This window comes from Antechinus flavipes, chromosome 6, assembly GCF_016432865.1.
Source record: "Antechinus flavipes isolate AdamAnt ecotype Samford, QLD, Australia chromosome 6, AdamAnt_v2, whole genome shotgun sequence".
In the NCBI taxonomy this organism is placed as follows: Eukaryota; Metazoa; Chordata; class Mammalia; order Dasyuromorphia; family Dasyuridae; genus Antechinus; species Antechinus flavipes.
This window is the reverse complement of record NC_067403.1, coordinates 79,646,702-79,790,880: the sequence shown is the minus strand read 5'-3', so window position 1 is coordinate 79,790,880 and position 144,179 is coordinate 79,646,702. Positions and strand designations below refer to the sequence as shown.

General features: G+C 34.8%; 1 protein-coding gene and 1 long non-coding RNA gene across 2 annotated transcripts; one reads left to right on the top strand and one right to left on the bottom strand.

Annotated features, from left to right (window-relative positions):
* Positions 1-67,774: 67,774 nt before the first annotated feature.
* Positions 67,775-71,640, bottom strand: LOC127539965 (uncharacterized). Its single transcript, XR_007948065.1, has 2 exons — positions 71,260-71,640; positions 67,775-70,201 (listed from the first exon to the last, which is right to left on the bottom strand). It is a non-coding gene; the product is annotated as an uncharacterized LOC127539965 (long non-coding RNA).
* A 620-nt stretch (positions 71,641-72,260) lies between these two features.
* On the top strand, positions 72,261-143,756 carry LOC127541399 (translation initiation factor IF-2-like). Its single transcript, XM_051966682.1, has 4 exons — positions 72,261-72,330; positions 72,373-72,916; positions 139,822-139,872; positions 142,771-143,756. Exons 1-3 carry the CDS (start codon positions 72,261-72,263, stop codon positions 139,850-139,852), a joined length of 645 nt encoding a protein of 214 aa, XP_051822642.1. The 3' UTR covers positions 139,853-139,872; positions 142,771-143,756.
* The last annotated feature ends 423 nt before the right edge of the window (positions 143,757-144,179 follow it).

Genomic DNA, 144,179 nt, shown 5'->3' with positions numbered 1-144,179 from the left:
TTACTTCATTTGAAGGTGAATCTGAAAGGAATAGATTTGCTGGAATTGCGTCTTTAATTCTGCTGGGAGAATCGGATGAATTTTCTGGCTAAGCAGAGCAGAAGGTGATAAATACCTTTATGGGAGGCCTTGGCAGGGAAATGAGATGCCCATAAAGCTAATTGGTGAATGTGAGGGTGGAAAGAATTGAGCAAAAGGTGACTATGACTGCATGAACATGCCCTCCTTCTGCTGCCCTGATTTATGGTGATTAATTAATTAAGGATTCTGGAAGGCCATTGTTGGGTGGCAGAATGGTCTTTCTTCATTGCCTAAACAGGGATGATGTCAGTTGAGAGGATGACAAGAGTTGGAACTCTGCAGCCCTCAGGAGGATTCCAAGAGCCTTTTTAGCTGTCTGGAGGCTACGGGCCAATATTATGAGAATTGAATCCCATTTGAATCATATGGATTCCAGGATGACATCCTCGGCCATCAATATTCTTTTCATTCACTATAAAAGTGCTCTTCTATAAAGGGGATGTAGAGAGGACGGGTGGGCAGAGGATTACAAAATGAGTTTTAAACAGCTCTCTTTACTTCTCTATCTCTCTCTGTGTCTCTGTCTAGCTCTCTGTCTCTCTGTCTCTCTAGGGTGGGAGAGGACTACAACATGATTTTTAAAGAGTTCTCTCTACCTCTCTGTCTCTCTCTGTGTCTCTGTCTAGCTCTCTGTCTGTCTCTTTCTCTCTCTGTCTCTATCTCTGTCTCTCTCTTCTCTCTCTGTCTCTTCTCTGTCTCTTTATTTCTCTATCTCTCTCCTTTTATCTCTGTCTCTATTTGTCTAGCTCTCTGTCTCTCTGTCTCTCTAGGGTGGGCAGAGGACTACAAAATGATTTTTAAACAGTTCTCTCTACCTCTCTGTCTCTCTCTGTGTCTCTGTCTATCTCTCTGTGTCTCTTTCTCTCTCTGTCTCTATCTCTGTCTCTCTCTCTTCTCTCTCTGTCTCTTCTCTGTCTCTTTATCTCTCTATCTCTCTCCTTTTATCTCTGTCTCTGTTTGTCTAGCTCTCTGTCTCTCTGTCTCTCTAGGGTGGGCAGAGGACTACAAAATGATTTTTAAACAGTTCTCTCTACCTCTCTGTCTCTCTGTCTGTCTCTCTGTCTCTTTTTATCTCTGTCTCTGTTTGTCTCTCTTCTATCTCTCTCTCTCTCTGTCTCTGTCTCTTCTCTCTCTGTCTCTGTCTCTCTGTTTCTGTCTCTGTTGCTCTATGTGTGTCTCTTCTCTTTATGTCCATCTCTCTTACCTCTCTTCTCTTTGTCTCTCTGTCTCTGTGTGTGTCTCTTCTTTCTCTGTCTCTCTGTCTCTGTGTGTGTCTCTTCTTTCTCTGTCTCTCTGTCTCTATCTCTGTGTCTCTCTTCTTTCTCTGACTCCCTCTCTCTGGGTGTGTCTCTCCTCTCTCTCCCCACTCCCTTCCTATTTCCTTTCCCCTCCCCTCCTTCCCTCCTTCACTCACTTAATTTTTCTCTTCTCTTGACTACTCAGAAAAAAAGGGCAGTGAGATACACCCCAAGCCCCAGGGTGACAGCTGGGATTTCTTTTCCCCTGCTGTCTCTTCCCTTCACCAGAAAGCAGATGGCATCCTTGTCCCCTCTGTGCCTTTGTTTGCGCTGGCTGTGCAGGGGATATCCTCCCTCTTCATTTCTGCCTCTTGAAATCCTTGATTACTTCAAGGTTTAACTCAAACCCCAACTTCTACATGAGGCTCTTTCTGATCTGCCAGCTGGTGGTGTCTTCCCTTCAAATAATCTCACATCTATTTGTGTATAGATAGATAATTTAAAAACATATGTATTATGTGTGCAAATTATATATATACTCACACAAATATATACATGTATATATACATACATGCATACATCTACACAAACACAAACAAATTGCCTATAATCTCTATACTAGACTGTAAGCTCCTTGAAGGGCAGGAATTGTTTTCACTTTTGTTTTTTTATCCCCAGTGCCTGGACTGGAACATAGTAAGTGCTTGATAAATGCTTGTTGATGGATTAGTTGATTGATTGATTAATTAAAGAGTTACTAGGAAAAAATGGGACCTCATCCCTTTGGCCAGAAGTGGGGTACTGTCAATCACTCACATTTGGAAGACATTCTGGGTATATTTGAAAGTGCATAGGATACTTCTTAAAATATAGTAGCAAGTCTCCACTGTGGTATAAATTGCCGGGTAGCAAAAAACAATCCATCAATTAACAAATACATCTCAGATGCTTTTTCTGCCTCAGTCAGTGTGCTAGGCAATACAATACAATGAATGAACCGATATCCAATCACAGAGACAAATTACTGCCAGCAATACAGACCCTAGCATTCATTACATAGTCATTCTTTGGGGTTAAGGCACTCTTCCTGTTATAATGAAAATACCCTGAATGGGTCACTCAGGAATTTCTCTCCCTGTATTCCCCACCATGATGAAGGGCTTTCACACATCACTATGAGCTTGTGTTAGAGATTTATTAAATTGACTAAACCTTTTTTCCCCATCTGAACATTTCAAGAACCTTCTTACATCAATATTTCAACTATCTTTGATTTCATACATAATCTCTCTCCCTCTCTCTCTCCTCTCTCTCTCTCTCTCTCTCTCTCTTTCTCTCTCTCTCTCTCTCTCTCTCTTTCTCTCTCTGTCTGTCTCTTCTCTGTCTCTCTCTTCGCTCTCTTTCATCTATCTCTTTTCTCTGTCTGTCTCCTTTCTCTCTCTGTTTCTCTGTCTGTCTCTTTCCTCTGAATATATTCTCATTCTCTCTCTCTCTCTCTCTCTCTCTCTCTCTCTCTCTCTCTCTCTCTCTCTCTCTCTCTCTCTCTCTCCCCGCCCCTGTTTCTTTCTCTGTCTCTGTCTCTCGCTCTCACACACACACAAAATCTCCTATAGTCACACTCTCACACTCTCCAGTGATGAGCCTTTCTGAACTTACCTAGGTTAATCCTTAAAACACAAATTCTATGAATCACAAAATCAAGATATAATGTTGGGAGATAGAGAGGCCAGTGCTGTAACCCGGAAGGAGTTACTCATCCCAAAATAGTCAAAATGTCGATGATAAGCTTCCTTTCCTTGGATAGGATCTCCTCATCTTGGCTTTCTTTGCCAGACCTGTACAGGTTGTATAGTAATCTGCCCCTTTTTCTTCACCTGGCCCCTGGCTGCATCTCTCATTGTTTCAGCACCATTTTCCTAGGGCCTTCTTTCTCCCAGTTCTATGGTGTAAGGTCATTTCTGTAGGAAGGAAAGAAGGTAATAAGGATTTCTTAAGCTCCTACTATGTGTCTGGCACTGTGCTGAGCATATTTATAAATATTATCTCATTTGATCCTCACAAAAACCCTGGGCAATAAATGCTATTATTACCTCCATTTTGCAATGGAGGAAACGGAGTCAGACAAAGGTTAAGTGATTTTTTTGTCCAGGATCACACAGCTTACATATATCAGCACCAGAACACAAAGCCAGGTCTTCCTGATCCTGAGGTCAAAGCTTTATCCATCATGCTACATTTCTCTTAGGGATATAGTTGTACCATAAAATAGAATTCTAAAATACAGGGACATTAGAGTGATTTAAGATGAATTACATGAAATGATGCAAAGTGATGAAAAGAGAACCATGAGAAAAAATATACAAAATGACAGATTACTCTTAAAGTAAATGAAAGCAATACTAATGATCATTTTAGAAATTATGCAGTAGTAAAGGGCCAGCTGTGGAGACAAGATGACCCAGATTTTGTGCTTCCACTAATACAGATTAGCTGGGTGAGTAACTTGATTAACCCTTCAGTGCCCCAAGGCAATTTTCTAAAACTATACATTTTATAAAAGTGTGTATCTGTATCAGCAGAGGGATTTTTCACACTGGGATGTCCTCTAATGGCACTTTCTATGCAACTTAAAAGTCTTGTCAACTTACCTAAAGTAATATTCATTATAACATATCACCTCTTTCTATTTTCCATTACACACCAATATTTCTAGTGAAATTTTTAATGGCAAAGGAATACAACTTCTCACCTTCCCATGGGATTTTGAATCCTTCTTCCTAACTTTCTTCTCCTCAGTCATTATGTGGGATCCAGTCACAAACTCATAGCTAAGATGGATGCATGATCCTGCCACCAGGAAAGTCTTCATCTTATTTACATCTTCTCATCCTGTCTGGATTTTATCCATGTCCTCCCGTTAGTTCCCAGTACTGAGTCTATCCAATATGCTAGATGTTTTGATGATCTTTTGATATAAGCATGATAGACTATTCATCCAAATGGTTTTGAAATACATCTAAGTAGGGATTAGTTGGAGCTTTCTCAGGCTTACACATGTTATTCAGGAGTAGGAATATTTCCAGTACCTGACCCCAGAATAGAGAAAATATTCTGTGGAGTAAGCATAGGTTTAACTTCAGTCAAGTCCCCTTTACATGTGATCCTTTCTGAGAGATCCTATTTAAGACAAAAATCCTCTACCTTACAGGATGGGTCCCACAACTCTAACAGAAACCAAATCTATCTGGAATAGATTCCTAGTCCTGGTTAATACAACCTTGGTTTGGGACAATTCCAGGGCAGAAGACTGTATAGAGCAATCATAACCATGTTGGGGGCACATAGGGCTCTAATTCCTTTGTATTTCTGGATATCATTTTTAAAAACCTACGCAAACAAGTCAACTATGAATATAATCCTTATGTTGGACCATGGGAATTCTTTGAAATCAAGTAGTTCAGATAAGGGTCCTGCTTCTTACTAAATGATTCTCTCTCCTTTTTCAGCAAGACACTGATGATCTGTTTTATATCATTTCTAATATGGGAGCCATTGTAGGCAATATGCTACAAGTGACTGCTTTCATAATGTATCCCTTTGGATCACATGCAATTTTAATTACTCAAAAACTGGGGTATTCTATGATTTGCAGTTCTATAACATTACTAGAAGTATTTTGTCACTAAAAAGACATGCATATGTGTCTACAAATATATTGGTATCATTGAAATGGCTATACCGGTGTGACCTTTGATACCACTAATCAATTAGATAATTAGAAATTACTCCCCCATCGCTGGCCCTGTGTTTACTGCCTATGTAGCCAATCTAGATTTTTGTAATACTGACTGGTACCTTCTACATCCAACACCAAACCACCTTCACCATATTATATTGACATGGGGTATCTCTGTAAGAATTGGACCCTTTTCATTTCTTAATCTTGGATTTAAAAAATCCAAAAAAAAAATACTTGGATGGTATTTTCCATTTTAAAAAACCATTTTCCTCTTTCCTAAACTTTAATTTAATAATTTATCTAACACTTAACAAGCTAAAAACCAAATTAATGTATGTTTATACTTTTTATACTTAAAATTAGTTTATTAATGTCCATTAGCATATTCCTTCACAATCTATTCTATTTTCAATTTATTCACACGTTTTTAATTAATTTTTTTCAAATGAAGAGCTACCTTTTCTACTTCTAGCCTCCCTTTATACCCGTCTCTATCTTTCAATGAGAAAGTAAGAAAGAAAAATCTTCCATTACAAAGATGTACAGTTAATTAATATAGATTCCTGAATTGGCTACATTCTGCTCTCCACTCCCCAGATATCTCAGTCTTTACTCTGAATCTATCACCTCTCTATCAAGAGGTGGATAGTCTATTTCATTGAGTCCTCTAGAATTGTGGTTTGTCATTATGTTGCTCTGAGTACTTAAGACTTTCTAAGTTGATTATATTTACCAAGTTGCTATTGTATAAAATATTCTCCTATTTCTTCTTACTTCAGTCTGCATCAGTTCACACAAGCCTTCTTAAGTTTCTCTGAAATCATCCCTTTCATCATGCTTTTAGCACAATAATATTTCATCACACTGGAATTTCTTACTTGATGGGCATCCCATTAATTTTCAACTCTTTGCCATTGCAAATGTTATAAAAATGTTGTGTCTATTGGTTCTTTTCCTTTCAAAAAATTTTCTTGGGGATAGAGACTTATTAATGTTTTCATTGGGCCAAAGAGCAATATATAAATTAACAACTTCTGGAATATATTTTCAAATTGCTTTCCAGACTGGCTGGACTAGTTCATAGTTCCATCAACAACGCATTAATATGCCCGTTTTCCCACAGATCCTCCTGCCTTTGTCATTTTCCATTTTTGGTCAGCTTTGCTAATCTGATGGGTGACAAAAGGAATCAATAAGACATATTTTCACAAGTCCTATTTAAATTTTTGCCAAGGATGGTTAAAGTTTTTCCAAAATGACATCTCACAAGTGCTTAATAAACTCAGTGAATCATTCAGTACGGTGAGATAAGAAAACAATGTTAGTTGAGAGACTGGGTTGTATGTCTAACCTTACTATTTTATGGATTTCTGATAAGTTTCTTAGTGTTTCTCTGTTTCCTTATTTTAAAACGAAATGATTAGAAAATGATGATGATGATGATCATCATCATCATGAGAATAGAAGCTAGCATTTATATAGAGCTTTAAAGTTTGGAAAATGCTTTTCAAATGTTATTTTATTTTATCCTCCCAACTCTGGCAGATAAATGCTATTATATTATCTTATTATTCTCATTTTTTTTTTTTTTTACAAATGAGAAAACTGAATTAGGATCACACAACTAATAGCTGAAATCTTCCCAGCTCTAGGCTGGATACCCTATGCACTGAAAACTGAGGAAGCTATTGAGAAACTCTTCAATCAGAGTAGGTATCATCTCTACCTCCTCTGCTTCAGAAACCATGATTTCTGTCCATTGAATCTCTGAATATAATAAATGAGGTTTTACCTTGTTTGCTGGGGTCCAGGTCTCTAACACACTTCCTGGTTATCTTCACACTATGCTGATCTACAAACTTTCTCCCTTTCCCTTTCCAGCTCCCTATTATGTGTTGCTTTCCCCAGTTAGAATATAAGCTTTTTCAGGACAAAGACCAGATCTTATCACAGTACCTGGTACCTAGCAAGCACTTTATAAGTGACCTATGTATCTTATCACAAAAAAGAAATGAACCCAGTTTTCTGTACCCAGCATATGGCTGGTGTTCTTTTTTGTCCTAGACTTGTGATTTCAGCAGTGTAAAAAACTTTAAAGTTCCCTTGCTCTGAGCAGATTAGCTACTTATCTGTATGTAATTTGGTTTTGTAGAGTGTACACCAGAATTCTCCTGGAAACTTCTGGGGTCTCTGAAGTCAAGGTGACTCATCACTTGGTCTTTCATGATGACAAACTTCCTGGCAGCTTCTGGCCATCTGGTGGCTCAATGCTTGAAAGGACTTGTCAATCTAGGATGACTTGAAGGGGCTTGAGTGGGTTCCTTTCTCATTTCCACCTCACCCACCTTCTGTGAGAGGAGCAAGTGGGAAGAGAGACACAGAGAGATAGACAGCAAAAGAAAGACACAGAGAGACAGAGAGAGACAGAGAGACAGAGGCAGACAGAGAGACAAAGAGAGACAGAGAGAGAGAAAGAGACACAGAGAGAGAGAGAGAGACATAGAGAGAGAGGGGAAAAAGAGAGATACACACAGAGAGAGACAGAGACAGAGAGACAAAGAGAGACAGAGACAGACAGAGAGACAGAGAGAGACAGAGAGACAGAGAGACAGAGAAACAGAGAGAGACACACACAGAGAGAGACAGAGACAAAGACAGAGAGAGAGAGAGAGAGAGAGAGAGAGAGAGAGAGAGAGAGAGAGAGAGAGAGAGAAAGAGAGAGAGAGTTTCCACTTGGCTTTTTTGGGAGTTATAGCTTTCCAAGCGATGTTATTTTAGCTAGGAAGAGTAGAATACTGCAATAAAATATTGACTCCACTACACCCCAACTAATGGTCTTATCCCAGTTGCCCCCGGCTGTGATTGCTTGTTTCCTATCCTTAGCACATGACCTCATGAGTTTCAAAAGCTTCTCCCGGGGTGGCAGGACCAGTTGTGGTTATAGCAGCTGGAGAAGTTGAGGAGGTATTTGCATCAGAAAGAGTGGCCACTTTCAGTCTAGGGGCCAAGCCCAGCATCAGGCTTCTAGAGAAATTGATTAGTCATCTCACAAAAACTTTTTCTGTCCCTTAACAATCAGCTACCCAGAAGAGTGGTAGAGAAGTTATGTTAGTTATTGAATTCTGTTCTAATCATTCTATTGAGGGGTTTTAGGAAGGCTTAGTGTTGTTTTCTGTGTATGTTAATAATATAGCCCCTCCCTGGATCATAGCGTAACCTGAATTCTCTTTGTACATTTTCCCCCACCCGTGGGGGAAACAGCAGCATTTTACTTGGGTTGACAGAGTTGGGGGCAGGGTCGATGGTCCGATGAGTGAGAGCATTGGATAGCTGATTTCTCCTAATGAGGGGTCAGGCTTCCCAGAGAATGAACTTGGAGCAAACAGGAATGCTTGGATGTAGGACTGAAAGTGACAGTCTTAATGAGTCCCAGCCCAGCCCTTTGATGCAACTGTTTTTTAAAATAGAAAATCAGCAACTGTTTTTTATGGTCCCCTCAATGTTAGATTCAATTTAGAGGTGGTTGCCTAAGGGCACTAAGGGTTAAATTGACTTGACCCAGTGTCATTTAGTTAGTGTGTGTCAAGAGGCAGACAGTGAACCCAGGTGTCTCTGATTCAGACCAATTTTCCATTTCTATTCACTTGCCTTTGTAAAATATGTTCACGAAGACTTCCCATAGTTTCCTATGATATTTTATGCTTCTAAGGCTTTCCCTTAAACTTCTGCAAAAGCTGGCAAAAAAAATTTAATGTTGGCATTTCCATTCTCTTGAATGCTCTTTTCCTAGAGTCTTAATCCATATCTTTCTCCTCCTGTTCCTTTGTTTGCCTTCCTCCTTGATATTTCTTTTACATGGCTCCTGGTCCCTTCATAATAGTAATTCTCATTCATGCACTCTGTGCTTTTCCACTTTCCCTCAATGAACTCCTTGATGTCTTTACACGTGGCTTTAAAAAGAAAAAAAAAAAAAAAACTTTCTTCCCTTTTCCCCTAAACTCTTTTAGCAAAAAAATAAAATTTCCTGCAACCTTCTGACTTTTTGCTCTTAAAGATTGCCAATCCTGCTAAGAGTCAACCCATAGTCACAATAAGGCAATGCTGACAAAAAACAATAGTCAATGTTGGAGGGCAAGTGTGGCATGTTAGGCACACTAATGCATTGTTGCTGGGAATTGATGCAACCATTGTGGAAAGCAATTTGGCATTATGCAAACAAAGTGGACTAGATGTCCACACTCTTTGACCCAGAAATTCTATTGCCAGGCAGAAATCCCAAGGAGGTGGTTGATAAAAAGAAAATCCCCCCAAACCCCAAAATATTAACAGCAGCACTTGGGAATAGCCACAAATTTTGTGCCTTTTGATTGGGGAATGGCAAAACAAATTGTGATCTATGAGTGAAATGAAATTTTACTGTAGCATAAGAAATTATGAATGTAGAGAATAAGTAAAGATTTATTTGAAAAGATACAAAATAAAAAAGTAAAACCAAGAACAGAAAAATATATATAAGGTGTGTATTGTTCATATAAGATGTGTATGTCTTTGTGGATTTTAAAAATATGAACAAAAGGTGGCAAGGATGGATATCTCTGGAATTTTGCCTATTCTTCACCAAGAGAAACTTTGATTCCTGCCCTGAGATGAGCAAGAGTTGCAATACTTTTGGCTCTGTTTTTCTCTGACAGAGGGGTACTTCACTAGAACTAGAGGTATACACATACATAAATTTATATATAATTATATGTATATTGTATAAGTAAATACATATGCATATGTAAAATATTAAAAGGCATAAATCTACGCCTTTAAATATTGCCGGTCCAGGGATATGATTATTTTCAGGTTGAAGTGCTTTCTCACTCTCTTTTAACGGGGAAAGTTATACCTGCAGATTTGACTCCATGCCAAATGGAGACAAAATACTATCACAAATAGTAAATTGATCATAAATACATTTATCCAAGCATATGGAAAACAGAAACCAGAAAAATTATACATGTAGAATATATCAGATAATGTACAGAGATAATAAGCTGGTCTGCTAGAGTGATATATCTTAGATCAACTCCCCACTGAAGCCCCATTTCCTCCAGAAAGAAATTTTCCAAAATCTCTAAGAAGGGAAACTGAGGATCAGGGACATGTTGAGACACTAGTTTCTCTCCATGTCTCCTACTTTCCTGTCTTTTCTCTCTCTTCATAGTTATCTTTCTGAAGAGATTCCGAAACTGCACATTTGTCTCTTGAAACAAGAAAAAAAAAAAACTTTCTTCTTTAAAGTTCTCATACCAGATCCACCCCCTCAAGCACAGGGTCAGCATTCTCTGCACCAATTCAAATCAAGATTCATAGGCAGCAAGCAGGAAGCAGCATAGGATTGCCCTCCTCCACCCCATTTGGTTGTCCATTGGGTTATATACACAATGACTGGAACAATGTAATTGGAAAGAAGTTCAACCACAAAACAATCAAAAATTAATATTGCAAAATTACAATGAACAAACTTGGCCACAATGAAGAGATATGGGAAGATATCCCTGCCCCCGCCCCCCATTTCTTTGCAGAGGTGGGAGGTCCATGGGTACATAACATGATATGTATTGTTAGATTGTTATTATTTAATATATTAATCAGTTTTGCTGATTTTTCCTATTCTTTTTTAAAAATTCTTTGTTATACATGGTGTCTCATTGGGAGGGGGAGGGACATAGTTTTTTTTTAAAAAATAAACTAGTATATTAAGCAAACTTTCACTTCATTTATCACCCACCAGTTTCCTCCTCCCCCCCCCCAATACCTGACAGTCATTTAGGAAGATGTTTCATAAGCAGTTACTTCTGATATTTAGTAGGATAATATTTTCTCTGACTGATTTCTGGCATCCCACTATGAAACTAGAATTCCCCTTAGACTACAATATTAGCAGTAGCTGAGTCTCTGAAGGTTTGGTCAAGATCCATGGTGTTCTCCTAGATTCAGAGATCTTAACATCTGAAAAAGACCTTGGATGTCATCTGACACAAATCGATTTTTACTGATAAGGAAACTGAGGTACAGAAAAATTAGAGTGATAAACCCAAAGTCAAGCACAGTTATTAGGGGAAATATTGAACTTGTACTGCAAAATCATAAATTTGGAGCTCCATGCCATTTTTCTTTGATAAGCTTCCCAGCTCCCAGGAATTCAATGATCACCTTTAGCCAAATGCCTTTTGGATCGATTTATCCATTCCTAACCTCTTTCCTGGGCAGCTAAGTAGTGCAGTAGATGGAGAGCCAGGACCCTGGGCAGCTAAGTGGTGCTGGAGGTAGAGGGCCAGGTGTGAAGTCAGGAAGATTTGAGTTTAATCTCAGAAATCTGATCACTCTGTGACCAGAGCACATCACTTAACCCTGTTAAGTTACTCATCTGTAAAATGAGCTAGAGAAGGAAATGGCAAACCTCTCCAGTATCTTTGCCAAGAAAGTCCCAAATAGGGTCAAGAAGAGTTGGACATGATTGAAATGACTAATCAACAACAGCAATCGCTTTTCTCCTGACAGTCTCTCTAATTGCCTATTGGATATCTCAACTGGTCATACCACAGATTCAGTGTGCTCAGAACTGAACTGATTAACTTCTCCTACTCTACTTCCCACATTTCCCAATTAATGGAGCGAGCACCACCATTCTCAGTCACTTAGACTACAAAGGGAGTCATCCTTAACTCCTCACTCTCTCTCCACAGCCCCTAGACAATCTGGTGCATTTTATGGTGCAATCTTTTCTCTGATCCCACCTCACCTGGTGTAGACCTTGTCATCTTATCCCTGGACAGCTTGCTGGTGGAACTTCCTGCCTTAAGTCTCTCCCTATTACAAGTCCTCCTTTACTCAACCATTAATCTTCCTAAATTGAAAATCTGACCATGTCACTCCCCAGGCCTACTCAAGAAACTCTAGCATTCACTTATTGACTCCAATATAAGGAACTATCAGGCAAATTGTAGTTCATTGCTAATGCCATGAAGCTCTAATATTTTAAATAAATGACATATCAATATAGTCTAAAAGATGAACATATTTTCTTGCCCCCCCTTTTTTTTAACATAAAAGTGAATGCCCAGTCAGAAGTTTTTTTTCCTTTTGTTTCTGCTTACGTCAAAGACTTTTCAGGTCCTAACACTCTTTACTTGAGGTTTTTTTGAACCAACTTTTTTCAGTTGCTATGACACCCACCAATGAGTAAAAGATGGAATGCTAAAGATCAGAAAATAGTGAAAGCCCATGAGAGTTAAGACAAGTTATAAAGTATTCATTCCAACCAAAGGTTTATTTTTTTCCCTCAGAATTATGTTCTTGTCCAGAAATGTCTTTAAGGATCCTGCTCATTAGCTCTTCTCATTGCATCTCTTACAGATGTGTTAGATTAAGACGATAAGGCAAATGCTTATTCAGATCATTTATTTTTTGCTTAATAGTATTTTATTTTTTCCAAATACATGTAGATAGTTTTCAACATTTATTTTTGTAAAACTTTGTGTTCTAATTTTTTTCTACCTTCCTTCTTTACCTCTCCCCTCCCCAAGATTACAAGCAAGCTGATATAGTTTATACATGTACAATTCTTTTCAAACATATTACCATGTTTATCATCTTGTACAATAAAAATCACAGTAAAAGGGAAAAAGCCACAAGAAGGAAAAAGCAATCAATCAAAAAACTAAGATGAAAATACTATGTTTTGTTTCATATTTAGTCTCCACAGTTCTCTCTCTGGATGGCATTTTGCATCTTAAGTCATTGATATTATTTTGGATTAGCATATTGCTGAGAAGAACTAAATTTATCATAGTTGATCAGGTCATTTCTTAAAGCTTTTCAATGCGCCTCTATACAAGGCAGTAACAGATTTCTTTTTTTATTGAAGTTTTTTATTTTCAAAACATATATGCAAGGATAATTTTTCAATATTGACCCTTGCGAAACCTTGTTTTCCAATCCCCCCCTTTCCCCTACCCCATCCCCTAGGTGGCAAGTAATCCAATATATGTTAAACATGGTAAAATATATATAATAATAGATTTCTTAACACAGAAACACAGGCTGTGATATCCATGAGTTGCCTCAAATCACCCCAAGAATACTAATCCTTCTTGAATTCTGTTCTCGAGTGGTGTAATCTTAGAGAAGGCAGAGGTCTTCCCTTTTTAGGGGTTAGCTGTGTATGGATTTGAGGGACTGATATGATTCATTCTCACTGAACCCAACCTATCAGAAGAAATGAGATCAATTCTTGGAGATTATATAAGAACAGATTGTTAATAATACCTTATTATTATTAATAAAAAGAATTAATGCTCACTATGTGCTAGGCACTGTAATAAATTTTACAATTATTATCTAATTTGAGCTTCATAATAACTCTGGGAGGTAGGTGTTTTTATTGTCCCCATTTTACAGATGTGGAAACTGAAACTAATATGCCCAGGGTCATCCTAGTAAGTAAATAGCTGAATTTGAACTGAGGTTTTTCTAACTCCAGATCTAGTACTCTAACCACTGTACTACCTAGCTTTTAGTAATAAGAATAACAGTAATAGTATTTATTTGTATTTTAAGAGTTTCAAAGTGCTATACATATTATTTCATTGAATCCCTACCACAATTCTGAGAGGTAGATGCTATTATTATCATCCTTATTTTACAGATGCAGAAACTGAGGGAGAAAGATGTTAATTAAGTAATTTTCCCAGGAGAGCATAGCTGGTACATATACGAGGCAAGATTTAAATTCAGGTTTTTGGTAACCCAGGGAAATGAATCTTGATCAAGAAACTTATATTTTGTTCTGGGAGGGAATGAAGGAAATGAAAAACAGCATAATCAATGAAGAAAATGTTTGCCAATGATCAGTTTCCATTTCCTTTCATAATTAATTCCAGATATCACCTTTAGTACATGTTGTACTTCCCCAGGGGCAAGTGAAGTTTTAAACTGAATCTTTGTACATGGGTATTGCATCAGAGGTGATATTATTTTCAACATGGGGGGAGAGGAGGGGGAAAGTTTGCCAATGGCTGGATTTTGTAGAATGGATTATAAAGAGAAGAAAGTATGGTTTATTAAAAGCTACACTAAAATCTACAACAAATAAATGATAAGAGGCAGCATGACAAAATCATTAGGTAAGACTGGGTTTGCACTCTTATTCTGCCTTTGATACAGGCTACCTCTGTATAGATAAAACACTTAACCTCCCAGTGTCCCAAGCAATTCTATAAAACAAAAGTCAATTAGCATTTATTAAGGGCCTACTATGTGTCACCCATTGTGCCAGACACTGAGAATATAGCACAAAAATGAAATGATCCCGGCTCTCAAGAAACTTACATTCTATTGGAGGGACAAACCACTCCAGCATGTTTGCCAAGAAAACTCTAAATGGGGTCATGAAGAGTTGGCGCAATTGAAATGATTCAACAACAACATGTGCATATGTAAGTGTAGCACAGTTTTTAGAGCTATTTTTCCAATTCACACTGGCAGGCTGGGGGTTTAGTTGGCCATTACTACAGCCCCTCAGGGTTCCATAGTTACTCTGAGGGAGCTAGGACATGTATTTCAAATGCTATAGCTCTCTAGTCTCCACCAGTCTACTATAATCTTCAATTAAATCCATAACCATCAATTGAATTTCCCTTTAGTCAGCCAGACATTGCCAAAAGCTATTGCTATCATGAGACAGATGCTAGCTAGTACTAGGAAGTTAATGGGAAGCTCAAAATTCATCAGCTCTTCTGAATTTCAAATATGCAGCGCTGGTCAGTAAAAGGGAGAGGAATAGACCCTTTTCTCTGTCCAAGTGATTCTTCCTCAAGGGCTTGGCGGACCAGCTTCTACCATCAAATTGTCAGAAACTCAAATGCATTGTTCCAAACTAGAACAATGATTTTATACAATCTCCACAAAACAAAACAAGGACCTCAATAAAGCTGAACAAACTTCCTGTTAAATCCAGTTTAAATTCTTGAGGTTGAATTTTCATTTATTCATGGGAAATATTTAGGCCTCAATTTACATGTGAATTCTACCAAACATTTAAAGAACAATTAATTCCAATACTATGCAAACTATTTGAAAAAATAGGGAAAGAAGGAGTCGTACCAAATTCCTTTTATGACATAGATATGGTGCTGATACCTAAACCAGATAGGGTGAAAACAGAGGAAGAAAATTATATACCAATTTCCCTAATGAATATTGATGTACAAATATTAAATAAAATATTAGCAAAGAGAATACAGAAAGTCATTCCCAGGATAATGCACCACAACCAAGTAGGATTTATACCAGGAATGCAGGAGTAGTTCAATATTAGGAAAACTATTAGCATAATTGACTATATCAATAACCAAACTAACAAAACCCATACGATTATCTCAATAGATGCAGAAAAAGAATTTGATAAACTGCAACACCCATTCCTATTAAAAACACTAGAGAGTATAAGAATAAATAGACTTTTCCTTCAAATGATCAGTGGCATTTATTTAAAACCATCAGCAAGCATCATGAAATGGGGACAAACTAGAACCATTCCAAATAAGATCAGGAGTGCAACAAGATTGCCTACTATCACCATTATTATTCTGTATTATGTTAGAATGCTAACCTTGGCAATAAGAGAAGAAAAGGAGATTAAAGGAATTAGAGTAGGTAATGAGAAAACCAAATTATCACTCTCTGCAGATGATATGATGGTATACTTAGAGAACCCCAGAGATTCTACTAAAAAGCTATTAGAAATAATCCACAGCCTTAGCAAAGTTGCAGGATACAAAATAAATCCACACAAATCATCAGCATTTTTATACATCATTAACAAAATCCAACAGCAAGAGATACAAAGAGAAATTCCATTCAAAATAACTGTCGATAATATAAAATATTTGAGAATCTATCTGTCAACGAAAAGTCAGGAACTATGTGAACACACCTACAAAACATTTTCCACACAAAGTCAAATCTAATTAATTAGAAAAACATCAAGTGCTCATGGGTAGGCTGAGCAAACATAATAAAAATGACAATACTACCTAAATTAATCTGCTTATTTAGTGCCATACCAAACTCCCAAGCAATTATTTTACAGATCTAGAAAAAATAATAACAAAGTTCATATGGAAGAACAAAAGGTCAAGAATTTCAAGGGAATTAATGGAAAAAATGCTAATGAAGGTGGACTAACTGTTTATAATATAAAACATATTATAAAGCAGTGGTCATCAAAACCATTTGGTACTGGCTAAGAAATTGAGTAGTTGATCAGTGGAATAGGTTAGGTTCATAGGACAAAATAGTCAATGACTATAGGAATTTAGTGTTTGACAAATCCAAAGACCCCAGCTTTTGGAATAAAAAAATCACTATTTGACATAAACTGCTGGGGAAATTGGAAACTAATATGGCAGAAACTAGGCACTGACCCACATCTAACACTATATACCAAGATAAGGTTGAAATGGGTTCATGATTTAGACATAAAGAATGATATTATAAGCAAATTAGAAGAATAAAGTATAGTTTACCTGTCAGATATATGGAGAAGGAAAGAATTTATGGCCAAGGAAGAACTGGAAATAATTATTGAACACAAAAGAGATAATTTTGACTATATTAAGTATAAAAATTTTTGTACAAACAAAACTAATGCAGACAAAATCAGAAGGGAAGTAAAAAACAGAGAAAACATTTTTACATTCAAAAGTTCTGATAAAGGCCTCATTTCCAAAGGATATAGAAAATCAACTCAAATTTATAAGAATTGAAGCCATTCTCCAATTGATAAATGGTCAAAGGTATGAACAGACAATTTTCAGATGAAGAAATTGAAACCATTTCTAATTATATGAAAAGGTGCTCTAAATCACTATTGATCAGAAAAATGTAAATTAAGACAACTCTGAGGTACCACTATACACCTTTCAGATTAGTTAACTTATCTGAAAGGAAAATGACAGGATGACAGAAAAGATGATGAATGTTGGAGGGAATGTGGGGAAACTGGGGACACTGATGCATTGTTGGTGGGATTTTGAACTGATCCAACCATTCTGGAGAGCAATTTGGAACTATGCCCAAAGGGCTATTAAACTGTGCATGCTCTTTGATCCAGCAGTGTCTCTAATGGACTTTTATACCAAAGAGATCTTAAAGGACAGAAAGGGATCCACATGTGCAAAAATGTTTGTGGCAGCCCTTTTTATAATGTCAAGAAACTGGAAACTGAGTGGATGCTCATCAGTTGGAGAATGGCTGAATAAGTTATGATATACTGAATGTTATGGGATATTATTGTTCTGTAAGAAATGATCAAGAGGATGATTTCAGAGAGGCCTGGAGAGACCTACATGAATTGATGCTGAGTGAAGTGAGCAGAACCAGGAGATCATTGTACATGGCAACAAGAAGATTATATGATGATCAGTTCTGATGAATGTGGCTCTTCTTAACAATGATATGATTCAGGGCAGTTCCAATGATCTTATGATGATGAGAGCCCTCTACACTCAGAGAGAGGTCTGTGGCAACTGAATGTGGATCATAACATAACATTCTCACTTCCTTTGTTGTTGTTTGCTTGAATTTTGTTTTCTTTCTCATTTTTTTCCTTTTTGATCTGACTTTTCTTGTGCAATGAGATAATTGTATAAATATCCATATCTATATTGGATTTACATATATTTTACCATGTTTAACACATATTGGATTACTTGACATCTAGGAGAGAGGATGGGGGAAAAGGAGGGGGGGGGGATTAGGACACAAGGTTTTGCAAAGGTCAATGGTGAAAAATTATTCTTGCATATGTTTTGAAAATAAAAATCTTCAATAAAAATTTTTTTAAAGGCAATATCTAGGCTTTGTTCATACCTAGTTCACACCTCTGGTTGAAAGAGAAGAAGGAAAAGTAGTAGGAGAAGAATAGGAAAAAGGAAGAAGAAAAAGGAAGGAAGGAAGGAAAAGAAAGAAGAAGAAGAAGAAGAAGAAAGGAGAAGGAGAAGAAGAAGAAGGAGAAGAAGAAGAAGAAGGAAGAAGAAGAAGAATCATTCCCACGGTATTCCAAATATTCAGAAGACTTCATTACCCCTAAGGAGTAGAATGGAGCCCAAAGAATATTTTGATATTGGAGGAGAAAGGGACATAATACATAATAATATCATCCTCCAGCACTCTTTTAGCTGTGTGACCTTGGAGTTTACAAGGACCAAGATAGCACAACCCTAAAGGGAAAGAACCCTAGATTTAGTTATAAGCTGGAGACTCAGCTCAGTGTGACTCTGAACCAGTCTCCAACTTTCTAATGTGTAAACTAAGAATAATAAGTCTCATACTTTGTTATTCAGTCTGACAAGACTGAGCAACAACTAAGTTATGTAAGGGTACATTCCACTTTGCTTTGCATTTTGTAAAGGATGATCTTATCTTCAAATGTGAGTTGATCATTCTATACCTAGTACAAGACTAAGACTCTGAGTCAATCATTTGCATATAAAAAGCCTAGCTGAGACAATGAACTTGTCCCCAAGTCAGAGATCACCTCTGTACCTTTTCCCAAAATACTCATTTCCAAGAATCTTAGAGTTTAAAAATGTCAGAGAACACTAACCCTAGAGCTTTTTGGTGATTATTGGACAAATGGCCATTGCCTAGTTATGGCTTAGCCTACAAAAATGGAGATTTAGGAAACATCTTGCCTGGTCTCTATAATTTAGGGTGAGTCCTTCCCTGAAAGGACCTAGCCCTGAACCAGGAAGAACTGTTGAAAGTGGAGAATTAGCCTCTGTTCTCCTGCCTGGATAATAATAAAACTGTCTTGTAGTTAAGATGCTGAGGTAGCCGAACTGGAAATGCTTCTTCACATCATAAACTAAAAGCCACTGTCCTTCCTGGAAATATATAACAATAACCCACCTGAGGGGAAGAAGGGGAACAGAAAAAAAAGCATTTATTAAATATTTACTATGTATCAGGAAAAGATAAATGATATCTCATTTGAGCTTCACAACAGCCATAGGATGTAGATATTTATTATTGTCCTCATTTTACTAGAACCCTGTTTTTGTCATAGGGGTGGCTAATATAAACCAGGCACTATACTAAGTGCTTTACAATTATTATTTCACCACAACCTTAGAAGATAAGTGCAATTATTATTTTTCCCATTTTACAGATGAGGAAACTGAGGCAAATGAAATTTTTTTAAGTGGCCTGCAAAGAGTCATATAGCAAGTAACTGAGGCCATATTTAAACTCAGGTCTTATTGACTCCAGGCCTGCTGCTTTGTCTAACACACCAACTAGGTGCTTTAAGAATTCTTTATCAGAATTTTCACTTGGCAGAAGTTACGACATAGTTATAGTACATAAATGCCTTGCTTGGAATGATACCTTTTTCAGTTTTCTGTTTGTCAGGATTTCAAATTTTTGTCACTGACTATTTTTTTGTCTTATTGTATTTATATGAACAGAGTTGTCACAAGTCTAATTCTGTTATTTCATTACTGTTTGGGTGTATCATCCAGTGAACTATAGATACATTGCAGTGGTATTATTGCTTAACATCTAAAGAAACTTCATACTGGATGAGCCAAGAAAAGAAATGGTTTAGTATGACATGTTGTTTATGCTGGAGTCCCATGTACTAATCTTCATTCTGTTCACTAGATCATGATAAAATAATGGATTCATTTCAACATACCAATCTAATCTTTAGGATTCTCAGTAGACTAGCCTTTTATAGAAATGTACATTATTATTTGATTATCATTTATCTTTTTTAAACCTTTGTTTTCTTATCCACAAAACAGGGATAATGCTACTTACGCAACTTGCCTAAGTGGTATGAGTCAGAAAGGAACCCATGTTTTATTCCTTTCCAGTTGACCTCCCAAATTTGAATTCTCCAAAAACTTATTTTTGGACAATTTCAAAAGTCATAATATGGGGGCAGGTTATTTAAAGACATTATTTTATTTTCCTTTATTTTCCTGTTTCTTTTTTTAATTATTGGGTTTTTAATTTTTTAAAAATAATTATCAAAAAAATTTTCTTGCTACCTTCTCTCCTCTCTCTGCCTTCATAGGTAAAAGAAACAGAAAACCCTTTAATAACATGGTTAAACAAACAAATATTTACACTGGTCACAGCCAAAATAGTGGATCCAATTCCGCATGAGCTAGGTCTATCACCCTTCTTTCTTGTGGTGGCTAACATTCTTCATTATTTGTCCTCTGGAATCATGGTTGATTATTGTGTTTTTCAGAGTTCTTAAGTCTTTCAGAATGTTGATGTTGCAGTATAAATTTCTCTTCTGGTTCTGCTCACTTAATCCAAGATCAGATTATATAAATCTTCTCAGATTTCCCTGAAGTAATCTTCATTTCTTACAGCTCAATTATATTCCATTACATTCATATAAATAACTTGTTCAGCTATCTCCAAACTAATGGACACCATCTTATTTTCCATTTTTTTTTGTTTTTGCTTTTTATACTCTCTAAAAGTTCAGAAGACTTCTAAAACTCTCCAGATATACATATTTCCTCTTCAATGCAGATGAGAATAAGATTCCAACATTACCAACTCTGAAGATGTTAACTATATTTCTTTTCTTGGAACTTCATTCTCAAGTATATTTTAAAAGTCAACACTAATTCAAGTAGCTAGATGCAGCATAAAAACCATTGAGTTTGGAAATCTTAGAATACTAATATTGAACTGAGGATTTTAGACAGATTTAGAGTGGAAAGAAAATTTCTAGCCTGAGGGTTCTTAATAGTTTTTAGTATTGTGTTCCCCCTTCCCCTCCACTTTGGCAGTCTAGGGAGGTTTAGTGACCCCTTCTCAGGATGTTTTCGAATGCATAAAATAAAATACATAGGGTTATAAAGGAAACCAATTATATTTAAATAAAGATGTAGATTTTTCCATTCAAGTTACACAGATCCTCCTGAAATTTATCGGTGACTCCACATTAAGATTCTTGCTCTAATACATCATTCTAATTTTACAGGTGAGGATACTGGAGAAAATGACAGCAAAATAACTGCCCAAAGTATACACGCCCAGTCAGCATTTTTGCTTTTTAAGGCCCATGTATAAGTTTTCTGACTGATGCTTTAGCAATTGTGTGAAATCACTTAGTTGGTATTGCCTCATTAGCCCCAAATTGAAATTAGAAGTAGTGTGGTCCACTTCGGGTCACTTCTGGGCTACTTATTTATTTTGTGAATTATTTCAGCCTTTTGTTTCCCTTCCTTCCACTTCAGCTTTTCATATCTTGCCCATTTCATTGAATTTTGCCATCATTCTCAGAGGATTAATGAGACACAGTCAGAGAAAGATCTCTCTTTTCTATTGGAACTATGTTTAGGCTTTAGTAAAAGGTTTGATGGGTTGAAGCATTTAACTTTAGCTTGATTTTTTAACTATCTGTATAGCTCATTTATAATTATTCTTCTTGTAAATGCAATTAAGTGATAGAATAGATAGAGCACTGGACCTGTTATTAGTTGTATTATGGTAAGCAAATGATTAGCTTCTGTCTTCCTTAGTTTCCTCAGTGGTAAAATGAAGATGAAGATACTAATAGCACTTGTTTCTTAGTCATGAAGATAATATTTGTAAAGCATTTATCAAAGGGCCTGGAACAAAGTAGATGCTTAATAAATGCTTGTTTGCTTCCTTTCTTCTTTCCTTTCTTTCTTTCTTTCTTTCTTTCTTCCTTCTTTCCTTCCTTCCTTCCTTCCTTCCTTTTTTTTTTTTCCTTTTCTGCTCCATTTCCTTTTTTCCATCCTTCCCCCTCCCTGTTTTTCACTTTTGGCTTCTTCAACCCAATTACAATAGATAATTAGTATTTGCTATTGTGAAGGCAGGAAAACTCCTTTATTTACCTGAAATCTTACTACAATTTGAAATCTTGTCCCTCCTTTAAGGTCTAGCTCAAATACTACTTCCTTCATTGGTACAACAAAAAAAGTCCTAGATCTGAAGTCATAGGAAGTATCTGGGTTCAAATTACAACGCCTTTACCTGTTGCCTTTAAACAAGTTACTTAACTCTAGCTTGACTTTCTCCCCAATAAAATTGTTGGGGTGAAGAGGAGTGGACCAGTTGATATTGAAAATATCTTTCAGGTCTAAATCTCTGATCTTGTAACTTTTTTTTTTTTGCACTCCCCAGCTAAAAGAGATTCCTTCCAACTATGTGAATACTCAAGGATTTGTTTATATGATTTTTATAAATTTCACACTTCTACTTTGATATAAAATTACTTGTTGGTCCCTTTCTATCCCCAAACTGTAAGCTTTTTGAGAGCAGAACCTGTGTCTTACTCATCTCTGAATTTGTCTTTCCTAGAGGCTAGCCCAATGACTTCCATATGATAGGTATTTGATGAATGTTCACTAAATTAAACTGAATTGGTTCCAAAAAATGGGTTGTTTTCCCCTTATTTGTCTTTTTTTTAAAGCACAATCCGATTAGTCAAATAAGTTCATTATTTGAAAAAGCTTTTGTTTTCCTCCTTGAATTATTACCTAACTGAGGTCTCTGTTCAGAAATATTAAGCCTCCTTCTGACCCTGAGCACCTTCTCTATGGAAACCCTTGTGTTACTGGTTGGACCATGGTACCTTGTTGGAGGAGGTATTTCTATTCTTGAGAAATTGAACAATAAGCTACTGTATGCTTGAGCTGCAAAGTTCATTTCTTTATGTTTTCATTAGTTTTATTCATAAGATTCTATTAGAGTCAATTGTTAAGGTTCTGGAAAAGTCCCCAACAAGGGACAAAAAGGTCCTTCTATAAAACCAGAGCAGCCCATCCCCTGCCCAGACTTGAAAGGATTGTAAATTAGTGCAATAAATTGCAGAATTTAATGGGTAACCTTTCTGCTGTCTTAGGGGGGGTTGGTACTGAGTGGTGAGTTCATGTCTGAAATCAGGTCAGCAGTATAAGCTCACAAACTGTCTCCAGAACAGAATACATTGCTCTTAAAAAGCTATAGTCTCTAATCATTAGTTTCTAGCATATTTATAGAGGAAGGACCTATAAAATCTCTAATGATATGCATTTTAATAAATGTTGGTTATAATATCTAAATTCACTTTAAGAGCTTATCTTTACACCATGTGATGCTTGTTCTTCCTTTTCTTTTTCTTTCCTCCTCTCTCTTTTTCATCTCTCCTTTTCATCTCCTTCTTTCCTTCCTTCCTTCCTTTCTGAAACACACTTTCTGTCTCTTTGGTCAGTGCCAAATCTACCCTGAAGGTTTCTTTCATTTAAAGCAAATCCAATGCAGATGTATATTTCCCTTAAGATTTTAATGGCTTAAAAACAAAAGACATTAGGTCTTTTTCATTTTCCCTTTGAATCTAAAGGGAGATATTTCTCTAAGATTGAAGTGATTTTGATTGATTAATCAAAAAAAATTATAACAAAAATGTCTGAGAAATATGATTCTGTTCCATTCTCTCCTTCCCCCTCTATCCTTACCTCCCCTTCCCTTTTCATCCTTCTTTCATCTGTATTTCCCTATTAAATCATTGTATCAGTATAAAACCATGTCAGTGCTATGAGTCCAAATTCACAATAAATTTTGTTGATTTTTGTATATTATGTGCTCACAATGTTAGTCCCCGATGAAAAATATGCTTCCTGCCCAACAGACAGACCTAGAACTGAAAGTTACTTCAGAAATCATCCAATCCAGCCCTCTCGTTTTATAGCTTTGGAAACTATCAAGCCCAGAAAGATTAAGTCAAACAAATATTAAGAGTCAAAGGTAGGATCTGGATCTAATTTCTCTGACTCCAGAACTAGTGTTCTTTCCATTATACTCTGTTATCTCTCATTATGAGAACTCTGGATCTTGTGATCAGGTTAAATCATAAATTCTTATTAAGTATAAAAACTTAAATAAAAAATTAATCATAATAGAGAATCCATGTGATGGCAAGAGAATTAAAAGAATGCTTCCCCCAGCTACCCCCAGCGAAAGAACTCAAGGAAATGAGTGTGAACCACTACAAAGAATTCCCAATCCCTCTATTTTTGTTCACCTGCATTTTTTATTTCCTTCACAGGTTAATGGTACACTATTTTAAAGTCCGATTTTTCTTGTGCAGCAAAATAACTGTATGGACATGTATACATATATTGTATTTAACTTATACTTTAACATATTTAACATGTATTGGTCAATCTGCCATCTGGGGGAGGGGGTGGGGAGGAGGGGAAAAATTGGAACAAAAGGTTTTGCAACTGTCAAGTCTTGTAAATAAAAAGCTATAATAATAATAATAATAATAAAGAATGCTTCCCTTTACTCATGAACCAGAGACTCACAGGATGAGAGGATATGAAGGTGTTGTTATATGAGAGACTGGAGCTAATTTCCACATTACTGAAATTACAGATCTGTTGAAGAAATAAAATGGAAGCAAGAGTGAAGATATAATTCTGAAATGGACACATACTGGCATGCAAAAATTCTTCCGATAATAATAATGAATAACATTCCCTATTTTAAGAAAATCTGAAAACAGCAAGGTAAAAATTAGATAAACAAGTGCTGCTAAAAAGAAATTTTCAGTGAATAATGGAAGGATGTTTATAATTCAATGCGTTAAGGATCAATGATTTCATTATAAACCCTTTCTAATACAAGCCATGTCCACCTTTAGTAGATGGAGTTTGAGAGCTATTTAGGCTTGGAAGAATTCATCACTGTGCAGCCAGTCTGATTGTGGATATTTAGTGTAGTTTAAATTTGATTTTCTTCAAGTCCCCACCCTTTTACAAAGGTGCCATTACACCTGGTACTGACACCTATCTCATTCTCAATCTCAAGAATCAAGGATTCCAGAGGTAATGAAGAAGGATCAAATTAAAAATTGTTCAATGTAGAATTTTATTTTTAAAAAGTTTAATCACATATTATTATGTTGTAAAGTTACTGGGTTGTTTTGTTTTGTTTTGTTTTCATTTTTCTATAGGAGTTACAAATTGTGTAATAATATAAAAAAGAAAGCATATATTTAAATATTTGAGATTATTTTCTAAGAAAAAAGATTGACCTCGTAAACATCATTCTTCCAAATGGTTTTTTTTAAAAAAGAGTTTCAAATCTATAAAATTGAAAAGTTTCAAAATAGGATGCCAATTAAAGCAATCTTAGTGTACCACCTAACACCCATAAAATTAGAAACGAGGGGAAGAGATCTCAGAAAGAGAAGAGCCTGGAGGGGAGCTGGTGAGGAGGAGAAAGAGAAGAATTGAAAAGCATTGGGGGAGGAGAGCTTGTTTTGCTGGTGGGAGGGGATTCCACTGAGGAATGCTCCCTTCGAGAGAAATAGAGACCTTGTGCTGGACATACCTTGGGGGATTGGAAGCTTTAAAGCTCTACTTATCTTGGTTGAGAGGAGAGGAGGAAGAAAAGGAGAGTGAAGGTGACTGATAGAAGGGTATTGGAACTTCTAGAGGCAGTTGACACCTGGAGAAGTGGAAGGGCATGGATCCAGTGTGGAGCTCTTTAGGTAAATTGTGTGTGTGTATGTGTGTATGTTCAATGTAAGGTTAAGAAATATGGATGTAGATCAGTATCAGGTTGCATAATTAGGGACATAGTGAGGAAAGGACAGGTCTCCACCATCTTCAGTAATTGGCATTGTTCTGACAGTGGGATACCATAGGAAGTGGGTGTCTATGGGGCAAGTTCTACAAGGAAGTGGCAGAAACTGTTCAGAGAGGGAAGGCTGGAATAGATAACTTGAAAACTTTGCACAAGGAATGCAGAGAAAAAGAGAGACCAGATAATTTTATGAGTGTTGGAATCAGATAATAAGGATCTAGACAGAGCAGACAGAAGAAAAAAAAAGGGTGGATAATGAAGAGAGAGAAATCCTTTTTTGGGAAGGAGTATAAAAATGAAATTTAAAAACTAATAAACAAAAAGAACAAGAGAGGAAAGTGGAATCTACTTGACTTACAAAGAGGGGAAAAAGGGATTAATAATTATATAATCAGATAAAAGCAGAAAAGAAAAAGAAACTAATTAGCAAAACCCCAAAGGAAAGGGAATAAGAAACTAGAGGAGGGGACCAGGGATAAGGGGAAGAGAGCCAGTAGGAACAAAGTTAATTTAAAAATGATTAAGGTAAAGTAACTGAAGGAACATGGTGCTGTTTATAGTAGAAGAGGAGAAAAATTATAACTTGAAAAAAATTAATATTAGAGACAGATGGAGGAAAAGATAAACCTAATTCATTACATTAAATGTGAATAGATTAAAGAATTCAATACAATGGAAAAGAGCAACAGATTGGATAAGAAAACAAACCCCCACAATCTGTTGCTTACAAGAAACTTGTCTAAAAAGAACTCCACACTGATATAAAACTGAAGGAATGGGAGGAAATTTGCTCTGCATCAAGGGAATCTAAAAAAAGTAAGAACAGCAATCATGCCATCTGACAAACCAAAAAACAAATGTTTAAAAAATAAAAAATGATCCCAACAAGAAAACCATATTATGCTGACAGAAATGATAAGTCAACATACTTTTATCAGTAATAAAGTCTCCAAATGCTTTAGCATCCAAATATATAAAGGCCAATAATACAACAAGGATAGGAGATGTCAATATCCCTCTCTCAGTTTTAGATAATTCTTAAAAAAAAAAAAAAAAAAAAAAAAGGTAAGAAAAGCAAGGTGATGCAGTGGATAGAGTACCAGGCCTTGAGTCAGGAAGATCTTTTCAAATCTAGCCTCAAACACTTACTAGTTGTGTAATGCTGGACAAGACATTTAACCTTTCTTCATCTAAAAAATTAATTAGAAAAGGAAATAATAAACCACTCCAGTATCTTTGCCAAGAAAGTCCTAAAGGGGAACATGATTGAAAAGAATTATACAACTGAAAACAACTGAATGACAAAATAAAGACAAGGAAAAGGGAAAATATGGAACTGAAGAAATTAGAATTAAAAGATTTATAGTATCTTCTAAATGGGATGGCAAAAGAATATACATATACTCAACATTACATGTAATCTTTTACAAACATTGACTATATATTAGGGTACCGAGATATTGCAAACAAATTTAAAAGGGTAGAAATAATTAATATATCTTCTACAGACCCCTTTCATGGAAGTCCACAAGTGCTACACATTGCACATATTTTTAGACTTTTTCAATATGGTAATCAGTTGTGTTGATTTTTTTTCCTTTCTTAAAAAATGCTATTTGTAATATGGGATGGTTCTTTAGGAGGGGGGAGAAGGAAAATGGAAAGGATTATGATGTTGTGAAAAACAGAAGATATTACTAAAAATTATTTTAATAGTATTTTGTTTTTCAAATATGTATAGAGTTTTCAACATTCATTTTTGTAAAATTTTGTGTTCCAAATTTTTCTGCCTCCTTCCCTTCCCTCCTTCCTCCCTAAACAGCAAGTAATCCGATAGAGGTTAAATATGAGCAATTGCAAGTTTTTTTTTTTTTAAAGAAATTATATCCAGATTAACCAGGTCAGTTTTGCTCTCTTTTACAAGTTAGAAATTGATTAAGGATTGTAGAATGTGATTTTGGACAATGTACAACACAATCTATTATGCTGTTTCTCCAATTGTGTCCTTTATGGTGATCCATATAGTTTTCTATTATTTAAAGTTTTCCTTTAACAGAGTTCTAACCAGGTACAGACTAATCCAGGATTCATAACTTGCTATATTTAGTCAGAATAGTCAATCATGATGTTTGACATGGTCCAAGCAGCTTTCTTATGGATGTTGGTTTAGGAGTAAATAAGCAAGTTAGGAAAGACAGCAAGTCTTTTTTGATTTTCAATTGAGTTTGTTTATCTGTACAGTGACAATTTTTCTTATAACCCTTAAAGAAGGAGTCACTACTGGCAAAGTGTCAGATATTTTCATCTCTTGTAGACAGTTCCAGTTTTGACAACTACTTCAATGTAATCATTTAAATCACCCTTGAGAAAAGAAATGGTCAAACAGGTATCTTCCAGAACTTCTGGATCATCAGGATATGGAAGGTAAAGTAATGTAGAAATAATATGCTTGATAGCTTCTACAGGGAAAGCAGGATTCTTTATGTGACAAAGATATGAAAGCATTTGGGCAGGATTTCTTAAATAATCACATGCTAGTGATGCTGTATCAGGAAATGCAAGTGGAGCTGGAAGAAGGACTATCATGGCTTAATTGATGACCAAGTCTCTGTAGGTTGTACCATCACCTGCTGATAGTCTATTTGAGATGTCAATCTGGAAAGAGACCAACAGAATAGCGAATGCAAATATAACATCTCTGTCTACCAGAGATAGGATTGGTAGATAAGACTGATGGTCTGATGAACCAGAAGCAATGTTGTTAAGTGCCCAAACAAATCCATATTGAATAGGATAACAATCTATCCTTCTCAAGACACATACAAACTTTGGAATCATACTACTCTCATTTATTTGATCTTTGGGGAAGGGGAGCTGTGTTTCTCTAGAAAAGAATTTCCTGATGGCTCAGGTTGCCTAAAGTTTATTAGTAATTATATCTTTGATTGTTTCTCCAACAGACCAAAATTCATATTTCTTTTGGAAGGGAAAAATTACATCAACAGAAAAGATGCTGACATTTCTTCCTTTAAGTCATCTAAGTTTTCCTGTTCTAGATTCACTTTAAAATGCCAGCACCTCATTTCTAATCTATTCAACTATTCAACTAAACAGCTAATGCATTATTATTTTCATTGGCAAGTGAGGTTATATTCAACACTGGGAGAAAAGCAAGGAAGGAAGATGCAAAATGATGGCCAGTCCCAGAGAAGAATCAGGAGGAGTTTGAGGCAATGTCATGATTAGACCTGAGCAGTCTTGAAATTACTTTTCTATCTATGCCTTTTCACCTTGTGACTCCTATCCATATTTTCCCAAAGATGCCCCAAAGAGGAGCTACCCAATTCTTGGGGAACCTTTCTTTATCTTGAATCTTATGGGTACCAGAGTAGCATTTAGATTATCTATTATCTCACAAGAAAGCAGCTAGATGGCTCAGTGGATAGAGCCCTGAAATCAGGAAGACTAGAGTTCAAATATGGACTCAGACATTTATTGACTGTATGACCTCGGGGCAAGTTATTTAATCCTGTTTGCCTTACCAAAGGCAAACTTCACTATCCTTGCCAAGAAAACTCCATGTACACTATGGTCCATGAAGTGGGGTCATTAAGAGTTAGACATGACTGTTGAATAAAAACAACAATTATCTCACAAACTCCATAGTGAAGCAATTGACTTTTCTGGTTAAAAAATACCCAGCTGATGTTCTTTAGGCTGCTTTTTATACTTAGGCCATTGTTGGAAATACCCTTCAGCCTTTTTATGCCACTGGTCCCTAGAGAACAAAAGATGAGGCATCTATGGACTTATTCCAGTGATCTAATATTTAAGAAGGACAGCATACTGGGCTTAAAGTCAGGAAAATCCAAGTTCAAATCCAGCCTCAAACTCTTACTACCTCTGTGACTCTTGGCAAGCCACTTAAATATGTTTGCCTCAGTTCCTTATCTATAAAATGCTGACACTCTGACTTTACTTCACTATCTTCCTCTCCCTCTCCCCACCCAGTGTTGATACACCAGAGGAGGAAATGACAAATACTCCAGTATCTTTTCCAGGAAGACCCTATGGACAAAGCTCATACGGTCACATAGGGTTAGACAAGACTAAATGACTGAACAAGGATATATGATTAAAACTAGGCTCTAGAATTAAGTATCAACTTCTGGAAGTGAAAAGCAGTGACCATAATAAGAGGGGCCCTTGATATGTGCTGTGATTGAAACAGAGTGGCAGTGGAAGAATGGGTACCCACTAGGGCTAGAGTTATGGTTGAGAAGGGAACCAATTTTGGCATCTCCACTCTTTCTAGAAACCTATTCAAAATTGTTATAGTTGCTTTTGTTTTTCATTCTTGAAGATGTACCATTCCAAGCAATAGTCTTGGAGATGGAGAAAAGCAAAAAAGAGTATTTTATGGACCCTCTGGGTCCTCAAACTACAGCCGCGGGCCAGATGCGGCAGCTGAGGACAATTATCCCCCTCACCCAGGGCTAGGAAGTTTCTTTATTTAAAAGCCCACAAAACAACGTTTTTGTTTTTACTATAGTCTGGCCCTCCAACAGTCTGAGGGAGAGTGAACTGGTCCCCTATTTTAAAAGTTTGAGGACCCCTGTACCCATACCAGGTACGGGCTATGAGTTCTTTCATTTTCTTTTACTGTGTAAGTAAATGTGTTCTATATCTGACAATTGGTGAGCTTTAGTTATTCTAAATAGAATTGTGCTGGCAACAGAGGAGTGACAGATATCAAGACTCCTACTTCTATCTTGATGGAGGAAAATGAACCAGATAAGAGAGAGGACATCAAAGGAAGTGGGATTATGGGAAAAGGTTACAGAAATGAAGGGGAAACTTCCTTTTTCTTCACTTGTGTTTCTACTGGAGTACACACAAAACAGAACATGGCAAAAGGATTGTATATGAAACTATGAATCTCTATTCCTTGGTATTTACTTTATAAAATAAATTCAACCAATTAGTTTAAAAAGTGTCCTTCTTGTATGTGTTTCTTCTGATATTCCTTCTGTCTTTTGAGCATGTCAACAAATGTTTCAATGGTCCTTTTTTTTTTTCTTTTCTTGCTTTATTTTAGCATTACCATTACTATGCCCATTTACCTCCGCCCCCAGTATTTTCATTAAAAAGAGAAAGAAAAAATAGTTTGTGTAACAAAAAGGCATAGTTAAGCAAAAATAAATCCACACAGTGGCCATGTACAGTACCAAAGAAGAAGTAATTGCAGAATTCTTAGTGCAAGATAGTAGAAGAAGAAGGAAACAACATGGTCAAGTTTCTGAAACTCAGCTTTCTGTGATAGATAACCCTGGTGTTGAAGGAGCAAAAAAGAACTGAATCATGATGTGAAGAAGAAAAAAAAAATGTTTTCCTTCTTCCACTATTGTGAATTATTTGGGCACCAGAAGTCTGATGGGAAGAAATAGCTTCTTCAGCAAGGGGAGTACAAGCTTTTAGGACAGTGCTATATGATTGGAAGCCTATAGAATATACTCCTGAGGTGTGTGTGTATATATATATATATATATATATATATATATATATATATATATATATATTATATATATATATATATATATATATATATATATATATATATATATATATATATATATATATATATATAGCTCTACTGGAATGTTGCAGGAGTGGTTTCCTCTTTAGTACCCAAAGTTCATTTTAAAGGAGAGTCCAAACCTTTAGAGGTCTGTGTTAGTTTCTGAGGTGGAGGATGAAGCTCACCTGAAAAGGAAGAACTATGTGGATTCTTTTTGGGCTACTGTGAATCCTATGTGTTGTTCTGAATTTTCTATGCGATGAAAAAAACTGTTTTGTATCTGATGTGCAGGGTTATCTTGAACATTTACATAAGAAATGGGGACTTTTTTTACCTACCTCGGCCGAGACTTAGATATCAGTCAAATGATCAACAAGCATTCATTAACCACAAGTTAAGTTAAAAGTTACATATATCCCCAAGCTCTTTTCATCATAGCTTTTGATGATAACAATAATAATTAATAATTGGAGTGGTCCTGATTGTGCTTTTAGTGACTTCTACAAAAGAGAAGATTACATGATTGGAGAAAAGCAAATTAAAACAATGCTGAGGTACCACCTTACACCCATCAGATTAGCTATTATGACAGAAAAGTAAAAATGATAAATGTTGGAGGTGATATAGGAAAATTAGAACACAAATATAACATTGATGGAATTGAAAATTCTGGAGAACCATTTATAACTATGCCCAATGGGCAAACTGAACCCCCAAAGATATCAAAGAAAATGGAAAAGGATATATTTATAAAATAAAATTTCAATCAAATAATATTTAATAATATTAAATAATATTTTTAAAATATTTATAGCATCTTTTTTAGTGATGGCAAAGAACTGGAAACTGAGGGAATGGCCATCAATTGGAGAATGGGTGAACAAGCTCTGGTATATAAATATTGTTCTATAAGAAATGTTTTATAAGAAATAAGAAAATTTTTAAGAAAATAAGAGAAGGAAGATTCCAGAAAAACCTGGAAAGACTTATACAAACTGATGCCTAGTGAAGTGAATTGAACAAAGAGAACATTGTGCACAGTAACAGCCTCACTATAAGATGATCAACCTTCAATAGATAAGATAACTCTATTCAGCAATACAATGATTCAAAACAATTCCAAAGAACTGATGAATAGACATCCATAGAAAGAAGTATGGAGTCTGAATGCAAATCAAAGCATGCTATTTTCATTTTCCTTTTGGTCTGTTTTTTCTCTCACAACATAACTAATATGGAAATATGTTTTACATAATTCATATATATATAAACAAATCAAATTGCTGGCTGTTTTAGAGAGGGGGAAGAAAAGGGATGAAGGGAGAAAATTTGGAACTCAAAATTTAAAAAAATGAATGTTAAAAATTATCTTTAAATGTAATTGAAAAAATACAATGCTATTTACAAAAAGGCCAATCTTAAATCCTAATATTCTTAGGATTAATACAGAAAGTATTAATTTTATCTACTCATATAATAGTTCTCAGAACATTAAATGAGTAACAGCATGATGGTAACCTGGTCTCAGACTGTTTATATCTGAATTCCATAAAAAGTGATGAAATAACAACAACACATTGTAATACATATTTCAAGCATAAAAAGCAATTATTTTATTTATCTGTGTAATAATATGTAGAACATTCAACATAAAAATAAAAACCAAAATAACTACTTATCTCAGGATAATGTATATCTAAATTGCATTGAAAAAGGTTAGAGGAATAAAAAGAATAATGAAGATGAAACAGGAGGAGGTGATCACACTAATGATGATAACAACTAGTACTGCTACTAGTATATACAACTAGTACACATTTTAGAAAATTCCCTTCACCATAGCTCACAAGGAAATTAATGAGAGTGTTCTCTATTCTCTCTTCTAGAGGAAGGAACTGAAGCTATGATTTAGTCACACTCACAGAGTTAGCAAGTATGAGAGCTGAACTTTAATATAGATTTTCTGAACACATAAATATTTGATATCTGATGCTCAAATATGAGAGGACTTTGGCTCTTCCTATATTCTTTTACTAGAAAGACTGAATAATGAGAAAATACCAATTATAGAACTTGCATCCTATATGTAGATAGAAACCATATGTCAAGTACTTCTAAGAAAGCATTTTTAAAAAAGCAAAACCAAAACACCATTCAACAGAGTAAGTTATTCTCCGTATCAGAGTAAGTGGCTATTATATGCTTAGTTTATTTTATTTTTTTAAATAACTTTTTGTTGACAGAACCCATGCCAGGGTAAATTTTTACAACATTATCCCTTGCACTCACTTCTGTTCCGATTTTCCCCCTCCCGCCTTCCACTCCCTTCCCCCGGTGGCAAGCAGTCCTATATATGTTAAATATGTTACAGTATATCCTAGATACAATATATGTGTGCAGAACTGAAGTTCTCTTGTTGCACAAGAAGAATTGGATTCAGAAGGTATAAATAACCCAGGAAGAAAAACAAAAATGCAAGCAGTTTACATTCATTTCCCAGTGTTCTTTCTTTTGGTGTATATATGCTTAGTTTAATATAATTTTATTTAGAGAATCATGAGACTATTTATTCTAACTGGGATACAAAGTGGATTATGATAACATGAAGCCCAATTAAACCTCTGATTAACCAGTTAGAACAATGACAATCCAAAAACATCCCACTTGTTGCTCAATGCTTTTATTGTTTGTAAGATTTTTATTAAAGTGCTAAAGCTATAAAATATTATTAAAAGCTACAAAATCATTATTCAAACACAAAGCATTCAGATGGCTAGGAAGAAACAGAGCCTTTTATTCCCAATGAGAGGATCTGGTCTCTAATGTAATAGAATACAGAATGCTACCTACAGCTTGCATTCATTTTAAAACAATAATCCACACCTTTTCTGATGGAATTTTTTCTATGTTCAGGGTAGGACTGTGAGGTAGAAGATAGAAGGATGAATTTAATTATTGGGGTGGATGACCATTGATAGGAAAATGTCTTAGGAAAGGGAGAAACATCTAAAACAATAGCTTTTCTGTTTTAGTGAGCCATAAAACAATAGTCATACCTCAAATTTCTTTGTGGTCCATTCTTATGAATAGCAGATGACTGAAGTTCTGTTTTAGGAAGAGAAACCTCAAAGGCAATTTAAAAAAAAAAAAAAAAGAAAACCCAACCTAGGGTAACATGATACTATTGTTGTTGACATAACACTTGGAAATATTTTCCTCATAATTATTTATTTATTCATTCATTTTTGTAAGGATTTATTTTCTCTCTCCTGCTCTCCAAACAGAATCCTCATAGCAAACATGTACACTTCAGCAAAACAAATTCCCACATTGGCCATGTCCAAAAATACATGTCTCTTTTTGCATTTTAATGCCATCATCTGCTTGGCAGGATATATATACATGTCCATATAGTTATTTTGCTGTACAAAAAGAATCAGATTTTGAAATAGTGTACAATACTGCATAGTATTATATATCTTCAGATCACTAGATTTGTGTTTTATCATTGCATTGATCTTCTAAGGATTTCTAAGGTGCCCTGAAGTTTGTTTATTTGTTTTTGATAATGTCATAGTAGAAATTGTTCTCCTATTTCTGTTCTCTTCAATTTGCCTTCCCAGTTTCCTCTGAAAGCATATGTCTCACTTCTTATATAACAATCCACTAATTCTTATACTATCTGTTTAGCCATTCCTCAATAGGTAAACAACCCCTTAATTTAGAAACATAAATTAAGCATAAATCAATAAAAGCAAGTTCATCCCAGTATATGTGAAATTGAGGGCTGATTATTCCAGAATAATAGTGACCTTGGAACCTATGGCAAGGGTAGGCTTTGATTCTATGAATATGGTTTATCCTATAAAAACATGGTAGAACACTGAGATAAAAGGGGTTCACAGCCATAAATCAGGATCATGAGATGAAAGATAAAGTTAAGATGAGTCTGAGTTTGGCACTTACTTATACTTTGCAAACTTATGCAAAAATTGCTAAATTTAAAAAAATCCATTAAAAAGTCAAATTCCTTCTAAATCTATCTACCAAGACAATTTACTTTTTAAAAAATCAAAGAATTCTCAAGTCATTAAACTTGTTTCCCTCATCTTTAAAATGGGGAGGTAGGAAGTCTTTTCAGTCAACAATTCTCAAACTTCATGGTCTCAGCTTACATGAATTGATGCTCAGTGAAATAAGCAGAACCAAGAGATCATTATACACGGCAACAAGAAGATTATATGATGATCATTTCTGATGGACGTGGCCCTCTTCAACAAAGAGATGATTCAAACCAGTTCCAATTGTTCAGTAAAGAAGAGAATCAGCTACACCCAGAGAGAGAACTGTAGGAACTGAGTGTGGACCACAACATAGCATTTCCACTCTTTCTGTTATTGTTTGCTTGCATTTTTGTTTTTCTTCTCAGGTTTTTTTCTTTCTAGAAGCAATTTTCCTTATGCAGCAAGATAACTGTATAAATAGGTATACATATATTGGATTTAATGTATACTTTAACATATTTAACATGTATTGGACTACCTGCCATCCAGGAGAGGGGTAGGGGGAACAGAATGTTTTTGCAAAGGTCAATGTTGAAAAATTACCCATGCACATATTTTGTAAATAAAAAGCTATAATAATAATAATAAAAACTTCATGTCTCAGGAATCCTTTATACTCTTAAAAATGATTGTAGGGGCAGCTGACGTCAGGAGGACCTGAGTTCAAATCTGGCCTCAGACTTAACTCTTCCTAGCTGTGTGACCCTGGGCAAGTCACTTAACTCCAGTTGCCTCGGGGGGGGAGGGGGAAAGATTGTGGACTCATCAAAGATCTTCTGTTTATGTGAGTTATAATGATTTGTACTTACTACATTGTAAATTAAAACATTTTAGTATTATCGTGAAAATAATTTTGATTTTACAGATTCCCTGAAGGGGAGAATCTCACATAGACTCAAATTCTTACTCCTTCATAAAATCTTACATCTTCCTCTGAAGCTCAAAATCTTTTTGTATAGTCATTATGGTTCCTGGAAAAAAGACTCCAGTCCTTATAAGTGGACTGCATTTGCTTCACCTTCTCATGCTGCAGTTGTGGACTTGTTAAGAAAAAAAGTAGTAACTTCCATCTATCCTCATGAGAACAATTCTCTAAATCACGATTGATTAGAGAAATGCAAATTAAAACAACTCTGAGGTACTACCTCACACCTGTCAGCTTGGTTGAGTTGACAGGAAAAGATAATGATAAACATTGGAGGGGATGTGGGAAAAATGGGACATTAATACATTGTTGGTGGAGTGTGAAATGATTCAACCATTCTGGAGAGAAATTTGGAACTATGCCCAAAGGGCTATAAAACTGTGCATGCTGTCACTATTATATATGTATACATGTCCAAACAGTTATTTTGCTGTACAAAAAGAATCAGACTTTGAAATAGTGTACAATTAGCCTGTGAAGGAAATCAAAAATGCAGGTGGACAAAAATAGAGGGATTGGGAATTCTATGTAATGGTTCTTAGTCATCTCCAGAGTTCTTTCACTGGGTATAGCTGGTTCAGTTCATTACTGCTCCATTGGAACTGATCTGGTTCATCTCATTGCTGGAGAGGGCCACGTCCATCAGAATTGATCATCATATAGTATTGTTGAAGTATATAATCTCCTGGTCCTGCTCATTTCACTCAACATCAGTTCATGTAAGTCTCTCGAGGCCTTTCTGAAATCCTTCTGCTGATCATTTCTTACTGAACAATAATATTTCATAATATTCATATACCACAATTTATTCAGCCATTCTCCAATTGATGGACATCCACTCAGTTTCCAGTTTCTGGACACTACAAAGAGGGCTGCCACAAACATTCGTGCACATACAGGTACCTTTCCCTTCTTTAGTATCTCTTTGGGGTATAAGCCCAGTAGAAACACAGCTGGATCAAAGGGTATGCACAGTTCGATAACTTTTTGAGCATAGATCCAAATTGCTCTCCAGAATGGCTGGATGTGTTCACAATTCCACCAACAATGTATCAGTGTCCCAGTTTTCCCACATCCCCTTCAACATTCCGCATTATCTTTCCCTGTCATTCTATGCAATCTGAGTGTCACATGAACTTGATATGAACTACAATTGTCTTGTGCCAACATTAGACTATCTAATCGCACTCCTGAACAAAGTAGTCATAACTACTTTGGGGTGACCATGGCTTTTTTGGAGGGTAATTACTTTAAAGAACATGGAGTTTTGTTGGGTTCTAACAGGGATTTCAGTCTTTTAACATCTAGAAATAACAGAACTTTACACCTAAGTAATTTTTGTGGTTTTTCATTCTCAAAAAAGACCATGATAGCAGGGAAGTGATGCCATGACTTGCAAGAAATGGAATTAAGTGAGCAAAGTCTCACTTTGTCTTCCAGAGCCCTGTGGACCCAATAGCAAGATACATATCAGGATAACTAGAGATGGTCCTGGATGACCTTGGTCTTTTTAAGTTAAATTCTTTACCTAATTAATTGGTTTAAAAGGGATGCTACCAGATTGTGGGCCAGAGAGAACTTTTCCCATTCCCGATTCTGTTCTCTTGTCCAGTTCCCTGCCTCTGTTCCCTCCAGCAGTGTTTTTATGCTGCTGTCCTAGGTCTCTGACTGCATGCTAAAAGTCAATGACCCCATTCCCTATTTTAGCTAGTGACAACTTGCTTCAGACACTGTAATTTCTAGTGATAACTTTTCTTGAATCCCAAGTAGATTGAGTATGTGGGATCTCTTACAGCTAGGTCTGGAAAACCCGTGATCCAGAACTTCCTTGAAAAGGCTTGGGCAGAGTCTAGAAATCTGAATGATTCAGATTATTCAAATAGTTTGACTCTCCCTCTAATTCTTATTAACTTGGTTCCAAGGATACCAAACTGATCTGGGCTCACTAAGTTTTAGGTACTTTGGAAATAATTCCTCTAGTAGAAAGAAGAGTAGAGTGAGAACCAGAGAACCTAGATTTGGATTCTAGGTCTATTTGGGGAAGGTCTTCACTCTGGATTTAACTTCATCCATAAAATGAGGAAGTTGATCAATATAAGCTGCCAATTGCTCTTTCAGGTCCAATGGATATATGGTCTTCAATTGGAGAATAAATCACAAGGAAGAGCAAAACTCCATTATCAAAAAATATATTCCTTGTATGTGACACTATACATTATACTATGTGTTAGTTCCATTTTTTCAGATACATTTTGTAACACTCATCTGACTATATATTTTCTAGACTGAGTGGATTTGGCACAAATCATGTTGCCTATATTTTCTCTCATTCTTGTCTGTGTCCTTGGGCCAAAAGGACTAGATTGAGGAATGAGAAGAAGGTCATTACTTATGTGCACTTGATTGTATTCTAGGCTATTTAAAGTACCTGAATATCTCTAAAAGTGACCTAGACAGAAGGGAGTCAATAATTGAATGAATGAAGATAGGTTTGCAAAATTATATTCAAATACAGAGAAGGTCTTAAACTAGGGCTTAGAGATTATTGTAATGTTAGTTGTAAAAAGTATGTGACTAGTTTATTCATAAACTCTTGTGGGAGACTGGACAGATAGCCTTGACACTTGGGGAAAATTTTTTTTTTACTTTCATGATATTTTTAAACTCTGGGAACCAGTAATATCAATAATAGAGATGAAATTTCATTTGAAGAAAAAGCCTTAATTAACCCACCCCTAAATATGAGTAAGAAAATATATATTACTTATAGAACAACTAGAAAAATGAACTAAAGAATGTCTTTAATGATTTAAAATGTCTGGCAAGCTAAAGACAAATAGTCAGAAAAATCTGCTGCTGATCAGATGAGAGATAGAGTTCATTGATGTTGAATCTAAATTAGAATGATTGATGCACATGACAAGTATCCTCGTATTTTCACTGTAATGATTAAAAGTGGCAAAGATTTTTGTTGATGTCTGAATAGGAGGAATATAGGTTCTTAGAAGCAAATACATCTTGCAGCAAGAAATACAACATAAAAAGAGGGGAGAATTTTACAAATTCTCTAAATGTGAATCATACAATTACTTCCTTAATGTCCCTTTTGGGCTTCAAAGAAAATTTCAAAGTCTAGAACTTGTAAAATTTGAACATATACTATGTAATTGGTGTATCACTACTAATTTACTGCCTTATCTCTTCTCTCCCTCTCCCTCTTTCCTTCTCTTCACCCCCAATAATACTTAGTCAAGGGCCTATTAAATTGTTATTTTTTTAATGTAACAGTGTTGTACTTTAGGTGCCTTATGTTTCATGTATGAAACATAAAAAGAATTTGTTGTATTGAGTAAACATGAAATAATCTATATTAAAATAAATTATAATTGCAGCATGGCCATTGCTTGCCATTAGTGGCATCCATTGCCTTTATCCAGACTTCCCACTTATTTTTCACTTTTATGTGCCTTTTTTTTTCTGTTCCAATTTCATTGAATGTTTTCTTGAAATATCCCAATTGTGCTCGACTGAATCAATTGATTTTTCATTGTATAATTCATTTCATGAATTTATAAAATTTATTTTAATTTTAACACTTTCAACAAATCCTATTAAAAGTGTTTATTTGAATGAAAATTACTTAAAATAAATTGCTCAAATCCTACCATTTCAATTTCTTCTTTTTTCTTTCCCCTCACATACATGTTTACAAATAGTAAATAGTGCTCCATACACACCAGAGATGCTTTGAATTTATCATTCCCTGTAAGTATCTAAGCTGGTCTCAATGTCTAGTATACAGTCCTGCCTACTCAGATTTCTTATTTTCCTTTAATTCAATTCAGTGAAAGGGTATTAAGAATAGACTATTTGGAAGGCACTATGATACAAAGCCAACAATCACAAAAACAAATAAATCAACCAACCAGAATTGTTGCTGCCTTCAAGGAGCTTATAATTTAAAGTTTCAGATAAGAAAGTCTTCCCTGATCACTTTTCCCTCTCTAATTCACCAGTATGAGGCCTTTCTTTCTTCTCAAGTTACCTAGTTTTTCCTTGTATATATACACATATGACTTTCCCCAGTAGAAATAAACTTTCTGAGTTATTTTATTTTTATATATTTTATATTTTAAATGTTTAATATTTTATTAATATTTATTTAAACAATTGATTTTTAAAATTTAATTTATTTAAATTTAATTAATATTTAACATTAAATTGTTATTTACAAAAATAAATATTATATATATTAGAGGTTATTTTGTTTTTATCTTATTCCCATTATCTAGGGCAATGCTTTGAACATAGAAAATGATTAACAAATGTATATTGAATTGAATAGATTTTCTATTACTGAAGCCTCCTGTTCACAGATTTACTAAAAAAAACTGCAGCTGTTGTGATTATCAAGTCATGCTTTGTCTTTAAAAAAAACTATTTCTGGGAAACTTAATGCTCTTAGAAAAATCTAACCAAATTTATTCTTATAATTTCAGTGTATGGGAAAGACCTGGTGTTGTGGCAATGAAGTCATTGAGGAAGAGAATGTTTATAAAATATGTATAAGTTGCTTCCTCTTCTTAGTACTTCAACAACTGACTCCTTGACATTTCCTAACACATTCTATCATTCTATTTGTATGAAGAGCCTTTCTATAATGGTCTTGACTTTCTCCATATACCCTCCATGTAATACTTTTCTTAATTGGTACTCTTGCTATTTTTCCATTTAAAGTTGCTCTTTTAGAATAGTTATTTTCAATTTTAAAAGGAAATTGAGGTGTGACTATTGTTAAGTATAAATATTTAAAAGGAAGAAAAAAGGTATGGATCATAAGAAACAAATCATGAACAAAAGTGTGGTTTACAATTAAAATTGAGTAAGCCGAGAGTCACAGAATTACAGAGCTAGAAAGGATCTCAGAAATCAGTTACTCCAGACCATACTTGAACAAAAATAATTTCTATAACATATATATCTGATAGCTAGTCATCAAGTTTTACTAGAGCCTCCCAATAGGTGAAGGGAATCCCAATCTTTTCCCAGAAGTTATACCCTTGAATCTCCATTTGAGGAAGTGGCCAAGCCCATTATCTTCTACTTCTGACTCCCTGGATTTCTTCCTTAAAAAAATTTTTTTTATTGTTAAAGCCTTTTATTTTCAAATCATATGCATAAATAGTTTGCAATATTCACCCTTGCAAAACCCTGTGTTCCTTTTTTTTTTTCTCCCCTCAGCTCCCTCCCCTAGATGGCAAGTAATCCTATATAGGTTAAACATGTGCAATTCTTCTATACATATTTCCACAATTATCATGCTGCACAGGAAAAATCAGATCAAAAAGGGGAAAAAATGAGAAAGAAAACAAAATGCAAGCAAACAACAACAAAAAAGTGAAAATACTATTTGTGATCTATACTCAGTTCCCACAGTCCTCTCTCTGGGTGCAGATGGCTTTCTCCATTACAAAACCATTGGAACTGGCCTGAATCACTCCACTTTTGAAAAGAACCACGTCCATCAGAACTGATCACATAATTTTGTTGCTGTGTACAATGTTCTCTTGGTTCTACTCACTTCACTTAGTATCAGTTCATGCAAATCTCTGCAGGCCTTTCTGAAATCATCCTGATCGTTTCTTATAGAACAATATGGATTTCTTCATCTTGACTTTGATTTGGTCACCTTTGTATTCTTTTCCTTAGCTCCCTTAGTGCTTTTATTTTTTTAAACTATTTCATGTATGTTAACTTGTTTCATCTTTACAGCAAACCTGTGAAGTAGGTATTATTATTATCCCTGTTTTACAAATGAGAAAACTGAGACCCAAAGGAGTTAATCACTGCCCAGGATCATGCTGCTAATAAGTATCTGAAGTAAGATTAGAACTCTGTTCGTCTTTACTGTAAGTCCTATGCTCTATCCACCTAGCACTACCTAGCTGACTCATTGTCTATCTCTCCATCTCACTATCTTTCTATCTTTTTGTTTTCTGTGTTTCTAGCTCTATCTAGCCTTCTCTGCTTCTCCACCTCCCCTCCCTTGTCTCTCTCTGCATCTCTGACTCTGTCTACCACTGTCTCTGTGTCTGTCTCCTTCTCTCTCTTTGACTCTCTCTGTCTCTTTCCTCTATATGCCTCACTTAGCTCTTTCTAAATTTGAAGAATTTTAATTCTCCAGAAGATTTTTCTCTCATATAAAGTTTAAATTTACCTCTTAGCAACTTCTATGCATTGCTCCAAGTTCTGACTTCTAGGGAAAACAGTAGAAAGTCTAATCTCTCTCTCAGGTCATAACCTTTCAAAAAATCTCAGACCTCTCTCATTTTTCCCCCCAAGAATTCCTTTCTTTGGCTTCAACATTTCCAGTTCTTTCAACCAGTCCTCATAAGGTTTGATTTCAAGACCTTTTAACCATACTGGTTTCCTTTCCCTTGGATACATTTCCCATATTTCTCCAATATTATTCATAAAATGGGTTATCTAGAATGGAATACAAGAATCCATATTTGATCTGAATATAGCAGAGTACAGCAGGACTTTCATCTCATTTGTCTTGGATTATGCTTCTTAATGTAGCATAAGATCACATTAGTTTTCTTGGGTGCTATATGATAGACTATATTCCTACTATGCACATATTCCACTAAAATTGCCAAATCTTTTCCTATGTGAACCTCTCTTTATCAGTATATATCCCATCTTTAAAATTATCCATACATATAACTTGCAAATTAAAAGCTATTAAAAAAAAAGATTAACATGGGAAGATGTATGAACTGATGCCAAGTAAAGAAATCTGTACCAGATTAACAATATGTATACAGTGATTACAATAATGTAAGTAAGCAGTACACACATACACACACACACAAAAAAAAAATAAGAGGAATACTGAGTAATAATAGTGACCAATCTTGAACTCATAAAAGAGATAAAGATATTCATTTTTTTGCTTTACATAAAATGACAAGGAAAGATGGGTCTGGAACATTACATTTTGTATTGTATGCCATCATTTTGCCTCTTGTTTTTGTTTAATTGATTTTCTTATTTTAAGAAATGGATTATTAAAGAGTGATCATATCTATAAGAAAAGTATATATCCCATCTTATATTTGAAAAGTATTTTTAAAGATCTAGGTATATAACTATCTTTCACTAATTAATTTCATTATCTTATATTTAGATCAATGAGCTTGCCAATCAAAATTTTTTGGCTTTGTCATGTTATGAATTTGCTAATTCTCCTACTTTTTGAGTCACCTAAAATTTGCTAAGCATATCATCTATACCTTATCCAAGTTATTAATGAAAATGTTAAGTACATTTGGCTAAGCAATGCTGAGGAGGAGATGTATTGCTGACAAGTGTTACAGCTTATATAAATGCATGAGGGTACGCCACAGGAGACCTCCTTAAGAGTTAATATATCTCCTCAAACTATAGTCTTCTATCTCTCCTGCTTTTCATATACAAACTCTTAGAGGAAATTATAAGTACTTCCTGATTCTACTTTTCCATCTTCAACTCATTTGAAACTGTTCTCTTCAAGGTCACCAATGATCTCTTACTGCTAAAGTCAGTGATCTTTTTACAATTCTCATCTTTTATGATTTTGCTGCAGCATATGACATCACTGGCCATTCCCTCTTTCTGGGTATTAAAATCTCCCTGGGTTTTGGTGATAGTATATTGTCTTAGTTTTCTCCCTACTTGTCTGACAAATCCTCAATCTTCTTTTCAGGACCATCATCCATACCCTGTTCTTTTTTTTATCTATATTTTTATTTTATTGATCTTATTATTTTCCATGTGGATAATTATCATCTTTGAACAGATCACTTCCATATCTATATACTAATCTCGCTTCTAAGTTCTAGACTTACATTTCTAATTGGATGTTCCATTGGTATCTCTAATCTAACATATCCAAAACATGAACTCATTATCTTCTCCCCAAACCTACTTTTTTAATATCTTTATTTCTTTAGAGAGTATCACAATAAGTGGTACTTTCAGTAAGCCAAGTTCACAGTCTAGGAGATATCATAGACTCTTCACTTTCACTAATGGTCTGAGACCACTTGCCAAGTCATGTTGATTTTATTTCCACAATCTCTCTCTCCTCTACTCTCTGCTCATACCACAATCACCCTGGTTGAAGCTTTCACTACTCTCTATTGGATTGTTACAGTAGCTTCCTAATCTAAAACTAGACTCTTTTCCAACACTAAATCTATCTAAATCTATCATGCTATGACTGCTATATCTGTATTATAAGTACAGTCATTGCTTCCTCCCTAGTTCAATAAATGGCTGCTCCAATTCTAGCAGAGCAAAATGAACTGGTGTCAGTTTAGTAACAAGGGACCCTTTAATAATAACAGCTTTGGGAACAAGGTAAGTTCTCATTGATTAGGTAATAGTTAACCAAATTATGATATATGAATATAGCAATATTCATATTTATTATGTTATAATTATTATACCATATTATAGCATAATTATAATTATACCATATATATTATACCATATTGTACCATAATTATTATTATGGTATTAATTATACCATAAGTTTGATGGATATGAGAAATAAGAAGTATGGGAAGACTTGTATGAAATGATGCATAATGTACTGACTCAAATATATGGAGAAGGAAGGAATTCATGACTAAAGAAGAACTAGAGTACATTGTGAAATGCAAAATGGATAGTTTTGATTATATTAAATTGAAAAGGTTTTGTACAAACACAATCAATGCAGACAAAATTAGAAGGGAAGCAGAAAACCAAGGAAAAGTTTTTTAGATTCAAGGGTTCTGATAAAGGCCTCATTTCTAAAACATAGGAATTTGACTCAAATTTATAAGCACACAAGACATTCTCTAATTGATAAAATGATCAAAGGATATGAACAAACAATTTTCAGATGAAAAAATGAAAACCATTTCTAATCATATGGAAAAATGCTCTAAATCACTATTGATAAGAGACATGCAACTTAAGACAATTCTGAGGTACCATTACATACTTCTCAGATTGGCTAAGATGATAGAAAAAAAATAATGATAAATATTGAAGGGGATGTGGAAAAACTGGGGCACTAACATTGTTGATGGAGTTGTAAACTGATCCAACCATTCTGGAGAGCAATTTGGAACTACACCCAAAGATCTATCAAACTGTCCATATTTTTTGATTCAGCAGTTTCTCTACTGGGCCTATCCCAAAGAGATCATAAAAAAGGAAAAAGAACCTACATGTACAAAAATGTTTGTAGCAGCCCTTTTTGTAGTGGCAAATAACTGGAAACTGTGTGGATGCCCAACAGTTGGAGAATGACTGAATAAATTATGGTATATGAATGTTATGGAGTATTAGTGTTCTATAAGAAATTATTAGCAGAATGATTTCAGAAAGACCTGAAGAGACTTACATGAACTGATGCTGAGTGAAGTGAGTGAAACCAAAAGAACATTATACACAGCAACTACAAGATTATGTTATGATTAACTCTGATGGATGTGGCTCTTTCCAATAATGAGGTAATTCAGGCCAATTCCAATAGTCTTGTGATGGAGAAAGCTATCTGTATCCAGAAAGAGGACCATAGGGACTGAATGTGGATCAAAACATAGTATTTTCACCTTTTTTTTGTTGTTGTTTGTTTGCTTTTTGTTTTCTTTATCATTTCTTTCTCCTTTTTAACCTGATTTTTCTTTGCAGCATGACAAATTTGGAAATATGTATAAAAGAATTCTATATGTTTAACATCTATTGAATTATTTGCTGTTTAGGGGAAGAGTAAGAGGAAGGGGGGAGAAAAAATTGGAACACAAGGTTTTGCAAAGCTGAATGTTGAAAACTAATTTTGCATAAATTTTGAAAATAAAAGACTGTTTAAATGTACTGAAAAGAATCAGAAAGATACCCTGCATATTATAATAATATGAATAAAGAGGACAATAAAATGAAACTAATTGATGTATGACCAAAAGATCATATTTGGGTCTATGGAATATAAGAAAAATGTACCTCCCTTACTTTGCTAGAAAGGTAGGAGAATATGGATGTGAAATGTTGCACATGCTATATGAGATGGTCAGTAATTGTTTGGTTTTGCTTAATTATTTTTTTCTTTGTTATAAGGGAAAGCTTACTGGGTAAGGGATAATGGAAATATATATTTGTAAATGTTTGAGATGAAAAAAAGCATTATTAAATCTTGAAAATGGATCTAATAAAAATTATGATCTGTCATTTAGATATGAAGATTTATAAAGTACTTTATATCTATGATCTCATGTGATTCTAACAACATCCCAGTAAGAAAGATACCATAGACATATCCATTTTACAGATGAGAAAGCTGAGCTTTGAAAAGATGTTAATATGGCAATACAATTAATACATGTTGGATGCCAGATTCAAACCCAATTCTCTTCTGACTCTAAATCCAAGATTCTGTTTTATGGAGCTTTTCAAAAAAAGGAACATCACCATCTAAAATGAGAAACAGGCCAACATAATGAAAAGAACACTAGAGTTAGAATAAAAGGAATCTAAGTTCAATTCTCAGTACTGGCATTTATGAGGTTTTTCTACCCCTCTCTTCTTGTTTTCTCATCAGTAAATGAAAGAGTAGGATAAGAAGACAGATGAAGTCCCTTCTAGTTTCAAATGTATGACATGTTTAATCTTCCTGCTATGCAAGGGGCACTTTATATAGAATAAATTTTAAAGTGAGAGGCACAGCTTGATGTGGTAGATAGAAAGCTTGTCTCATTCCATTTTTTCTAACTCCAAGATGAGTCAGGGTCCCATCTTTAGCATATACAAGTTATATTACTCTAAACAATTCACTTCCCTCTTTGTCTCAGCCATCCCTCTGAGACTACACTTGAAAACTAGGTGATAATCTGCATTATAGAGGGAGTTTGCTCAATGGAAGTTCTCCACACCAATAAAATGACAGAAATCCTAGTGGAGGAAAACTTTAGAGATATTAATTTAATATTATGTTTTAATTTACACTACAGAGCAATCCAATAGCAAAATGGGGTACTTCAATCTATGTGACAACATTCTACTTGCCATTTCTATTAAGCCCAAGTTACTTTTAAATATGATTGAGATTTTTGTCCTTGTGTGAGATGTTTACCCTTATGAACCCTAACAAAAATGCCAATTATCCATCCATTTAACACAAAAGACAACATCAGCATATTATAATAACTTCTAGCCAGCATTAATCTGTCACATTTGCAAAGGTGAGCTAAGTGTGAAAAGCTCTGAGCTCAATGATAAATCTCAACAACCCAGTCTCTATTTTCTAGTTATCATTTATTTTGAAAAGTAAGGGAGTTACTTCCTCTTCTTTCTTCTCTTCTCTTTTTCCATTTTTTCCTTCCCCCTCCCCTTTTGTTGTTTAAAGTAATCGCTGTACTCCTATTTAGGGGCATTAGGACCGTTAGCAAATTTTTACTGCTAGATTAATCCTTCCATTTCTTTGTGTTGCAAAGAATAATTTTAAATCTTGATTTTTCTCAAATTATAACTAAGCTGCCTTTTATATAAAAGGCCCCAATGATTCTTCTTTGCTTAAATATTATGCTTTTTATCCTATAGATGAGTTTCATCAGATAAAATTGGTCCTGATTTCAAATTAAATGATCTACTCTTGAAAAACACCTGTGATGAAATGTAAACTCCAGCTTATGCATTAAATACAATACATCTTTTAAGGAGTTCATTCACACATTGGATCAAAGAAGGAGATCTTAGAGATAATTTAGTTCAGTCCCTTGATTATATAACTAAAGAAACTGAAGTTTCAGAGAAGTCAAATATAAACAAAGTGACTAGATAGCAAGTTAATTTCAGAATGAAGAAATTTTTCAGGCAAAGCAAATCTCGAAGACTGTCTACTAGGCTGCATAAGTATAGTGATCTGCACTGGTAAAATGGGTGTCTATGTCTGTGATGATGATGATGGTGGTGATGTCAGTGAGTTAAAATGGGAAAGATAAAGGTATTCTCTGTTTTTCTAGACTGCAATGATTTTTCAGTCCTAACAGATGACAGGATGCAAAGCCATCCAAATGGGTTGCTGTATATTTAGAATCTAAGGAATTTTTCGTAGATAAAGCACTGTTTCTATAGACCATCTAGGAAGAAAAGAAAAAAAAATGTCACAAAGAATAATTCTTTGCAGTGATGTTTGAAATATTCAAATTTTGCTAGGATTATTGTCTTAATATTCTGCTTGAGATACTTTTAGGAAATGGTTATATTATGTAACTGATAGCTCTTAATAGTGGTATGATGTAGCATTGAAGAATAACAAGGTAAGCAAACATTTATTAAGCACTTACTATGTTCCAGGGTTTGTGTTGAATTCTAGGGACACAGAAAAAGGCAAACCATGATACAATGGAGAAGATAGCTTACAAACAAGATATATACAGGGTAAGCTAATGATGATTTCTGTGAGAAGGCTTTAGCATTATAGAAGAATGGGAAAATCTCAGAGACAGTGGAATTTTAGCTTACACTTAAAGGAAGCCAAAGGGGGAGATTAGGATATTCAGATTGAGAATAGCTGGGGACCACTAGGGAAAATGCTTGAAGTAAGTAGATGAGATGTCAAGAGCAAGGAATAGCAAGGAAGGTAATGCCATTGGATTATGGCGTACATAAGGATAGAGTGGGGTAAAGTGTAAGAATACTGAGAAGTTAGGAGAGGGCCAGGTTATGAACAATCTTAAAAATCAAAGAAAGAGATTTGTATTTCATTCTAGCAGCAATAGGGAGGCACTAGAGTTAATTGAGTAATCAGACTTGTGCTTTAGGGAAAAACTTTTATTAGCTGAGTGGAGAAAGAATTGTAGTGGGGAAAGGCCAGAAGCAAGGAGATTAACCAGCAAGTTATTTGCAACATCCAAGACTGAGGTGATGAGAGCCTGCACTGAGGTGGTGCTGGTATCAGAAAAGAGAAAGAGCCAATGAGAGAGATGATGTGGAGGTAGAATGGACAGGACTTGTCCCTAGATTGATTATGGGGGCAGAGTGAGAGAGAGTGAGGAGTCAAGAATGACACTTAGGTTTTAAGCCCAAGATCCTGGGAGAACAATGTTGCTTTCAATAATAATGAAGAAATTAGGAAGAAGAAAGATTGAATGGGGGAGAAATACTGAGCTCAGTTTTGGTATATTGATCTTATGATATTTATGGCATTTCTAGTTGAAATGTTAAATAGACATCAGGAGATGTAAAACTGGAGGTCACGAGAGGGGTTAGGCTGGATCAATAGATCACAAAGGCATATGTATAGAGATTATAATTGAATTCATGAAAACTGATGAGATCACCAAACTGAGCTAAGTAGCATAGAGTGAGAAGTGGGTTCAGGACAGAACCTTGGGGAACATGTATAGTTAATGAGTATAATCTAGATAAAGATTACTAAAGAAGAACCAGGAGTACTAAACTAGAGAGAAGAGAACATGAAGGAAAAGAGGGTGATCAAGAGTGTTAAAGATCACAGAAGAGTTAAGAAGGATGAGGACTGAAAAAACGTCCATTAGATTTGGCAATTAAAAGATCATTGATAGCTTTGGAGAGAGAAAGTTCAGGTGCACGAGGTCAGAACCAGGATTGCAGGATGTTAAGAAAAAATGAGAAGTGAGGAATGAGAAAATTTAGTTTCTTATCATGTTTCTGTGAGTAGAAAATTGTATGACCATCCACAAATTACTTCTCTTTAGCTATGGATTTCCTTATCTGTCACTAAAGCATCTACTTAAATAAGGTATAAGTTCTCTGAAGTATTTACTAGCTCTAAAATTCTATGACATATATTGAAATGGAAATTTTGATCTACTTAATTTCATTTTAGTTGTACCATTTTGGACACCAATTTTAATTCTATCTCAAACCTAACAGAACCTATAGCAATGTAACTGAATCCTTTGATGACAGGAAGAGAATTACTTTGGAGTAGGAAGCAATATTCCAGAGCTTGAGAACCATTTACTACTATGATTTGGGAAATAATTTACCTTTTCTTTCCTAAAGGAGTGAAATTATTTCATTTTAGTGAGTGCTTTCTTTCAATTAGATAATAAGATTATTGTTTTCTTTTTATCATCCACAAGTTTTCCCAGTGATAAGAAAATAAATTATTCTAGAAATCACATTTTGATTATGTTCTTTGTATATTATTAAATGATTTCTAATTGGTGAATGAATACTCTTAATTTTCATTTCCCTTCTTTTTATAAAAACATTCTATAATAATGGAATATCTTATTTTGGTCAAGACCAACTCTCTATAAACTGCTTAGTGCAGAGTCTGATTTTAAGCATTTTTCTTCCCAATGTATATGTTCCACTGTTGAGAGGCACATTCGTTATATAATATTGCATTTGATTGGAAGATAAATGCTATTACATAAATAATTTTGTGACGCAGAACCCATTATTAGGGAACTTACATCTATTAATATTCATACTTCATGTCTACATCTCAGGCACAATAAATGTAAATAGTCATGATCACAATAAAGAACTATAATATCCTCTTTTAAGACAGCACAGAAATAATGAAAAAATTTTCAAATCTAGTATAATGTATGGATAAAATGAAACTGGCAAATGATAAGGATATTTTGTCTCGATAGAGTTCAACTAGATGAAAAGGAAAAGTAAAATTTAGTGGAATTTGGCAAAATTATTATAATCCATAAATAGGAATCAAGATCATAACAAATTAGGAAACAAATTAAAACAGAATTCTAAAGTCCTTAGGGAAGGAAACAATGTCCAATGTAGTTTTCCCCAAAATTCATGAAATCCTCTGGGAAATGGGAAAAAAAATTGCTTTAGGAGCTAACTCAAAGAAGAAACCATGCAACCTTTGTTGTAACAGTTAATTGTCATACACATATATTTACATATGTGTGCGTGCAAGCACATATACACAGAGACAGCAAGGAAGAGAATTAGTATATATCGTTGTAGTTAAGTACACTTAAAGGGAAAAATATCTTCACATACTTAAAAAATACTCTGAAAATGTTGGACAATGTACCTTGTATACTATTGAAAGGCAACAATGATTCTTTGGTGGCTCAATAATGCATGGCACCGGTACATACAGAATATGAAATAGACATAGTTTAGCTTTTGAGTGGGCTTTATATCTCAAAAGAGATAAGTACATATTCAAATGCTTATTGCGAAAATAATAACTTGTTATAAATATGATAATGTAGTGATATTATTTGCTTCTACAATAATCTCATCTACAAAATGCTATTCAAAATAGAGAAGCCAGATACTTCCAAAATGGAGAGAATTTGCGGATCTCTTGGAGAGTAGTGTAAAAACTAAAGATAAAAGAATTTTATGAAATATTCAGTCATGAAGATTCAATAACAGACTTGTTCTTTCATTTGCAAAATGAAAGGGTTGAACTATATTTGGATTCTGAGATCCCTTCTGGTTTTGATATTCTGTGATTATGAAGATAATGTAAGGAATGTTATTAATTCAAATTAATGTGATAATTTGGATTTTCAAGAAAAAAGTTAAAATTACTATGAGCTTTAAAATGGTATTTTAAGTACTCCTATTTAATATTTAATATGTTGCTGAGATAGCTTCCTGTAATTCGTTGAACATAAAGGAAATATGTAAGTGCCACGGCACAGTAGATAGAGAGCTAGTCTTGGAGTTAACAAGCTCTGGGTTGAAGTTCAAATTCTGATAAATGCTAAATTTGAGCAAGTACTCTTTTATTCACTTCTAAAACCTTCGCATTCTGGCTACCAATCTCATTATTTGAGTAAAACTGCTCTAGAAAGTTATCAATGAGTTCTAAATTGCCAAATGTGGTTTTTTTTTTTTTTTTAATTCTCATACTATTTTCTTTGCAACATTTGACACCTAACCTGGATTCTCTTTCTTCTCTAGATTTTAAATTATTGATTTCTCTTGGTTCTGGTTTTTTTTTGTCTTTTTTTGATCAATTATTATTCAGATTATTTTTTCTAAATGTGTATGAACTCCTGAGACTCTCTCCTGGATCTCTTCTTTTCTTTCTATATTCTTTTGATGACCTCATCAACTCCTATGAGCTCACAGGATTACTAGATTACAGAATTTTTGTTATGGGCCAGAACTCTGTACTTTGAACAAGGATTCTTACAAGATGCAAACTCAGTGGAATTGATAAGACAATGGTTATCTAGTTTAGCATGTTGTTTAATAGTTCTCTAGTTCAGTATGATTGATTTAATCTTATCACAAATAATGGTTCCCTAGTGATATAATGATTGGCTTATATTCAGTGTATTGTAAATGATCTAATTATAATAGAGCATATAAGCTGGGACAAACTCAGCCGGGGTCAGACTCGGAGAAGACAGAGGACTGGAGGCGGGAGCTCAAGCTCCTGGAGCTCTCTCAAGGAGAGAGATTTTCAAGCTGAAAAGGCCCTAAGTGATTATCTAGGAAAACTCCCATGAAAAAAGAATCTCATGACAGGGAAAGATAATGCAGAATGTTGGAGGGGATGTGGGAAAAGAGGGATACTAATACGTTGTTGGTGGAATTGTGAATACATCCAACTATTCTGGAGAGCAATTTGGAACTATGCTCAAAAAATTATCAAACTGTGCATACCCTTTGATCCAGCAGTATTACTGTTGGGCTTATATCCCAAAGATATTTTTAAAGAAGGGAAAGGGGCCTGTATGTGCAAGAATGTTTGTGGCAGCCCTCTTTGTAGTGGCCAGAAACTGGAAAATGAGTGGATGTCCATCAATTGGAGAATGGCTGAATAAATTGTGGTATATGAATATTATGGAATATTATTGTTCGGTAAGAAATGACCAACAAGATGATTTCAGAAAGGCCTGGAGAGACTTACATGAACTGATGCTGAGTGAAATGAGCAGGATCAGGAGATCATTATATATTTCAACAACAATACTATATGATGATCAATTCTGATGGACCTGGCCATCTTCAGCAATGAGATGAACCAAATCAGTTCCAATGGAGCAGTAAGGAACTGAACCAGATACCCCCAGCGAAAGAACTCTGGGAGATGACTAAGAACCATTACATAGAATTCCCAATCCCTCTGTTTTTGTCCGCCTGCATTTTTTATTTCCTTCACAGGCTAATTGTACACTATTTCAGAGTCTGATTCTTTTTGTACAACAAAATAACAGTTTGGACATGTATACTTTTTTTGTATTTAATTTATACTTTAACATATTTAACATGTATTGGTCATCCTGCCATCTAGGAAAGGAAGTGGGGGAAAGGAGGAAAAAAATTGGAACAAAAGATTTGGCAATTGTCAATGCTGTAAAATTACCCATGCATATAACTTGTAAATAAAAAGCTATTAAAAAAAGAAAAAAGAATCTCTATTATATCTAATATGTGTGTGTATGTGTCTATATATATATATATACCCAGTGTACCCAATAATATATACATTCTCTATAATACACAGTGTTTTAGTATTCATTTCTACACAGATGACTCCTGGATATTCTTTCTTCTGAATTCCAATCCCATATTGCACATTATTCATTGGACATTTTGAATTGTATTTCCTCAGGTAATTCAAATTAAATATGTATATATCTGAATCCATCTTCCTCCTAAATTCACCCTTCTTCCAAACTTTTCTATTTCCTCGAGAGTATCACCATTTTTATAGTCATCCAAGTTTATAGTAAGGGTTACCCTTTAGACTTCTCTCTTCTCTTCACCCCATATGTCTAATCTGTTGTCAAGGTGTTTTGATTCTATATCTATAATATGTCTCTTGTCTGTTTCATTCAATTTACACAACTACTCCCATATTAGCCCCCATTTCACCTTTCATCTGTGCTATTATAAGCAGCCTCCTAATTGTTCCCTTTGTCTTATATATTTCTCTTCTTCAATATATACTTCACACAAATGCTGAAGTAATTGTTCTAAAAATGTTTATGATCCTATACCAAAGTAAGGTCAAAATAGAATCATGATTTAGATACAAAGGGTGATGCTATAAGCAATTAAGGAGAACAAGAGATAGTTTATCTGTCTGATCTGTGGAAAAGAAAGGAAGAGGGAACATTATGAAATGCAAAAGAACTAATTTTGATTACATTAAAATTTTTATACAAATAAAACCAATGCAGCTAAGATTAGAAAGGAAGGAGAAAATGGGAAAAAATTTACAGCCAGTATTTCTGATAAAGGCCTCATTTCTAAAATATAGAGAGAACTGAGTCAAATTTATAAGAATACAAGTCATTCTCCAATTGATAAATGGTCAAAGAATAGAAATAAACAATTTTCAAAGGAAGAAATTAAAGCTATCTTTATTTTTTTGAAAAAAAAATGCATTTGAAAAAAAAATTCATTGGAGAAATGTAAATTAAAACAAATCTGAGATACTACCTCACAACTATCAGACTGACTAAGATGACAGGAAAAGATGATGATAAATGCTGGAGAGGATGTAGAAAAACTGGGACAATAATGCATTGTTAGTAGAGTTATGAACTGATTGAGCCATTCTGCAGAGTAATTTGGAACTATACCCAAAGGACTATGAAACTGCATAGCCTTGGTTCTAGCAGTGACACTACTGAGTCTGTATCCTAAAGAGATCATAACAAAAGGGAAATGGATCCATATGTGTAAAAATGTTTTTGTGGTGGCAAGAAATTGAGGGGATTCCCATTAATTTGAGAATGACTGAGTAAGTTGTAGCATATGAATGTAATAGAATATTATTGTTCTATAAGAAATAATGAGTAGGTTGGTTTCAGAAAAGCCTGGACTTACGCGAACTGATGCTAAGTGAAGTGAGCAGAACTAGGAGAACATTGTACATAGTAACTGCAAAGTGTGTGATGATCAATTGTAATAAACTTAGCTCTTCTCAACAATTAAATTCCAATGGATTTGTGATGGAAAATGCCAATCACATATAGAAAAAGAACTAAGGAGGCCAATGGGCTAAAGCATACTGTTTTCACTTTTTGTTTTTATTCTTTCTTGTGATTTTCCCATTTTGTTAGGATTTTTCTTTTACAACATGAGTAATATGGAAATATGTTTAACACGATTGTATGTATAACCTATATTAAATTGCTTGCTGTTTTAGGGAAGAGGGAGAAAAAATTTGGAACTCAAAATCTCACAAAATTAAATGTTGAAAACTATCTTTACATATAAGTGGGAAAAATAAAATACTATTAAGTGAAGAAAAGGACGGGGGTTGGGGGGTGGGAAGAATACATCTATATTACTCCATTACTTTATCAATTTCAGTGTCTTCCTTTTATTTCTAGGATCAAATCTAAGCTCATGCATTTGGCATTAGAAGTTCTATAGAACCTGGCTCCAATCTATCTTTCTAGGCTTATTATCTATTATTTACCCTTGATACATTCTCCACTCCAGTTCACCTATTGTTTTATCTCTTATTTCTAAGCCTTGAAATGAATATCCTCCTTATCTCTTAGAATCCCTACTTTCCTTCAAAGTTTAAAGTGCCTCTTCTAGAACCATGTATTTGGAAATGGAAAGGATTTTGGAGATCACTTAATTCATCCCCTCTCATTTTACAGATGACACATCTAAAATTTAAAGATGTCAATTGACTTGTCTAAGGTCAGATGGTCCAACATTTGATCTCTCAAACTGGTCTACTCCTTTGAGTTATTCCTTCCTTCTCTCTCCCTCACTTAAAATTATTTTTGAAGTATGTATATGTATATGTATATATATCTAGATATACATGCTGACTCCTGTATAGAATATATACTCCTTGAAGGCAGAAATGATTTCATTTTGTCTCTGCCTTGCTAATATCTAGACCAATGATTGGTTGTAGGTAATTAATAAATGATTGTTGGTTAATTAATAGACTTTGGGCCAGGCACTTCACTTTTCAATTGCTGAGGCAATTTTCTTTCCATTTTTTTTTTTTTTTTTTTTTTTTCTGTTCCCCACATAATGTATTTTGGGTTTTTTTTTCCCTCAATGATGGTAAAGATCATTTTCATTCATTTTTGTAAGATTTCAAGTTGCAATTTTTTTCTTTCCCTCTTCACCCCCCCTCCCACTCTTCCCCCAAACAGCAAGCAACCTGATATAGGTTGTATGTGTACAATCATTTTAAACATATTTCCATACTAGTCATGTTGTGAAATAAAAATCAGCACAAAAAGGAAAAACTCCAAGAAAGAAAAATACAAAAAAGTGAAAATGTATGCTTTGATCTGTATTCAGTCTCCACAGTTTTTTCTCTGGATGGGCATTTTCCATCTAAAATCTTTTGGAATTGTCTTGGATTGCTGTATTCCTTGCAGTTAGTATGTATAGTGTTCTCTTGGTTCTGTCCATTTCACTTTCCAGAAGTTCATATAAGTCTTTCCTGAATTTTCTAAAATTAGTCTACTAATTACTGCTTGTGGAAAAATTGTATTCCATTACATGCATATTCCACAACTTACTCAGATATTCCCCAATTGATGGGAATTCCTTCAATTTCCCATTCCTTGACACCACAAGAAGAGCTGCTGAAAGCATTTTCACACGCGTGGGTCCTTTTTTCTTTTTAATGATCCCTTTGGGATCCAGACTCAATAGAGATCCTGCTGGATCAAAGGGTATACACAGTTTGATAACCCCTTGGGCGTAATTCCAAATTGCTCTCCAAAATAATTGGATTATCTCAAAACTCCAGACAACTTTCAAAGACTAAAAGAAAGCAAAGTGTTGTAGGTCTGCATCATTGCAAGACTTTCACAAGTCCCTACACTGATTAAATCATAGGTCTGGACTAGTACTACCTCCCAAGTATAGACATATTGATAGGCATTAGTACATATCTAGATATAAATTTAATAGACAAATGAATTATATTCTAGCATGATAGAACCCACTTATAAATATTCCTTGCTACATTGAAATCTAATACAATATGCAGAATTTCACTTGCAATGAACCGATAAGTCAGGGAATAAACTCTGTGCCACCTAAAAATTCACATTTATAATGTATTGAGTTATTAATATGTTTGTACTATAATCTAGAACAATCTCTTCTTCCTAACAATCTGTTTTATATCTTCTTCTATGGCTCTACTTCTTTTCTGGAACCTTTTATATCTGGAGCTTCTATTTTTTGGAAACTTCTAGTACTTTGGATTTCTTTTATGTTGCTGTTTGCTTGTTTTTTGTTTCTTTCTCATTTTTTTCCTTTTTAATCTGATTTTTCCTGTGCAATATGATAAATGTGGAAATATGTATAGAAGAATTACATATGTTTAACATATATTGGATTACTTGCTATGTAGGAGACAGAGTGGGGGGAAAAGAAGGGAGAAAAATTTTGGTTTTGCAAGGGTAAATGTTGAAAGCTATCTGCATATATTTTGAAAATAAAAAGCTATTATTTTAAAAATTGTCTTTATAAGCAATTGGAAAAAATAAGCACTATTAAAACTATTAAAAATGATTATCTTTGTGTAAATGTCTCCTAGATTTAGGTATCTTCGTTTAGTTACCTTCCTGAGCTCAAATCTCACCTCTTCAGCTGTCTATTCGACATTTTTCAAAATAAGACTTCACTGTTGATTTTTTTTTGTTGTTGTTTTTATATCATAGCCATTTCCCACTTTCAATTCAGATAGCAGCTAATAAAGTGACAAGATCTGAAAATGTATATAATATTCTTTCCTGGTAGTCTGATATTATTCTGCCGTAAGGGAGGAAGAATCTTTCAATTTCTCTTCTTTGGAACATTCATTGATTTGTTTTTCTTCCCCATTACTCAGAGCTCAACTTCTTCTTAGTAATCCTTTCATTTACATTTTTGTAGTCATTGTGTATAATGTTCCTATTAGATAACCTGTAAATATCTTAAACTTATGTCCAAAATAGAACTCACTATCTCATCATATACACTCCTCCCATTAACATATCTTGCCAGTCATTCAAATTTACAACTTGAGTCATTCTTGAATTTTTACTTTTCCTCATCATCCATCCCAGTCAATTGCAAATCTGATGCAACATGAAAATATATCAATATTATAAAAATAAAAACATATTGAGAATTTTTATAAACCAATGAAGAATGAAATGAGCAGAACCCGAAGAACAATGTAAATAGTTACTGATAAAAACAGGATAAAAATTAATCTTGAAAGTTGTAAGAACATTCATAATTCCAGATGTAAATTATGAAACATTCTATCTATTATAAAGTAGTCATGTATTCAGGAAATTAAATAATACATATACATTTTTGTTTGGTCTTTGGGGAAATGTGTTTTGTTTGACTAGATATTCGTTATAAGAATCTTCTTCTTCTTCTTCTTCTTCTTTTTCTTCTTTTTCTTCCCAGAACTTGAAACAAGGTGATAACTCAATGGAATTGATAGAAACAATGCTTAAGTTAACATCTTTGAGAGTTCACACATTAGCTCACACATTAGTTCACACGTTTGGGAGATTTCAGGGTTCAGTATGAGATATCCAAATTCACACCTCCCATAATCCCACTCTCAGAGGAGGAGTCAATCTTTGAGTTTACACCTCTAAAAGAGCATAAAAACAGCTGAGCTCAGTCAGGAGAGTTCAGTTGAAAAGATTGAGAGGGGAGTGTCAGTTGGAGATTGAGAAGCCAGGAGTAGGAGTTGAGCTGGAGGCAGAAGCTGCCAGAGAAGCTACAAGAGCTCTTGGAAACAAGGAGGGAGATAGGCCACCAAGAAAACTAACTGGGCTATTTTGGAGGAAGCAATAAAAGATCTGAACTTTTAACACCTGGCTGCATTTGGAGTGATTATTACATTGAACTGAAACTAAGGCTGCCTCCAGAAAACCTCTCCAAGAAACCTGTTCCCAGAGAACCATTATATTATACAAAAGAAGAGAACACCACATTCTTCTTTTTCTTCTTCTTCTCTCTATCTCTCTCTGTCTCTGTCTCTCTGTCTCTCTCTCTCTTTGTCTCTCTCTGTGTAACTGTCTCTGTGTCTGTCTCTGTGTGTGTCTCTCTCTATCTCTCATTCTTTGTCTCACTCTGTATATCTCTATGTCTATCTATCTGTCCATCTGTCTGTCCAACTGTATCTTTCTTTCCACTGTTCTTCCTTTCTTTACAATGGGTTGTGGGGTGGGGGAGCTTTCTGTTAATTAAAAATATATGATGAGGAGAATACTAGAGATGTTGGATGTTGCGTGAACTTTGAGCTGAGTTCACTGTCTTAATAGTTTTACTTAACTGTTTTGTTTTATTACAAAAGACCTCTTGTGAAATGGAAATAATCAGCAAATGTTGTTTGTTCTTTGTTTTTTTAAAGGACCAATGACATCATAGAATGATGTCTTGACTCTCCAGTGAATTGGATTTAAGTTAGCAAGAGTTGCACAAAATCATCAGTCTCTATTTTCCAGTCATTAAAGTCTAGGGACAAGAGAAAAATCCGGCCAAGGATGCAGTGGATAGATCTTGTCTTCATTGCCAAACCAAGTTCCAAGTGCTCCACAGTGCCTGCTTCAGACATCTTCATGGCTGTTGGAAAATTGTTCTTATCCACTCATTCTGTCAGAGGAAGTCTTTATGTGCTGGGATAGACATTTTCTATCTTTCTGATGATTTGAGGCTGATGAGTTACCCTCAACTTACTTTAACCTGCCTGCTGAAAGGTTTTTGCCAGCATGTGGCTGATTCGTGCCAAAGGTGAGTGCTAGATGGACATCAAAGACATGAGCAGTGGTGAAAAGGGCTTGGCAATCCCTCATAACAGAGGTGCTACCCTTTTTCAACACCCCTTATACCTTAGTAAATGGATGCTATATAAAAAGCAAACACATCAATAAAATTGAAAGCAACGCTTTCTCTGTTCACACAATCACTACCCTCTCTCTTCAGTTCAGACCCTTCTCATCCATTCCCCTGGACTATATCAATAGCTTATTTACTTCCCAATTCAAGTCTTCTCTTGGGATACTCCATCCTCCAAACAACTGCCCAAGTGACATTTTAAAAGCACATCCATGAAGAAGTCATTCTCAAGAATTCTGGTGGTTCCCAATAACTTCTAGGATGAAATACAAAATCCTCTCATTTAAAGGCTTCATAACCTAGTTGTAACTTACCTTTCAAATCAGTCCATCAATAAAGAAGTATTTATTGTGTCTACTAATGTCAACTATTATACTAAGCCCCAGGATACAAAGATTAAAAGTGAAATAATCTCTGTTCTCAAAGAAATTATATTCTAATTGGAGGACAATATGAACATATATTGGTGATTACAAAACCAACAAAAGCAGAAACAAGATGCCTTAGAGGAAAAGATATCAGCCAATGCAGGTTTATTAAGATTTTACTATATGCTAGGGACTGCCCAAAGCACTGAAGATACAAAACCAAAAGTGAAACAGTTTCTTACATTCCAAGAGTGGGGTGGGGTGGGGTGGGGGAGACAATAAATATGTGACTACATATATAAATATGTTATATACATAACTAGGTCTTAAAAGTCTTTGTCCCCAAAGTATAATTCTGAGTATTGAAACTTTAACATGTATCAAGACTTTTGGGACACTTTGTGACTACAAAATGAATATCAGTTGATTTTTAGGATGCAATGAACTATGAGCCACAAAGGTGAAATGGGATGGGGTGTGGATCAGGATAGGTTTCAGATGGAAGGTAACCCCTGAGCCGAATTTTGAAGGAAACTAGGGATTTCAAACAATGAAAAAGAGGATCATTCCAGGTATGGGAGGATAGAGAGCTGGTATAAAATGCTGCAGAAAGGTCAATAACAATGATAAATGGAAGGCGGTTTAGAAAAAGTGTGAGGAGAGCTATAGAAGAGAAGGATGTAAAGAGAATCATTTTTTCCTCTTTATCTGCTTTTCCTTCCCTCTCTCCCCCTAGTCCTGCCTGTAAAAGGAAGAAGAAAAAAACAAAACCCTTGTAAAAGAAAAAAATAAGCATAGTCAAGTAAAACACATTCCCAGATTGACCATATTCTTCTATTTTCTTGGTAAAGTATGAGTTGAGGCCCTCATCTGAGAAGGTAGGTGAAAATACTGTAAGAAACTTGGGAAAAGGTTTAAAATAGCTGCTATGGTATCAAATTCAAATAGAAATGGGGCCACTAAGTTATCCATAAGATCCCCATGACCCCTTTTTGATCCAGAAAAACATCCATTAATATTATCTATCCTCTATTTTATTTGTATATGTTTTGCTAAATAATTCCCAATTACATTTTATTCTGGTTAAGGCCATTCTTAAGGAGGGAGTGTTGCAGGCCACAATGGCATTAGGGAAGGATAAAAAAAGATTTCCTCATTCAGTGAGAGACCAATTGAGAACATAAATTTGCAATGAATCCAGTCATCAGTTTTATGACTTCCTCCACCTTCACGCAGTACTGGAGTAGGAATAAAGGTGGTAGAGAGTGAGAGTAATCCAAGGTTAGGATCTGATAAGATGTGGAATACAAGAAGATACAAGGTGTGGGGTAAAGAATTTAAGAATAAAAGACAGTATAAAGTTGACTGATTTACATAGACATTGAGAAAGGAGGAGACGGTAGCCTGAGTGGGAATGAGGGTCAGAACTGGAGGTCCCATTGACACTAAAGAATAGTGGCATAAAGTATAAGAAATTATAGGAGATTATGATTGAATAAAGAAATTTTTAGAGTTTTTCATCTTGAAAGTGGCTTTTTGTGGATTGTGATTGGATCAATATTGACTAGGTTTCTGCCCAGTATAGTTTAGAAAAAGGTAACAAAACTAGAACTTGATTGTTGCAGGATGGGTCAAGGTTCAAGCTCCTGCAATGTCAGTTTAAGAAAGTAATTGATGATCAGCCTAAGGGAATGCTAGTAAAACTATAAAGAGATATTCAGCACCAGGTTAGTAGAAACCTTTAAACCCCAGTCAAGCCTATAGACACTTTAAAAAAGCCCCAATACCAGGGAGATCATTTAGATGGAAGATCATAGAAGAAAACAGCCTCATGGATTCTTGAGATGATATTTGCAGGTGTTTAATAATGTAGGTGTTTAATAAATTCTGGTTCTTCCACTCTTCACTGGGAATCAGTATCTGTATGGGTTTTTCAGCAACCTCTATGCAGGTTATTATGGGTAGGATTAAAACAAAACCCTAGGAATTGATGGAACCTTCCTACGGAATATAAACTTCATATAAACTTGGTGTAAACCAAAACAATAATAAGTCTTTGGGATGAAAAATGTTTCTTCTTCATTGATGCAGGTGAGGGAAGTAAGAGTACTTTATACAGCATGAAAAAGGCATGAGGCATATGGCAACTTATGAGTGATTACAGGAGGTTGAGTAAAATCCTTGTGCTCATCATTATAGCTATTACTGATCTGACTATGGTTTCTCATTGAGTGAAGTAACCCAGACGCAGAGTAAATGGTATGTGATTATTGATCCATTATTCTTTCCCCACCTCTATTCCTGTTGTTGAGACTAATTAGGAAATGTTGGCTTTGACCTGGGAAGAAATTTAGTATATTTTCGTTGTCTTTCCCGTGATTATCTAAATTTTTTCTCTTATTGATGAGGTTAGTGGCAGTCAGAGAGTTGTTAAAAATCCCCTTTTGGTCGGCGCAGGTTCTTCATGAAAGAATTCATGAAACTTGAAATATTAATTGGCAAAAATGGAAGTTTATTGTTGGATAGGAAGCCAGTTTTGCTAAGAGATTAACTACTTTAGTAGCAAAGTCCTATTAAGGAAATGGAGGCTGACACTGAGAAGAGAATGCCTTCTCAGTGGGCAGGGTCCTAGAAGCAGAGCAAGCTGCTTTGGACCTCCTGCAAAGTGAGTTCAGAAATTGCCCTTTAAAAGGAGTCTTGAGGCTTCGGATTTCAGAAAGCCAAAGTCCCCAGGTCTAGATGCTTATTGGTATCTGGCCCAGATCTCCAATTGGAATTCAAAGGGTCTGGCATCCTCAAAAGATAAAAAGGGTGCTTTTGACCCAGATTTCTAATTGAATAATGATATAACTTATCTGGGGGGATATGTCTTCCTCAGGAGGGCCTGAGATCAAAAGGGAACACAGTTTCAGAGTGATAATTTTAAAGGGAACACAGTTTCACTTGCCCTTCAATATTGCCACATTATGATGGATAGAGAGCTGGAAAGTTCTTCATGGGGACATTGGTGTAAACCATTACACTGATGACATCTTGCCTGAGGCAGATGAGGCATAGTGAGAAACTCTATATTGGTTAGGACATATAAAGGATAAGGGATGGGAAATGAAAATTAAGAAAATCTAGAATCCAGCCTCCTTAGCCGAGCGTTTGGGAAATACAAGTAGGAGGGGAAATCTAGAGGTTTCTTGATAAAGTCCAGAATAAACTACTGACACTTACATGTCCACACTCTAAGAAGGAAGCCCAAAGACTTCTTAGATTTCAAGTTTGGGGGAATCTGCATTCCCCATCTGGATATTCTGATGGGCTTTAATTACCAAGTCATCTACAGGTTCATTGGACCCAGAATAATATAGCCACGGGATAGAACTTTGGAATATCTAGATTAGACTGTTGTCTCTTCCTTTAGGCCTTTGTGACCTGAAGGATCATATTTTGGGAAGTTTCTGTCTATAAAGAGCAGGCTGAGTGGAGGCTTTGGAAAATGCCAATGGGGCAGCCAGAGGAGTTAAGTGGTACAGTGGTTACAGTACTGGGTTTGGAATTAGGAAAACCAGAGTTCAAATTTGGCCTTAACTCTTACTATGTGAGCTCGGGCAAGGCACTTAACTCTGTTTGCCTCAGTTTTCTCTTCTGTTAAATGAGTTGGAGAAGAAAATGACAAACTACCCCAATATCTTTGCCAAGAAAAGCCCAAATGACATCACAAAGATTGGGACATTACTGAAATGACTAAACAACAAAGGGGTGGTGAGACAAAAGCAACTATTAGATTTCTGAAGATGCCAGTTCTCCATAGAAATGACTCACTATATTTTTTGTAAAGGCATTTAAACCAGTTCCTGAGTCCCAGTTGCTACTGAACAGATGCTGAAGGATGATACAATTGATCTTTATCCATAAGTTGCCCTTTGAGTTGGGTGATAGTCCTACTAAAAAGATGGGAAGGGCACAGGAGATTTATGTTGACTAATTGCAATAGTACATTAAAAATCATGTTTACCTGAGTCTTTGCAATTAGTGTCCATCACAATTAAGCCAGAGACTAAAGCCTGCAATCCAGATCTCTTCTGCTAGCTCCCTGAGATCTCACCTATAATAATCTAAAGGGTTCCTGAGGAATGCTGGTTTTATCTGGTTTATCAACAGTTCCATCTACTATTTAAAAAAAAAAAAGTACATGCAACGGGACTTTAGCAGCTTCTAAGGCAGGGGATACTAAAGGGAATTAGGGCCTTGGGAAGCCCTCTTCAGCAAGCTGGGCTGCAAGCTGTAAGACTGGCATACAAGAGCCTTGAGGGATGGGGAAGATCTATGTATATACTTCGGGCTGATCAAGTAGCCTGGGGTACGGAGAGAACAGGATTAGAAAAACAAAGGCTAGTCCCCCTGGAGTTAAGACCAATGGAGAGATTTTGCTGATGCCTCATATTGTGGTGTTTGTGAGATGTCAGCACTCTTCAGAGATATCATAGACTAAACAAGCAAGTTGACCTTATTACAAGAACAGTAGACTTTGGGGAATGGGTCCATTGCCAATATGGACATTAGGGAGGTTATGTCTTATGCTGGATATACAATCATGTAATTCTCATAGGGACAAAGCAGTTATTTTTAAACTACTGGTCTCTTTGTGCCTGGTGAAGTACTCACATAACCCAACTGTCCCTTAACCTGTTTACACTTATCAAAATGGTACTTTTATTGCAGGACAAAGAAGTTTGCTCTTGCTAATTAACAACTGCATCATCATGTTTCTGACTACCTGGGTCAGGTGTTCAAGCTCCCAAAAGCCATATCTGTGACAAATTGGTGCTACTCTAAGAAGAGAAAGAGCTCTCTGATCCTCTCTGAACCTATTATAGGTTTTTAGGATGCAGTCTCCAGGAAGGCTACTTAGATGATCTTCTCCAGATTTTCTTTATTTCTTCCTCAGCAGTCTCAGTTCTTGATGTTTTAGAAGATTCTCTATGCCTTGGAAAAAGAGCTCAGGTTCATCTCAGTTGAATGACTTCCTTTTCTATAAGACGGTTTGGATGATACCTTTCCAGAAAGCTTTAAAAACAGGAATCTGGGTAAAAATTGGAATTAGGAAGACCAGAGTTCAAATTTGGCCTTAACTCTTACTATGTGAGCCAGGGTAAGGCACTTAACTCTGTTTGCCTCAGTTTTCTCTTCTGTTAAATGAGTTGAAGAAAATGACAAACCACCCCAATATCTTTGCCTGGGATTATTACAGGTGAGGCTGAATTGAAGTAGCAGAAGTGGTAGGGTTCTACTACAAGCTTCAGTCCCTGGATTAGTTGCCAACTGTTTGTAAAAAGCACCAATTGTATAAGACTAAAGGAGTGGTGCTACTTTCTAAGTTTAAAAAATCAAGGAGGTGTCTTGTTTTCTAATAGCATGGGAGAATCAATTTTTTTTTTTAATATAATGATGGTGAATGTGTATTTAGTTGGAAGAAAGGAGATCTCTTAAGTAGTCTGGGGGTAATTTAGTCTCAGGATAGGGATGAGAAAATTTAGTTCATCTCCTTAGAGATAAAAGTCTCTAAAGAGTCAAAGACCTGTCATTTCCCTAAGGAGGTTCCCAGGTGAGCTAGGGAATACTAAATGGGTGGAAGTACTGGGTCTCCACATCATGATTCCACGACAGGTTATGTGCATCGACTTTTAACCTCTTAGTCAATTTATTACAATTGAGTCTTAATTCATAATGAATCTGTGACTACACTGGAGGTATTGTCCTCTGTGCTGTGTTCCTGATATTTCTGGTACTGTGTTGACTCATCATCACCACTTTGCAAGAGGACCCTTTTGAATCTCAAGGATTAGTAATCTTCTACCAAATGAACCAGATCATTGAGATGTGAGATTCAGTCTTGCTAAATGAAAAGTTTAGGATTTCTGGCTACATTTCCCCTCTGTAATGACTCTTCATGGAGTTTCCCCTTAGAGTCACACCTATGCCAGGATAAGAGGGTCCCTGAGTAAAAGCTCTAAAAGCATTTAATTAGGGAAAGATCTAGATCCTTAGGTTCCTGATACCACAGAGGTGGCACATGACAGGACTAATTGTGATCAGTGTCCTAATTCTATCTCATATTCTACCAAGGCTCAGGTTAGGAGGAAAAGGCAACAAAATTAGCAATAGATTAGCTCAAAGGTGATACAAGTCTGTGCACTTTCCTTCATTTAACCAACTAAATATGGCTGTGTTAGCTCAAGGGTATAAAACAGATGGGGAATCTTTTTTCTGCCAAGGGACTGATATTTAGGGTTATACAAAATTATCAACTCAAAGAATCCAAACAGTGGGAAGTTGTTGCCTACAGTTACCTTGGCAGGGCCAGACCAAATGATTTCAAGGGCACTATGAGGCCTGCTGGATAGACATTTCCCACCCCTGACATAAAAGGTTCCAGCTACATATGTCTGAAGTTATTACTCTGCTATATTGATCCAATGATTCTATGAAGGTGGACACATTTATGAGCTAAGTGCTCATGTATGTTAGGATTAATACCTCAATGATCTATTAATGCCTTTAATCCCAACATCAAACTTCAATTAAGATGCCCCTGGATGATGGCAAGATGGTATGATCATCTTTCTGTGTAGCTGAAATAAAAGTAGAGAAGTGTGCCACGGGAATTAAACTTGTTAACTAGAAGGTTAATATATTTGAGGGATACATGGCCTCACTGTACCTTATACTAAAAGCACTTGATATCAAAGCAAACTAGCTCTCTTACTGTTCCTCAAATACAACACTTCTTTCTCCCTGTATTTTGTCCATGCTTAGAATATATCTCCTGCACCTCTTCAGAATCCCTCATTTCCTTAAAAGTTCAGCTTAAATGCCACTTCCTTTATAAGTTTTCTTGATTTCTCCAGCTTCTGGGGCTTCCATTTAAATATTTTGATAGTACTTTTTGGTGTAGATGTTTTAAGGCTAGGATGACAGACTGGGAGTAAGGAAAGACTTCAGAGTTTATCTAGTAAAATTCCTTCATTTTACAGATGAAGAAACAGGCTTAATGAGGAGAAGTATCTTGCCAGAGCCACATATCTAATATATAAGGAGGAATGGGAACTTAGGTCTTCCCAACTCCAAACCCAGTGGTCACCATAACCAAAAATCCCCTTAGAGGATAGGTGAGAAAGCTGAGACTTAGAGGAGGTAAAATGACTTGTCCAAGGCCACACAGAACTGGTTACACTTTTAAAATTTTTATTGATTTAATTGGTGGTTACATTGCATAATTTCTTCTAGTACCTCTCTCCCTTCACTAGACCCTTTCCATATATGACAATTTTATAAAGAAAAACAAAGAAATCCTTTAAACAACACTGATAAACAATAGATTTTGGGGGATTTGTTTTCTTGTTCAATTTCTAACTTTTATTTTATTGGATTATTTAATCCATTCACACATAAAGTTATGAGTTAGGTTTTTATTTTTATCCGTGTGACTAATAATGGCTTTTTTTTTTTTTTCCCCAGAGCTGGGATTTAAAAAAAAAAAAAAAATCCATGTTCTCTAAAGATATTAAGTTATTTTTGCTCAATCTACTTTAAGGAAACCCTATTTCTACAGGTTTGCTTCCCTTTACCCTTAAATGCCTTTCTCTGCTCTCAAGTGATAAATGGTCAAAAGATATGAACAGGCAGTTTTCAGAAGATATAAAAGCTATTAACAGATTTTAAAAATGCTCTAAATCAATACTGATTAGAGAAATGCAAGTTAAACAATTCTGAGTTATCACTTCATACTTATCAGACTGGCTAATGTGATAGAAAAGGAAAATGACATATGCTGGAGGGAATGTATAACTATAGTGACACTTAAGCATTGTTGATGGAGTTTTGAACTGGTCCAGGCATTCAGCAGAACTATGCTCAAAAGGCTTACTCTGATCCAGCAGTACCACCACTAGGTCTATAACACAAAGAGATTCAAGAAATAGGAAAAGGACCTATATGTACAAAACTATTTATAGCAGCTCTTTTTGTAGTTGGCAAAAAATTGGAAATTTAGGGGATGCCCATCAATTGTAGAGTGATTGAACAAATTCTGGTATATGATTTGATGGAATACTATCATGCTCTAAGAAATGATGAGTATGGTTTCAGAAAAATCTGGGAAGATACGTGCAAACTATGCAAAAAATAAAGTGACAAGAACACCTGAGAAGACACATGCAAACCGTGCAAGAAGTGAGAAGAACAACACCTGGAGACATGCAAACCATGCAAAAAGTAAAGTGAGAAGAATAGAATACTGTACACAGAAACAGCAATTGTGTAAAGTTGGTCACCTGTGAAAGACTTAAACTACTGTGATCAACACAATGATCCAAGGTAATATCAAAGGATTCATAATGAAAAATGCCATTTATCTCTGGAAAGAGAATTGAGTGGAGATCGAAGAACACAGTTTTTCATTTTCATTGTTTTTTCCCTTCTTCCTTCTCCTATCCCCTAACCTGGCTAATACAGAAATGTTCTGATTGACTTTACAGATATAAATAAAGGCATCATACTGCTCACCTTTTCAATGGGTGGGGGGAGAGTCAGAATTTGGAACTTAAAATTACAAAAAAAGAACGATATAAAAAAACAGATAAATAAATAAAATAAATATTTCCCCATTCTTCCTACCCTGTTTATCATTCTTTCCCCTAGTTTTTGGAGTTTACTTATTAATTCCTTTTCATTCTTTTTTTCACAAAATGTAATTCTCTCTCTCATTTTTTTTCTTCATTGGTTGATTAAAACCCTCCCTTCCTCTTCTCTCCTTTATTTTGTTAGTTTTAAAATATCAGTGTTTTTTAATCTTCACTAATTCTCTTTTTTGTCTATCCTAAACTTTTATTCATATACTCCTTATACAACTTTATTTCTTCTTTCGTTTGTGTTCCTCATAAAACTAAAGCTTCTCTTTTTTTTCTTTGGAGAAATTTGCTAAGGCAGTTTCAAGTTTTTCAATTCTGTCAATTATTTCTCCTGTATAGGCCAGACATTCTGCTTTGAAGATCCTTATTTCTCTCTTGTACCATTCAGGAACATCCTGTTGTAATTCCATACTCTCTTGGGAATCCAAAGTTTTTGCTGCTTCATCACGAGTCGCTTCATTTTTCTTCGTCTTATTATATTTACTCAGAGATTTCTCAGTTTGTTTGGATGCCATCTTCCCTTCAGTTATTAATAGCTAACCTGTTGATTTATCTTAACTTTTTAAAATGAATTTTCTTTTGGGATCTTTGATAACTTCAGTCTTTTATTCTCCTAATTTTCAGTTTCTGATGGCAGATTCCCCTGAAGATTAACCTGCACTTTTTGCTAGCCTTAGTCCCTACACCAAGTGACTTCAGTGAATACAGAACTGGTCCCAAGCTAGATTCTGGTCTCCTTTTCTTCTGCCTAGTTGTAGCACTCCACACACTGGCAATCTACTCCAGTCTTCTCTGTTCTTCAATTCAACAGCTGAGATGTCCCAGGCTGACCAAACTTCTGATTTCCTATGCCTCCACTTGCTTTGTAGTCATTAATGATTAGTCTCCCACAAGGCTGTTTTGTCACAGGATGTCTAATTTGGAAACTAGTCTTAGTGCCACTTGAGAAAGGCCAATTTCATCTAGAAAAAAAAAATAAAACAAACCATAACGTCTTACTGTTAAGTGGATTATCAGTTGCATTTTGCTTACATAGGTGTTACTCTGTATTATGATTTGTATGTTTCCAGTCTTATCTTTTGCTACTGTTTCAACTAGCTAAACTGGATTACTATGTATCCTTAAAACCATGCCTTTATTCAAAAGATCATTTCCTATGCCTGAAATGTCATCCTTGTCTCCATCTATTCAATTCCTATACCTCTTTCAAAACCCAATTCAAATACCATCCCTTCCACGAAGATTATCCTGTTTATTTTATCCTAGGTAATCAAAATTTCCCTACTTGGATCTCACATAGCAGCTCTCTCTTTTACCTAAGGCACTTATATGAGCCCACGCATTATAGTTTGTCATGTCTTTTACCCAACATGGACTCAAGAGCAGTAAAGGCAAGGACAGTGGCTTATGTAATTTTGTATTCTTCCAGCTTCCGGTTCCCTCTCCTCCCTCTCCCCACCACCAGAAGAATGCCTAGAAGACAACTGCGTAGAAGTGTCTGCTTTAAAATCTTAAAAAAAAAAAAGAAAAAAGAAAGATACAAATGCATTTTCCAAACATCTACAGAAATCCCCTCTCTTAAAAACCTCACTCCCCTCCAACAGTTAATTATCGGTTGCTAACGTTATGGTCGTGTGCCGACACGGTTGTCTCTCGCCCTAGACTGCATTTATACCGCGGTGGTCAGAAAGGATGCTCTTGGGCCGTCCAAGGCGGTGACCTTGGGCAAGTGCAGCGAACCTGAAGTTTCGGGACCTCCTTTTCCTACTCTATTAAATGCAGAGCACTGTGTCCCCCAGAGGATCTCCATCCCCATCACCGGCCCCGTCCCTCTCCCGCCGGGCTCAGGCCCCGATCCTCGGAGGACCTCGGAGGACCCCGGCTCCAGTTGCGCCGATGGTGCGTGACCTTGGACAAGTCACAGCTCTGTGGGCCGCAGAAAAAAAGGTGGGGGCCGCCACCCCCGAAATCCCGAATTTCTTCCCGCACACCGTGACGTACGAGCACTCCCTTCACTCACCCCAGCGGGAGGGCGGCAGCAGCGGGATCCGGCGCCGCTCTCGGGCGGAGAAGACGCCGGTGAATCCCCCGGGGGTTCCGAGCTGCGACAGGAGCCACTCACTCTCACCTCCGGCCGCCGAGACGTCTGCGAGCGCGCTGCGCGTGCGCACGCGCTCCCGCGCCGGGGGGGAGGGGGACTCCTCTCCTTCCAGTCTGCACACCCGGCGTCTCCTCCTCCCCCTTTTCTTCCCCCAGGGTGGAGGAACCCCTTACATCCCCATTCAGCCTCAGCCACCTCTTAGAGGCCGGGGGTGGGGCGAGAGGCGGCAACCGTAGCCGCCTCAACTCCTCCCCTTCCTCTCCCCCCTCCCTATACGCGACGGCGGCAGTGGCGGCGGCCTGAGGCGCACCCACCTCCCCCTAGTCTCCCTCAGCCGCGACTTCCTCTTCCACCTCAGCATCATCAGCGGGCGCCCGAGTTGCTTGGGGCGGGGGGCGGGGGGTGCTGGATGGCAGGAGGAAAAAGGGCGGGGGGGTAGGGAACGGCGAGAGAGTGGAGAGGAGGGAAGAACTGTTGCTAGGTGATTCGCGTCATCCGTGCGCGCCGCTCCCCTGTCGTCCCCCCTCCCCTCTCTCTCGCTCTCTCTTTGGAGTGAGGCGAGAGAGTCCCGCACTGAGAGGGAGGGAGAGCGAGCGGAGCTCCCGGCGCCACCGCCGACAGAGAGGGAGGGAGCGAGCGAGAGAGCGAGCCGGACCGAGACCTTGCCACCTGGCTGAGCCCCGCGCTGAGCCCGGGCCCGCGGGAGCCGAGGCCGTCCTTCTCTACAGCGCCCCCCGCCCCCGACCTCGCTTCGCCGTCGCCGCCGCACACGCCGGGGCAGGAGCCGGAGCCGGAGCCGGAGCCGGCCCGGGAAGCAGGGAGTGCGGCGGCCGCGGCCGGGGGCGTGCCGGCTAGCTGTCCCGGGGAGAAGAGGGACCGTCTCCGGGAAGGGGGCTCCCCCAGGGTGCGGAGGGGGACCCATGCTGGAGCCCGGAGCGAGGGCGGCGCCGAGCGGAGCCGGCTGGTCCCCCAGCCTCCTCGCCGCTGCCCGCCCGGGGCCGTAGCATCCCGCCCCGGGAGGGAGCGCATGAGCCGGGGCCGCGGCCCGAGCAGCCTCCCCAAGGCCGGGGGGGCGAGGAGCCCGATGTGAAGCGGCAGCCGCGGCGGCGGGCAGAGCAGGAAGCCGGGGGCTCGCCCCCCGACCCCGGCTCCGGGACCGGCCCCCCTCTCCGCGTCCTCGCCTGGGCCCGGGGGAGGAGATTCCCTCCGCGCCCCCTCCCCCGCCCCAACCCCGAGGGCGGCGGGGCCGGGGGCACCCGCCGGGGGGGAGCGCCCGCGCCCGACTTCTGCTCCTCTTCCTCCGCCCCGAGGAAACTTTTTATAAAAGCAAAAGCGGGAGGTTCCCCAACGTGACTGTGCCCGGGGGAACGGCCCCGGGCGGGCGGGGGCCGCAGCCTGAGCCGGAGCGGGGAGCCGGGCTGGCCGCCTCCTCCCCGGCACAGGAAGAGCAGCCGCAGCAGCATCCAGCGCTCCTTCCCCGGCAACGTGTTCGTGTCCTTGCCCTCCCCTGCCGCCTGCGAGCGAGGAAGGCAGGCGGGCAGGGAGGCAGCCGGGCGACGCTCCTGCATCCCAAAGCGTGAGTGACCTGGGAGAGAGGGCAGAGGGGCGAGGGACTGGGTTTATTACCCCCCCTCCCCCCAACCCGGCTGCTGCTGGGGAAGGGCGGAGATGGCTGGGGGCTTCTGCGGTGGGGGGTGCGGGGGAAGCGGGTCTAGCTCTCACAGGATCGGGAGTCTAGTTTTCTTAGTTTAAAATTTTCTAACTTTTTCAGGCCATGAAATACTTGTTAAATCCCCACCACACCATGTATTCTATCATTTTTCTCCACCGGTCCTCCTGTTCAGAAACTGACCTGGGGGTGGGGGGCGGGGATTGTGGGGGGTGGGAACCGAGGAAGTGTGGAACATTTGGACCCACTGGTGGCAGCTTGGTGCAGTGAAAGGAGTGCTGGGTTTGGATTTAGGGGGCCCAAGTGGAAATTCTCACTTTGCTGCGTAGGCATGTGACCTTGGGCAAGTCATTTTAACTTTTCTGAGTCTTTCTTCATCGGATAAATAAGGGGCCCCTTTAATTCTATGATTCTATTACATCTCCGCTAAAAACCAGTGTGTCTTCTCCACTTACTGGTTGAGATACGGTGCTGTAGCTCTTGTTCCAAAAAAGCATGAGGGAAATAGTTTCCCAAGAGTGTGGAAGATGGGCTACCCCTTACATTGTTGCAGGTGAAGTCTTCTTTTCTCTCCACCCTTTCTCCTGATTAGTGCTATTACTGGATGTTAGCTTCCCATATCCTTACATGATGGAGTTGGGCTTGTGGAGGGAATCTGGAGGCACAAAGTCCAATTTTATCGTGGCTCATATGTTTCGGAATCTGCAGGTTCTTATTCCTTCTCTCTTATTGTTTGTGTCAGACAACAGTATCATTTATTGCAGTGGAATTTGAGTAGCTCAATTGAAAATCACTTAAATTCTGAATCCCTAGGAAGTCCTCTCATTAATAGGGAAGGCATTGTAATGACTGTCACTTCATGGGAGTTGTTTCTATTCCTTCTTAATCTAAATGACTTAATACAAGTTCTGTTCCAAAAGCCACTTTTTTTTGGTTGGGCAGAATGGCTAGATTCCATTTTCTCCTTCTTCCCCCCCCCCCCTTTTAAAACACCTTTTCTTTTCTTTTGTGTTACTAGATGCCAAAACTTGACAAATTTTATTTAAATCAAGACTACTTAAGATTTCATTCCTTTTATGTTTCCAAATTTAAAGTAGTATTTATACATGGAAAACTTTATGCTGTAGAGTTCTGACCAGATATCCCATATTAATAAAAGAATTTTAATATTATATAATTACCTGATCTGTAAAAATCAGATTTGTGTTGCATGAACCTTTATCTAGGGAATGAAACAGATGCTATACTGAGCATTCAGATTGGATACAGAATAGTGGTCCATCTAGTCCAGTATTGTCTATAATTTGTTGGAATATAGTTGGAATATAAGTTGGAACTTCCCATGCAGAATCGTTCACTGATTTATCTAAAGTGATTTTGTTTATTTTGGTGTAATGAATTTGGTGTGCTATCCAAAATATAAAACATACTCCTTTTATTTCTCTAGCACAGAGGTCCTTAAACTTTTTAAATAGGGGGCCAGTTCACTGTCCCTCAGACTGTTGGAGGGTGGGACTATAGTAAAAACAAAAACTTTGTTTTGTGGGCCTTTAAATAAAGAAATTTCATAGCCCTGGGTAAGGGGGATAACCGTCCTCAGCTGCTGCATCTGGACCGTGGGCTGTAGTTTGAGGACCCCTGCTCTAGAATCATCTATTTGAGAGATGTTCTATTTTGAGGTACAAGTTATTCTTCCTATTTGCTCTATATTCCTTTATATTTCTAGCCTGAATATGCTGTTTTTAGTTTAGGTCTGTTTTGCCATCCCCACTTGCTTGATCATTTTATTATCTACAACTTTCCCAGCTTTACAAATGTCTTTTTTGTGGTTCAGCTTCAAAAATGATAATTTTATGTAATATTACTAGTTATGTTTAGTTTTTTTTAAAGCAATAAATCGTTCTTTTGACAATAAATGTACTTCTCGATTCAGCAAGATCTTATTTTTATGTGTTGCTCTAGGTAGTGTCTATAGATAAAATGGTTTGAGCAATTCATAAACATTAAGGATCTATTACATGCAAGACTCTTAAGTTAATGTTGGGAATACAGAAATTAAAAAAAAAAATACAGTTCCAGTCTACAAGGGTTTTCTATCTAGAAAAAAAAAAAAACCAAACACTTAGGAACTTTATTTTATATGATTTGAAAAATGATAGATCGTTTTAGCCCACATAAAGCTCAAAATTCCATGCTTTTCCTCCCAAGCAAGTTTAAATCCAACCTTAATGTGGCTTAAATTGGAGGTGGTCATCAGGGTGTACCTTAATTTTTTTTTTTCTTAAGATCTCAGTCATACATTTTATTTTGGAGGGTAACCTGTATTTGATTAATGTATGTATACATTCTGTCTAGAAGTACATATGGGTATAGTGAGTTCATTGTTTTCACTACCATTTAAATGGTATTTCAGATTAGATGAATACTAGGGTAAGCATGATTTTTCTCATTTTCAGTTATTGTCAATCTATTTGTAAAAGCATTAGAACTTTTTTAAGAGGATATGGTCTGACCTCTGGACAAACATATAGTAATTGAAACTCTGAGAGTATTCAACAGAAATGCTTATTAAGCTTATATGTAATTATTAGTTCTAGTGTAGACAGAAGTTCTTACTCTTCCTCTTGAGAAGGTTCTGTGGCTCTCTCTTCTAGGATAAAATATGAAGCTTTTGTCATATAGAGTCCTTCATGCTCTTGTTCTGACTAATCTTTTTTGGCTGATTATTTTATATTACTGACACTCATGAACTCTGAAGTCTTAGCTCAACCTATCTACTTCTTTCTGATATATACAATCCCTTTCCTCTGTGCTTTTGTACTTCTTAGCTTCCCCACTGGTATGCTCTTTTTCATCATAACTGTCTCTTGGACTATTTCAGCTCTCTTCAAGACTCAATTGAAATATTATCTCTTTCAAGAGACCTTTTTTTTTTTTTTTTTTTTTTTTTTTTTTTTACTTTTTTCCCCTATTGAGCTTCCTTTCACCCCATAGTGTATTTATTTTTTATCCATTTATATTTATCAGTGTTATTTTCTTAAATATAATGTAAGCTCCAGGGCAGCTAGGTGGTGTAGTGGATAGAGAACCAGCCCTGAAGTCAGGAAGATCTGAGTTGGAATCTGGTCTTAGCCACTTAACACTTTCTAGCTGTGTGACCCTGGGCAAGTCACTTAACCCCAATGACCTTAGGGGAAAGGTATAATATAAGTTCCTTGAGGGTGTTATATAAACATATATATATATATAAATTTATTTTACTCTCTGAAAAGAGGCCTTTTCCAGGCTTCTCCCTCTCCATCTCCCAAGCCTAAAGCCTTTCCTCTGAGATTACCTCCAATTTAATATATATAGCATATTGTATGTACACATTTGCTTTTTGTCTTCCTCTAGAATGTGATCTGCTGGAGGACAGGAACTTTCTTTGCCTTTTCTTGAATCTCCTGCAAAGGAGCTCAGTATTTGGCACATAGTAAGCATATAATAAATATTTATTGACCGATTGTTTTCAATGAAAAGGTGGCAGGATGTTTAGAGAAGCAGAAAAAAGATAGAGGCAGAAGGAACAGGTGGATATAAATGAATAAATTACCTTGACTCAAAGATTAAGTTAAAATAGGGAAGCACTATGGAAGTTTATTTGGCAGTAATAACAATAATGATAAACAACTAATATGTATATATTTATATAGCAGGCACTATGTTAAGCACTTTACGGTTATTATCTCTTTTGATATAATAATAATGTTCAACTTATCCCAAGTCTATGCTTGTCATAGGAATCTAGTAATTTTATTGTGGTATTTAGGTTTTTCATAACAATCATCATAAATCATTTTTTTTTTTGACTGGGTATTTATAAAATGTCAGGATTAACTTTAAAAGTTCATAGTACTCAACATTGTCCTTCAATGGACACTGCTAAAGCTTCAAGTTCTACTGCTTTAGAATTGAAGCTTTAAAATTATTAAAACTTTCTACTTTTGCTTGGAGGAGAGCATAGATATGACTGGGAGGAAACCAGGAAGTACCCAACTCAGATGTGCTCAGTTACTTTGAGGTTTTCTAGAGCAGAAGTGTTAAAACATGTGGCCCACAGCACTTCTGACTACTTTAGAACCACAATGAAATATAATTGAAAAATATTTTTAAAAAATAAATAAACACAGGTAATATGGACTTCTCTAAGTTATTAAGTCCATTCTTTAGATTTTTGGTTCAACATCCTGCATTTGGAGCCAGGGCCCTCTATACTCATTTTCATGATCTTTCTTTGAAAACTGAAAGCTTCATGTGGTTCTTAAGTGTAGGCTGACTTAGATTTATAGGAGATTTGTTGCACTCTTCCTTAAAACCACTTAAATGTAATACTAAGAAATATAAGCCCACTTAGACTTTTGTCATGTTTAAGAGGGTATTTTTTGTTATTGTGTAAGGGGTACATGATAAAAGTTATTTCATGTGGTTCTTAAGGTGGTTGGTCGTCTGCATTAAAGGCACATGACTTTGAAAAAGATTCAGATTTGTCAAGGCAGGATTAAATGAAAATAGAGTAGAAAGTGCACAAACCCAGTGTTTCAATAGGGAGAGGCACTTATTTTGACATTTAATTTTTGGTACAGATTGAAGAAGATATATCTTGAAACAGATACTTCCAATGGACAGAAGACCAGTGGAATTGGAAATAGATTTACGTAGATGATAATTGAAATAATTTGAATTCTTGAAAGTGTATAGTGGTAGAGAATATGAGACAAAGGCTGGGCAATAAATGTTGATGGCAACATCCAGAATCAAAGCTAGTAAAGATAGGGAACAGTCAGATGGAGAAAGCATGAATTGTGGTTTAGAAAACTTTAAGAGTAGGTATATATTAGTGACAGGAAAAGAAATCCTTTAGATGAAAATGAAGATGACCCTTATGCCTGGTCAGTTTTCTTTACTTTTCCATCTTTCAACTTTAGGGACAAATCAGAAAGTTGTAAACTTTGCATTTGGTAGTACTGTAAGATTTCATAATGAAGAAGAAATCTGTGTAATTGGGATTTCAAAGGTTTGGAATTTGTCAATAGGAGAATAAATGTTTTGGATCCAAAAAAATTATAAAAATTAAGGACATTAGAAGAGTTAGCTATAAGCTTTATGCTTTTAAACTTTTTTCTAAAATGTTAACTGTGTAATATTTGGGAACCATGAAATATTCTGCTGCAATAGAACCAAAATAAAGTGTCACCAGCCTTCCAGTTGACCTTAACAGAACTAAGATAAGTGAAATTTCTTTAGTGTTATCTTCATCCCAACACATTTTGACACCATTTTACTTTTTAGTTCATTTTTCTTTAGCATCCTGTGCTACTTCTACCTTACCAAGGCTTGCTAATACCTTGTGTTTCCACCTATTTAAATTTCTTTTACTTTAGGCAGAGATCTTTTTTTTTTTGGTCTCTCAGGTGACAGTTAATTAACTTATCTGTTCTTATGTGGAGTAGGTTAGATGCCCTTCCTTCTCTAAGATAGCATGTGTACATCTCAACCATGACCTTTTAGCCTTGCTGCCTTAGTCTTCTTTATCTAGAGTGTTTTGAAACCTTAGACTATATTGTGGGAATTTCAGGTCCGGTAAAAAGGAAGACCAAGATTGCATGTATTTTTAACATGGTAAAAAAATGAATTCAGTGCTTGGGACATGTCGCATTATAGGTTTCACTCAAATCTATATTAAAGCTTTTTCATCCTCCTGCTCAATGAATGTTTGAATGAAATTGAATTGAAGGCCAGATTTATAAAATTAAAGTGAATATTAAGTGCAGCTGGAAGAGTGGGTGTGTAAAAATAGGGAGGAGTAGTTTTCTCTAACCACTTTGCCTTAGTAGTGATGGCAATAATAGCGATTTTTTCCTTTTGACTAGACTTGTGATTTCATTTCTGTAAGAAGCTTTTAGGAACTCTGCACTAGTGCAGATCTGCTCCTGCTCTCAACTTAAGAGTCTCAAGTGACTTGCCGGTGTCCGTAAATCCAGTGTCTGGGCAGAAGTCAAACTTGAACTCAAGTCGTCCTGACTTCAAATCCTGCTCTTTGTACATTTTGCTGCTGCTTCCCTGTGGTCAGTTATATGCAGTGAATCTGTGGTTTTAAAACTCTTTCCCCCTGTCATCTGGCTCCTATTTTACTGCTATGAGTTCTTGTCGAGTAATATTAAGAAACACTTTGGAAGTATGATCAAACACTGATGTTTCCTCTCCTATGATAAAAATGGGGGAGGCATTTTGGGGATTGTGCTTTGGCGTTTTAGTTTAAGAAGTCAACCACAGCATTTCAGTGAGTTTTCTTCAAATAGTGTCTCAGATTCACTGTATCAACTATGGACTGCCTCTGGATAAAGCCTCATATGTTCTTCATAATAAATTGAATAGTCAAGATCCTGTACAGTGTCCTCTTAGAGTAGTCTTTACCAAGCTGCATTGTAATTACATAGTTCAGGGATTGGGGTTTTAGTTCTTATTGATGCTAGTTTTGCTGTACAATATAATATGACTCTTTGCGACCCCTTTGGGGTTTCCTTGGTAGAGATACTGAATGTTTTGCCATTTTCTTCTCCAGCTCATTTTACAGATTAGAAACTGAGGCAAACAGGGTTATGGAACTTGCCCAGAGTCACAGAGATAATATCTGAGACCAGATTTGAACTCATAAAGATGAGTCTTCCTGCTTCCAAGACCACTGCTCTGTCTTCTGTGCCACCTAGCTGTTCCATTGATGCTAGTGTTTTCTGCTTTTAAATATAGTATAGTTATGGATATTCGTGTCTTAAAATAGATCAGTAATCTATGATACAAAATATTAACTTCACAAGTATCTTTATTAGGTAACCTGGAATGACTGTCACCTGAAGATTGGAGACTACTGGTGTATATACTATAATGAAAATACCTGTAACAGCAAGTGTTCTGGGGTCAAATTTGTTCAAAAAGAAGTTTTTCCATAATAATAGAACAATATCCCAAACACATTAAAACCTAAAGCAATTACCTTATTTCTAAAATTAGAAGTGTCAAAAGTATGTTTGAAGAAAGTGAATTAGTCACATAAGATCAGGGCTTGATACTATTGCATCTTATTCAAATAATATAGTTTAAGGAAACTTTTAATGTTTTTATGTTGCTATTGATTGGAATGTTATACATATTTTTATAACAGTTTCATTTATAAATATGCTTTAAAGTATATTGAATTCTTAAGTGTAATTTCATTATTTTGAGGTCAATTTCTCAGAATACATCTCTCGTTCACTGGTGGAAAAATAAGGTTTATTATGCAGCATTTTATCTTAGACACTTTTAAAGTATAACTTCTTAGTATGTCAAAGAGTTATCTGTATTCTGTATTATAATATATAATATTATATAATATATAATTCTGTATTATATTGTCTTCTATTCTAGGTGTTTACATGCATTTTTAAGAGTTCTTCCTTTTACAGTTTGTGGTATTTTTTTTAAAGATTTCCTAAGACTTAGCAAAGAGTTTCTCACTATTTTGAGGTTCTAACCTTCGATGTATGTTCTTCAAAGTACAGTTTTCCAGTTATACATCTAAAGTTTTTTTTTTTTCTTTATTAAAAAAAAAAATCAGTCATTTTCCAATATTGTCTTAGAGAAATAGAAGCAAACCTATTTTGTTAGATTAGGGGACAATTTAACATAAAATATTCTTTATATTTGACAATTATTCAGTTAGGTATTTTTTTTACATTTGTGACAGAACTGATCAGATAAAAGAAACCTGGAATTCATTTTTTTCTTTCCAGTTGATAGTGCAAATATCTGTACATTTCTATTGAACTGTTTTGTAATTTGTAGTGCATTTTTTTTTTTTGAGGAGATAATTTTTTCTTTCTAATGTAGGATTACTCTACTTCATAGTGAACTTCTTCCCAGTAATGTTTGATTATGGTACCTTTCACAATATGCTTTAAATTCAGAACTTAATTTTAAAATGTACTGGGATTATTTTAGCAGTGCTTGTGATTTTGGATATTTTCTCATAACCATTTTCCTCTGTATATAAAATGATATAAAATTATATTTCTGCTTCTGTTATGAGGAACTTTAGGAATCATCTGCATTTGTCATTGTCGCGGTGACTTGATGTTAGAAAAGATGTTTATTTCTTCAGTTATAATTAAGATACATGTTATACCTTTTAGGAAAAAGAATAGTATGTAGCATAAATTTCTCCTCAAGATATTTGTCTGCACTATGAATTAGTATAGATACCAAGTAGATATTCTGAATCTACTTGCAACTTAATCCTTTTAAAATGAGAGCTTGAAAAGTAACCACAACAAAGCCCTGCTTAATTTGTCTGATTCTCTTGCCTGTGGCTCCATGAAAGAAAGAAGCTGATAGTTCTGTTTTAAGATTTACAAAGTGCTTTATGTACATTATCACGTTTGATCCTCACAACTGTCCTGTGAAATACTACAGATATCATTATCCCAAATTTTCAGGTGAGAGGCAGCGTGGGATAGTGAATAGACTATTGAATATCTGAGTTTGAGGCCCATTTCTGACATAACACTGGCTGTCACTTAATCCCTACCAGTCCCTAGACTTCTCCAAGGATGACAAATTACAAAGAAATGTTTTGGTAGAGGAAGTTATCTTATTTGAGAGTTCCATATATCCGTGAAATAACAAATCTATGTCCCAGTTTTATGGATAATGAAACTGTGGTTCAGAGAGAGAATTTGAGAAATTAAGTATCTGAAATGTAGGATTTAATGTTCTATGAATTATATGTGGAATCATATCTAAAGGAAAACTAATAAATAGAAATCTTTAGATGTATCATACCTCTTTGTAGCTGAGAAATGATTTAGAAATCTAGATTGCTATAGAAAGGGGAATAGCATTCTAGATAAATTTGCTGCCCCCTTTGGGTGACTTATTTAAATCTTAGAGAACCTTAATGAAAGATTCTATGAATTTTCCCATACCCTTTCTATTAAAAAAAAAATTACAAAAACCTTTTATAAGTAGGACTGACAATTTTAGAAAGTTTTATTTTTGGTCACTCACTCAACAAGTTGTAACAATGCATGCTTGCCCATCAGAACCTGTATCTCAACCTTTCTTTACCCCGGCCAAGAAGGTAGCTTTTTCTTTATTTAGTCTACAATATCCTGGTGTGACTTGCCAATAAAAGTGTCAGTGCCAAATGTGAAAAATTTACAGGCATGTTCTTACTGACAAGGAGTAATGGCAATCTGTGTTTCTTTTTAGTTAAGCCCATAAAATTCAGGACATTACTTCAATATTTCAAAAGATGTGTAATTTTACTACATGGATTCTCCCATCATTGACACAGATCAAAACCTTTCCCATTCCCTCACTAAGTAGTTTCATAAAATGCCACAGCCAAATAAATTGATTAACTTATTATTTAGCTAAGATAATTGTTGAGCAAGAGGATATTTATGGCTGGACCCAAACTTGTATACTTTTCAAGTTACTGTAGGACTAGAGTTTCTTTTTGTGTTTGAAAATTCAGTATCCTAGCTATTGTATGTTCAGACACTGGAATAAGATGAAGATGTTAGTGGTTTTTTAAGACTTTAGAAAAGGTAATTTTTATTTTATATGCAATCTTAGTGGCCTGAAATAGTTAAAGTTAAGAATGAACAAATTGATTATTTCTACATATAGATACATATAGATAATCCATTAATAATTATAACTCATAGGAATTGACAGTTGAATATTAGCTAGCTGCTCATCTGTACAACAGATATATGAGAGGCAGTATTTTGTAGTGATTAGGTATTATCATACCGTATTCTGGCCTTGGAATTGGGAAAATAGGTTTTTAAACTAGGTTTATCATGTAATATCTGTTTGACTGGTCAAGCCACTCAGTTCTCTCTCTCTCTCTGCCTAGATTAGGTTATTTTTTTATAGTAACCCTCTCATTTTATAAATAAGGAAACAGAGGTCCAGACAGGCTAAGGAATCTGCCCCAAATCATACAGTTTATGTGTCTAAATTACTGACAGATAATTATTATTAGGATTCTGGAACAAATTAGCTAAATTCCCAGGAATTCTTGGGAATTCCCAGGATTATTAGTTACTTAGTATTTTTTCATAACATTTTATTTGTGTGTTTTAAAAGAATGAATGACTATAATAATGAGCAGTGAATAATTTTTCTGTGATAGGGCTGTACTAAAAATTTTAGAGATTTTCTGAAAAAAATAAAATCCACAAGAAACCCAACCTGATATAATAATAAATGCATGATCTTTTTATTGTCAACTAGTATATTGTAATAATGATTTAAAATATGGAACTCTCATTTCTTAAGTTATCTTTCTTGAAATACTTTCGATATTCTTTATAGATAGCTCAAAACTATTTAAAAATAAGTAAATGTTAAGTTTAAAAGCATTTATAAACAGTTGTTACCTGTAGCAAATATTGAAACTGTCCAAGCAGTGTTTGAAAATCACAAGCCTTTTTGGGTAGTATTCAAATAATAGAACAGTAATAGGGCATATTAATAGCACTATTTGGAATCATGTTGAAATTGCTAATTTAAGGATTTAATTTTGTTTTGAAATGTCACTCACAGGATTTGTATAACTTATATTATGCATATAAATTTACATTTATTTTATTTGCAAGAATGATTTGCCATTAAAAGCAGACTGAGCCATGAACATACATTTTATAATATGGCAACAGTTATAACTAAGACTGACTGATTAATCATGAGTGCTTTTCTTCAATATGCTCCTGAGTTCCCAGAAAAGTTTACTTACTTTGACTTTTCATGCCAGCATTTCTGCTCTTGCTTTTGACTGGATGTAGGTTTACTACTTTGAATCTGCAACATATCTTTCTCTTAACTGTTACTCTTTAATTCATACAATTTTCTCCCAATTTCTTCATGCTTTTTCTTGGGATTTTGGAAGAACATAGAAATTTTCCATGAAATGATGATCATTCCCCTGTAGAAGTATACACAGGTAATAATCATTAGTTAGGATTTGATTCCAGATCCTTTGACCCTAAAGCCACTGCTCTTTAAAATTATTTTATCTCAATTAGCAAGCACTTATTTTTTCTCCTGCTCTCTGTCCCTCTCTTTTTCTCTCTTCCCTCATCGCTTCCCCTTCCTTCTCGTCACTTGAAAAAACCAAAAAATCTTAGTGACAAATTTGTATAATCAAGTAAAACAAATTCCATGTTAGCCATCTATAAAAATGTATGTCTCATTCTGTATCATTCTGCATCTCTGTCAGTTGTTGGATAGCATTTTTCGTAGCAATCTTTTGAAATTGTGACTCAGCATTATCTTGATCAGAATGCAATCTTTCCAAGTTGGTCTTTTATATAGTATTTGTAAATTTGCGCTGCATCTATCCATTGGGCTGGAATCAATTATGATATTTTACATAATAGTTCTGTGTGAATTTAGATACATACAACCATTTCATGGAATCATTATTCTAAAAGACCATCTGTACATTGTTTTTCTGCTTCTGCTCATTTCACTCTGTAAAAGTTTATCTAAGTCTTCTCAGACGTCTTTGAAACTTTTCCTTTGTCATTTCTTGTGAAGCAATAGTATTAAAACAATATGTGATCTTAAAATTTAATCTAAATTTTAAAAAAATGCTAAATATCCCTTTTAAGATTGTTTTATTTTGAGTTCCAAATTCAATTCCTTCCTTATTCATCCTTCACTCATTAAGAAAGGAAGAAATTGAAAACAAATATGAAGTCCCACAACATAAATTTCCTCATTAACCATTACAAACAAAGCCAAGAAAATGAAGAGAAAAAAATATGCTTCGGTGTTCATTCTGAATCCATAAGTTCTCTCTCTGGAGCATAAATGAATCCTTTGGAACTGTGGTGGTTCATTGTGTGGATCATTTACTAAGTATTTACTTTTACAATATTGCTGTTACTGTGTAATCTGTTCCCTTGGTTCTGCTCACTTTATTTTGCATCAGTTCCATATAAGTCCTCCCTAGTTTTTCTTAAACTACCTCTTTCATCATCTCTTAGGGAAGTAATATTTCATCACATTCATACTTGTTTAGCCAGTCCCCAATTGATGGGCTTATTCTGAGTTTCTGATTCTTTGCCACCAAAAAAGAGCTATTATAAATATTTTTGTACATATGGGTCTTTTTCCTCTTTGATAACTTTGGGAATGGAAGCCTACTAGTGATATTACTTGTCCAAAAGATATGCATAGTTTAGTAACTCTTGGGAATTAATTTCAAATTATTTTCTGGAATACTTGGACCAAGTCACATCTCCATCAACAGATTATTAGGTTTCATGTTTTCCCTGTAGTTGCCTACAATGTTTGCCTTTTTTTTTTTTTTTTTTTTCCTTCAAATCAACTCTGCCAATTTGGCGAGAGGCTACTTTTTTTTTTTTTTTTTTAAACTCAGTTACTTTAGTGATATGGAGAATTTTTTAAATGTAGATATTCATGACTTTTTTTTTTTCTCTTTAAAACTGCTTATTCATATCCTTTGACCACTTATCAGTTTGGGAAAAAATCATGTCCAAACCTCTGAGTTAACAGTTTTTCAGCTATTCTCATAGTTGAAACTTCAAAGGCTTCATTCTGAGTGGTATCACCAGGACACCTAACAAAATGGAAATCTTCCCTTTGAGGACACAAACAATATTGTTGCAGAGGCAAAATGAAATCTGTTCTTCCAGTAGAGTCTGGAAATTTCATTCCCATGCCATGGGTTTAAGTTGGGGGAAAATGGCTTTTTGGCAATTGTGAGAATTCTTTTTGTTGAAATTTCCAGTGCTTTTGATAAGAGGAAGGATGTTTCTGTCAGTTGTGTTCTATAAATAGTTTTTAGATTGCATTCTTTAATTTCTAATTTAAAAGACAAAATTATCTATTATTTCTAGCAATTTTTTTTTCTTTTTTTGATGAGGCCATTGGGGTTAAGTGACTTGCTCAGGTTCACACTGCTAGTAAGTGTTAAGTGTCTGAGGCCTGATTTGAATTGAGGTCCTCCTGAATCTATGGCCTGTATTATATCCACTTTGCCACCTAGCTGGCAAAGCAATGGCTGCCCCTATTTCTAAAATCTGTGCGTACAAACTACTGTTTTGAAGGCTGCATCATCAGAATCCATTGTAATTTTATTGTTTGATATATTGTCTCTAACTTCCTCCATTTTAGGTATACCAGCCATCAAGCTACGGACAACATGCCAAGTCAATGTTTTGTATTATTGTTGGAAAAAATTTCATTTGTAGTCTCCAGCTAATACTTGGTTTTCTTGGCCATAACAAAATAATCTGACATTTTTATCAGTTTAATAAACCAGTCAAGCCTTTATAGAAAGTACATCTCAAGAGTCAGATAGAATTGGGTTCAGTTAGGCTCACTTTGCCACATATTATTAGTTAAGTGATCCTGTGCAAGTCACTTAACTTTATAGTGCCCTAGCTCTGTAAGTTACAGAGTTCGGGTTGATCTGCTTTGGTAGAGGAATTTCTTTTCAGGGCTTTACCCAAACTGATGAAAGTGCAGGTACAATTAAAAAAAAAAAGTGTACCAGGCACTGTTAAGTGCTATATAAATACAAATAGATATACAAAAATATATGCATAGTTTAGTAACTCTTGGGAATTAGTTTCATAGCAGAGAGAGAGAGAGTCCCTAACTTCAAGTAATTTATCGTTTATTAGAGAGATACAACAGACTTACAAGATACATAAACAATGATTTGTAGGGACAATCACGAAGAACGATGGAAATTAGGAAAGTCTTATTGAAGGATAAAGAACTTGAGTTGAGCCTTGAAGAAGAGCTAGAGGTTCTAAGAGGTACAGGTAGTCAGGGTAATCATTTTAGGTTCAGGAGCACCTAAAAGTGCAGGAGACCAGGTTACTTGACTTGGAAACATTGGCTGAAGCCAGATTATGGACTTGCATTAAATGCCAAACAGAGGAGTATGTTATTTATCCTTAAGATAATAGGGATCCATTGAAGCTTCTTGAGCTAGAAGTTTTGGTCCAATAAAAGCTTTAGGAATATCAATTTGGCAGTTGTGTGTACAATAGATTGGAGCGAGAAAAGACTGGATACAGGGAGATCAATTAGGAGACTGTGATAGGACCATTATCTACCAGAGTCCTTCCCCTCTGTCTCTCCCCCCCACCCCCCACACCGTGTGTGTGTGTGTGTGTGTGTGGGGGGGGGGGGGGGGGTGATGGTGGTGGTGGTGAAGAGGGAGAGCTATTTTCATTCCTGCCAGCCTTTCTCCCTCCAGGTGACAAAACTTTTCCTGGACTTATTTGATCCAGGTGTTAAATAGGGCTTCTTTTAAATTGTTTCCTGCTGGCTCTTGGCTATATTAATGTGATTTCCTGGTTACCTAAAGCCAAAAAAAAAAAAGTCCACCCAAGTGGATGTCCTAAGGCCATGTAAGTCACTATACCTCCCTGTCTACCGTATTCACCTGATCTGTTTCTCTATATTGGAGGTTGGAGAATGTCTACCCCAGGCAAATGTTGCAGTTTCCTTGTTGAATCCTTTTTATTCTATTGCTGTTCTTCATTTGTTAACTTTCTTGTGACTAAGAGACTCATTTTGGTTCAACATCAAACTTAAACTACAGGGTACTGCCCTGAATCAGGTCCACCATTTACTGAATCCATTGTGTAAAGAGAGATAAGGACTGAATTTGTAGATTTGTTTATTTATACAGAAAAGATAGATATATCTATGGGTGCTGATGCCATCACTGAGAGAATATATTGAGAGAAACTGAATATTGGGAAAATATAAAGAACCAGCTTGGTCAAAGATAAAATATGAAAAATAACTTCTTCAGTTCCTTTGCAGAAGTGGAGGGTCTCCAATGTAACTTTTTTGTGATACCAGATTTTTAAATATGTTTTAGTGATTTTTTTTCAGTATTTTAAATTATTTGTTGTAAGTAATGCCTCTTTGAATGAGGGAAATCTGTGATGTAAAATAAAAAAAATTAATAAAAATCTTTAAAAAAAGAATGAAACACATCTAGCTGGGGAAAATTGTAGGAAGCAAGGAAGGAGTCAATGGATGAAAAGAACTTGAAAACTGGGGGAAGAAGAAATGTGATCATGAGAGAGTTGTAGTTCATAGTTTATAAAGATAGTTCAGTATGTACATAAATACTACACACATGTGTATATCTTTTATTTATCTGTCTAAATAAATGTCTTAATGGACAATTCTGTGTTTTCAGGGGAGGAAAGGGAATAAGGTACGTACTATGTACTAGGCACTGTGCTAAGTGCTTTCTTGAAAAATATTTTATTCTCTCCCCCCCAATTACATGTGAAAATAATTTCTCACATTCCTTGTTAAATTTTGACTTTCAAATAGTAAATAATTTGATATAGAACATGCATGTATAAAATAATGTAAAACATTTCCATATTAATCATTTTATGAAAAAACGCAAAAAGGAAATGAAAAATAGTATGCTTCAGTCTCTGTTTAGATATCATCAGTTCTTTCTCTGAAGGTAGATAGCATTTTTCATCATAATTCCTTTGGCGATTGTCTTAGATCATTGTATTGCTGAGTCATTCATTCTTGTTCATCGTACAATATTTCTGTGCCTGTGTACAATGCTGTCCTGGTTCTTCTCACTACAATGAGCTGTATCAGTTCATGTAAGTTTTTCCAGGTTTTTCTGAAATCAACTTTTGTTATTTCTTATGGCACAACACTATTCCATTATGATCTTATACTATTGCTTGTTCAGCCATTCCTCAATTGATGAGCATCTCCTCAATTTCTTAGTGTTTCTTTGTTATGGAATATTATTGTTCTGTAACGAATGATCAGCAGGATGAATACAGAGAGGACTGGCGAGACTTACATGAACTGATGCTAAGTGAAATGAGCAGAAGCAGGAGATCATTATATACCTCAACAACGATACTATATGAGGATGTATTCTGATGGAAGTGGATCTCTTCGACAAAGAGAGCTAATTCAGTTTCAATTGATCAAGTATGGACAGAAGCAGCTACACCCAAAGAAAGAACACTGGGAAATGACTATAAACTACTTGCATTTTTGTCTTTCTTCCCGGGTTATTTCTACCTTCTGAATTCAATTCTCCCTGTGCAACAAGAGAACTGTTCGGTTCTGCACACATATATTGTATCTAGGATATACTGTAACCTATTTAACATGTAAAGGACTGCTTGCCATCTGAAGGAGGGGGTGGAGGGAAGGTGGGGAAAAATCGGAACAGAAGTGAGTGCAAGGGATAATGTTGTAAAAAATTACCCTGGCATGGGTTCTGTCAAAAAGTTATTTAAAGAAAACAAACGAATAAAAAAAAAAATGTGTTTCTTTTTTTTTTTTTTTAAACAAATGATTGTATTTAAATTGTATTTAAACCTCATAACAACTGTGTGACAGGAGTGCTATTATTTTCCTCATTTCACAGTTGAGGAAATTGAGACAAATAAGTTAAGTGACTTGCTGCTAAGTGTCTCTGAAAGTGTATTTGAACTTGGGTCTTTCTGACTCTGGATCTTAGTGTTCTAGGCACTGCTATAGCAGCTATCTCCAACTCAGCACAGGATCTGCACATAGGTAGCTTTTAATACTTACTATGTATTAAGTATTTCAGTTTTCATTCATTCATTCATTCATTCATTCATTCATTCATTCATTCATTCATAGTGTTTTTCTCCGGGCTTTGTGAAGTGGGTAGTTGAAGTATGATTATCTCTTTTTATGGGTAAGGAAGCTGAGTCAGAGAGGCAAAGTTAGTTGGCCATGGTTACTAGTGAGAATTAGAACTGGAATTTAATCCAGTTCTTCTTAACTCCCAAGCTCTGTGCTGTCGCCATTAATCTTGCTCCGTACAGCTCACCTTTTGTTTGGTTGTCCTCATTGCATATGCACAGATAGTGCTTTGTTATCTATAATTTAGTCATTATTTTGTTGTTAAATTTATCTTGTCTTTTTCTAATTCAATTTTAAGATCTTTGAGCATATGTACCATGTTCTCTTTTTCTTATTTCTACATATGTAGAAATGTATACGGTAGGTTCTTGGCAAATCCTTGATGAAATAGAATTGAAATTGACAGTTTAATTGAATAGTAACTCATGTGGAGTATATTATTATTTGTATGATTCCTGATAGAATTAAAAGCATGGATTTTCAAGCTTTGCATGACCATGCTATTAGTGCACATTTGTGTACTTTGTATGAATGCACAAATGTGCAAAATTTAATTAATCATATATAACACAAACAAGTGACAAGAGTGGATAAATTGCACTTTAAAAAAATAGAAAAATAAGCTCATAGTTGTTATTATCTTTTTCTTTCACTAGTATGGTATAGCTAATTAATCAGAGGGATGTAGAGAATCTTCTTGTTTAGAATAATGATTAAAAGTGATCTCTATTGGTTTTATTTTTAATGATAAATTTAAAATACTTATCTGTAAAATGCTAAGAATAAGGGCTCAAGATTACCAGAGACCAAACGCATTTAAATAAAATGAATTTATTGATTATATATGGTTTATAGAAAAAGCAGAAGATAGTTGTGTCATTACTGTGCATGGTAATGTGATGGGGATTTTTTGCATGAGTAATATTCAGTTACTAAGATTTATGGGACGCTTCTGGCATAGAAAAACGATCTTTTAGAAAAAAATAACAAAATTCAAATGGAAGAACAAAAGGTCAAGAATTTCAAGGGAATTAATTAAAAAAAAAAAAAAAAGCAAACGAAGGTGGCCTAGCTGTACCTCATCTAAAACTATTATTATAAAGCAGCTGTCACCAAAACCATTTGGTAATGATTAGAAACAGACTAGTTGCTCAGTAGAATAGGTTAGATTCACAGTACAAAATAGTCAATGACTATAGTAATGTAGTGTTTTCCAGCCCCAAAGACCCAGCTCTGGGGATAAGAATTCACTGTTTGACAAAAACTGTTGGGAAAATTGGAAACTAGTATGGCAAAAACTAGGCATTGATCCATACGTAATGATATTATAAACAAATTAGAAGAACAGAAGATAGTTTACCTCTCAGATCTGTGGAGGAGGAAGGAATTTGTGACCAAAGAAGAACTAGAGATCATATTGATCATAAAATAGATAGTTTTGATTATATTAAGTTAAAACATTTTTGTACAAACAAAACCAATGCAGACAAAATTAGAAGGGAAACAAGAAACAGAGAAAACATTTTTACATTCAAAAGTTCTGATAAAGGCCTCATTTCTAAAATATATAGAAAATTAGCTCATTTATAAGAATTCTAACCAATCTCCAATTGATAAATGGTCAAAGGATATGAACAGACAATTTTCAGATGAAGAAATTGAAACGATTCCTATTCATGTGAGTCTAGGTGCTCCAAATCACTATTGATCAGAGAAAAATGTTATCTGGTTTCAAAGGACCAATAATGAAGAATGTTACTTATCTGCTCACAAAGGTGATGGAATAAATACTATATGCAGAATGAGATAAATATTTTTGGATATGGTCATTGAAGGAATTGATTTTGTCTGACTATGCATATTTGTTGTAAATTTTTTTTTTCTTTTTTGCTTTCTTAGTGGGGAGAGGGAAATGCAAAAGGAGAGAAAATAAATGCAAATCTTTTTTTTTTTTTTTTCCACTGATATGAATGAGGAGCCTTTTATGGTGTTTTTTGGGCTTGCATGCTATTTTGCAAGTAAGATCATTTGGAGAATCTTTGTATTGGCAGGGTAATCTTGCATGAACTTCTACATAGTACTTTTTTCATGCATCATAAATGTATTTGTAAATATATGGTGTAGAGTATCAGCTTTCAACTCTGGCTGTGGGTTATACCAGCCCCAGAATGAACTATGGGATTTCTGAAACATAGAGTTTCTAGGGTCATTGGACCAATGATTCTAGGCAAGTCTTATTCAGTGCCCTGGAGAAGTTTTCTTCTGTCAGCATGCAAAATATTGACTTTAGGGTTTAACATGTATATTAAGGCATACTATTTAAGTAGAGCAGTGGAGTAATATGTTTAAAAAAAGGTATTTTTTCATGCTAAAATATTAAGTCTGTACTGTTGCCTTTTTATTTATTTTTTGGATATTTTAAAATTGTATTGGGTTGTGAAAATAAAGGATTACATCTTTATTTCTGATATTAGAGCAAAAACAGTTTTGGTTTTAACATATGGCAACAGAACGGGTTAAAATTAGAAGAGCCAAAACTAACAGTTTGCTTACCCTTTTAAAGCTAGGTTCTTGCAAAGGAAATTTCTGGAGCAGGGATTCTCTCCCTTAAAATTTTGATGTTTCTTTCACTTGATCCATTTTTTTACTCTTCAGTCTTCTGAGATTTTTAAAGGATTTTTAATGAGAAATCATCAAGAATAATTTTATTGTGTATATTACAGGTAGCTTTTTTTTTCTCCCCTGGAGATTGGTTTATTGGAAATAATCTTTCTAAAACGTTGGAATTTTTTTGGGTTTTGGTGTCCCCAATTGGTGGTGTTTAATGGTGCACGGATTTCCAATATTTGAGTTTTTTATTTTGGCTTAAGTCCAAAGCTAACATTAGATACTTAAAATAGAATTGATATTAAAGTAGAACCATAACTGTTTTTTAATTTTAATAATTTCTTTGAGGTTGAAGTTTATTTTTCTATGAAGAAAAGATTTGCTAAAAAATTCATCACATATATATTCGTATATATAATTATGTCTATTTTCTTTTGAGGGTAGAGTGGGTGCGCAGCTAGCTTGGAAACTGTTTAGTCAATTAGAGTTTATTAATAAGCATCTCCTGTGTTAAATTCAGTTCAAGCACATTATATATAAATCAATGTGATTTATGTAAGGTAGTGTGGAATCTTCTGGAATTAGAAAAATTAAAAAAAGGTAGTTCCTTGAGTTTATATTCCGGGAATGGGAATTAATTTCTGATAAAAATAATTTCATCATAATATTAAATTTTTTTTTGATATTAGCTCTTTTAACTGTGCAAAAAGATCCTAATTACAAATTAATTTTGACTGTTCATCAGAGTTGTGCCAATAGAATTTTACTTGGAAATTTTTGGGACTTATAATCTCTCTGTGATGGCTATAATATTGATAGTTCTTCCACTGGTTTCAGCTGTAAATATCTAGTATAAACAGAAGTCATGAGCTTTCCCCCAAAATAATCTTCCTCTGAATTATCCTTTTTCTCTTAAAGACACAATTCATCTTTCCATAGTCATCCTCGAATCTTTGCTTCGTTCTCCATATCAAATCTGTTGCTAAGTCCTATGATTTCTACTTACATAACAGTTTGAGTATCTTCCTCCTTTTTACTTACACAGTCATCACCCCAACTCTGGTTTATCATTTCTCAGCAGTGTTCCTTTGGACATAATGTTTCCTAAAGTAGTCTCTCAACTTGAGTCTCACCTTTTTTTTCTAACTCATTTTTTATACAGTTGCTAGAATAATATTTCTAGGCCACAGATACAATCTTGTAATTTCTGTGTTTAAAAATCTTCAGTGGCTCTATATTTCCTCTAGAGTGAATTATCAACTCCTTAGCCTAGTATTTATAAAGTTTTCTGCAATTTAGCTCTAACTGTGCCATAGTTTTCTTCACATAACTGCCTTCAAGTGTTTTCCTTTTAGCCAGTGGTCTACTTGAATTCTACACTTTGTATTAGATCTCATTTTTCTGTGACTTCATACAAGTTGTTTTCTCAAGCCCTAGAAGAGTGGGGTTAAACCCAAATAAATAGTAAGGGATCTCTGTGGGCTGCATTTTGACTTGGAAAACTAAAAAATAACATTATGTTGCATTGTATATTTATTTAACTTGTTAAACATTTCCAAACTATTTTAATGTAGTTCTGACCGTACTTTGAAGTTTTCGGCCCAGGACTGTGATTTTGACACCTCTGTCTTAGAATATAGTTCTAACTTTTGCTTTTTAGAATCTCTTCTTCCAGGCACAGATAATGTGCTGACACCTGTGTGAATGACTCCTTTCTTGATCTCGCCATTCTTTAGTATTGTCTTCTTCCCTGTATTGTATTAGATCTGCTTGAATTGATTAATAATTTATGAAATTATGAAGTAGGGCAGGCACGCCAGGTTTCCATGATTAGCAAGGAAGAGAGGAAGCAAGTTCTTTATACATAGTGTCTCATCCGATCCTTATAAGCCAGTATGGGGCCAATGGAGGTGAAAGAATGCTGGAGTGAGAGGAGAGAGTTTGAGAACTCATTTTTATAAAATTTTTTTGGGAAAAGGATGAACTTCTATCTGTGCTGCTTTAGACTTTATATGTAAGACTTCTCAAAATTATTAGTAATACTTCAAAGTTGTCATGTCAAAGTTATCCAGCATCTTATGTTCTGCTGGTCTGGATCTGTGGAAGTTTGGATTTTGTCTGGAATTTACATATCATAGGACCAGAATCTTGACAAATAGTGCCAGATGGTTTCTCCTGATTTGGCACATGTTATTAGGATATGAATTTTAATTAATATATGATGCAATTTGTAAATTTTGCTCCTTTGATCTTTGGGATGGTTTATATGTGACTTTTAGATTCTCTTTGCAATTTTATTTCCTCCTGTTGTTCCTTGATGCTGGCTACTTATAAACTTACTGTATTGACTTAGAAAGAGAAAGGTAGTCAGGGAAACTAGAAAAATTCATGCAGCATTGGAAGCTCCTCGCAGTACTTTTCACTTTTTCCTTAACCAGCATTCCGAACATGTGGCACTTACAACTACCACTTACAACTGGGTGTGATCTTGTAATTCATTTCACTTCTCTGTGCCCTATACTTTTCATTTAGAAAATGAAAGAATTGGAGGAGACAATCTTTAAGAATCTTTTCAGTGTTAAAATTCTGTGTACAGGGGACTTTGCTGAGTCAGGTTGTCAAGCTGAAGCTTTGATTATCTAGTGTCACTTGTAAAACTTGATTGTATCTTCAGTTGCTATTGAAAATTCAATTTATGAATTGAAACCTGATTTATAAAATGAAGTAATTCCCCCCCTTTTTTTTTAAGCATAGGATTTAGCCATATAACCATGGGCAAATCGCTTAACTTTTTTGTGCCTCCGTTTCCTCATTTATAAAATGAGAAACATCATAATTCCTGTAGAATTTCCCTCAAATGATTTTTATCAGGCTCAAAAATCACTTGCAATATTTAAAATGCTATATTTTATTTTTATATCCATAAACCAAGAAAAATTTGTGAGTAATTTTGAAATATCCTGAAGTAAATTTTCCTAGATATTAATCAACTAGCATTTTCTGAGATGCATCGTAAATGCTAATTTGATCAATTGACATCTTCTAGGTCAGTGGTCCTCAAAGTATATCCAAAGAATTGTTGGGGTCTCTGAAATCTTTTCAGAGGGTCTACAAATTCAAATGCCAGCCATTCTACCATCATAAATACAGTAGCTAAGACGTGAAAATGAATATTTTTTTCTTTCTTGGTGAATATTATAGAAATTTTCAAAATCTGTGTCTGGCAGCAATCAGTGTTAGTGTAAGTGAAAGGATATTCTGGTAGAAATTTTTTCTCAAATCCATATTTGCATCTGATACTTATCATTGCTTCCCTCTCCATCTTTTCAATTTTTCCTTGGTGTAAAAATGTAATTAATGGTATTCCATATAATACATATTTGAAACATATAACCTGGGACACTTTTTACTTGGAATAATTTATATAAATGAAGCTAACATTGAGATTTTTGCCAGCTACAAATTTTGAAATTTTTTTAGTATGTTTAGCAAGAATGAGGAAATAATTCTTTTCAAGTTTTACCTGCTATATTTATGATGGCATCATTCTTGGAGTAGACGCATAATAAATGCTAATTTGATCAATGGACATCTTCTAGGGCAGTGTCCTCAAAGTGTAGTCCAAAGAATTGTTGGGGTTTCTGAAACCCTTTCAGAGGGTCTACAAATTCAAAATCATTTTTTATTTCTAATGTAGTAAATAGCTATAAGTATAATTAATCCATGTGAACAAAAACTCTTTGAACAGATCCTTGATAGTTTTTTAACAACATGAAGATACTGAGAACAAAAGTTTGAGAACCACTAGAATCTAGGGTTATCTCTTCTTATTGAATGACTTCTTCCCAAACCTCCATTTAAGCCTGGTGTACAGTCCATCTATTTCTTAATTTCTCATCTGCAGTTCCCACTCTTCTATTAGACCCATTGTTATATCTATCCCCACCCCCTTTTCAGCTTTCTTTTATGTCTTATCTTCCCCCATTAGACTATAAGATGCTTATGGGCAAGAACTTTTTCTTTTTGCTTGTATTTATATTCTTGTACTTGGCACGAATGTTTGGCACATAATATTCATTTTTTTAAAATGCTTATTGACCAACATACTACTATATAAATACAGCAGAAATAAATCAATTTCTGGCAGTTATAAGAATATCAGTATCTAACGATTTTTCTCTTGTGCATTAATTGATTAGGAGTATCCTATTTCTAACCATTCTAACTATTTCTTTTATAAAGACTGATCTTCATATAAAAACAAATAGACCTACTATGTTGACATGCAGTTTTTTATTGGCTTTTGGGAAAGTCTTATTCAGAAACTACCTTTTGTTGGAATTATGATTTTAGAGCTCTGTATTTAAAATAAGTATGTAGAACTGATGCTGAGTGAAATGAGCAGGACTAGGAGATCATTATATACTTCAACAACAATGCTATATGATGATCAATTCTGATGGACGTGGCCATCTTCAGCAATGTGATGAACCAGATCAGTTCCAATAGAGCAGTAATGAACTGAACCAGCTACACTCAGGGAAAGAACTCTGGGAGATGACTATGAACCACTATATAGAATTCCCAATCCCTCTATTTTTGTCCGCCTGCATTTTTTATTTCCTTCACAGGCTAATTGTATACTATTTCAAAGTCCAATTCTTTTTGTACAGCAAAATAATGGTTTGGACATGTATACTTATATTGTATTTAATTTATACTTTAACATGTTTAATGTGTATTGGTCAACTTGCCATCTGAGGGAGGCAGAGGAGGGAAGGAGGGGAAAAATTGGAACAAAAGGTTTGGCGATTGTCAATGCTGTAAAATTACCCATGCATATAACTTGTAAATAAAAAGCTATAATAATAAAAAAAAAAGATATATATATATATATATATATATATATATATATATATATATATATATATATAAAATAAAGTAAGTAAGTACCCATCCTTTGATGGTATTGTCAGATATTTTCATTTTAGAGTTTGTTAAATTGTATCAGAAGTTAATGTGATACATTAGGGAATGATTAAATGAATTGTGGTACATGAATATAATGGAATAGTTGAGTGTCATAAGACATGTCAAATGTGAGAAGATTGGAAAAACTTATATTAGTTCAAATTAAGGTAAGCAGATCCAGGAAAACAATATACCTAATGGCTTTATCAATACAGATAGAAAAAATAACCACAAAACAATTAATAAAACCCACCTCTTTGCCTTTCGCAATGTAGAGGAGGAGCAACAGAGGAAAAGTAGGTGTGGAGCATTGCATATAAAAATCAGATTTTTTTTTTTTGAAGTTTTGATTAGCTTTGCTGACTCACCCTCCCTTTTTCTTTTAAAAACTGTTGGTTTTAAAGAATGGCTCTTTAGAAGGGAGAGAGAATTTATGAGGAAATCTAGATGATGTTAGAATAAAAAATGACAAAAAAACTATTAAATTAAAAAATTGAAATAAGATCTATGCCCCAATAATGATAAATTTTTCAAACTTTTTTTTTAGTGTGAAACTTAAGAAGAGGATTTGATAATTTTGTAATACAAAATTTTGCTATATACACAGTATATATATATGTAATGGATGTTTGGTGATTTTTTTCACACTGGAAATGTCTCAGCAGTTCTGAATTTTAGCTATTTTTTTTCTCATTTTGATACTCATTTTTTATGGATGTCTGCCTTAATCTTGGCCCATGACTGGGCCAACTGGCACCTCTAATGACTGTATGATCTGCACCCGTGTCTACCAACCCTTTCAATGGTATACCATTTACATAGAGAGTGAGTATAGTTTGGTCAGCTGTAACAGCTGCAGTCTAGAATATTCCTAGATTCTGTTGCTGGGAATAAGAATCTGGATAAATATCACCAAATTGCCTATCAGGAGTGTATATCCTGATAGGCAATTTGGTGATATTTATCCAGATTCTTATTCTTGATGCTACTACTTCTCCTGGGTCATAAGTCACACATTGTCTACCTGTGTTAGTGATTGGGATATGAGCTACACATTCCCCAGTTTCCCACATTAGTGTATGGATGGACACAATTCTGCAAGCACTCTTCGGAGGTGAAATGGTCAAGCCTACTTGTAGAGGCAAGGGATCTATAGGCGGGACAGGGATAGATTTCACCTCTCCAGGGGATAGCTCAGTAGTACCAGCTGCATACAACTCTGTTCTCCCCAGTTGTAATCCCTTTCTCCCATTAGGTTGTTTCTCGGCTGATTATGTTGGAGTACTGAACTACTAAAGACTCTCTGGGTATAACATTGGCTGCCATCATGCTCCAAGTGTTTTTTGTCTGGGGCCCTAGAGCTGGGCCCTGCTTCCTGTATCCCTGAGTCAGTCTACATTCGGATGCCCAAGGGAAGCCTTTGTTGCATTTTGGACATGGGGTTTTGGGTCTTATTTTTCACTTTATCTTTATGCCAACATTGAGCTTTCATATGCCCTACTTTACCACATTGAAAGCATTGACAAGTCAGTGCTTTGGGAGTCAAAAGGGACCCTGTCTTCCCATGATCAGATCTTGAAAAGTCTGCATCATAGCCTGGGCATAAAATGTATTTGTGCCCACTGGCACAGCGTCTTATGATCTCCTCTAAAAGAGCATCCTTTTGTAGTCCTAGTATAATTCTTCTACAATCCTCATTAGCATTTTCTCTAGCAAGTTGTCTTATAATTTCTGTTGCTATATTTTCACCACTAGTTTGTATGACAGCTGTCTGCAGATGTCCCACAAAATCAACAAAGGCTTCATTTTAGACTTTGTTCCATTTTTGTGAAGGCTTCCCCTCTATCTTGTCTTCCTGGGAGGATGCCCCATGCTTTGATAACAGCAGCAGCAATTTGCTCATATGGGTAATTAATCTGCTCTAAAGTGTCTACATAAGCACCTATACCTGCTAGTTGATCAAAGTGATCAAAGTATATTAACTCCAGGTTGCCTATTTCGTTGGCCTTGTATTCTATAGAGTTCACTATACTCAGAAAGCTACAAGTTTGTCCAGGTTCTAAACATGTCTTTGCTATAGATTTCCAATCACTAGGGGTTAAAATTTCATAAGCCAAATTCTCTAATACTATGTAGACCCATAAAGAGTGCAAGCCTTTTTCAGATCTTTGATAATTTCCACATTAAAAGGAGTATATCTTCTCCTGGCTTGACCTGAAGAGTCAAACTCTTTAATCACAGGGTATACTTCTATTCTCAAATCAGATGTATCCTGTCCTTTCTCTTTAGCTTTAACTAATGCCTTTTGTAATCGTGTCATGGGGGTGGACAAAGCTCCTGCATGGGTGGTGCTGATGGAGCTGCCCCTCCCACTCCTCCTCCTCCCTCTGCCCATGAAGGCGAAATTGAGGGAGGAGGGTCAGGAGATGGGGAATGCCCTAAGGGCACCTGCTCTCTGTGGGTGGAAGTGAAACTGAGCTGTGAAAGTGAGAAGCACCACATTCTTTAGGCTCTTCAGCACTGTCCTTAAGGTACTTAACTCCTTTCTTGCCCAATTCTCCATGTCTTTCATCTGCTTTGTCAATACCATCCCCCTCCTGCTCTTTCTCCTCTCACTTCCTTGTCTGGCTGTCTACATTACAATTTTTCCTTTTTTTTTTTTTAGAACTTGTGGGTTTCTTTAGAGCCAGTTGTATTGTATTGTATATAAGGAATATTTCCTCAGGAATTGAATCAGGACCAATAACTTCATATTATTCAATTAGTTGTTTTCCCACTATTTTCCACATATCTGACTCTAATTTTTCTTCCTTAGAGAGCCAAGGAGATGTGCACTCTAATATATTTAAGAATCCAGTGATCTGTTTCCAAGTTACCAACAAACCTTGCTTCTTTATTAACTTAACTATGAATGCTACATACTCTCCTGGGGGTGTGAGAGGCTCTTAGTATTTGCCCCATTGAAAACCAAAAGTGTCTAATTTAACCCTTACAAAAGTTTCCCACTTGTCTTTTTTTGTACTCACCCTACTTCTGCATCACAGGGACTTCTCCACTGAGCTTAAGATGGCATCAGTCGAACTGTTGAGTGTGGGTCCTTATGTCCAGAGCCTCACAACTAGTGTCCCATGTTGATGCCAAAATGTAATGTCCAGATTAGCTCTCTGGAGATCTCTGGATGAGCCTTGATCTTAAGTGGAGGAGTGATGAGGGCAGGAGAGTCATCAGGAGGATCTCTGTTTCTGTCTCTGTTTTTTGTGTCTCCTCTGTGTCTGATTTCTCTTCTGTGTCTCCTTTTTGTCCATCCCAATCTGAGAACTCTTCATCTCCAGTCCTCTCAACCCTTAAAAATCTCAGAATGATTACATCATTACATCACCCTAAGTATATGTGAACTTGAGAACCATTGTCTCATCAATCACACTGAGTAAACACCCTTCTGTAAGTATCCTTACTTCAAGTAGAAGGCAGGTGGTTATGACCTCCTTCACTTCTCAGGAAGGGAGGTGAGAAATTCCATAGGGAAAATGGGGAGCTGAACCAGATATTTTTAGCAGGTTTCCTTTGGGCTGAAGGGTCTTATACCTCACTCAGAGTTCCCTCACTATCTTTGTCCCTCTACAATTTTTAAAGGCTATATCATGAAATTCTGAAAAAAAAAAAAAAACTATTAGCAACATTTAATTATTTTAACTTAAAATGCATCTTACAACAATATGGCAGAAAGTAAAAACTTCTAATTTTTTTTATATTAACCAAGAAAAGATTATCAAAACTCAAAAAAATTCCTTAGCTATCCTTAACCCTGCTTTAATTTTTAAATTCTTTTTCTTTTACAAATCACAATCTTAAGAGGCATGAATAAAGAACATTTTGACATGTAAAGAACAAAAAGTATTTTACACAAAATCATGAACTTTTATTAGATATTTTATTTTTAAGAAGTATATGTTAAATTTAATAAAGTGATAATTTCTCTACTGTGTATTTTTAATGCTTTATTGATATCCTTCATCCTCCCCCCATTTCCCCCCCTTTTTTTTTGTTTTGGTGGTATACCTTTCATTAAATATTAATTCACTCCCTCAAGCCTCCTAAGTTAATTCAGGTTCTCTCTTTTGGCCAATAAGTATAGCTAGGTAAAACAAATATGTTGGTCATGGTTAAGAATGTATCCAATATTTTATACCTCTACCCTTATAGCTGTCTTCCAAGATTCCAAACTTTGCTTACAGTGTCTTCCAAAAGAAGTTACTTTCTTCATATTCAATAAGTCATGTCTTATTCTACTCAAAATGATGGCATTTTGTCGGATTAAAAGTAAGAACTCTTGTTGCATTGGTGAATTTGTTTTTTTATTTGTATTTGTTTTCATTAAATGTTGACCAACAACTTTTTTAAAATTGTTGTTTCCAAAGTACTTCTTTCAGCTATATGATTATCAGTTGCTGAAGATAATGAATCTAAAATGAAATAATGGCGGAAGATTAATGCGGATGTTAGGGATTTAGGGAATGTTTGTATTTTGTGGTAAGAAGGAGAGTTGGAGAAAGCATAGGGACTGGGAAATTTTTTAAAGCATAATTTATATGGTAGAATATTGAGGAATTTATTGTGATAGAGTATTAAAAAAAACCCAGGATATTCCTTCTTCCAACTCTTCACCCTTTACGCCTTTGCAGGCATTGAGGTATAAAATTTGTTTTTTTCAAATTTCACCTGAAAAGCTGGACAGTATTCACTTATAGCTACGAGTCTGAATTAATCTAAATGCTAAGAAACTTGTAACAGAGTATTATTAATAAAGATCAATTAGTCTTTTTTAAGTGGCTTACCAAAAGTGTTCATTTACTATGTTAGATAACACTAGTAATATTTTTTATTGTAAAGGTATTGTAATATATTTTAATTGTTTCAGGACCTTAGACTCTTACAGTAAAATAAAATGGAGATCTTGTTTAGTTTGATTTTAGAACCTTGAATTTTAGGGTGTAGCTTGGGAAAAGGAGTGGATTTTACCAGAGTCTTGGTATTTTTGACTCCTATAAAAACTGCTTCTAGGAAAAACACTAAACAAAATTCTCTGTGACTAAATTCTTCAATTATGTTCCTGTATGTATGACTGAAATTCTGGTGAGCAGCTGAATTCATCTATTATATAGAATTTGAGCTTTTTAAGAGAAGACTGTCTTGCATCAGTGAATAGCTTTCTGAACTTGGATTTAGGAAAACCAGTCTTTAAATCATGTCTCAGACACTTATTAGCTGTGTGTTCAGTTAAGCAAGGGAATTGGACTACATGACCTCTGAAGTACCTTCCAGCTCGGAATCTAAATGCTTTGATCACATTTGTTTTTCTGATGCACAGTTCTTGGCAAATAGGAAACACTGAAATATTTTTCATTCTAATCATTTTTTTTTATTTTTCATACATGATATTACATTTTCTGTTTCAGTGCCTTTGCATAGGCCATTTCTCATGGTTGGAATGGACTTTTATCCCTACATCTTTGCATTTCTTCATTTCCTAAAGCTGTCTTTGATTCCATATCCCTCTTTCCCCATCACCATAATTTTTTTCCCCCATACATTTGTATGCATCTCATTTTACAGAATATAAGCTCATTGAGAGCCAGGACTATTTTATTTATACCTTTATATCCTTATCTCTTAGTATAGTGCCTGGCAAACCAGTCAGTTTTTAATAAATGTTTGTCAGTTGATTTTTTTCACATCACACATTTTCACATACTTGAAAGTTTTCAATCCATAATTTTTAGAGAATTTTATAAAAACTTTTCTAATCCATCTCCCTTCCCTGGGTACCCTTGATTTATTTTCTTTTTGTTTGAACAATGTATTGAAAGCAATCCTATGTTCTGGAGGCAGGAAGAGAGGGAGCAGCTCCAGGGCAAATTCCAAAAAAACTTGTATAGTAAAAAAGCTGCTTGGATTCTGATGAAAGTACCTGTAGCTAATCCTGGAAGTTGAAAAAAAGATACATGGAAGATAACTTGAAGAATCAATATAATTGATACATTTCCTTGTGTATCATTAATTGGCTTAGCATGAGGTGCCATTCACTTTTTAATTCCATGGTTTACTAGTAGGGTAGTATCCATTTATATTAGATATCCATTACTGCAATTTAAGAACTGATTTTTGGGGATTTTTTTTTTTTTAACGCATATTTGAGTTTAAAGGCAATTGTATTATACTTAGCATTTGCACATAATTTAAAACTCATTAGTATTGATATATGAACGTAGAATAAAGGAACAATTAAATTTGGGAGGTATCCATTCTTTTAAAAATTGATGCTATCATAAAAAAGAGGAAAGGACCCACATCTGCAGAAATGTTTGTAGCAGCCCTTTTTGTGCTGGCAAAGAATTGGAAAATTAGTAGATGCCTATCAGATGGGGAATGGCTGAATAAGTTATGGTATATGAATGTTATGGGATATTATTGTTTTATAAACAATGATGAGCAAGCTGATTTCAGAAAAGCCTGGACGATCTACATGAACTGATGCTAAGTGAAGTGCATAGAACCCAGAGAACATTGTACAAAGCAACAACAAGATCATGTGATGATCAGCTGTGATACACTTGGTTCTTTTCAACAATGAGGTGATTCAGGCCTATTCCAATGGATTTGTGATGGAGAGAGCCATCTGCATCTAAAGGGAGGACTATGGAAACTGAATGTGGATCACAGCATAGTATTTTCACCTTTTTTTGTTATTTGCTTGCCCTTTTTTTTTTCTCATTCTTCCCCCTCCCCCCCTTTTTTGATTTGATTTTACTTGTGCAGCATGATACATGTGGAAATATGTATAGAATAATTGTACATGTTTAACCTATATTGGATTACTTGCTGTCTAAGGGAGGGGGTGGAGGAAGGGAGAGAGCAAATGTTAGAGAGAATGTTGAAAACTGTCTTTAAATGTATTTTGAAAATAAAAAGCTATTATTAAAAAATAAAAATTGATCCTAAACTTTTGGTCCTAATATAGATTAACTTTCCTTTATAGATTTCATAAAGAAAAAAATTTCTTAGAAATTGCCATGACATAGTTACAGTTTCTTGTATTTGCTTCTGTGTTATCATGTTGTGTTACTCCTAAATGAGAGACATGATGGGTTAGTAGTGGCTTGAGAGCCAGCCTGGGAGCCAGGATGATGTTGGTTCAAGTGCCATTTTTTACATCTACTGACTGTGATTGATTTAGCCAAACTTCTTGTGCTCTAGGTTGCAGAGAAGGAATTAAATTAGTAGACCTAATTTAGTAGAAAGAATTTCCTCAGCTGAAGTTCTTTAAACTAGTGAAATCACAGTTCTAGTCTCTATTCTTAATTCTAGATATTTTCAGTAATTTTAGTATATTGCTAGAATTGTTAACCTTTATAATGTTAGGGACCTATATAATGAACTATTTGGGCCTCTACTTGGTATAATTAATGTTTTCAAATGCCTAAAATAAAATACTTCGGGTTACAAAGGAAAGCAACCAAATAGGAATGCAGTAAACAAACTATTAGAAAGAACAGATTTGCAAACCCAAGGCTAAGAACTTGTATTTTGAATCAACTTTTTACTAATTTTTGTTGTTGTAGTATTTCCATGGTCTTTGACTTTCATTATCTCTTCTTTGCATTAATTTAACCATTATCCTTAACTCATAGTGCTTTTAGGCTTTCCCCTCATTTCAGTTTTTCCATATGTTTTGATGTGTTTGATCTAATTTTAAAAAGAAATTGATAATCTTTGGTTTTCATACTATACTCATTTGTAAGTGTAATCATATGCTCCAAGCCTTTTCTTGTTAGAAATGGGGGGAAAAAAAAAAACACTTGAGTGAAACTTACTGAAAAAGTGACTAACAATATATATATATATAAAATAGTCCCTTACTTCTCCAGTGGAAGGAAGGAGGTAAGTTTCCACATTTCTTTCCTGGCTGCCACATTAATCTTCCTAAAGCTGTCATCTTCCTTTCTGGCCCTTTCTTTTCTCATCTGGAAAAGCCTACCAGCACTTCAAACACAACATTTCACCAATGGACAAACTTTTTTTTTTTAAGAAAAATTTTTTTTTAAACTTTTGAGTTCCAAATTCTCTCTTTTCTTCCAGGCCTATCCTCCCATTGAGAAGGCAAGCAATATACTATTCATTATACATGTGAAATCATGTAAAATATATTTCCATATTAGCCATCTTGCCAAGAAAAATTAAGTGGAAAAATATGTTTCAATTTATATTCAGATTCTTTGGAGGTAAATAGTATTTTTCATTATGAAACCTTTGGAATTGTCTTGAATCTTTGTACTGAACAGAATGGCTACATATAGTTGATTATCCTTACTGCTGTCCGCAGTTTGTTTTCCTTGTTTCTCTTCACCTTGCATCAGTTCATATAAGTCTTCCTGAGTTTTTCTCTCATTTCATTATTTCTTACAGCATAATACAACACAATTATTTACCATTCCTTGTTTAGCCATTCCTCAGTTGATATCTGTCTTTTCAGTTTCCAATTCATTGTCACCACAAAAAGGCTAATATTAATATTTTTGTACAAATAGTACTTTCTTTCTTTTTTTTTGGATTACTTTGTAATAATGATATTGCTGGGTCAGAGTAAACACTATTTTATAGCCCTTTAGATATAGTTCCAAAATTGTTCTTCAGAATTGTTGGAATAGTTCATAACTCTGCCAACAATGCATTTGTATTGCTATTTTTCTGTATCTTTTGCAGCATTAGTTATTTTTCTTTTTAGTCATATTAGCCAATCTTATTGTTAAAAAATGCTGCTTCAGGATTGTTGTAATTTGCAGTTTTCTAATTATTAGTGATGTAGAGCATTTTTATATATTTATATAGGTTTGATTTTTTTTTTTTCTTTTGAAAACTGCCCATTCATATTCTTTGACCATTTGTCAGTTGGGAACTGAACCAAATTTTTGACTTTTTTTTTTTTTTTAAAGTTGTAAATTTGGCTCAGTTCCCTATGCCTTAGAGAAATGATGCCTTTATCAGAGAAGCTTACTGTTCAATTGTTTTCCCAGTTTCCTGCTTTCTTTCTAATCATAGTTGCATTGATTTTGCTTTTGTAAAAACTTTTAAATTTCATGTTATCGAAATTATCCATTTTACCTCCATATTCCATCATTCTGTCTGTCTTATTTGATAATAAACTTTTCCCTTATCCACAAATTGACAAGCAATTTTTGAGGAAAAAAATCACTGACAAATCCAAAGTGTCCTTCTGACTTTGTATTTCTGTCTGTGGCAAAACCATTCCTTTTATCTCCAGTAATAGAAATCTTATTATAGTAAGTAAATCTTGGAGGTTTAGAGATGGAAAACATCCTAGAGAGCCTCTGGTTCTTATTTCTTGTTTTAAAAATATGTATCTTTTACACTTTCCTCTTTACCTTGAGTGAAGGAAAAAAAAAACACCCACATCTTTTACATTTTTCTCTTTTTCACCTTTTACCTAGAGTACCAAGTATTCTAGAGCCCACCTCTGTGTCTATCATTTATGTCTTCTTTATTCTTTTTTTTTCACCATTAGGATATGTAACCTACTATCCCATCTTTTCACTTCTTACCTTCCATTTTCCAAATCTTTCACTAGTCTTCTGTTTATGTTGAAACTGGTTATATCATTCCGGTTCTACATTTTTTAGTGATCTTTTTGTACTAGTTACTTAAGAATAACCATACTCTTTTACCTGATATTTAGCGTTTTCAGCAATCTGATTTTTTTTTTTTAGCAAATTGGATCTTTGGGCAATATTATTATATGTATGAGCTTAAAGTTATTCTAGTGGAGGAAAGTAAAAAATATTATGTTTAGATTGCTTGTTTAAAAAGTCTTAATGTTTGATAGTTTAAGTTTAAACCTGGTTAATTTACTTTAAAGTGTAGTTGATACATTTGCTAATTAAAATTTCAAAGAGTTTAAATTGTTATTAGAAATTAGACTGCAAGTTGCTTAACTTTGAGAAATTTAATATATTTTTGGTGATCTCACATCACTTTTGTTTGAGAAGGTACTAAAACTTGTACAGGAAACAGTAAACAACATGATATATATGTATACACACACACAATATGTATTTATGTGTGTACTTGTGTATGTGTATAGATTAATGCACTAGTGTCAGTTACATAAAGTACTTTTTAAAAAAATCAGAGAATAAAGATATATTGAATGTAACTTTACCTTGTGAAACAAAGACCGATTGAATATAGTGTTTGCTTTGTGAAGCTTAAGTTCTTCTATCTGCTTTCATGTTTTATTTTTGTAATTTTTGCATTCTTTTGAAAACTGAAATCTTGATCAGAATGATCCAAACTTGTTTTTTCATGTGTATGTAGAGATTGATGTTTATGGCTTCCCTTTTACTGGAATGTTCCTAGTGATGAAACTTCCCTTGTCAGTAAGTTTTTTTCCTGCAACTTGTAATTTCATAGTTTCATGAGTGCACTGACTGTTCAATGCCTAGTTACATTGGTGGGTATCTCAGACTTTGAGGTCTATTCTCCAGTATTCCATGGGGCCTCTTTTTTTTGTATATAATTCTTTATTTGATACATTTTTAGACATTTTTACCTCACACTTATGAAGTAAAGGATCTGAGGCATCAGATGTTGCCATACATATATAATGTTCTCATATTATAGGGGGAATAATATTGGCAAAATTCTAGAACATATTCCTGTGCTAAATATCAGAATTCTGGAATATTGGAAAATATTTTACCAAATTAAAATCCTAATTCAATTGCTTATTTTGTATTCTAATCAACATTTATAATTGTCATTATTTGTATTTCTGCCTTCGTATCCTTCATATGAAATTTAAAGAAGCATGAATTACCTGCCAATTTTTAAAGTTAATTTTTAGAAATGTTCTTTACAAATGGAATTATAATTAATTATAAAGACAAGTGATTTTATATTATTTTTGGGGTAAAGAAATATCCAATATAAGCAGATGCAGTGATTACTGAAGGCTTTTGTTGTTGTTGTTGTTATTGTTGTGGTTGTTGCTTTTTTTGGTTTAAGATGTCAGTTAAATTCAGGTATCCCTATCAAGTATAATATTTATTACTGTGGTGTAAGAAATGATATGTAAGATGAATATAAAGAATGTGGAAAAACCTATGAACTGATTCAAAGTGAAATAAGAACAACCAGGAAAACTGTATGTATTGATTATAACAACGTAAATATAAAAAATAAAGAAAAATATTGAGAGCAATTAATGCAAATTGTAGTGATCAAGATATCTCCAAAAAAGACATATGAAATATTCCATCCTCTCCCAACTTCTTGGCAGATGTTAAGGACCTTGGGAATGATGACTGCGTATGGCAATGGACTTCTTTGACATGTCATTTAATTTTGTGGAACTTTTTAAAAATTCACTTAAAAAATTCTTTACTAATAGCTATTTGGGAAAAGAGTAGGAGGAAAGAGTAGGGATATGATAGAAAATGTAGACCATATATATTTATACATACAAACATACATAAAGGCAATACATCAATAAAACTTTAGTTAAAAACATTCCTCAGATTTGATGGGTCTTTTCACAGTAGAACGATGAAAACTTAAGAATATCTTGAACAATTAAACTGTCAATTGACTCAGTGCATTTTTTCTTTTTAGTCATCAGGCAACAAAAAATTATTATAATAATTTTTTGTACAATTGATGTTAAATATTTTTCACTATTCCTGGTGAGATTTTTTTAAGTGAAATATACCAATATCCCTTTATCCTATCCAGGTCTGTTAATATATTTGTGTGTCTCTATTTTATTTCTTCTGTTTTTTTTTATTCTTGCTCATTTTCTTGAGGACAACTACAATATAAATATAGAATTGCAAAATCAAATGGATTCTGAGAAAGGAAAGGGACTTGAGAATCTTCTCTTCAATATCTGGGACAGGTGGGGATAAAAAGTTTACTTGTATGATTTCCATTTGTTTTTCTGCAAATCTTATATATAGGTCCTTAAAAAAACAGGTTTAGCGCATAAGACATCTTAGTTTAGTGTCATTAAAAAGCAGATTTAGATCCTGAGATAAATCTTAATTTAGTGTCATTAAAAAGCAGGTTTAGATCAGAAGAGATAAATCTTAGTTCAGTTGTGCATAGATAGTTATGCATTTTGGTCCCTATGTTTTTATGTTTCTCACATCATTCTGCAAAACATATAATTTTCTCCCTTATTTTTTATAGGACTAAGTATTTTATATAGCTGTTGTACTTTATGAGAGGGGTCCTTTTCTGTCTTCAGATTTATTTTTTCTTTAAATGCAAAGCTAGTTAAGATATTATCAAATTAGTGTTTTTTGGTGAACAGTTGCTCATCTATTTGGTGGAAGTATTGTAAAATACAATGTGTCATTGAATCCTTAGCAGAGATTTAATTTCCCATTTATATTTGACTTTAAAAAGAGTCTCAGTCAAAAGAGTTCTACTGGGCAAATGGTTTAATGGCCTTAATAATTAAAAAAAAAAAACTTTCTGTCCACTATGCACATTCAGTTATTGAGCGTTGGAGTTTTTAATACTCTGGTCTTGTAAAACTACCTTGTTCTTCAACAATGTTGTTTCCAAATTAAACCCATGAGTTTTGGGCATGTATTTGTTTGTAATAGTTGTTTTCTTGAGGATATTAGTTGGTCTTTCCTTTGCCATGTGACTATTATAGAAAGAAACAGCATTAATGGGAAAACTTCTGAGAGGAGAAAACTGGAGCCATTTACACTTTCTTTTACCCTTACCCCCATGCAAAATTTTCCAATGTCTTCAAGACATTTCTTATATGTGAATATTTAATAATTTTGATAGTGCTAATGATTTGATAGTGTTTGATAGTTGAAAGTGGTAAATGCATATTTCATTTAATATTACTTGTATGTTTTTTCTTTTTTTGGTAACAGGGAATATGGGAATGCTTCCATATTTGTCTCCATTTTTTGGTGGGGAGAAAAGAAATGAGTATAATCCATCCAAACTAGCTAGCTAGTTTTCTTGGAAATTTTCCCTGTACTTTGGCATACTGTACTCCCTTCCTTACCTCTTTCTCTTAGTATCTTTAGCTTCCCACAAGGTCCACGTTATGTGTCATGTTTTTAAAAAGCCATTCCTGATTCCCCTAATTGGATTTCCTTCTTCCTCAAATTATTTTATATTTTATCTATAAATGTATCTCCAGATTATGTAGGATGTAACTCTTAGAAGTCTGAGATCATCTTTCCTTTTGTTTTGGTACTAAATTTTTTCTGAATTGAGTTTAGTGTCTAGCAGCATGTGCACACTCAGTAAAGACATTTGCTCAGAATTACCTAAATAACTTTTTAGCCCTAAAAGGTGTATCTTACTGCTTAGTTTGGGCAGCTGTTTTTACTTTTGGGTACTTGCGACTATTTCTGGGTAGTCAATGGGCATCTCTGAGTAAATCACTAGTGATTTACATTCTTATTTAAAAGAACTGTGTTCTAACCCTAACCAAGAAGTACTACTAAAAATATTTGATCACTTTGTCATGGCCAAATTTGTAGTAAAAAGCTTCTCCAAACATAGATTCATCCATAGTTGATAAATTTGGAATCTGTTGCTAAACTCTTTTTTTTTTTTTTTTTTGTTGTTGTTGCTAAACTCTTAATGGAAGTCTTTATAGCTTGGTAGGATCTACTAGGGTTTGTTCTCTCCTGACATAATCTTCAGAAATACATAATAACCTTTCACACTTGGAGACCTTTAGTGAAGTTGGAGTTATAGGCTATGGAAAGACTCTGACATCACTTAAATATAATTTAATATTATGAATTAACTTTATTTCACCACACGGTAAGCTCCTTCTACTGATGACTGATGTAACAAAGAGAGGAGGGTATAAGAAAAAAGGGCAAAGGTGGTAGAAGGATTAACTTTTGCAAGAGAGGGTTCCCATTGTTACCAGTCTAAGAATAAAAAAAGAATGAGGAAAGAATGAGTTTGACGGAGTTTAGGTTATATGGTGTCAGTCTCCTCAGTAAAGTAGAAAACTTTTTTGAAGTGTCTTCTTCCTTCCAATTGCATGGTGACCTATCTTCAATTTTTATGATTCTCCTTTTAGTAATCTTTTTGTACAAGATTGAAAGAAGGTTTATTTTATTTTTAAATGAGTTTTTTATTGATGGTCTTAAAAATTATTGTAATTTCATTACAACTCCTTCCAAAATAATCCTCCTTTATAACAAATAAGCATAGTTAAGTAAAATCAATTAATTCTTTGATCAGGTAGCTGGTGGCATAGTATATGTGGAATTCCAGACCTCGAGTTAGGAGGATCGCAAATCTGGCTTCAGAGTTAGCAAATCATTTAATCTATGTGTGCTTTACTTTCTTAAACTATAAAATGGAAATAATAATAGCGCTTATCTCTCAAGGTTGTTGTGAGTTAATATTTGTAACGAAAAATAGTGCTTATCACAGTACTTGGCTCATATTAGGCATTATATATGTACTTATTTTTTTTCCTTTCATGATATCTCATAAAATAAGGCCTCATTATGCACCACTTGTTTGTTGAGAAGAGAAATAAATTCTTCCCCATTAAGGATTACTACGATTGCTCTGAGATCGGAAATTTTTCAACATTGTATTCTTTTGCTTTATTGTGGTTTTGTTTAAAGTTTTGTTTTTGTTTTTGTTTTTTTAATTCTGTTTGCTTCATTTTGCTTAGCTTCAGAAATATCTTCCTAGGTATCCTTGAATGTTTTATATTTGTTTTGTGGTTTAATAATGTTCCATTACTTTCACATGTTGCAATCAGTTATCATTCTTCAATAGATGGGTGGACACCCCTTTTGCTTCTTCTTTTTTTTTTTTTTACTAGCTCAAAAATTGTTACTAGAAATATTTTTATTTATATGGGCCTTTTTCTCTGTATTATACCTTTGTGTATAAGGCATTATTTCTCTCCAGACTGCACTCCAGACTTTATCGTGCCCCAGAAACTTATTAAACCTGCAATCTTAGTGTAGCCCTGGAATTCAGACATTATTAGTACCTCTCCCTCTGTAACTTCTCCCTCTTTGGGAACCTCTGTGTCGACAGGGCATCCATGCCAAGTATGTCCATTTCTCTCCAGATTGAGTCTTAGATCTTCTGTACTATGTTCTTGGGTACTTTGTTTTGTCACCTGCTTCCCTGATTACCTTCTTTTTTGTATTATTTCCCCCCAGTATAATGTAATATGATTTTTAAGGTAGGGACTTTCTGATTTTTTTTTATTTCTAATGCTGGCATATAATAAGTCATTAATAATTAATGTTGATTTGATTGGGTCAAAGGCTATCAATCAACAAGCTTTCATTTATCACTCACTGTGTACCAGGTACTATGTTTAGAGTCTGAGATATAAAGAAAGGCAAAAATTGGTCTGTGTCCTCAAGGAGCTTACATTCTAATTGGGGAGACAATTTGTACATAAATAGGTATGTAAAAGATAGATACGAAATGGAAGATAAGTAATTATAAAGGACAAGGTATAGGCAGCTGGGGTGGGGAATGAAAGTAGAAAAAGCTGTCTTCAGGAAGAAGTATTTAAACAGTCTTGAAGGAAATCAGAAATTCTCAGGTAGGAAGTGGAGACTTATTACAGGCATTGTAGACAGCTGGTACAAAGGCATAGATTTGTACTTTGCTAGTGTAATTCCAAATACTTTGCTAGAATCATTGGACAATTTAATAGCCCTACTAACAGTATATTATGGTATCCATCTTTGTAACATTCATCCAAAATATAGCTTAAAAAAACCCAACAAACTTTGGTCATCTTTGTCGGTTTGATTGAATAAAGTGAAACCTCAGTTTTTATTTGCATTTCTCTTGTTGCTGTGTAACATTCTTTCATAGACTAAGATTTTTCGTGTTCAAATTCTTTTAATTTTGTGTTATTGAAGTTGCATATTCATATTTTATGATTTACCTCTTTTCCTTTTTTGGTTAAAAATTTTCCTAGTTAAAAGTTGTGTTGCATTATTTCCTTCTGTTCGCTAAAAAGAAAGAAAAATGAACTTGTTTCTTTAGGTCACTTATCTATTTGGGACTTATTGTAGTATAAGCTATAAAGTATTAACCCGAATCTGATTTTGGCCAGACTACTTTCTAGTTATCTCAGAAATTTGTGTCAAATAGTGTGTCTTTACCCCAGTAGTTTGTGCAGTATATGACTTATTTTATATGAGATTATGAGGTGCTAGGAGAACCTTCATGAAATAAAATTTCAGAAGCAGAAAAGTATAAATAGTATAAGGGGGAGAGGAAGCAAGTTCTTTATACATATTGTCTCATCTGATCCTTACATCAACCTTGTGAAATAAGATGTAAGGTTGTTGTATTTAGTATTAGTTATTAAAGATGGTTCTCTTTAGTTATTTTAGGTTTTAGTTAGTTTTATTAGTTATTGTATTGAGTATTAATTAAAGGTACTTCTTTAATTATTTTGGGAATAATTAAATTAAAATTGGTACTATTTAGACATTAATATTGTATAAATGTATGTTTACTGAGGTATTATATTTGGAAATGTGGTCATGAAGCTTTTAGTTTGAGACATTTTCAGATCCTTTGAATGTAATAAAGGATGAAATATATTTACAAGAATGATAATTTTCAAGTTGCCTGCCTATCATTGAGTCCTTATGTTAACTTCATTTGACAGGTGAAGAAACTGGGGGTCAGAGATATTAAGTATCATGTTAGGGTCATGTAGTGAATTAGTGAAATCTCAATTCAACTCAGGTCTTCTGCCTGCACACTGTGTGTTTGTTACCCTTTAGACAGCTGTCACTTGATAGAAGAATTGTATCAGAGCTGCTTTGTGCCATTTCTTGTGAGAAAATGTTTTGCCTTTATCTTGGATCCTCTGTTTATCTTTGAAATATCTACTAGCTTAGCAACATCAAAATTTAGACTGAAGATTGTAAAGTGAATCATGAAATTTTCAAAAAAATTTTTTTTTTCCCTTCAGGTATCTAATTCATAAAAATCAAGGACTTGAACAAGGTTGTCTTTAATGTCCTTTTTCATTTCTGACATTTTTTATTCTGTGATAGGGGGTCAGATAACTGGGTAGAAACTTATCCAAGGCTAAATAATTGGAGGCTGCTGATTCTGTTTCAAAGAAGATGCAAATCATAAAGCACAATTGAAACTCGAGTGGGCGGGAAAACATTAAAAAAAAAAATTCCAAGTGTTCCTGGGCTTATGTTGTATGTTAACTGTCATGTGCACTTTCTAAGTTACCTAGGACTCTTTGTTGAGGATATTCTTTATGAAATCATCAATCTTGAACTATGAAGGCAACATGCTTGTAGATTTTTTTTTTTTAGTTTGGCAAAAACAGGAAAAAATTGTAATGGTCAATACAATTTGTGAGGCTTTTGATGTTTCATAGAGTAACAAAAGGTTGCTTTATTAGTAGTATTAATGAACAAATCGCTTTACTGGCTTAGGCATACTGGTAGCTTTGTCGGTCCAGAAAGCTAAGAGTTCTTGTTTCAATTCATGATTGTGTTAGAGTAGAGAAGTGATAGCTATTGACCTTCTCTGAAGCACAAAATAAAAAAGTTTTTTTGTATAGAGTAAAGCATGTAACGAACACAGCAATGTAGTTCTTGGCTATCTGGTCATTTGCAGAAACAAGTTTGTGTTTTTTCCTGCAGATTCATGTGACTCAATTGCATTAAAAAAAAAAAAAAAATCTCTCAAACCTGTACTCTTTCCTTTAAAAAAAAAAAGTTTTTTTTTTCACAGTTTGTATTTGAGGAGCAATGACAAGCAAAGAAATGCTTGTTAAAGGTTAGGTTCCACTTAAATATTAGGTTAAACTCTTTTTCAAAGAGTATTAGGAGTAGTGTGAAGTTTTGCATTCATGATGCTTTATTCCTCTTCTTAGCTGAGGAAGAGAAACTATAGAATTTTTTTTTTTTTTTTTTTTTTTTGTTGAGGCAGTTGGGGTTAAGTGACTTGCCCAGGGTCACACAACTAGGAAGTGTTAAGTGTCTGAAGCCAGATTTGAACTCAGATCCTCCTGATTTCAGGGTTGGTGCTCTGTACACTGTGCTACCTAGCTGCCCTGAAACTATAGAATTTTAAAAATTTTGATTTAGTAGCAAAGATTCAGGTTTATTATGATAGGGCTCTGATTTTCCTGAGTTCCCCATATTGCTGGTCTGACAATCTCTTGTAAGCAGATTTACAAATCTATTTAGCTTATAAAAATTATTTTTGGATTAATATAGTGATTTGCTTATTAGAATCAGTTTGGGAAATAATTATTTGATTTTTGTTAACCCATTAATTTGATCAAAAAGAATCACCTAAGAGATGTTTCTGTTTTTATCACAACTCTTCAAAATTATATTTATAAACTCAGTGTTTAAGAGCTTGTATAGTAAAAAATTAGTGATACAAATTCCTGAAGGTACCCTCTTCCCCATTTTTGATAAAATGTCAACTCAATGAAAGTAGATATTGTTTAATTTTGTCTTTATATTCCTAGGACATAGCATAGCACCTTACACATAATAGGTACCTGATAAAGGCTTGCTGATTGATAGAAAGAGCCCTTTGATCTTTCTCATTTAGAGAAATTCATTATTTGTATTCAATTTCTTTGTGAAGGTTTTATGAAGCTTTGGGATTTGAGTAATTAACACAAGCTAGGGTGTCAGAGAAGCTTATGTTGTCTTTAGCCTTATTGGTTCTGTTAGTTTTCCTTAATTATTCCTTAATTCCATCTTCATCTCAACATGTCCAGTGGTCTTTGAACTCAGTGTTTTTTTCCCCCCCGTAAAGCATCCTTCTTCTTAACTTTACTGTTATTGTTGAGAGTACCACCATCTTCCTAGTTTTCCATGCTAGAAACTAAGGCTTCATCCTCAATTCTCTTACCTCTCTTCCCCACTCCTATATCTGATATGTCAAGTCCTGCCAATTCTACTTCCACTATATCTCTTGCTTCCTTCTTTTTTCTGACAGTGCCATCATCCTGGTGAATACCTGTATCAATTCATATCTGGTCTGTCGCAGTAATAGCTTGCTAGTTTATCTCCCTATCACAAATTTGACTGTGTCTAGTGCATCTTTCATTCATGTTTCAAAGTGATCTTCCTAAAGCAAATGTTGATCATGTTAATCCTCCTCTTCTCTCTCCCCCACCATTTAATAAACTCCATTGGCTCCCTGTCACCTCCAGGGTCAAATATAAATTCCTCTGTTTTGGCATTCAAAGCCTTCTATAATCTAGCCTTCCCTATCTTTCTATTCTTCTTACACTTTCCTCTCTTCTTTCAGTTACTCCTCATCTCCTAAATCACCATAGTACTCTAGTGTTTAACTTTTTGCAGCTCTGTAAAACTAAGTATGGCATATTCTTTACTTCATTATAGTCTGTCTTTATTTTTTTATATAACTTTTAACTTATATGTAACTTTTAAAATCAAGTACAATTTGTAAAAATACAGTTTATGATATATGTTACTCAAATGCTAAAATTCACTTTTCATATTGATCTTTATCAATAATCTTCACTGTAGATGAACTTCATCATAATGTTATAAGTTGATCCATTTAAAATTAAGGTGTAGCAGATTCTATAAACATCAATGAAATGATTTGAATGTTTTCCACATGAAAACAAGGAGAAAATTAAGACTCTATACTTTTAGTTCCTTCTCCATTTTGCTAATCTTCCCTTCAAGAAGTTTTATTTAGAGAATCCTTAATCATCCTCAATCAGTTGGAGAAGCCAGTAATTTTTTTTCCTGCCTTTCTTAAAGAAGCAACATCACAACAAAGAGACAGGACATTTTGTATAACCACCTTAGCCTGTAGTATTTAACTGATTCTTAGAGGGATATGAAATTGTATTCAAGTCCAAATTTTAATGGCATACGTTTGGTTTTCTTTTCCACAAAAAAGTATTGCAATTTCTACAATATACATGTATTTGTTGTATTTCAGATAATTTTTCCTCAAAGCTGTAATCTTAGTAACCACATATACCAGTATCCTACTTTTCCCTACCACTGGTTCCATAACATACATTCATTCATTTATCAGTAAGTCATGGCACTAATAACTACTGGTATCTCCCTGCCTTACTTCAGTCATCCTCCAGAATTCCAGATGACAAGAATCTTGGTGAGCCCAGAGTTAATAGTGAAAAGAGTGCTGGACTTGGAATCAGAAAGACTTGGGTTTCACTCTACCTGGAATATCTACCCTTATAGGATTACTATGATTTAGGTAAAATAAATGTAGGTAAGACATTTTGCAGATTTTAAACCAATATAGAAATTATTAATTATTATTGTTATTCCAGTGCAAATTACCTTCTTTCTGGAAAAATCTCATAGGAAAGACCTACCAGAAGCAAATCTCAGAATCCTAAAATTATATCTAAATCTCCTAATAGGAAAAGAATGTATGTCAGTCAGAAACTCTTATGAGACACGTATGACATGTATGCTGATGCACTGTTGATGGATCTGGAAATTTGGTTCAGACATTCTAAAAAGAAATTTGTGATTTATAAGTCACAAGATTATTTACAGCTTTAAAAATCTAATTGTGGATTTTCTATTTGATCCTGGAGGTAAGGATCACTGGAGTTTCTTGAGTAGGGAGGTGTAGGTGGTCAGATTCGATATAATCAAAAGGTAAATAAAGGATGGATTATAGTGGGGAGAGATTTGTGGCAGGGAGATCAACAAGTGGTATGCCAAAGACAAGTGGTATGCATATGTGAGTATATACTGAATATATACAAAATAAATACAGGGCAACTTTTATTAGTGATGGCACTAGGAACTTTGGGGAGATCTTAGGAGAAAACTTAATGTAGGAAGTGGTACTTGAATTTTGAAGAACAGAGGATTCTGAAATGTGGAAGTGAGAGGATGGAGTGCGTGGGAGTTGGAAGGAACATCCTGTGAAAAACTATGGAAAGGTGATCACTGTCTGAATTAAGATGGTAAGTAGTTGTGTGAGAAGAGAGAGGAAAAAGTCCAGATGGGAAGATATGTTACAGAAATTGAAAAGACTAGATTTGCAACTAATCCAATATATTGGGTGAGGGGAGAGTTTGACTAAAGGATGATATCAGGATCATGAATCTGGCAGACTGGGAGAACATTGGTGCTTTTGACAAAAATAGGGAAGCTTAGAATAGGATTTGGTGAGTGTGGTATGTCTCTGGTATATATTTTGAAATGTCCATGAACAGTTGGTTTGATGGGATTGAAGCTTAGAAGAGGAGAGACTTAGTCTCTATAGATTTTTTTTATACTAGTATGAATTATTTTAGTTTGTTTTGCTTTTTAAATTATTTTATTTTTCCAATTGACACATAAAAACAATTCATTTTTTTATTTTGGTACATATGAGTCCTTTATTTTTCTTTAATATCTTTGGGATACAAAACTACTGGTAGTGATCGGTAAAAGGATTTGCACCATTTTATAGCCTTTTGGTTATAGCTCCAAATTGTCCAAAATGGTTGGACTAGTTCACAAGTTCATCCATCATGTATTATTGTACCTATTTCCCATATTCTCGGCAAACTTCTCATAATCTTAACAAGTGTATAAAGAGTAGAAATACATTTTTGGATTTACCTATCACAGCTAAGCAATAAAATATTTTTTCTCCCTTTATTAAAGCTTTTTATTTTTCAAAACATATGCGTGGCAATTATTCAACATCAGCTCTTGCAAAACTTTGTGTTCCAATATCTCCCCCTCTCCCCCCTTGTCCTACCCCTTCTCCTAAATGGGAAGTAGTTCAATATATGTTAAACATGGTAGAAATATATGTTAAATCCAATATTTGCATATATATTTATACTTTTATCTTGCTGCACAAGAAAAATCAAATCAAACCAGGAAAAAAAAAAGAGAAGCAAAATAAAATTCAAGCAAACAGCAAGAAAAGAAATGAGAATGTTATGTTGTGATCCACACTCAGTTCCCACGATCTTTTCTCTGGGGTAGATGGTCTCACCATCACATGTTCATTAGAACTGGTCTGAATCATCTCATTGAAAAGAGCTACGCCCATCAGAATTGATCATTGTATAATCTTGCTGTTGGTGTGTACAATGATCTGCTGGTCTACTCATTTCACTTAGCATCAATTCCTGTAATTCTCTCTAGGCCTTTCTAAAATCATCCTGCTGATTGTTTCTTATAGAAGAAGAATAATCCATAATATTCGTATACCATAACTTATTCAATCATTCTCCAATTGATGGGCATCTATTTAGTTTCCAGTTTCTTGCTACTACAAAAAAGGCTGCCACAAACATTCTTGCACATGTGGGTCTTTTTCTCTCCTTTAAGATCTCTTTGGATATAAGCCTAGTAGAAACACTGCTGGATCAAAGGGTATGCACAGTTTGATAACTTTTTGAGCATAGTTCCAAATTGCTCTCCAGAATGGCTGGATCCAAAACATTTTACTCTATAAGTAAGACTCTTCATTTTAAAGATGATAATTATCTATGAGAATCAATAATGTCATCAAGAGAAAGTCTAGAAAGAGACAAATAGGAGGCTTGGTTCAGAGTCTTGAGTACGCAGCACTTGAGCTAGATGATGAACCAGTAAAGGAGCCTGAAGAATCTTAGATAAGAAGAGTACCAATGCAGAGAATGCCACAAAAAACCAAGAAGAAAGAGTGGTCCATGTTTCAAATGCAACAGTTAGGTAGAGGAGGATGACTGAGAAAAGAATATTAGATTTGGCAATTTAGAGAACACCGATAACTCTGGAGAGAGCAGTTTGAGCTGAGAGATGAGATGGGAAGTGATAATGCAAAGGCTCAATATTAATGCATAATTATGCACTTCATAAATATATCTATCCTGAGACAAGTATTAATTAATATTGATGCTCTTTTGTGTGTCTCTGTATTCTCTTTGAACATCCATGACTTCTCTCATCTTTTGACTTGGCCTAGATAGTTATCTGTGTATTGAATTTTGTTTTTCAAGTGCATTCTCACCTCACTTAAAAAGTTTATAGATTATTATCAGCACTGTCAGTATCTTCTTTTACAATTATTTCTTATGCATATGTTATATGATTTGGATCCTTCTGAAACATACACCATAATTAATAAATACTTCAAAAATGATTGCTAAAAATAGCTGCTTTTGACCTGCAGGATAATTGTAAATTTTGTGAGAAACTGATAAAAGTGATAAAGACTTGAGATGGTCTCTTTTAGGATGAGATCAAAACACTTGTTTTTAATTTAAATTTCACTTAAAAGATAAAAATTTATGTATATTTTGATAGCTTTAACATAATTAGTTGTGAGATATTCAGTTTATCATATCTATGTGTGTGTGATTACACATTCATTAAATAATACAGAATTTTTCTGACTTCAAATAAGTATATGTATATATGTATGATATATTATTCACCAAAGTTTTTAAGACTTTTTTGTTAATAAGATTTATACTTATCTATGAGTTAGAAATTTGGACATTTCTTTCAGAATACATCTTTATTTATAGAAAACCTATTCTGCTTAAACTGGATTTCATATTATTAGATGCTTTTTTGACAAGTTGTAGTTTGTTGACATTTATAGTTTGAATAAAGCATAGTTTCTGAAATTCTGTAAACTTGTCGATTATATTTTTAATTGCTTATATTTTTGTATGTGTATATCTTTTATATTTGTATTTTAAAACAAGCCATTCCTACTTTGGAATTCCATATATAATGATTACACCGACTTTGCTAAGTGCTTTTGTTTTGTTTTTTACAAATATTATATATTTTTACCCTCATACTACCTTGCTAGGTAAATCCTATTATTATCTCTATTTTTTGGCTGAGAAAGCTAAGACAAACAGAGGTTGTGATATTTAGGTCTCTGTGGCTGAATTTGAACTAAAGTCTTCTGATGCCAATCACAGTGCTCTTTCTTCAGTGCCACCAGTTAGCTCTCATTAAAGTATAGAATTTTCATATGGGCTATTTAGAAAAAAAACATTTCTCTGTGGTGCAGATTTTATTATTGTATGTGTGATTTCCTTTACCTAATCAAAGTATTAGGCAGCTTCAGCAGTTCATGATCAGCACATACAGAAGTATCATCCGTATTTAACAAGCAAAAGGAAAATATCAAATCATTACCTTATATCCAGAACTCATTCAGATGAAAGTAGGTTGCTACATTTTTGTGGAGGGACTTTTATGATATTTTTAAAAATTTGTATCTATAGCTTATTTACAACACTAGACAGATGGAATACAGGTAAAAAAAGATACTTGGTTTCAAAGTGGTACTGCCTGAATAGGAATCTATGTTCAATCAACAAACATTAGATTCTTGTTATATGCTGGGTGCTGGACATAACAAATACAAAAAGTGAAAGCTCATACGGAACTTACCTTCCAACTGAGGAGAAAACCTGTGTGAGTATATGTGTATACACAATGAGTAGACAAGGTGGTTATAGGGAGGTCTGGAGTGAGCACTTGGGAGATTAGGACAAGCTTTGTGTAAAAGTCAGTATTGAAGGAATGAGTGATCCAGTGAGATGTAGTGAAATAGGAGTGCATTAGGAGGGTGGATGTGGGGTACAGATGCTGAGAAAGAGCCTCATCTCAGAGGAACAGAGAAGACCTGCTTGGGTAGAGAATGGGGTAGAGATGGGGGATAATGCATAGTGAGACTTGAAAGGCATGTTGGTTTCAGGCTTACAAACACAAGATTTTGTATTGATTCCAAAATTCAGGAGGCAGCTACTGGATTTTGCAAAATTAGGGGAGTACCAGGGTTAGTTTTTAAGAGAAATAACTTTGGCATTCATATGGAATATGTTTGGAGTAGGGGGAGTCATGAGGCAGGGGAACCACTTAAGAGACCATTTCATAACCTGAAATGATGGCCTCTGATGTTGGCTCTTGAATTATAAGAGGAGGGCTTAGAGAAGAAGGATGCCAAAGTGTCAAAATTTGGTAACTGATTAAACATAGAGGGTAAAAGAGAATGAAAACCTCAAGATTACTGCTTAATTAGAGATAAATGTTTAATTAATGAACCTGAGATTAACGGGATCTTTGACAGAAATAGGGAAGTTTTGAATTTTTGTGGAAAGAAATGTCTCCAAGTTGTCCTTTTTGAAGTACTCCATGGGCAGTTAGTGACTTGGGACTGGATATATGTATCTATGAGTCACCTGCATAGATGTAACGATTAAACATATGGGAGTTGATGAGGTCAATCAGAAAGAATTTAAAGAGAAAAGAGAAGAGGGTCTAGCCCTTGGGCTTCACCAATAGTTAGAACATCTGCTATGGAAGGGGTGGTCATATTTTTAGTTTTTTGATTAATTTTGGGAAAATCCATAGAGGAGATGGTGTTTAATAATATCAAATATTGCTGTGGAGATTTCAAAGTGGTGGGAAGCAGGGTAGTGATCTTTATCCACAAGTCTCTTCGAATCAGATCTAGGAAATATATCAGACCAAATCCTGAAGAGGATATTCAGAAGAAAAAAGTCACAGTGTCCAGCATAATGTGGCATTAATAGATAAGTAGAGAAGTCTGTGAATTCTAGGAATGGACTCTGGCCATGGATGTACTCTAGCTTCCAAAGAAAGGTTGTGAAAGGGAAAAAGAATAGGGCACTGCAATAGGGACAGATAGAAAAACTGGCAGCTTTGTTGCCCCACCACTGATTCCAGACTGTAGATCCAGGATAGAGTGAGAAAAATACCTGTGCAGGGGATTGGCATTCTTGAATAGGGAAACACTGGACCATATACTAAGAAATGAGGAAATTCAAAAGCCAACAATAGCAATGGTGGGTCTCATACCCTAGAAGCAGGAGCAGAACAGGGTCTCAGTTCTGGCATCTAGCTCAGCTAGCAGAGGAATAACCAAGGCAGGAATCCCAGGGTAAAGGGGAGCATAGAATTCTGCCACTCTGAACCAATCTGGCTTTCTAGTTGTTTTATAGGAACTGAATTCACCTGTAACCTACTCTTACCCAGACCCAACCCTAGATCAGAACTTGACAGCAAACAGACTTTGCTCTGAATCAAATCATTTTGGGAGTACTGAAAACTTACAGGTCCCCAGTCTTTCCCAAGTTCTTATGGAGTCAACACCATACGAAAACAGCAGCAGAATCAATCTAAACCTTCCCTTTAGAAGCACTGAAGAGCCCAGCTTTAACTGAAGAGCCCAGCCCTAACTTCAAGTTTAAAATCAGGAAATGGGTAAACAAAAAAAGGAACCTCATCATAATAAGCTATTATGGTAATAGTGACGCTTAAGACCAAAGAAGAGAATGATTCCAAAACGCCTGCAAGCAAAGCCTCAGGGAAAGAAAAAGAAAAAAACCCCAACAACAGCTTAATTACAAAAATGACTAGAATTCCTGGAAGAAAAGAAGCACATGTTTTTTTTTTTTTTTTGTTTGTTTTGTTTGTTTTTGTTTTTGTTTTTTGCTGAGGTTAAATGAGGTTAAGTGACTTGCCCAGGGTCACACAGCCGAGAAGTGTTAAGTGTCTGAGGTCAGATTTGAACTCGGCTCCTCCTGACTTCAGAGCTGGTGCTCTATCCACTGTGCCACCTACTGCCCCTCTCCTCCTTATTTTTTTTAATGCAATGAGAATGACTGAGGAGGGAAACAAATTAAAATGAGTTATTGAAGAAAGAATTAAAAAGAGAATTAACAGCCTGGCACAAGAGATAGAAAACCTTGCCCAAGTAGCAAATTTCTTGAAAATTTAAATGAACCAAATAGAAGCTGATGACTTCATGAGGCAACAAGAAATATTAAAAGAAAATCAGAAGGCTGAAAATAATGGGAGAAAATGAATATTAAAAACAAATGACCTGTAAAATGGTCAAGGAAAAACAAAATTTTATTTTTTGAATTTATTTTTCTTTTATATAAAGCTTTTTATTTTCAAAACATGCACAGATGATTTGGCAACATTGACCCTTGAATAGCCTTGTGTTTCAGATTTTCCCCTCCACCCCTAGATGGCAAACAATTCAATATACATGAAACATGCTAAAATATTTATCAATATTTTATTAATAATATAATTATAATACATATTAATAATAACACAAAATTAATACATATTAAATCCAATATGTATAAACATGTATACAATTCTCTTGCTGCACAAGAGAAATCAGATAAAAAAAGTAAGTAAATGAGTAAGAAAACAAAACGCAAGCAAACAACAACAAAAAGAGTGAGAATGTTATGTTGTGATCCACATTCAGTTCCCACAGTCCTTTCTCTGATTGTAGAGGGCTCTCTTCATCACTGAACAATTGGAACTGGTTTGAATCATCTCATTGTTGAAGAGAGCCCATCCATCAGAATTTATCATCATATAATCTTATTGTTGCGGTGTATAATGATCTCTTGGTTTGGCTCATTTCACTTAGCATCAGTTCATGTAGGTCTCTCCAGGTCTTTCTGAAATCATCCTGTTGGTCATTTCTTACAGAACAATAATATTCCATAACATTCATATACCACAATTTAATCAGCCATTCTTAAGGAGAAAAGAATTAAGACTCACTGGATTCTCTGAATGGCATGGCCAAAAAAAGATCCTAGACGTTAAAAAAAAACTTCTCAGAACTCTTAGGACAAGAGGGCAAAGTGTCAACAGTACCTATCAGTTATCAGAAAGAAATCCCAAAATGAAAACTTCCAGGAACATCATAGTCAAAATGCAGATATTCAGATGAAATGAAAAAATACAGCAAACAGCCAGAAAGAACTACAGGAGCCATAGTCAGAAACACATGATTTAGCAGCCACCGCTATAAAGGAGCACCAACTTGTAAATATGATATTCCAAAATGCAAAAGAGATATAGGGTGATACCTACAATAATTTACCCAGCAAAACAATAAAATGATACAGGAGAAAAAAAATAGATGTTCAGTGAAATAGGGGACTTCCAGATACTCCTGATTAAAAAACTAGAGTTACAGAGAAACTTTGAAGTTCAAACACAGGACAGAAATAAAGAGATTAAAAAAAATTTTTTTTAAAGAATGAACCATAATAAAAGACTAAATATGAATAATCTGCTTATATTCAAATTTAGGGAGATGATATGTGTCCCTTCTGAATAACTACCTTCATCAGGGTTCATAGAAGGAATCCATTTAGATAATCTTAGAGTAGCTCTGTTATTTCTTGATAGTTTTAAGGGAAGAATGGAAAGGGAATATTTTTGGGAATAGGGAAGGGAAGGCAAAGTTAGAGAAAATTGCCTCAGATGATCAAAGTGTATAAGCAGACATCTATACAAACAAGATGGGGAAGGTTGGGGGAGTGATATTTTAACCTCATTTGAACTGGTTAAAAGAAGGAAGAACATATGCAGAGTTGGGTACAGAAATGCCTTTCTCTGAATAGGGAATTAGAAAAAGAGATACAGGAATAGGGTGGGGAGAATTTAAAAAAGGATAGATTAAAGGCAAAATTAGCCCTAAACAAAACAAACTCTATAAAAATATAGATATAAACTTATATACACATGTATATCCACATAAGTAAGATGACATATTTATAACGTGATTTTTATGTAATATGACTCTCAGGTGACAAGAATGAAAACCTGAGGTGTAGTACCCATAAATTGGGGAATGAATGAACAAGTTGTGGAATATAAATGTGATGAAATATTAATGTGCTCAAGTCTGCATATCAACTAAGGTTTCAGAGAACTAATGATGAAATATGGTTCCCATCTCCTGATAGAGACAATTTTATTTTTTTTTTATACATGACTAATGTGGAAATTTATTTTGACTTCATGTGTTTGTAATGGGTTTCTTATTTCTTTCTCACTTGGGGAAGGGGAAAAAGTTTTGGTAAAAGGATAATAGGGTAGATCTTAGCTGATTAAAACAAATATATTTAAAAAACAAATTATCATGGAAATAAAAAAATATGAAACTTGAGTGAAGACTGTTAGAATTAGTAACTAAGAGGCTCTCTCTGAAGAGAGAGCAGTTTCAGTTCATTAAAGAGATTGAAAGCTGGTTGTTAAAGATTTCAGTTCATTGATGAGATTGGAAGCTGCTTGTTAAAGGTTGAGAGGTGAGACGTAAATGAGAAAATTGGAGACTAGAAATATGTTTCTTCAGCTCTATCTATAGTTGAGGTGTTTTCCCTGTAGTTTGTGTTATTTTAAAACTGCCTAATATTTTCTCTAATATATAATAATATAATAATTTTCTAATATATGATGGTGATTTCTTGTTTTTTTTGTGTGTGGATGTGTGTATGTCTGTATATTTATATTTGTGTAGATTATTTATGCAAAGTGGTAATTTTTTTGGGATCTGAAGATTTGTAGGCTGAAAAAATCCATAGTTATTAGTGATAGAAATCCTGCTTATTGAAATGGTGGCAAAGATTCATTTTTAGAAAAAGCTTTATTCCTGTCACTTTATACACTGCAATCTTTCCCCATTTTTACATGGAAAAAGAATTTTATAAAGCCCAATTAATTATCAAAGTAACTGCATGACAATGTATACATTATTATGCCTTTGTAATCCCCTATCTCTATCTAAGGAGAATAGCACAATTTTGTTATCTATTTTCTGGGGACAAGATTGATTATTATATTCACTTTGCCTCTTTTTCTTATTTTTGTTTCTCTTACACTAGTCACTGCCCCTGTTCTGCTTGCTTTAGTGTAAAAGCTTATCTTTTTAATGAAATGATTTCTTCCTTTGATTTTTTTTTTTTAAGGGGTGAGGAGTAGATATCCTTCTACTTCCTAGCTATTAAAATTTTGTAAGAATATAGGATGGTTGGGATACAATTGTTATCACAAGATCATGAACTTAAGAGTAGTAAGACACTTTAGAGTGGTCTAGTCCAGACCTTTCATTTGCAGATAATGAAATTCTGGCTTAAAGAATTTAGTGGCTATATGGGAAATAAATGGCAGAACCAAGATTTCAACAGACATTTACCTTCCTTTTCCTTTTCTTTTTCCATCCCAAGATGACTGCTCAGAAATATGTTCATTTAAGCAAGCAAAGATAGAGAAAGAGAAGTAAAGTATCAGTTTTAGCATTAAGCTGCTCATTTTATTTTCAGCCCTTACCACACCAACTTTGTGTTTTTCTGCCTCTCCTTCCTCTAAGCAAAATAATTCCAAATGAAATTATTTATGTATACTGATACACACACTAGTTACTAATGGTGAATAAGAAAGAAATTTTGAAAATTTGATAGTAATTGAATAATTAGTTTCATATCTTAGTTCACTGTATTGAATCAAAGATAACTTGGTCTTGAATTCCAAAAATCTTAGTGCAATTTTAGTTATTAAAGATATGAACTGCTTGAACTATTTATTATGAGATAGTAAAGCTTAAAACAATAGTAAGACTTTTGGGACTTTGTAAAGTGTTTTGCAAATCTTATATAATACTACAGCACTTCAAATGTTATTATTAAGCTGGCTACACTATATATTTCCTGATAAAACTTATCTATTGGAAGTGGTTTTGAATCCTTGAACTATTGTCCTGGTTCAGTTTTGTCTTTTGACTCTGTCCAAATGCTTCTATGTGACATTTGGAAAGTTATTTTTTCCTCTATCTCTTTGGTATAAGATTAGGGAGTTAGACTAGATGGCTTCTGTTCTTCTCCAGCTTAGATTAGTGAACCCCTGAGCTGATGGACTGAATATACGTCTAGGGTCTCAATGATATGATCTTGAGATTGACTATCTTAAAAAAACTAGTCAGACTTGACAAGAGCTTTGAAAAATTATAAATATTTAATTGTATGTAAGTGAAGAAAACTAAGGGGGGAAAATACAGGTAGATAATATAGGTATGCTAGGAAACTAGGTGTATGTTTAAATTTTTATGGGAGGCTAGGTGGCATAGTAAAGGATTGAAAGAGGAATCAGACCCAACTTCAAATAAGTCTTATTAGATTTGTGACGTGGGCACATCATTTAATCTCTGTCTTTTTTAGTTCCTTCTTCATTAAAAGGGGGATAATAATAATATCCACTTCCCATGATTGTTATGAGATAAGATTCGTGTAAAGTGCTTTAAAAAATTTAAAATAAATGACTTTTTCCCTCTTTAACAGAGTACTATAGGAGAATAGTAGCTACTATTTCCAGTGATTTGTTTGAGATTACTTTTATTAAATCGTTTGGAGTTTAGATAGCTCTCTCAGTGCATTGGAAGTAGTTTGAGATAGTTAATGAAATAAGACATTTTTTCCCAAACTCCTACATTTTGCCTTTCTTTTTATTTGGGAGAGAGAGTGCAAGGAAATAATCTGAAGGAGTTTGCCTTAGAGCAATGCCAAACTGGATGGGGTATCTCTTTGCAAGTGGTCCAAAAGCATCATGCTGCTTGAATTGTTCTTTCTTTCTCTGTTAGTATTTTTTCCCCCAAGACTGACCTACTTGTCTTCCATCAGGTGACTCTTGGACTGTCTTATTCATCTTTTCTCACAAAGTTGGCCCAAGTATAATTTTGATTCTAGAGTAGAAAATATGCTTGTTGAAGTTATTGCGTACTATCAATAAGATAGTTCTGGTCCATTTAAGGTTTCTGATAATCTGTGATATGTTTTGGATTACTGTGTCAAAACACAACATGTACCTAAACTAAGTGGGTAATAGGTCGTTCAGAAAGTAATTCATTATTTTGGGCAATTTGCTATCTTGTAGAATCCAATCTCTACAAAATTTCTCTCTGTACTCCTTTTTATTTCCTGAGCTATTTAGAACTCTGTCTTTATGTAGCATTCACAAGACTGAATGCCAAGAGCTCAGAGCTATTCTCTGTCGCTGTTCTTCCAAATATTTTTGTACATGTATGTATTAATATCATGTTGCTTCTGTGGAGGAATGCAGCACAATTCTTTTAAACAAATCTCATATAATACCTTTATTCATATATTGCTTGGCATGATAAGGCATTTATAGCATTTCAGATAAGTATTTTACTTTGGATAGCAAAATATGAATGCATCTTTTGATAAAATTTCTTGCTTAAAAATTATTTACATTTATGTCAACTAAATAGTACTACCTTGAGTTGTCCCCCTAAAATGTTTAATTATATGGAACTGGATATTGTAATGCTATTCTCCTCCCTGTAAAAATTTCTTTAACTAGCATAGTATGAATTGTTGAATTTGAAATTTGATCATGTACTTTGGTGATTGTACATTCTTTGGGCTTTTGTTGTTCTTTATATGTTTCATGGTCTGCTATAATTCTAAGCCTCTATTAATAAATACAGATCTCTTATCTATGACTATCTATCTATCTATCTATCTATATAAAATGACTATTAAGAAAAATTAAGACTATAATGAAATAAGGAAAATTAAGATTATAGTGACTATTAAGAAAATGTGAGTTGCTGATGCATTGTTGGTGGAGTTGTGAACGAATCCAACCATTCTGGAGAGCAATCTGGAATTATGCCCAAAAAGTTATCAAATTGTGCATATCCTTTGATCCAGCAGTGCTACTACTGGGCTTATGCCCCAAAGAGATACTAAAAAAGGGAAAGGGACCCACATGTGCCAAAATGTTTGTGGCAGCCCTGTTTGTAGTGGCTAGAAGCTGGAAAATGAATGGATGCCCATCAATTGGAGAATGGCTGGGTAAATTGTGGTATATGAACATTATGGAATATTATTGTTCTGTAAGAAATGACCAGCAGGATGAATACAGAGAGGCTTGGAGAGACCTACATGGACTGATGCTAAGTGAGATGAGCAGAACCAGGAGATCATTATACACTTCGACAACAATATTGTATGAGGACATATTCTGATGGAAGTGTATTTCTTTGACAAAGAGACTTAACTGAGTTTCAATGGATAAATGATGGACAGAAGCAGCTACACCCAAAGAAAGAACACTGGGAAACGAATGTGAACTATCTGCATTTTTGTTTTTCTTCCCGGGTTATTTTTACCTTCTGAATCCAATTCTCCCTGTGCAACAAGAGAACTGTTCGGTTCTGCAAACATATATTGTATCTAGGATATACTGCAACATATTTAACATATATAGGACTGCTTGCCATCTAGGGGAGGGGGAAAATCGGAACAGAAGCGAGTGCAAGAGATAATGTTGTAAAAAAATTACCCTGGCATGGATTCTGTCAATATAAAGTTATTATTAAATAAAATAAAAGAAAATATTTAAAAAAAAAAAAGAAAAAAAGAAAATGTGAGTTGGGCGGTGGCATAGTTGATAGAGGGCTGACTTAGGAATCTGATGGCCTAAGATACTTCTGACACATTAGCTGCCTGAACATGGGTAAATTACTTAACTTCTCAATCACTGGAACAACTCTTGAGGACTTCGTGTAATCCTATAAACAGAAAATTCTAAACTTCTGTGCCTTCTCCATCCTTTTAAAGTCAATTTGAGCAATAGGTCATAAATAGATCAGTTTGCGTTTTTGTGTAGCTTTAGTTTTCAGAGTGCTCAGATTTGATCTCGCTATTCTTCCATCTCCAACCCCCTCAAACTAAATGCCTTGTAGATGTAGTAAAGTGCTTCGCACAGTGCTTGGTAGATAGTAACCAAATGTAAAGTCTCTCTTTGAAGCTTTTTATAACTTATCACCTTTTTAATCTTTTTTTATACCTCAGTTTTCTCTCTCTAATTAGCAAATAGATGGCTTTTTCATTGGCTGTCCTCCATGCTTGGAATTCTTTTTCTCTTTATTTTTGCCTTTGGGTTTCCTTGACTTCTTTCAAGCTTTTGCTAAAAGCCTTCCTTTCCAAATTTCTCTTAATGCCTAGTGCCTTTTTTCTGTCATTACTTTCAATGTATCCCATGTATCTCTTGTTTGAAGATAGTTGTTTTCATTTTGCTTTCCTTACACTTTGAGTTCAGGGGATGTTTTTTGCTTTTGTGTCTGTTTTCAATACTTAGCCCAGTGGTACATGGTAGGCATTAGTGAATGCTGCTTGGCTTCTTGCATTAGATTCTTCATCTACACTGACAGTGAAGAAATTTTTAACTTAAAAAATATTGAGTCCATCAATAGCACAAGTGAAATAATAATTTAACTCTAAAGTGGTAAAACTTTTTTCAATAAAATAACTACCTTTTTATGTAAAATCTTTAGTGGTACAGAAATGATAGAATTAAGTTAAAATATTGCTGACCAATCTGTAGATAGAAGAAATGGGTCTGTATATTTTTAGAAGTTCCTGCCACATTTTCAGATTTAGAATTTTAGGATTACAGATCTACATCTGAAAGGGATCTTAAAGAACTAGTTCAACCCCTCCTCATTTTACGAGAAGATTTGGAGGTCCAGGGAGAGTAAATCAGTTGGAATAAACCATTATAGGAGGAATTTTAACTCTTGTCATCTATTTTCAGAATCAGAATTCTTTCCACTGTACTATGCTACTTACTCCCTTTTACTTATGCTTTTTTTTTCTTTTGGTTTTCATTTGTAAAGTTGTAAATGAAAATAGATTAAATTTATATGTCTTGAAAGTGAGATTGGAAGATTTTTGTGAAAGTGGATTTCATTAATAAGTTGTTATTGTTGCTTTTTGTCCATGCTTTTCCATAAGGACTGTGATATTGGATGTCATGTGATGCCATGACGTGCATTGGATGTAAGTGAGGGAGGTTGTGCCTGCCCCATGTCTTACTTTCCTCTCCAGAGCCATCTGGGTCCATTGACCAGATATATCTCTAGTCTTGACTAAAGATGTTCCTGGATAAAATGGGAGACCTTGGCCTTTTTAAGCTAAGGTCTCAACAGATTTCAGTTTGACTAAGGCAACCAATCAGTGATTAAGGCTAGGTAGCAATTGAGGCAGAGTCTCCTATTTCACCCAGGACTCGAGTTCAAATACAGCCTTATACTAGTTGAGTGTTGCTTAACCCCAATTGTCTTGTCAAAAAACAACAACAACAAATTAATAGGTAAGATTACACACATAGTAAAATTTTAGCAAACTTTATTCTACCTCTTCCATAAATCATAAATTGTGAAATTGTACTGGATACTTTTCTCATATCACTGTAACACTTAGTTCAGCTATTGTTTCTCTCAGATATGTAACATACCTGCTTTCTTTTCCAGTCATTTATGTCTCTGTAATATCTTTTGCACAATTGTACATCTTTGTCTGCAAATTGTTGTTTTGCACTATACTTTGTCCTTTCTGTTGTCCAGAGTCACTGTAAGTTTCAGTCTGTCTTAAAGATGTCATGATTGACTTTAAGATATAATAGATCTCTAGTGGAATGCTGGTGTTAAAAAAGGTGGGCTTTTGTGATAGTGAGCAATTTGGGATTGTTGAAAACACTACAGTTCCTCTAATGTGATCCATTCTAATCTCATCTTTCTGCATCGTTTTGAAATTAGCTCATTGTTCATCTGCATTGCGGTCTACATATACATATGAACATATGAATGCATATACTATATACATTTATGCATAGTTAATTAGAGACAATCCATACAACTATACATCACAACAATCTGGTTACTATATAGTTCCTATTTATTTATTTGGAATATTCAGGCCAATAAATTTCATCGTAGAATTATGGTGTTCTGGTGTTTGTTGCAAACAAATTTTGAATAGAAAAATTTTACTCTTACTAGAACTCTGTCTTTTATTTGGATTCTGCCCAAGTCACCTTTCATAATATTGGTAAACAGCTTAGTTATGTATATGTCTTATCTATTTTTCTCTTCTTCTCACTTGATGTTGATACTTAAAGAAAAAAATCTTTGTGGTCCTTTCAGAGTATTATGTGTTTTTAACTTGTGTTGGAGATACTTTGAAAGCATAGTGTAGTAACTAGAGCATTAGACTTGCAACTGTGAGAGATCTGTTATTGATTTTGAGATTATGAGAGATTCAGATGTCACTTTTGATTGTGTTTATCTTGAAGTCCGATCTCAGTCATTTTATTTATTCAGATTAATTTTGTTCTTTTCATTGATGGTCTCTGTGTGGGTGCATGTATGCACATGTGTGTTTTGCTTTTTTGATTTTGCATCAATTCATGTGTTTTCATATTTCTCTGAATTCTTCCTATTCATAATTGGCAAAATGGTATTTATAGTATCTGTATAACACATTTAACTGTCCAAAACAGAATTCATAGATTACCTCCTTTTCAGTATTCCATCCCAGAACTTTAAGGGATTCATGTAGTATATCTAATCTAAATCATTCTCAGACAATAAAAAAAAAAAAGAATTTGCTATAGTTTATGATTTAAAAGTAGTAGTTTTACAAATTTGTGCAACAGTGTAGTAGGCTGCTTAAAAAGTTGAAGGGAAATCATTGTAATTCCTATATCATTTTGTTTAGCCTTGTTTTGACCATTTCGTTGCTTTTATTTCTTCCTTTTTTCAGCTTTTCTAATACTGCCCTCTTCTGGTTATTTTCATTTCTGTCTGTCTGATTTGAGAGGGATGGAGATTTTTTTGGTTTTGGTTTTGTTTCATTTTTGGCCTAATTGATCTTTTTTTACCTACCTTTTAAGGTTTAGGGGCTGTATAATTCTCTAAGCCTTTTTTTTTGGTGGGGGGGGGAGGGAGGATGATCTCTCTCACTTAATTCTCCTATAGATCTCTTTCCCTGTCGTAGTCTTAACTATCACTTTTAGCATGATTTTGGAATCAGTAGTTGTTCGGTTGTATCCAATTTTTTATGACCAGATTTAGGATTTTTTGGAAAAGATTATGGATTTGTTTGCCATTTCCTGCTCCAGCTCATTTTATTGATGAAAAATGTGAAATAATCAAGGTTAAGTGACTTGCTCAGAGTCATACAGCTTGTAGGTATCAGAAAGTGGATTTGAACTTAGATCTTCCTGATTCCAGGCTTGGCTTTCTATCTTGTTACCTAGTTGCTTAGAAATCAATAGAATCAGCCTTTTATGTCTTTCCTGGTTTCTAGCTTCATTTTTTTACCTTGATATCTTTCCAACATTTCAAACTCAAACTGTCCAAAATAGAAATATTTTTCTTCTCCTGTTACTCCTTAAAGCAACAATCCTTTCCCCTATTCAGCATAAAGATCTTAAGCACTATTGCATTTATATGGAGCTTTAAGGTTAGCAAAGTACTATATATATATATATATAAAATCATTTAATCCTTGTAACAAGATCTAATCTAATTTCCTAACATCATTCAACTGAAACCAATGCCTTCAGAGTTACCAATTGTCCTTCTTTGATGTATTTTTACCACATATCCATTCCCAAATCTTGTCATTTTTTCTCTGTCTCTTCTATCTAATAGGATCCTCTTCTCTCCTCACATAGCCACTACTTTTTTAAAGGCCTTCATCACATTTGCCTGGATTATTGCAATTGCCTTTTTTATTTTTAATTTCCTTGCTTCCAGTCTCTCCCCACAGCCATGCCTCTTCCACATAGCTGCCAAAATGATTTTCCTGAAGTGTAGTTCTTAAGCATCTCTCAAAATTGGTAATCGTCAGTAGCTTCCTAACACCTCCAACATCAACTACAGGCATATATATTAGACATTTACACACATTTTAACAAACTAGACTCTTTTCTGCCTAATCAAATTTCTTGCATTCAATCTCTCTTCATAGTCTAAAGCCCAGTCCTGTAGGGCTCTTTGCTGTTTTTTCATTCCTAACCTTCATTTTCCATTCCCATGGCTTTGGGTTATCTCCCATTGGGACCTGAAATACTCTACCTCTTCACCTCCTGTTCTTAGAATTCTTGGCTTTCTTCAACTCCCGGTCAAATTTTTCTTTTCTACCCCCCAGGCCATTCCTGTTTTACCCAGTTGCTGGTGACTTCCTTTCTAAGACTACTTTGTATCTACTCTGTATTTGCCTGTAACTATTTGATTTCCCCCTCTAAGAGTGTGAGCTCTGCTTTTTCTTTGAGTCCCTAATCCTTAGCAGAATACCTGACATATGATAGTTGATAACATTTTATATCTTAATAAATACTTGACAAATTGAAATGTCTCTGAAAATAGTCAAGTAGAGACTGAAGGATGTTGTTTTAAAAGGGATTCCTCCATTGAAAGGGAAGGAGAACTTTGGTTTCTCTGAGGTTCCTTTACGAGTCTATTTCCATGGTAGATATAGAAAAGACTACAGAGCTCATCTTGTTCAATTCCCTTATTTTATAAACCCAGAGAAAAAAATGCCTAAAGTCACACAGATAGCCACTGGCAAGATTAGGACAAGGAATTGAATTTTTCTGGATGACAGTTTAATATCAGGTTCACCATTTATTTTGTAGCATTTGGGGAGGGAAATGGAGAGAGGTCCCAGCCAGCCCTTTGGCACTTTGCAAAGCCAATTCAGTTCTGTTTGAACTTAACTCATCCTTGCAGGGATGTTTTTATAATGTTAAAGACCACCAATTTATCCTTTCCTTCATTCTGTCTTCTCTTTTTCAGCACCCTCTTCCCCACCTCAGATACTGATATATTTCTTTATAACCTTAAAGTCCATAATTTTCAGAAAAGTGATCCTGATGTGTATATACCTGAAACTATTGGGTCATAGGTCCCAATACTATTCCAAAGACTATTAATAAAGATTTATTGAAAACTACAGTTTGCATCAAACTCTGCATCTATATATGCTACTATTGAACATGTGTCCCAAAGAAATCAAAGAAAGAAGAAAAACATCTATATGAACAAAAATGTTTATAGCAGCTTTTTCTGTGATGGACAAAAATTGGCAACTAAGTGGGTATCCTTAGAAATTGTCGTCTGTCAGAGTATTAGAATATTACTTTGTCATAAGAAATAAAATAATTTCAGATGAAACTAGAAAGAGGTCTATGAACAGATACAGAGTAAAGTGAACAGAAATAGATCCATTGTACAGTGATAATAACATTGTAGAGAATAAAACTTTGAACTCTAATCAGCCATAAATCAAAAAGAATGAAGATAAAACAAAATATTTCCTTCCTGTTGGAGAGATGATAAACTTAAAAAGAGATAAGCATTTTTGGACATGACTTTTGTGGGAATTTGTTTTACTGGATTATGCAAGTCTATATTAAGGGCTTTACATTTTGTGTTTGCTTTTTATTTGTTCAGTGGAAATGGGGAAAATAGGGTGAGAATGAGAATAGTAGGAGATATGAATTAATTTTCTAAAAATGCTTAATTGAAAAAATAAAAATTTATTTTTCAAAACATAATTTCTGTGATGACTTGCCCTTGGTATATCTATTTGTCTGTTACACAAAGTGAAGCATAGCTATACAAATATTTCCTTAATAAGTTATTTTCAAAATTGTATAAATATTTACTTGGAAGCCTGTTGTCAGTATAAAACAACAATCACAAACCACACTTCAAAAAAAATCACTGTCATTTTCTCGTAGCTCTTTGTCCCTATAAAAATTCTTCTTTGTAATAAAAAATCATAAATTGTATTTGCAGAATTTTTGACACTGGAAGGTACTTCAGCATCACTCTAGTTCCAACCATGCCTGAAAGATATTCCTGCTATAATATATTTGACATATAGAAGAAACAATCAGCAAAACTTAACACACTATAAACATTTCTGACAGTTTATGCTGTCAGAAATGTCGTAATTGTAGTCTCCTGCCTTTTTATTGAAAGGAGAAATATTCTTTCATCAATTTTTATAGGATTGATTGGTGATTATATTAATCTAAATTATGATGTACCATGGTTGTTTTCTGTTACAGTAGTATATTAAAGCATTTGTTATCACCACAGGATCAGGAACGTTCAATTTTATCTATGACATTTAGGAAGGCTCTTTCTTTTTTGGGAGGGGGAGAGGGAATTTTATGAGTTACCCAGGATCACACAGCTAGTAAATGTTAAGTATTTGAGGCTGGATTTGAATTCAGCTCCTCCTGACTCCAGGGCCAGTGCTATATCCACTGTACCATCTAGCTATACCCCTTAACCCAATGTTCTAAGTAACTTTTCAGTATTATAAGTTATAGCTCACACTGGCAGAAGGAATTGCTTGTCTAATCCCTTCTCTGTCTGTGTTGTTAGCTGTGTATTGGTTCATTCATACCTTCTTTAGTTTCTCTAAATTCCTCTATTTGTTGTTTGGTATAGGATACAATTTGTTCAGTCATTTTGTAATTGTTGGTCATATACCTTATTTTCAGTATTTTTTAAAAGACATTCAGCTTCTTTCTAAAAGAATAGAGCTCTCATGAAACTTGCAGTTGCGATATTTTAAGTAACTTCTTCGTTTTTTAGTAACCTGCCTACCATATACAATTTAAGTTAGACATTATTGAGCAACAGAGCTGCACAGTTTAGTGGATCAGGAATATTCAACCTCATTGCTTTCAAAGTCTGAACTAATGAAAAATGAAATAGTTTTTAATATGGCAGTATGGGAATTTATTTTGCTTGATTGTGTATGTTTGTGTATAAGTATAAGGGTTTCTTTCAGTATTGAGAAGTGAGAAAAAAGTTCTTGAAATTGAAGAAATTTAAGTATTTAAAAATTTTTGCATTATCAATGCTCATAATTTGTCTTTAAGTAATAAATTTATTTAGAACCAACTTGAACTAATCCAAAATAAGTATGAGAGATATAATTTCATTTAATTCAATAGGAAGTTTTTTGGGTTATTGATTTTTTTAAACTGATAAACCAAAAGTTCTGAAATCAGTAATTAGAAAATAATTGGATAAATCCATAATTAATTTTACTTCAATACATTATGATTTACACATATATCTTATATAGAATAAATGCAAAAGAAATACAAGGTAGTTTGGGAAGGAAGATACTAATGACTGGGGACATCAGGAAAAGTTTTGTTTCAACGGTAGCTTTGAGCAAAATTTGGAAATAGAGTAAAAATTTTGGGATGTGGAAATGAAAAGGAATCGGGCATATCGTTCAGTCATGGGGGACAGCCAGTACAAAAGCATGGGCAGAAGAGAGAAGTGCCCAGCATGAGCTTGTTTGTCAAGCATGTAGAAAGCTGAAAGGGGAATAATATAACTTGGTTGGAAAGGTAGGTTGGGAATAAATTCTGGAGGGCTTTAAAAAGTTAAACATAGAAATTTCTATTTGATCCGAGGCAATAGGGAGCTACTGGAGTTTAAATAGAGTAGTCATATGGTTATAGCTAGTTAGGAAAATTACTTGGGCAATTATGCGGAAGTATGGATTGAAGTGAAAAGAAGCTTATAACTGGAAAAACAATTGAGAGGCTGATCCCGTTGTTAAGAGAAATGATAAAAGACTTGAATTAGTGGTTATGAATGTAATGAAAGTTAAATGTCATAGAGGTAGAAATGGCAAGATTTGAATGCATGAGCAAATGTGTGTGAAGAATTGAGTACTGTAGAGGTTCTGTAAATAAATCTTTGAAAATACTTGGGATTTTCATATATGTTTATTTTCCCATTCTTGTAGCATGTGGACTGTCCATTTTTTATTTCTTACTTGTGACTAATTGGCCTTCTATTTTAATCACAACTCTCTTATTTTTATGCCACTTTGCTTGCACAATTCTTATTTGATAAAATGTATTGTCTGCCTACACCCATTATGTATCTTTCCATTGTCCTTTGGATCACCCTGTTTTAATTCTTTAAAATGTCACATACCATGACTTAAAACCATACAATAATTCTATAGAATCAGAGCAAAGCAAAAGCAAAAAATCTAAAGCAAAGAAACATTTAGTAAGTCATCAAGCATTTATTAAATATCCACTTGTGCCAGATTCTGTGCTAAGCACATATATTTAATGTTTCCTTGAATAGGACATTTTAATTTGGATGAGCTTTCTAAGGGTCAGGATTTTTGTTATTTAGTACTTCCTTACATTTATGAATCTTTTTCTTTTTAACATATCCTCTCATTACAGTACGTTTCTGTAAACTTATTGGACTCCATAGTTTGAATTGCCAGGTGCTATTTAGGGAAGTGGAATTTAGACATCTATACTGGAGAAAAATGCTCATGTACATCAGTTTCTAGCAGACTTCCTGATTTATGAAACCTGCTCTAAGGGCACAGTCAGCTTGCTGGTGCCAGAGTCAATAATTTCCCCACCTGATTTGTGGTAGTTTGCTCTCCTGGCTGTAGTAAGCATTATCTACCCACTCTCTGATGATGTGAGTTGCTCCACTAGATTTGTAGTAATAAGTCTCAATTATTCATAGGACGGGGAAGTTATCTAAATGTACTGTATTTATCATGTTTCCATGTTTCAGAATGTGCTTAGTGTTTTAAAGTGCAATGCAGAAGACATTTTGTTCTTAGGAACTGTAAATGATATCTTGGATTGTTAAATTTGAGTCAATTTTAAGTTTTTAAAAGTATTTTTTCTGGATTTTTTATTATTTAGGAAACATCTTAGACCATCAAAAGAACTTTGAAAAGGCTTTCCAAATATTTGGTAAGTATATCTTTTTCACTACAGTATAAATGAGTATATACAAGAAGATATTATTTTATAATGCATCAGTAATTTATTTTACCTTTTTTTTTCTCAAAAGTTTGCTTTATTTCTGATTTTACAACAGAATATTTTTTTACCCTTATTCAGACAGCTTATCTAGTATTAGCTGCTGTTGTGTTTGGTTTTGTTTTATTTATATAGTCATACTAGCTAGGTATAACATTCAGTGTGTATTTTCACATCAAAGGCAGTAATAATATGGTTCAAATTTTAAAGTTTTGATTGTATTTTCATTGCTTATGAAAATGCAAATTAAAGTACATCAATGTTAGATTTGACAGCTCTTCTTACAACTTAGTCATAGAGTTCAATTTTGATTTTCATGATTTTTATTTTTTTGTTCTTGAGTAGTCTGATAGTCATAAAAATTATTCCTGTAGACTAGATTTATATTGTCATATTAATTCATATTTGACTAGTTAATGTTAGTCTGTTTTATAATAATAGAATTGTTATATGTAGATAATAAATTACTTTATTAAGTCCTTAAGTAAAATATTATGAAAGTTGGTGTTCCTTTTTCTGATAAAAATATTCTTTGTTAAATGATCTAAATTCATAGACTATAATGTTCCCCACAATCATAAATATTCCTAATTTTCAACAAAATAAAACATGTATATTCTGAATTTCTATCTATACTTATATGTATAACCAGTACTGTGTTTTGAATAGCAAAGTTGGAATTGTGTTCTTTAGGAAACTTCTTTTTACTTGAGATATAAAATTTTCTTTCTTTCAGTGAAAACTTTAACCCAGATGTTTTTCACATATATAGGGAGTACATTTAGTAAAAATTTAGTAAAACATTTGAGATTCTAAAGTTGATAGCTTTATTCCTATAGATTTCTACAGATCTGTGCTCAGGAATAATAATAGATTTGTCCTTTAAGACTTGTATCCATGGAATTATCTTTAACTTAGGGCTACCTTTTATGTGCCATATCCTATTAATTAGGAAATCTTCTGATCAGGTCTATTTAGTTTATCTTTCTAATAACAGTTGCCCTAGTTCACATCTTTATTCCTTAGATCTTCTTTCTGTATATAGCATCATCTTATTATAGGATATCTTGAACACACCTACCAAAATAATTTTTCTTCAGCAATATTCATCATGTCCTTCAGGAATATATAGTAAATCCCCCTCCCCCCCTTTTTTTTAAACTGTGCTTATCTAAGCTAATTTCCCCTTAATTAATGTTCTTTTTCTATTCTGGCCTTACTTATCTTTTTATGATTCTTTGCACATACTTGACTACCATTTTATGATCCTAGTGTCCCTCTTTATGCTTTGCCACTATCTTTGAGACATGGCTCACTTTTTTTCCAAGATACTTTTGGTGATGTATTCCAGTTGTTTGTTTCCTCTCTTATTTATGTATATTCAGATCCCAGCATGTATGTTTCTTTGTGTTATCTTCACATATAATACAAATACTCTACTTTGCCATCCTCACAAGTTAAAAACCTTGTAGCAACAGGGCTTATATTTTGTTCCTCAGGAAAAAGTCCTCCCAATACTATTGTATTGTCTGCTTAGTAGCATACTTTAAATCCCCAAGATTAAATATCATTTAATGACATACTCTGCCCTGTTGAACTGTGAACTTCCATTTTTAAAAAAGAGGCCTTTTTTGGGAGGAAGGGGGTGTCATTATGGCTAATCTTTCCTCTCCACCCCCATTAAACAACCCTTCTAAGATAGAAATATAATCAAATAAAACAAATCTGTACAATGGCCCCATCTAAAACTGTTTGTTTCTGTGCCTTAAGTCTTTTCACATCTCTCAGGAGGTGGGTAATATCCTTCATCATAGATCCTCTAGAGACATCATTGAATCCACCACAGTCCATAAGTGTTTCTAAGTTGATTTTTTTTTTAAATTTAAATTTTGAATTGTCTTGACTTTGCTCACTTCACTACATCAATTTATGCTTCTCATGGTTATTTGAAATTCTCTTTTTTTATGCCTTTTTTATTGTAATACAAAGTTTAGGTGAGAGACTTGTAAGGTTTCATTGTTCCCAAAGTGATGCAATTTGGATCATTGTCCTGATGGTCAGAAACTCTGCAAATTCTTGACCTGGCTTTGGGTCTGAGCAACACGATTGTGGGCTTTGCCTATTTGGAGTTTCAGCAGATGATTTCTGGACTGCTGTTTCAATTACTGTCAGTGATTTGAAAAATTCTGCTGGTTTAGATTAAGGAACTTTAAGCTTCCCTTTGGTCTGGATTTTTTGCCTTGTTTATTCCTATAAAAGGTTCAGACTGAGTTGAGAGCTAGAACTGTGATCTTGTTCTGCTTCTGGGATATGAGTCACAGAATTTTTAAACTTGTTTCTTGCTTAGTAGAGAGTGGAACTCTTGGCTGCTCTTAATTCTTAGATGCAGGTCCTTTCTTCAGTTTCCATTTTGGATCTGTGACCCGGAATTAGGACATAATTGTCAGATGGCCTACCTATTTCTGGGTGCTTTACAAATTTATGGTGGATCTAGGATCTCTTTTTGCTCTGGTACACAGTCTCTTCTATGCCACATACTTCTGTTGGCATTGTTCTGACTAGATCCGTTCCCAGCCTCTGTCTCCTTATGACAACGTGGCCTGGAAAAGTGACTCTCGGTGATTTTATTCTTTTTTTTTTTCCAATAATATTTTATTTTTCCAACTACATGTACAGATAGTTTTCAACATTTCATTTTTGTAAGACTTTATGTTCCAAATTTTTCTCTTTTCCTTACCTCTTCCCTCCTCAAGATAGCAAATAATCTGATATAGATTAAATATGTGCAATTCTTTTAAATATATTTCTGTATTTGTCATGTTGTACAAGAAAAGTCAGACCAAAAGGGGAAAAAACCATGAGAAAGAAAAAAATCAAACAACCAAACAACAACAACAACAACAACAACAACAAAAAGGTAAAAATACTATGCTTCGATTCGTATTCATTCTCTGTAGTTCTCTTTCTGGATGAGGATATTTGATTTCTAAAATACTATTAGTGTTAGTTACCTTTGGTGACCAGAGGGACTGTAGTGTTCAAAAAGATGCAGGGACTAAAAGGTATGTGGTGCTCTGTCCAAATATGCCACTGAGGAAGAGCCTCCACTCTATCATCAAAGCTCTAGGAGAAACTAACCTTTCTAAGTAGTCAGCAGAAAAACCAGGGTGAGACATGCAGAGCCAGTCATCACACCCAAAATCATATAGGAGATACACCTGGGCCTTTGCATAAAACTTTAGGAACTAAATATGGAGGAAAAGTAAAAAAAAAATGTTTAAAGACACTAACCAGTATTTTAGAAATCATTGTAGATCTAGAGAAGTTCAAAAGAATAAAGTAAATCTGTAACAACTGCAGAGATTTAAAGAGGAAAAATGGATTTTCTTTAAGTACTACATGAGTACCTAGAAAAAAAAGAATCAAGAAATTAAAATGGAAATAAAGGCTAGAGGAAACAATTGCTGGAATAAATAACACAGAAAGTGGTAAACCTTATTCAACTCTCACACTCGCTGAAAACTTGACAAAACAAATGTTAATGACTCTGAAATAAAAACTAATAAAACAAAACCAAAAGATTCCAACAGTAAAAGAGAATGTAAGCTATCAGATATTAAAAAGCAAGTCTCTGTCTTTCTAACACAGAGTCCTACAGGCTGTTTGTTTTTCTGGTCTATTCTAGATTGTCCTGAGAAGTGGGTTTGTTTTACCAAGGTTCATGCTGGCTTTACCTTCTTTCCTAATAAGGGCTTTTGGTTACTTTTTTTGTGTAGCTGAAGAATAGAAGGAATCATTTAGTTTTCTCTTCTCTTCTCTCTCTTCTCTTCTCTTCTCTTCTCTTCTCTTCTCTTCTCTTCTCTTCTCTTCTCTTCTCTTCTCTTCTCTTCTCTTCTCTTCTCTTCTCTCTGAGGCATTTGGGGTTAAGTGACTTGCTCAGGGTCACTCAGCTAGGAAGTAAGTGTCTGAAGCAGGATTTGAACTCAGGTTCTCCTGACTTCAAGCTGGCCCTCTATCCATTGAGCCATCTAGCTGCCCTTTCATGTTGTTTCTTATTGCATTTCTTGATTATTATTCTGTCTCGTAAGAATTTCAGATTTTTGCTGAAGTGGAAGCTTTGTTGTCTGCTTTTGCTTTTTAAAAAATTAGATCCTGGATTAGATTTCAATTACTAGATTGCCTTAAAGAACTTGTAGTTCCTCAGATGGTATAAATCCATGTATTATGAAGAAAAACTA

Bases quoted from the DNA above. Each gene is read 5' to 3' on its own strand.
- LOC127541399 (XM_051966682.1), top strand. From the start codon at position 72,261: ATGCTGGAGCCCGGAGCGAGGGCGGCGCCGAGCGGAGCCGGCTGGTCC. The intron at 72,331-72,372 runs GCCCGGGGCCGT...GGAGCGCATGAG, and splicing joins CAGCCTCCTCGCCGCTGCCC to CCGGGGCCGCGGCCCGAGCA. The intron at 72,917-139,821 runs GTGAGTGACCTG...TTTATTATTTAG, and splicing joins ACGCTCCTGCATCCCAAAGC to GAAACATCTTAGACCATCAA.